The sequence below is a fragment of the Dryobates pubescens genome, chromosome 16 (genome assembly GCF_014839835.1).
Source record: "Dryobates pubescens isolate bDryPub1 chromosome 16, bDryPub1.pri, whole genome shotgun sequence".
Taxonomy (NCBI): domain Eukaryota; kingdom Metazoa; phylum Chordata; class Aves; order Piciformes; family Picidae; genus Dryobates; species Dryobates pubescens.
The window spans coordinates 25,213,960-25,356,000 of record NC_071627.1 but is presented as its reverse complement, the minus strand read 5'-3'; the positions used below and the strand labels follow the sequence as shown (position 1 = coordinate 25,356,000).

Genomic DNA, 142,041 nt, shown 5'->3' with positions numbered 1-142,041 from the left:
TAGAACACCCTGTAGACCCTCCTGGGACCATGCCTGCAAACATATTCCTACTAAATTCCAGCTCTACCTCAGCAGCATCACAGCCATGTCAGCAGTGGTGCGTTAGAGGGGAACAATGCAAGCTATGTGTGCTGCTGTGGTCTCATCTAAGAAGGGGTAAAGTCTACCTCAGCTGGAGGTACCTTACATTGAAGACTATGATACAAAGGGTCTCAGTCTTGCTGACTAGAGGTGGAAGGAAGCACTGAAGGACAGTATCCTACAACGGAGCACAGAAAACAAGCATTGCTGCTTGACAGGAATGGTCTGTTTGCTAACAACCTATACTGATTCTCATTCCATCATGGTTTAGATGTGTTTCTTCAGCATTATGTTAAAATCAATCTATATTCATCATTAGCTGCCTTCCAGTACCTGAAGGGATCCTGCAGTAGGGCTGATGAGGCACTTTTCATGAGGGCATCTAGAGACAGGACAAGGGGGAATGGTTTGAAGCTGAGGGAGAGCAGGGTTAGACTGGAGTTGAGGAAGAAGTTCTTCACTGTAAGAGTGGTGAGACTCTGGAACAGGCTGCCCAGGGAGGCTGTGACTGCCTCCTCCCTGGAGATGTTCAGGGTCAGGCTGGATGAGGCCTCGAGCAGCTGAGAGGTGTCTCTGCCCACAGTAGGGAGATTGGAGTAGATGATCTCTGAAGTCCCTTCCAGCCTGAGCCATTCTAGGATTCTATGATTTAATAAAGATGATCCCTCTGCACATAAGTTTCCAGCCTGCCAGACAAGTCCAGTGGAATTTAATGATCTTCCTTTCTAACAGTAAATGGACAGCTCTTAGATTAGGGGCTACGATTCAGGATTTTGGGGTTCCGCTCTTCATTTTGCAGTACCATTGCTGCCACCTCTGTGGCTCACCTTCATATATGGGGCCAGCAAAAACCTGTCACATGGTGTTAAAAGGTTTACTTAATTGCTGCTCATAAATCATATTGAGAGCCTTGAAAAAGAAAAAAAAAATAATATACATGCAAAGTAGTTCTGATGTTGTAATAGAATTGCATTGCTGTCAGATGAAGTGTTTAAAATTAATTTCTTAGAAGATCCCTATTTCTTGTATCACCTTCATACCCATAAGCATTAAGGATTACTTCCAGAATACTCAAAACCTAGGTACAGTATCAGTGCAATTCAGGACAATGCTGCTCATGACAGTCACAGGGGAAGATACTAGAATAGGAACAACTTTCTCAATCCATCTCCCATTGAAGTGGGGTGAGTTTTGCATTCATTTCAAGGGCTATAGGATACAAGTCTATGTGCCTTTCCTAATCAGCCTTGGAAAGTAACACTGACACTGTATGAGACAAATCCCACATTTAATGGCTCAGTTACAAATAAATGCTTCTCCTCCCTTCCCTTAACCAGCACATTGGGTGGCTGAAGGATTTAAAATTAGGCACCTTCACTCAGCAAAGTGGTTTGAGATCTGCCCAGTACCAAATAGTGTTAAGATTACATTTTCACTTTGACACCCTCCACCCCAAATTACTTGCTATTAACTACAGCTGCTTTGGGGGCAAGAGGCAGATAAGGGCTTTAGGAATGAATACTGTACCTTTCAGGATATCACACACAAATATAGTTTGTAGTGGCAGAAATAGAATTAAGCCAAGAAGCTCAGATTAGATGAGAAATTCCCTATGTAGACTTCAATTATTTGAAAAGCCTCAGTTTCCATCTGCCTGCTAGAAAGAGGGAACATTAAAAACTTTCAGTCCATGTCCAGAACTCAACAGAATCCAGAAAAGCTGTCTTTTCTTGAGCTTGTCGGTTAAGTGCAGCTCTAAGAGAGCCAAAGCATGTAATTTCTGTGCCTCTTCCAAGCTTCAGTGAAGTGGCACAAAAAGCAATAAAGATTCATAGATGAAGGTGCCTATAGCAATGTGACTCCATTCCTACACATCTCTCCCACTGCTCACACAGGCTGAACACTCCCTGTGCTCCAGGCAGCTTACGTGACCACAAGTGGACCTTTGGAGGAGAGAGGACTTGGATCCCTGCTGAGCTGTTCCCTCCTGGTATGATTTCTAACCACACAGCTACGACAAAATCCCAGACAATGAGACCTTTTAGAGACTCATCCTTCACCCTTACCCAGGGCACCAGGGAACACCAGCTCCAATCACAAAGCAGCTTGCTTAGTCTGTCCTGCAACTGGTGTCAAAAAGGCAGGTGAAAGAGCTGTCTTTTCTTTAACCATTTCAAATGGAACTGTCCCTGGTTCTTTGCTTCACCAAGGAAGCCTCAGGTTTGCTACTGGTATTTTTTTCTTAAATCTTGTATGTGGGAAAATAAATTATTAAGTTGGAAATATTTAATAAGCTTCACAACATGAACTTAGTGCCTTGGTGATACGACAGCTTGCCTTGGGTGCTGAATTTCAGCTTAACAGCAAAAGGCAAGTGAGGGCATCTTAACGTTTTAGTAGCCACCTACCACCATGTGAACAAATCAAGCTGCAGGGATAGATTGCAATTTATTCCTTGTCTGAAGTCAAAAGCAGCAGCAGGTATGCTGGACTGCCTAAATTCCAACCCAAATCTGAGGCAAACAGATTTTACACAAAAGGGCCTGGACATGGAACAGTCATCTGTGTGCTAGAGAATGTAAATAGGGAGACAGGTAACATAAATAATACATGACTGCAGGATTCAGTCCTCATTTGGGGGCAGAACGCTGAAACTAATTGCTCTTGCAATGAATAGCTGATGAATGAAAACAATTAGTCATTGTATTTAAGCTGTTGTTAGTTCTGCCAACACAATTTTCCAAAAGTCATTAGTCAGACTGCACACAGAAATAGAGAGAGAGGAAAAAAAAGGGTGTTTTGATTTTAAAAAATAATCATGAGATTAAAAATGTCCCAAAACTAATGAAGATGTTCAAGCTTTCTCTTCCTTTCTGGCTGGGACATCAGGGTTGTTTTCTCCAAGCTTTTCTCTAGAGTCCTGAAAACTAGAGGTTTAAGTATGATTATTTTTTTTTCAGCAAGACAGAAAGCCAAGCCCTAGGACTGCAGGAGTGAGGACTTCACAGATTCCCACAAGACTCAGTAAGATTTGAAGTGCAGGAGCAGCACAGGATGATTGAGGTCAATGCAGGAACAAGGCAGGGTGGCTGCTGAGGCACATGGTGTCCCCAGACCAGCTTTGCAGTCCAGTGGCTGGCCACATGTAGAGGGACCTCGACCAACTGGACAGATGGGCAGAGTCCAATGGGATGGCATTTAACAAGTCCAAGTGCCAGGTGCTGCACTTTGGCCACGGCAACCCCATGCAGAGCTACAGGCTGGGGTCAGAGTGGCTGGAGAGCTGCCAAACAGAGAGGGACCTGGGGGTGCTGATTGACACCTGCCTAAACATGAGCCAGCAGTGTGCCCAGGTGGCCAAGAGGGCCAACGGCATCCTGGCCTGTATTAGGAATAGTGTGGCCAGCAGGAGCAGGGAGGTCATTGTGCCCCTGTACTCTGCATTGGTTAGGCCACACCTTGAGTCCTGTGTCCAGTTCTGGGCCCCTCAGTTTAGGAAGGACATTGAAACACTTGAATGTGTCCAGAGAAGGGCAACAAGGCTGGGGAGAGGCCTTGAGCACAGCCCTATGAGGAGAGGCTGAGGGAGCTGGGGTTGTTTAGCCTGGAGAAGGATCAGGGGTGACCTCATTGCCCTCTACAACTACCTGAAAGGTGGTTGTAGACAGGAAGGGGTTGGTCTCTTCTCCCAGGCAACCAGCACCAGAACAAGGGGACACAGTCTCAAGCTGCGCCAGGGGAGGTTTAGACTCGAAGTGAGGAAAAAGTTCTTCACTGAGCGAGTCATTCATCATTGGAATGTGCTGCCCAGGGAGGTGGTGGAGTCACCGTCCCTGGAGGTGTTCAAGGGGAGATTGGATGTGGCACTTGGTGCCATGGTCTAGTTGTGAGGTCTGTTGGAACAGGTTGGACTTGATGATCCTTGGGGTCTCTTCCAACCTTAGTTATACTGTGATACTGAGGGAGGTCAACAGAAGCACCATGAGGGCAGGAGGAGAGGGGAAGGCTGGCTCAACTCAACCCACAGCAGGATGGATGAGCATGGCTGTCCCCACACCTCCTCTGCCAGCCATGCAGGGACCGGTGGCTCCTTGGCAAGTACTGGCCACCCAATGAGCATCCATAGTCCTGACAACCTCACAGCATCAAACTCAGCAAGTGGCACCTCACTTTTCTGCATTTAACCTTCCCAGGTTTGAAGAAACAAGACCATCACGAGTGCAGACCTGTATATAGCTTTCCTTCCAAACTGGCTGTCAGCAATTTTGTCCTCCTGCTCTGGAGGTGGCAGGCCTTGGGCTGGAGGGGAAGGCTGGACATTTTGCCGGCCTCGGCCCTACACATGGCCCTGTGAGGTGGTAGTGCCTCAGCTGGAGTCTGCACAGATTCAGGCAGCTGGTCTGAGGCAGGTTAACCACCAGGTGCTCAAGCCCCACCACAACACCTGCCTGGAAATGGCTGAGGGCTGCTACCACAGCTAGCATGAGGCTTGCCCCAAGTTCTGTCGGGTCTCCTAATCCATAAGGACACTAACAAAAGAACAGACAGACATTTTATGTCCCAAACACTCCACGATTGATGGACAAGATTCGGTCAGCAGAGCAAGGAGTGAAGGGGAACAGCACAGTCCTGGCTCTGACCCATCATAGGTCTTGGCATACCAACTGCCTCCCCATTGCCAACAGGCTTGCAGCATTAGGAATGTGAATCAGGTGGAAACTTTGTGCTTTCCAATATCTTAATAAGGCTAACAAGACTATTCCCCTTCCCTGGGGACTTACAGTAGTTGTTGCGGGTTTGCCTCACCGCTGTTCGTGGCATCAAAAGGATGCTTATGAGATCATACTGAGCTGCAGCAGCAGCACCAGTTGAAGAAGAGCATCTGCTTCTTTAAGAAGGCCAAAATGTAGCAATCCAGACAGTTTGAAATGCTGAGGCAAAGTGCATGGCCAGATTCTAGTGGAGGTCGAAAAGGACCACATCCCAAATGGACAGGCATGCATTTGTTTAACCATGATGAAGGAAAACTCCTAGCAGATACTTCTATTGCAACAGATAAAATTATCTTGACGTCATCTCTACATGGTCAGCTCTGTATGCATCCTCATATTGCCATGGATGCTCCAGTCTGTTATTTCCACCTCTGTATTTACTTCCTGAGAGTCTTTGTGCTCGTCTTTTGCTGAAGAATGTTGTCTTGCTACAAAATACCACCATCAAGACTGAAGAGCTGCTGATATCCTCAGCAAGACTTGCACAGATCATGGAGGTCGTCTTGCTCTTCTCCAACAAGAATATGGCACACCAAAAGGTGAGGCATGAGGTGGTTACAACTGCTGTTAGTAACCACTGTAGCTTCTCCTTGCCACTCTTTGCGATGTACACACCTCAAGGGAAAACAGTTTTTACAAACCTCTTCCTTGTCCTGGCTTGCAAGACTTCTTCCTAAGAAAACTGCCACAGTGCGTGGTCACACTGCACAAGGAAACACCCAACGCCTGCTGCCTTACAAAACCCACTGAGGAGAGACACCACCACAGATTGAGTCCAGAGAAAGCCAAAGAGGAGCACAGCAAAATTGCACAGCTAGTGACATTAACACCTGTGAGCCTTTGAGCTCTGGGTAGCAGACACACATTTGAATGGGACACATGCTAGACAGAAATGGGACTGACTTGTTTAGCAGATTATAAATTGAACTGATAAGAAATAGACACATGTTGATAATCTGGGGGAAAAAAAAAAAAAAAAAGACCTTTGGAAAGGGAGAATTTATCATAGAATCATTAAGGGTGGAAAAGACCTCCAACCATCTCAAGTTAACTCAAGTTTAGCCCTTCCATGCTTCAGTTCATAAGTCAGAATTCTATTGCATTTTCAATGCGACTTGATATGAACCAAAACATTTTATACAGAAGCCAGGAAGGTTCACACTGAGCTCAGGAGTGGCTGTGCTATTAGAAGTGGACAAGCCCAACTTCTCCTTGCTTTCACAGTGGTGTACTCCAGCATCAGTGTTGAAAGGCAAGCAAAGAAACTTATTTTGTGACTAACTGCACAAGCAACATCTAAGCCTCATTTTCCCAATATAAAATTAAAGTACTTGCTTACCTTTACTGCAAAGTAACTAATGAGCAATGAGGGTGAAGTGCTGGACTAGACCTTCATATCATGGATTTGCAATCAAGGAGGAAAACTCCAAGATTTAGATGGAAGCCCCCTACACCATCTTGACACATGGAGAGGATCAGAGTTCATTATGAGATAAACTGGAATACGGTTGTTCATACAGCAATTGAAAGCGCTGCTGAGGAAGAGAGATTCGTCTGTGTCCATTAAGAATTACAGTCTGGATACACTTTGCATTCAAAGTCTCCTCTGCCCTCATGCACACATTCTTTTTGTGCCTTTATTCAATGTGCCTCAAGCCCTCATAACCTAGATTTAAGCAAAGTTTACAGTTAAGCAGACATTTAATAGAGTAGATAGTTTAATGTGCTTAATGGTCATAAAGCGAAGTCTGTTAGAGTCTAAACAAGACTTGTAAGTAAATGCAACAAATGATTCTTTGCTACAGCATCTCACATATCACAACAAATATCCTCTTTGCCATCTGCTTCCTAAATAGTACATACTGCTCAAGAAAGTCAGTCTATAGGTTCCTCCCCAGCTGCATTTCCATACACCATATGCTCAGAAGCAGAAAGGAGCCTTCTTGTGATCTTTCTGTTTGAATCAATCCCTGTGAATCTCTTTTGTCTGCCTCAATCCTCAGGAAGCAGCATTGAATCTCCTCAACAGTGTTTGAACTGGCACTGCCAGAACATGCTGTCATCGCTCCCCTTCATTTTCTAATGTATCTTTCCAAAATCACAATGCCTACATCTCTAATTATTTTACTTGGCAATCTGGAAATTAGTGTAATTGCAGCATTTGCTATTAGCTTGTAAGAACAGAGGATCAGATCATATGGAGGAAAGAAGGAAAAAATAATTAAAAATCAGACCAGTAGGCCCTGGTTGTCCTCAAATTGGAGTCTCCAGAGGAAACGTGTGGCTGTCTGTGGAGTAGTGCTGGCAGTTTTGAGAACACTTTCCCTTTAGACCAGTACTGAACCAATGCTGCAGCATGGCAGCAGAGGCAGAGTAACTCCGGGTATGCAATACTCCCAAATGAGTTGTGGAACAAATGTCTTTGCCACGTGTGGTCATTAAAGATTTCATGTCAAGATGAAAGGTGTTAACCTTGGAAAGCCGGCCAGACTCCGACGGGGCTAATTACATTCTGCCTTCCGAAGCAGTTCTCCATAGAGTTTCAACTGGACATTTCAGATCCTAAACTGTTACACAGCCTTGCTGTGAGTGGCTCAAAAAGGGACTTTGCTCGATCGCTGTGACAGCTCAGATACCCTGCACTGACAACCACTGGTATGGATCTGCAAGCCTGGGAGCAGAACAAACCATGCCACAGAAACACTGTTCCTGGTATTGTGCATTGCTGCAGCCCTTTTACACACGAGTAGCCCTAGGAATGCAGTGAAAATTACCGAGCAGGTAACTGTGGTGGGCAAAGGGAAAAAACAACTGCATTTTCACTCACACTGCCTGCCTTGGAGGAAACTCACAGGCAGAGGCTAGGGTTGCTGGATTGCTGTGGTTAATTGCTAAAGTTTGCATTCTGTAACAGTTTTGTTATAGAGATAATCCTGCTTGGATCTGAGAGTTAGGGGAAATTTTACAGTCTTGTGACACCAGTTCGAAGTGTAGGCATCACATTCACAGCCTGGCCACTGAATGCTACCAACACATTAAGTCTTGCAGCACTGAGACCTGCTCTGCAAGCAGAGCATTTACAATTCCAGACACTCCTCTGAAGGAAGACTCCCCAGAGGCAGTATCTACACTGCTGGGCACAGGCTCCCTGCAGTCCTCGTCCCTGGGTGCACACGCTCACTCCACACTGTCTCCTTTTCCGGAGCAGATTTGCCTGCACAGCTGCCCCCCCCCCCCCCCCCCCCCCCCCCCCCCCACTACTCTCCTCTGTAAGCAAGCCAGGTCTGGGGGGGGGGAGCTGAGCTGCACACTGAGAGGTCCCCAGGGGGTACGCTCTGGAGAGCAGGGCAGTGGGCAGCGGAAGTGCTGATGCTGCAGCCTGTGTTCAGAGGGCAAGCAAAAAGCAACACAGAGTATTTAACCCAAGTGTCCCAAAAGTGAACGAGTTTGTTGTTGCTGCCATCCTCATTATTGCCACATGCATCTTTTCCTTACATGTTTTAGCTAAAGCAGGCAATCCCTGGGAGTCCTGTACTGAACTTGGTTTGCCTCATCCCTGGGACCATTCCAGGTCAGTTTGTTTGGGGTTCTTAATGACCTGCTCTAGTTGAAGATGTCCCTGCTGACTGCAGAGGGATTGGACTAAACCTCTAAAGGTCCCTTCCAACTCAAAGCAGTCTAGGATTCCACAATTCTAAAACCCTAACGTGGAGATTGACCGAAGTCTGTCACACAACTGATGTAAATGTACGTGACTTCAAGGAGTGCAAGCTCACACACAGCCCAGCAAACTGCTGCAAAACATGTAGACCATCCTATGAACAGAAGAGTAGAAATACATCCTTAGTTATGTAAAAAGTCTGAGTCTGCTTGACTGAGTCTTGATTGCCACACTCTCTCAGACGCATTCATTTCAGAAGGGCTGCAATAATGGTATGCAATAACCAGAGGCAGTGATGGTCTCTTTTCAATGCCAGGTTCCTGACACCATGGAGAACAACGTGGATCACTTTAAAAAATTTTCCCAGCGCTCAACATGCAACTTATCAAATTCCCTTCAAGCATTCATCACACCCATGCAAATAATTTATTCTTCCCCACAGAAGCTCTGTGTTTGATCACAATGACAACTTACTGCTGCTGCTCTGCAGCAAGCACGTTACAGAGCTTCAAACCTCAGAGCTAAAGCTAAATCATGAGGAGAATATTGAGGTGCACATCCATTCCTGCAGTCCTTGCACACAGTAGCACCCCAGGAACTGTAAGATTTAGTTATGTCAGCGAGGTCTGCAGAAGCAAGACTAGGCTTTTGAGAAATGAGTTGTTAATCCTTCTCAGGATTAATGTGTTGGAAGATAAACAAATACCTAGCTCAAGATTGTTACAAGAAAGGCACTTTGATTATAAACTACATTTCTATCATTTGAGAGTCACCTGTCCTGCAAACACTGAGGCGCTGATTTGTCTATGAAATCCCTGGGAAAACACAAACAAGGTCTGGAATCTGCTGATCAGTGTAAGCTGTCTGTCAGAGCAGCTGTAGCAAGTAAAAGAAATGCAAAACACTGAAATGTACCTAGAGGACAGAGTCTCCTGGCTGAGTAGGAGGGCAGGCTGAGACCCAAACAGCCGGTAATTTGGGATGGAACTGCCTCCACAAATCCATCACTTCAGAAACCCAACATCACACAAGCTACACGTTTACCAGGCAGTGTTTGACAGCAAGAAATAAGCTAGAGCATAGAAAATTTCTGTGTGTTTCCAGTCTCCATCCTAAACTGAGTCCTCATACAATTCATCTGCAGGCTGTAATTTACTAAATCCATCTGCTGTTCCTACAGCTTGCTTTCTGGAAACGCTGCATTTCAAGGGTCTGCTTATAAGACAAGGTCAAAGAGTAAAGCAAGCCCTTTCATTTTAAGTGACTTGAAAGAAAAGGAAAGGAAATTTATATTTAGAAATAGCAATTATTAACTAAGGGAAATATATTAAAGTATTAAAATAAACGACATAGAATAGCTCTTACTCCCAATTAGGCTGACTTGACTTCAAGAAAAATATTTATATACAAATATAACAAGCTGGGGAATGCCATCCTGTACCAAGATGAAAGCATCTCATAACATAATTCATCTTTAGCCATTAAAATGGGTGAGCACATTTTTACATACTTTTTCTTCCTGTCCTTCTAAAGTTGCTGCTTCTTTGCTTTCTTCTCAAGCCACCAAAACATTTAGCAACTTCTCCTTTGTCTGTTACCAAGCTGCTTATTTCAACTGCACACCTTCCACATCTCCACAGCCTTCAGAAATGCATCACATGATACCACTGCATCATTCCTGGATCACACATGTCACATACAGACAGCTAACAGATTCACGCCACAATTAAGGACACAAACTCCCAGAGACACAAGTCCAAAACTGAGGGTCTGGGAGGCTACAGTCTGGACCAAGATTCACCAAGGCATACCCCACAGTGCTGACTGTGTTCGGGGCTTCTGTTATCAGCCCACTTGTTGAACAAGATAAGGAGCACCAAAGCCACTTCAGAAAGACAGAAGAGATCTGTGGGTAATTCCCGAGCATACCCCATGATCAGTGAAGTGCTGGTGGCACGGTGCAGAGCCACACAAGACACCTCAGAAACCCACAGTGCACCTACAGCCCCCAGAGACATACACAAACTTGGTTTAGATGAGTGAGCTCACACACCACCAGTGCTGCAGCCGTCATCAGGAAGAAAAGAAGGGGGCCCTGAGCTCCCTGCCTAAATGCTGAGCAGCTGATGATGTCAATGCTCAGGTGTTGTCTCCCACTAACTAGTTAGAGGTGCATCACAACCAGCTACTGTCATACTTTAGAGCTAGGGTCACAGTCTTAGAGGAGGCAACAATTGGTACCATCTGGAGCAGTTACTGAGGGAAAACAGTTAATACAGCTATGCTTTGGCCAGGAGACTGGAACCACCATCTGTATGAGTGTAAAAGTCTTTCAGGACCCTTACTGGCACTAGTCAGGCTTTCAGTCTAGAAAACATCTTAAGATCAGGTGTGCTAGCATCATGGAGAAGCACTGTTTCAGTCCTGACTTAGAAGAACCCTTTTCACCTACTGAGTCACCACAACCATCCCTTGCAGCATGGGTTTCCTTGGAGTCCACTTTATAAGCCCTGCTTAGGCCTGGTCCTGTTTTGCCTAGATTTAACATGATGGGAGTCATGACGCAATGAGCTGCATAGGTTGTTTCTTTTCTTAGGGGGATCTCCCTCCCTCCCTCCAGCTGCAACCCTACCAAAGCCTTTGTCTAAGGAGCAGAATAAGGAGCATAACAGAGTTTGCATTTACTTATGGAAGAGCTACTCCAGCCTCTCAGGTCAGCCCCAGCACAGTTATTTGGCTTAGGTTCATCTGAAATAAACAGGCTGACTTTGTTCAAATCTATTGCACAACCAAATGATAAAATTGGGATGGGGGGTGGTGGAACGACTGGTGATGACACATGTATTTAACACTGCCTGTCTCCTCCTTCCAGATTAGGAGGAGCTGGCAAGCTTGGGTCTGTACACTTGCCAGCAGCGGATGTCGGCACATACACAACACCTTTCAGAACAACAAACTGCTGAAACATGCAGTTCAGCTCCAAGGCACCCCTGCTCTTCACCTAGCCCCAAACAGCTGGAAGAACTGTCTCAGTGGGGGTTGTAGGACAGCTTTTAATGCTGCTTTAATCTGCTTTTTCTGTAGTCACTTCAGAAGTGAAGAGAAGTAGGTAGGAGCAGCCAGGCTGTGCTTGGCACGAGGTCCCCCCACATCCATTTGAACCAGGGGAAATGACGGAACTGTTGGCAAGAGCTACATGGCAAGGATGGAAAGGGAGTGGCATAAACAATGCAGCAATACAGGCCACCTTCTGCTTTTACCTTTCCTCACTTTCATTTTTCAGTCTGAAGCACAGAGAAGGATGATGCTGACAAGCTCACCCCAGCTCGTTGTCAGTGTGTCTGGAGAAAGCCATCAGCAAAGATCTGCAAAATAAATAAAATCCTATTCCCAGTAGCAAATGAAGTGTTCTGCATTTGTTAGCAAAAAGCTCTGCCTTGCTGAAGTCAGATTTGTAGATGGGTTCAGCTCTTTCCTCCTTTTCCCTTCACTAATTGTGGTGGGAACATGTATAAATGCAGCATGTGTCGTGTGTCCCCCCCCAGTCCCACCTTCTCTTCTCGTTTTATTTTCCCCCTCATCTCTTCAATTATTTTTCGTCTTTCTCACAGCAGGCAGCAATCACAGACTCAAACCAATGGATTAAAAACCACTGAAACACTGGGAAGTGCAGAGAAAGACATTTGCAGTGGGTCTGAGCAGTGCTGGATGCATCAGAAGGGATCAATACACTCCACAGGACAAGGGTGGCTTTTAGACATTAGAATCATTTTCCTTTGGCTTCCAACCTGGGTGCCCTATCCCACCACTATTACCCTGACAACTTCCTTTTAGTCTCACTTCCTACCAGTTGTTTCCATTTCTTTCCTCCTTTCTTTCTGCATTGCTCCAGTACTGGAATGGGGGTGATCAGACTGCAGAGACTTGGGGAGGGCTTCCTGCAGTGGGACTCAGATGCATGTTGGTGTAAGGCAGGAGACTGCCAAAGCCTCCAGCTCTGCTCAGCAGGAGTTTGATGTGTTAATATGGGGATCACAGAAAGACCTGCAGCCCAGGTTGTCATAACAATCCCAAACTCTTCACTTCCCCCCAGCAGCACCATTCCCTGCAGCAACCTCTCAGCAAAGCAGCCTCTGTTCAATTTTGGGAACCTTCCTGTAAGAAGGACACTGAGGTTCTGGAGGAGAGCAGTGAAGCTGGTGAAGGGTCTGGAACAAGAATTATGAGGAGTGGCTGAAGGAACTGGGGATTTTTAGTCTGGAGAAGAGGAGGCTGAGAGAAAACCTTATTGCTGTCTACAACTCCATGAAAGGAGGTTAGGTCTCTTCTCCCACGTTACAAGAAACAGGACAAAAAGAAATTACCTCAAATTGCACCAGGGGAGGTTTAAATTGAATATTAGAAGGAACTTCCTCACTCAAAGGGTTCTCAAATACTGGAACAGGCTGCCCAGGGAGGTGGTTGAATGCCACCTGTGGAAGTGTTTAAAAGAGGCAGAGACATGGTGCTGAGGGACATGGGTTAGCACCAGCCTTGGTAGAGCTGCAGGATGGTTGGAGTTGATGATCAGAAAGGTACTTTCCAAAACCAAAAATTCTTTAGTTTGAGCCTTATTCCTCTCATTGCTCTCTTGAGCATCCAGGGACAGCAGTGCTTCATTCAGGTGTCCCAAGTCACAACAACCAAAACCCGTTTCACTGCCTGCCATTCAGTTCAGCACTTCACTGCCACTGTCCAGCCCCTAGGTCAGCAATTTTCCTCATTCAGATCTATCTAAGCCAGGGGGTTAGAAATTATTCTTGTGATAAATGGGCTTCTAGAAATAGTCTTCTTCTAGAAGTTAGCTATCTGGACAGAAGCAGACTGGGCAGTGCCTATCTGTGAAATAATGCTGCCCCATCTGATGGAGCTCCTGAGAATTCTAAGAAGGCAAGAAGCACATGGAAGATGGCTCTGGGCAGCAATCTTTTGAACAGGCTCAGCTGCAGCCAGGGCAGTATGTCTGAGAAGAGCCTGAGTTAAAAGAACAATATTTGGATTTCTCCTGTACTTTGTTCTATCCTGTGTACAAACAGGAATCCCAGGACAAAGTGTACTTCACGTGAACTGTACCATATGTGCAGCAAGGGACTGCTTCTATCCCAGAAGCCCATCATGGTGGGTAATGGAAGAGCCCTCTTGCGATCATCCAGTCCAACCCTCCTGCTAAAGCAGGGCACCCACAGCAGCTTGCCCAGGATCACAATGTCCAGGTGGGTTTGAAATCTCTCCAGAGACTCCACAACTTCTCTGGGCAGCCTGCTCCAGGGCTCAGCACCCTCACACCATACAAGTTTCTCCTCCTCATGTGGAACCTCCTGGGTTCAAGCTTGTGCCTATTGCCCTTTGTCCTGTCCCTGGGCACCACTGAGCAGAGTCTGGCCCCAGCCTCTTGCCCCAGATCCTTTAGCTCTTGCTGGGCATTGCTCAGATCCGCCCTGGGGCTGCTCTTTTCCAGGCTCGACGGCCCCAGGGCTGTCAGCTTTTCCTCTTCACAGATATGCTATAGGCCCCTCAGCATCTCCATAGCCCTCGATTGCCTTGTAAGGACTTTGTTAAACTATAAACGACCCTGGCAGAGAAAAAAGAAACACAGTACTTTGGGTAGGTAAAAATAAGGTTTTACAGACCTGAAAATCAACATGTTTTGCCCTTTAGCTTACAGGAAAAAGGGCTGTGGAAGCAATGAGTGTGATTCTGCAAATCCATCTTCATGGGTCCTTTTAATTTAGAGCCATGACTCATGGGAGTGGGGACTACTGGGATGATTGCATGACCACAGGATGCAGCTCTGGAAAAGTGTTTTTGTAAACAAATAAACATGCTCCTTCCTGTTTGAAACTCAGATCTTTCAGCACTGGGCAAGCCCCAGAGAACCTGTCAGTGAAAGTCACCAGAAATATAGTCACCACGATGCCAGCTGCTTGGTCCAGTTCCAACAGCAGGAGGTGAACAAAACACATGGGGTGAAAAATAGACGAGTCTTCTAAAATCCTTTAATAATCTGAAGTGTTATTTGTATCAGGAAGAAAGAAAAGACTTGTTGAGTGAAAATTGCCCTGAAGAGACAGGCTTAAAACTAAAACCTGACAAAATCAAACCCATGTCCTCTAAAGCAAGGAAAAGCCAAAAGGAGAGATGTTGGGAGACTTGATGATGGTTTATGCCATGTTGTGCTGTACATGCAGGGAGCTCTCCGAAGGGCTATCTCCAAACTGGATCTCACATTACAGCTTTTGACATCTGATGAAGTCCTTTGTGAGAGATTGTCCACTTTTTCTGGAGAAAGCAGGATGCTGGCCCCAGTCAGCAGGCTGCAGTGCCTTTGCTCCTTGCCTACCAAGGGGGAAAACAGGAGTCTCCAGCCCTAACAGCTGGAAACATTGTCAGGAAGGAGTGTAGACATCTGAAAGCAACCCAAATACTGCAATCTTCTGTCTGTTGCCAGTGAATCCTTTAAGTATGTTTAGATCAGTGCATGAAATCAAATAAACACTTAAAATCATGCAAGAGTGAGTCAAGTAGGGAAGCAGCTGAGCAACTCTTTGACCCTTTTTTTGTTGTTGTTGCAGACCAACAAAGCTGGGGGATGCTCCAAACGGGCACAAAATCCTGCTGCACTCAGGCACACGGGAGTAAAGGAAAGGCCAAGTGGAAAGAACGCCAGGCTTTGCTGGGTTGAGATGCTTCAGTTGCAAACGATAGATCTATTTTACCTATTAGAGCTTGTCTAGACTAAGGAAATGTTCCTGCTATGACTGTGCTGAGGTAATTGCACCACTGTAAACCCCTTTGGGCAAAACAGAGCTTTCAGTGGCCTGATTTACACTGGTGCTTTGCCAGGCTTAGTTCAGCTGGTAGAAGCCAGTCCTCCAGGAGATCCTACCCCCAGCTGGAACCCCACACACGGCTTTTCATCCCTCTCATCTGAAACGTTGGCACTGTCCATCTATCAATCAAGCCACCCTTACAGGATGATCAGTCAAATGTTCTTCTCCAAAAGAATGGAGACTGTTTAGTAGAGAGTTGATTAGCTGGGTACAAAAAAAAAAACATCTTGAAATAATTCTGGTTTTAAACTAAAGCATGTCAGGAAAATGTATTTGCTGCAAATGGGAAGGCAGATGTAGGACGGTTGACCTCTGCCAGGGATAGATGCATTCTTCACCCACATTATATGAAATCCTGTGAGAGGAGAAAACGTGGAGTAAAAGGGGAGCTACTCCTCCAGTAAATGAACAAAAACCCCAAACAAACAAATCAGCTAAATGAAATAAATCCAAGTGCTTCACTCTGAAGCCCTTTTTAAAGACCAGAAGGTGAAACTTTAGCCTGAGAGAAGTTAGTGGCAACATTTACATTGAGTTTAAGAGAGAGGCTTCACTTAACCTAATGTATATGGAGAAGCCACATAATGCAGCAGACGAATACATGTGCTGAATTTCACACAGAGCATTCAGAGAACATGCTGATAAATGCAGGTGGAGGGACAGACAGACTGACTGGCAGGCAGACTTGGTTATAATTTAATCTGGTTTACTGTTATCTGTAGGTGTTACAGTTAAGATGTTCTAAAAAGTTCTTATAGAGCTTTAGTTCCCAACAGTTACTGGAAGGGCAAATAGAGACTCTAGCAGCAGAGGCATGCTCCTTTACAAGCCTTTTCATTAGAAAAAAAGAGGGAAGAAAGAAGTAAGTCTGAAGCACAAAGATGACATCAGAGAAGTTCCTCAATTCACAGATGGCTGCACCTTTCCCCAAAAATTCAAATAGGAACCCTGGATTGATTTAATCACCCATACAAGCAAAAAAATGTAATGAAGAATCCTCAGTGCCAAATCGGTTTCTTGGGACCTTTTCCATGTAAATAATACAAATCAAACCTTGAAGTTCAGTGCAGATATGATCTGACAAGTCAGCCAGGCTTCTGGGTTTGCTTTGATCCAGCTCCAGAAATATTTTATCCAAGGTAAAGTTGTTTTTTAAGTGTTTTCCATTTGAGTTTTTAATTTTGGATATTCATCACATAAGAAAGTTGCTTAGAATGCTTCTAACAATGGGTCTGGCTGAACTGACTCATGGCACCAAACATAAAGATTTCCTTTCATTTGTACAATTTCAGCTGGCTTGGGTAGCTCTAATGGTGCAGTGAACGTGCAAAACCTGAGCTGAAGAGTTCCAAGCATCAAGTCAGGTCACCTCCAATGTGCTGTCCCACTCCTAGGTGTGCTGGTGGAAGAAGGTCACTGGGTCTTTGTTTTCTGAAGGGTTCCCTGCTGCCATTCCCTCAGGACACTGTCTGGAAGCAACAGTGCCTTCCCTGGGAAGAAAACCTCGACGTTAGGCTTATTCTGAATTTTTTTGGTGTGTTTTACTCATTCTGTTTTGGTTTGGTTTGTGGCTTTCTGGTTTACTTATTCTGAGTTGGGGTTTTTTTGGTGTGTTTCACTTATTCTGATTGTTGTGGTTTAGTTATCCTGATTTAGTTATTCTGATTTTGGGTGTTTTCCTTATTCTGGTATTTTTTGTGTTTTCCTTATTCTGGTATTTTTTTGTGGTTTACTTTTCTTCTGCTGCTTGTTAAAAAATAAATAAATTTGGGTTTAATTTTTTGCTACTCCATTCTAAAACCGGGATGAAGATGCTGCACTTCAGAAAACTACATATATAATAAATCTATAAAACTAAGCTTGTTCCAAATTTTCCCTGTTGCGTCTCTCCACACAGATTTAGACACCTTGCTGCAGGCACCCTGCTCGCAAAGATTCATCTCCTGTGAATAATGTAAAATATTCTGGATTCTCTTTACTTCCCACAGATTGGTACCTTGCATATTTAGAACTAACAGAGCCCCTTTTTCTCTTTTCCCCTCGAATACGTGGTGTCAGGTTAACAAAAATAAGATGGATCTTTTATTTTGCCTCTTAAATATAATGTTGTTAAATGTGCCCACCAGAAATGTAGGATAAAATATTTGCTCTGCTTGAAGCTTATGTGATATTTGTATTCTAAGCCTCACCACAGTGGGTTTCTTTAAATAGAAGCTATACTTTACTCCTAAATTGCTTAAGGCAAAGGAAGCAGAGATGATGTTTTTATGAATGTTTAAATGCAAATGGAACTGAGAGTGAATGCTATGCTAGCTAACATCAAAGGCTCACCAAAGTCTCTGCATTAATGAGGCTCTTTGTTTCCTGGATCACAGATTACAACAGGTTTCCAACTCATTGCCAAGGCTTTATCTCCATTTGGGAGGGCTGTAAATCTCAGACGATTTTTTTCACATGCAAAACAAGAGGATCATCTGAAAGAAGAGGGGGGAAAATATAAATCTTAAAGTCGCAAATATTTAATTCAAATGTTTATTGCTCAAAGTGGCTGCAGCTTGTTTTATTTTGGTAGTATTGAGAAGAATGGAAATGTGCAGATGGAGTTTCCTATGGTGTAACCCACTTCTTCATCTGGATGGGAGAGTAAAGCAGGGGGAAAAAAAACAGTCAAGAGCATCTCTTTCCTCTCCCACCTCCTTTAGCCCAGCCTCAACTGTGTTCCCCCCTTGTAAATCAGAACAATAATTCTATGTCATGCAAAATCAGCAACTAGCAGAAAGAGAGATTCTGCTTCATTTAAATATAGTCACTGCTTTTCAAAGAGGCTGCAACTAGTTCTTCTCCTCCCCAAAAAGTAATAAGATTATATCCCTAGTAATAATACCCTAATTAACAAGAAAAATAGGGACCATGATCTTTAGCTTCCTATTCAAGGGCTGAATGAGACAATATGTAGTATATTGGGTCAGAAAAAACAATTTACATGGCGTCATTACAGTCTGTAGCAAAGCCTCCAGGACCCAGGGCTATCTTATGCAATCTTAATTAAGGAAAACAAATATCGGGGTGTTGTTTTAAGCTACCGGAGACATGCACAGGGCCTGTCGTATGTGATCAGAAGAGATGGGGAGTTTCCTTTTCCATGGGAACTGCTCAGAACAAACTCCGACGCAAACACACAAGTGCCTAGTGCCTTGGAAATGGGCTGCAAAGTTGGTAATTTCACATTTCCTGGCCCTCTGGGCCACTCACGAAAACTAGCAATTTTCTGCCGTCCAGTGTCATGTCTGTGCCAGCGATGGGGCCAGGGATGAGGGAGTGATGGTGGGGAGTTGCCTAGAGATGTTGTGGATGCCTCATCCCTACAAGTGTTAAAACCAGGCTGGAGGAGGCTTTGGGCAACCTGGGCTACTGGGAGGCGTCCCTACCCACAGCAGGTGGTTGAACCCCAGTTCAGGCCCCTTCCAACTCAAGCCATTCCATGACTCCATGAATATCATCTGTGCCCAGGGTTCTGTGGGCATCTGCAGCCATATATGCTTGTGCCACCTGTGGCCACAATGACATGGTTGGTGTGGGCACACGTGTGTGTGTGCGCACACATATGTGATGATTTGTGTGTGCACCTCTGCGTATACTGATGTGTGTGTGCACACGAGTGCCTTAATGTGTCTCTGCAGCCCCATCTGTTTAGTTGTGTACTGATCTGTGCTTGTAGTCACAGGCCAGTGTGGGAGTGCAGATGTTTCTGTGTGTGGAGATGTGTTTGTGCCTGCTGATTCGTGCTGTTATGTGCTCGCCTGTGCTGATGTGTTAGGAGATGCACACAGATGAGTGCAGATGAGTGCTCATACATGCCAGATGTGGAGCTGTGCCTGCTGATGTGTACAGACGTGTGTGTAGATGCACACACAGACACCTGCAGAGCCACATGTGAGGCCATGCAGGTGTGGTCGTGTGTCCATGAACATGTACAACTCCACACACAGAGGAGAACACAGAGCTATGTGCAGACACGTGTGAGGTATGTGTGCATGTAAGCACACACATATGCAGATACTTGTACAGATATAGGCGGGTGAAGATATACAGATAGATGAGTGCATGCAGATGACTGTGTGTACACAGATGTGTGTGTAGGCATGTGTAGAGGACACAGTCTCAGGCTGTGCCAGGGGAGGTTTAGGTTGGATGTTAGGAAAAAGTTCTACACAGAGAGAGTGATTGCACATTGGAATGGGCTGCCTGGGGAGTCGCCAGCATTGGAGGTGTTCAGGAGGAGACTTGATGGGGTGCTTGGTGCCATGGGTTAGTTGTTTAGGTGGTGTTGGATTGGTTGAGGGGTTGGACTCGATGATCTTGAAGGTCTCTTCCAACCTGGTTTATTCTATGTATTCTATGTGTGCACATGTGTGTCTACAGAGATGTGTGTGTATACACGAGTACAGATGTGCGCTCGAACAGCTGCATGTGCTGGTATGATGTGTACACATCTGCATGCATCACAGAACCATCAATGCTGGAAAAGACCGCTAAGGTCATCAAGTCCAATCTTCTACCCAACACCTCCATGAGCTCCATGACATGAGTGTGCATCGATGTGTGCTCACACAGCTGCATGTGCAGCCCTTATGTGCACACGTGTGTACATGTGTAGAGATGTGTGCTCAGATGTGCACACGTGAGTACCTCAGTGGATACAGCGGTGCACACGCATCCTGGGGCCGCAACGAGTCCCCAAAACCACCACCGCCATCACACAACCTCTCACCGTGCAACCAGTCCAGGCTACAGCAGCGGCGGCCAGCGAGACCCCACCTCCCCGCACGGAGCCGAGCCAGGGTGCAGGGCTCACCGCACCACACTACCGCAGCGCGGGGGCCACAGAGTCGATCCGTCTGTCACTTTAAGGCAGGCTGCCGTGCGCGGTGTGTACATACGTGCGTGTGTCCGTGTGCGTGTGTCCGCGTGTGTGTCTGTGTGTCCGTCTGTCCCGCCCCCGGTCCCGCCCCGCCGCTGCCAATCACCGGCGGCCGCTTTGATGTCGCAGCCCTTGGCCGCCGCGCCGCCGCGTTCGCACACAGGCACCGGCCGCTCCGTGCCTTCGGCTGCCGCCGCCTCCCGCTGCTCCCGGGGAAACTTTCCGGGGCTCGGAGAGAAGGACAAGGAAGACGAAAAAGAAGGGGGGTGAGGGGGCGGCGGCAGCGGCACCGGGGCGGGGGGTGGTAGTGGGGGGGTGGCTTGTCGCTACCCGGCATCCCGCAACGCCTGCCCGCCCGCAAGCCTGCCGAGCCCCCCGCCAGCGGCCGGCGGAGGAGGGGTGGGGAGGAGGAAGGAAGGAAGGAAGAGATTTAGGGAGGAAAAAGTAATTCGTGTTAATCTGAACATTTAAAAGGGAGTTTGAAGAGAGGGGGGAAATTGGGGAAAGTTTAAAAGTCGAAAGTGGAAAGGAAAAAAACTTCGAAAAGAGAAAAAAAGGGGAGAGAGAAAATTTGCCTTTTTTGTTTTTAAGCGAAAAAAAAAATCAGGGAGGTTAAAAGAAAACAACAAAAACCCAAGAAAAAAAAACACAAAACAACAACAAAAACCAAACATCAACCCAAACCAGAATAATTGGGAAGGTCTCGGTCCAGGCGGCGCAGAACAACAGCAATCGCCGGGGAAGTTGCTGCGCGGGGCGGGGGGAAGATGCCTCAGCTGGGCAGCGGCGGCGGGGACGACCTGGGGGCCACCGACGAGATGCTGGCTTTCAAGGACGAGGGCGAGCAGGAGGAGAAGATCCCCGAGAATGCCTTCACGGAACGCGACCTGGCCGACCTCAAGTCCTCGCTGGTGAACGAGTCGGAAGGCAGCGGTAGCCCGGCCACCGCCGCCGCCGCTGTGGTGGCCGCCGCCGATCCCGAGGTGAGCCGGGTCCGGGACGAGCCAGCCATCCCCCGCCCCGGCTCCGCGCCCTGCACCCCGTCACCCACCGCTCTGCCCCTCTCTTTTTCTCTCTCCCCCTAATGCAGGCCATCAGGCGTGTGCAGGATCCACAGAGGGTTTATCAGGAAAAGCTCCCGGACCACATGGATGACGGTTAGTCATGGTCACCCCTGGGTCTGTATGCCACCCGTCACCACCCCTGGCCACCCCATCCAGCCCCTCAGTTCCTAACCCACTGCCCCATGACCCATGAGGGCTGTCAGCGTGCCAGACAGAGCCCATCTGGGGACAACTGTTCCAACAGCAATGAACCACCCCAGTGCCCTGCATAGGGGACCAAGCATCATCCTAGGGCACCCTGGTACTCCCCCATCACCCTCCCCAAGGAGTGTAAGGCACAAAGTCCCAAAATGTGCTGTAACCTCTCCAGGGTCCCCCAACGAGCAAAGGAATCGCCTGTCCTAAGGTGAATCTTGATGGAAAAATCAACTTTTCACAGGTATTAAGCATCAGGACCCAGGGATGTACAAAGGATCTGCGTATTCTGGCTACCCTTTCCTCATGCTCTCAGACCCTTACCTGCCGAACGGATCTATGTCACCCCTGGTGAGTGCGGCCTCTCCTCACGGGGAGGTTCCATGGTCTCTCTAACTGCTGAAGTGTGTCACAGGTATCTGCAAGCACCTGCATGTGCTTTTTATCCTGGTTTCTAAGATGGCCCAGTGTTGTGCTGTCCAAACTGGAGGGAGAAGGAGTGGGAAGGGGGAAAGATTCTCAGCAGCAAACACCTGCTTCACTCCAAATTTGCTGGAGGAGTTTCTTTTTCAACCTGCCCATCATCTGGGTTTTCCTTTACCATAATGTCCAGTGGAAGAACATCCCTTCCTTTCACTGAGCCACAGGGTTTGGAGGCAAGCAGCTTCTGGTGTTTGTGTTCAGGGATCTGTCCTGCAGCTTAATCGCAGTGTGATGTATCAGCTTGTAAACCAGCTGGGTTCTGTGGGCCAGAAGGGGGCTTTTGTACTTCAAAAACAGCAGTTGAGGTTTTTAGGAAAAGGCTTAATACTGCTGAATATTCCTGTCTTCTTCCTGTAAAGTTTTACCCTCTGGGGTCAAATCAGCTTCAATGATTCTATGTCTTGTATGTAAGTTTTGCTATCTGGATAATTAAATGAAAGGCTTCTCTACAAAACAGAGTTATCAGAACTTTGGAAAATAATGCCACAGCATTGCAGCAGACAGTCAATGCTTGTGTCGCTCCTGGGAAGCTGGCATTGATGCCATCCTTTTGGACCTTATTCTGCATTTGCAGTTGGTAAATGAGAACAGAACATCATTCACTTTATTTCACCTTTAGCTGTTAAGCTGTAAAGGGAGAAGGTTTAAAAGAATATACGATCTTATTGATTGAAACACTTTGCTCACTGGAGGGGTAGGATGTTAAACTGGAGTGATTAAAAATGCATGGATGAAACTCAAACTGTGATGAAATACTGTTCACTGGAATCACTGCCTGGTCCTCCCAGCTGTCCTTGCCAGCCTGGATGGCAGGAGATGCATCCCTCCGTGATCCTGGTCATGCCCCAGCACAGCCCACCCTTCATAGAGGGCTGAGTTCCTGGCCTCAGATTGTTGTAACTTTGCTGAGATTGGTTTGCAGATATTGAGGATCAGTCCCTAAATTAAATCTTCCTTCAGCAAGAAAAGATGTGTTTGCAAGGCAGGGCCAATGTACATGATTATAATCCAAACAATCTCTTGCTTCTTACCTCATGTCCCTTCCTCCCTGTATCAGGTATCCCCATAAAATATTAATATTTTCTGGATAAATTTTAAATTACTATATTGAGCTTGTCAAATCTGAATGCATGTACTTTGTTCCCTGGTGTAGAATCTGGGTAAATCCAGAGTTATACCACCCCAGCAAACACTTGCTGCAGTGGAATATTTCTTTTAATCTCAAACCCTGACTAGATGGGCAATGAAGTGCAAAAGCCTGTTTATTAGCAATTAAGCAAAAAAGTAGATTGTGGCTTGTGGGTCGCCTTTCCCTTCAATAGTGTAATAAAAACCCAAGTGGTTGCTCTTGGAGCCGCAGACTGGAGTAAACAGACTGTTCAGAACTCAAGAGAAGACTGAGTAGCAGAGAAGGAAAAGTCCCATCCCCTTGAGAGCCACAGAGAGCACTCACCCCCTTGGCCAGCTTCTCTTAGGCCTGTTCAGGTCCTGCTGTGGTTTGTGTTGTGTGAATTGAAAAGCTGGTGTGATGTTTTTAGCTAAAACCCAGCTTCTTAACAGAAAACAGGAAGATTTCTGCCTTGATTTGGCACAACAGCTCATTCTGATGTATCTTTCTGGGCAATTCTGTCTCGTGTTTTTGTTGACTCTGCAAAGTTTATCGTGGCAAATGATGTACTGCTCCCATATGGATTTATTGCTGCTGTGTATGTTAGGGGAAGTGTGGGCTATAATCTGGTGGCTGCTTCCAATAATTGAGGAGGTCAGATCTGTGCCTGAAGATTGCAGATACTTAACCAGCCGTAAAAGTGTGTTTAATTAACACTTGAGCAGAGGCAGAGGCAGGGAGGAGGGCTGGAGCGAGTGAATGGGATTACGTATCGCCGTCATGCGTGCGCTTGATAGTGGTGATTGTGTTTTGCTTAATGAGGCTTCCTGGAATGGTTGTTTGCTGCTGGGATTAACTTCAGAATCTTCAAAAAATTAAAAATGTAAAAGTATTAACCCAGGAGTATTTTGGCAAACAGTCAGGGCTTTACATCTGCCTGCCTGAAAACTCTCATGCAGCTCCCTGAGAGGCAAAGGAGGGGCAGCACTGAGGCTGTGGGTGGAACCCCCACCCTGTGACACCCCATAAAACCACATTTTCTTTCCGTGGGCTCACCCCTAGCCCCATTGGGGTGCTGCAAAGGGTGCTGGAGCCGGCCCGGAGCACCTGCCCAGGTGGATGTGCTGCTACCAGCGTTACTGCCGTGCTGCTTCCCTTTTTGTCTGATTTTCTCAGCAGCAGCACTATTGTTTTGTTTCCCTTGAGGTGGTTGGAGCCTGCTAACTGTTCTCTGCTCCCCCCAGCATCCTGCTAAGCTGCCCACATGTCCCCAGCCCAAATGGTCTCTTTTCTGCAGCAAAACACACCCACTTGTGTTATGTACATGCTCTAGTGTTGCTCTGGAGTGATCAACTTAACCTGTTGGAGGTGGTGGTCTCCATCCCTAGAGGTGTTCAAGAAACATGTGGGTGTAGCACTTAGGCACACAGTTTAGTGGGCATGGGGGTGTTGGGTCAGTGGTTGGACTCAATGATCTTAGAGGTCTTTTTCCAACTGAAACAATTCTGTGATTCTGTGTCCAGGTACCTGACATAAGTAGCAACACCAAGCCCAGATGATGTCCCCAGCAAGCAGTGGGACGTAGCAATAGCCTTCCCACAGCAAGCAGATCCTGGGTGTTGAACTTGGTGACCCACCTTTGCTGCAAACACTACTTTAGAGTAATTCATAGAGTAATTTGGTTGGAAAATACCTTTAAGATCATTGACTCCAACCATTCTCTAACTCTGCCAAGTCTGCCACTAAACCATGTCCCTCGGCACCACATCTCTGTGTCTTTTAAACACCTCCAGGAATGGAGGTACAACCACCTCCCTTGGGAGCCTTTTCCAGGGTTTGAGAACCCCTTCAGCGAAGAAGTTCAGCTGGAGTGATGCTGAGTTTAGTGAGTAGTCAGTGGAACTATCAAAGAGGGAAAGCAGGGCTGAGGTGTGGACTGGACATTCATTTGCTCCTGGAGCTGGGAAGAATGCAGCAAGCTGAACCCGAGCGTCTGGTGTTTTGGGAGGGTCCAGTGAACCCCCATCAGCTGGCTGGGCTGAGGCGGCCATGTTCAAGGTCCAGTGTGTTTCAGAGCATCCCAGGGTAGTCTGCATTCATCTGAAATCTCCAGCAGTACCCTGACTTCCAGGTGTCACATGTGCTGTCTCATGACTTCCCTTTGACTCCCCTGTCTCTTGCAGAGTTCAGTGGAATCTGTAGGTTAAAAATCTACAGGAAACTCTCAAAGAATATTAGCAAGTTGAGAAACTTTTTCTAAATGAAACAGAAAATCGTAAAACTATATCCTTTCTTAAATAGTACAAATGACTTCAAATCAAATTAAGGTACATCCTTCGTAAGAACATCAGCCTTTCAGGTGGTTACAAGGATGAGAGGTCAGACATGGTCAAACATGTTAACACTTTGATCAGATTAAAATATTTTTCTTACTACAGTTGTATAATTGAGTTTAGACCCGAGGGGGTTTTCTGAGCGTTGTTACATCTTGTACCATGCGGTAGTTAAGTGGTAGAAGCAGCGTTTAAGAAGTTCCTTTACGTTCCTTTTGTAAATAGGTTTGGAGAAGAGGGGAATGCGGTGTGCTGTGCTGTGTGTGGGGCAGAAGCCTTCCTACTCCAGTGGATGGAAGAGCTCCTGGGAGAGCTCCTTGTACTTCCTCTGCACTTCTGTGGTGTGTGAGGTGTGCAGGCAGAATTCAGATGTCCTGTAACACAGATGAACCATCTGTCCCTGTCAGAAACAGAGCTCCCAGGGGCTCTGGGAAACAGACACTGCCTCATTTTCTTAATCGTTGCCTAACTGGAGCTCAGGTAGGAGCAGAAGGGTGATGCTGCACTCCCAAGCTCAGGCCTAGGAAATAGTGCACATGTCCAGAGCCTGGTCCCCGTGGTCCACTTGGCTCCTTGAGCTTGGTTCCTGGTGGTTAGATTTGAAATGCCCCCTTGGGCAGGGCATGATGAAAGCACAGTTACTGCTGTTCTGGGGCCACAGGTCCCAGATGTCTAACATGGTCAGAAAGCGTGGAGCTAAGTCTCCTGCTGCCCTGCACCAGACACAAGCTCAGGCAGCAGCAGAAGCACTCAAGAAGCCCTGGGACCTGGCTTCTGCTGCTGTAGCTCTCTTCCCTCCAGGCTGCTCTATCCTTTTTCAGGGAGAGGCTGGTGACCCTGCAGCAATTGGTGGAAGGAAATCTGCAGCTTGGCTGTTTCAGTGGAGAGGTCTTTCTGTCCTAGCTCACACTGTCAGGGCAATAGCTTTTTCTTTTTCCTGTGTCGTGTTCTAATCCTGCTGAAACCAATGGGAAAATTCCTTGGAGTCACCTTGTGATGGGGACTTGGGCTGTTGCATCCCTCTCCAGATGTTGTGCATGGAAGGAGGACAGCTGCAAGCAAATAGTAGCTCTGTGTGTTCCCAGCAGTGCCTGCTTCTGTGGGAGAGCAGCATCCCCATCAGGCTCCCTGGCAGCTCCGGGACTTGCCAGCATGTTAATCTGTCCCCATAAATGCTTATCTTCCTGGCAGAAAGCATGAGGAACGTGGTGGCTGCTGATGGACATCCTGTCAGACAGAGAGATGAGTAATTTGTTCCCTCCTGAGCAGAGCAAATATGAAATATGCTTCTTCCAACTCTTCCACCTAGCTTGAAATAGGATAATGATGAAAACAATTTTTTTATATATATATAGATAGATAGAGATATTTTAAAGCATAATATTAGCTAGGTGGATGTACCAAGGCACAGGGTTTCCAAGGTCATTTCTTGCATGTCTCATTTGGGCTTGGTTCCCCCCCCCCAAGGAAAATTCTTGTGTTAATTTGTGAGTTCATATCACACCCTCAGTTTTGAAGCAGAACTTCCCTTTGAAATAAATTAGAGAGTTCTACCTAAGCAGCAGTGACATGATACAGCACTGCCTGTGTGTGGTCCTAAGAGAACCTTGGTTTGAAAATTGTTGGGAATGAAAAAAAAAAAGAGGGGGGAAAAAATGTCACAGGGAAACAAAAGCAAGTTTTATGTAAATCTGTGGATGTGAATGAGCCTGCACGTGATTCAGACAGCTAAACAATATCTCCTCTCCCACTGGGATTCTTTCTCAGGCTACCCTGGGACTGGCTTCCCAGGCATGGGATGCTGGGGGGGGGAGTTGCTGAGTTCCTGTATGGTAAGGGCAGCAGTTCTTGCAGGCTGCCAACTGGTCCTGCTTGTGAAATATTTTTAGCTCAAACAGTTGAGAATTTGAAGAGGAAATCAAAAGCCTAACATCAACTCAAGCTCCCAGAGCTCATCTATATTAATGATTGGTAGTTTTGAGATTTTAACTGTGGAGAACAAAATTATTTGGGTCTAGCAGCACCCAACAAGTCAGAGATGAAAGAACAGAGCTGGTCTGGGATCCAAAGCTTTAATGGAGAGAAGCAAGCAGTGGTGGAAGGGTGATGAGGAGTTCTGCAACATGCTCCTGCTCACCAGCAGGATATGTGTCCTCTTGCAGCTGCAGTCCCTCCCCTGTAGTAACTCTCCATTCACCATTGAATTCCTGCATCTGAGTGGATACTGAGTAGTGCGTATGATTGGGTGTGCTGGTATTTGCTGTTTGAGTACCGTGTGTGTGCCTGTGACTAAGCAGACATTGCTGAGATGCAGGGATGACTGTTGGCTGCTCTCATGGATCATCTGCGAAGGGCCAGATCCTATCACATGCACAACCCCTCTCTTATCTCTAGCATGATCTGCAAGGGAAGCAGGGTTTCAGGACACGGGTGGTGTGCACTGCACACCTAAGATTGCAGCCTGCTCCGGACTGTGTGTCTGGGTGTGCAGGACATGATGGTTATTGGTAGAGCACCATCAGATGCTGAGAAATATCAACAGTCTTGAGGAAATATCTACAACTGGTCATTTGTTTCAGACCTTCTTTGGCTGCCCTTTGGCCATTCAGCAATATCAAATTTAGTCTTCATTTTGTACAGTCCCCTCACTTATTCCCCACAGAGAAGGTGAAGGAAGGACCTGTGAACATCACAGGTGCTCACAAGGAGGCTGTGCTGGACAGGGTGGGTTTCGGTCAGGCATGTGTGATAAACAGCAGGTCAGTCACTAAAATCTCCTGCCCCATGTGCAAGTCACAGATCCCTCCTGAAATCTTCAAGGATTGTCTTTTACCATCTGTTGCATTGATTTGAGAATGTTGCCAGAGATCTACAGCACTGTCCTCTTGGAGAGGACTTTGCTACTGTGGCGTCGTCTCTCTCACCCCTCTGAGATGTTGGGTTGTCCACAGCTATCGCATAAGGTCATTTACTGCTCATTTCCTTGGTTTCTCATGCCTCTGCTACTTCAGCTCACTGCTCGTGGTGCCAGGAGATGGCTGATGTCAGCATCTCTCCGGGCTGATGGGCTCTTACCTCATCATTTACCAGTGGTGGGTGGAGGGCACAAAATTTGGACCGGAGGCACAAGTTGCTTCCTGAACTCTTTGCAGAGCCACTGCAGCAGGGAGAACTTCAGAGCCTGGCCACATCCCAGGCTGGTGCCAAGAGGGGACTTGTGAGTCCCCTCCACAGGCTCTCTCATGGGCTGTTCCTCCAAACCTCCCCTTAAAAAGCAGTCTGTGATGTGATACGTGCTCATCAGTCTATGTGTCTGAGGGATGAAGCAAAGGTTGGGGAGCTGGACCCATGACTCAGAGGGTTGCTAACAGGATACAGAGATGGTCATTTCCTACTTTCCAGTTTTAATCCAGCTGAATCAGTAAAGACTGAACACTGGTTGCCTCTGCTGGCTTGTCAAGCAGTCTGTCCAGGAGGGCATGGCTTCCTCCAGCCCTCAGGCAGGGCGAGTACCTTGGTGTGAGTGATGAGATGTCCTGGGAACCTGCAAAGTCTGTACCAAGCCCTCTGCAACTGTTGGCTGAGATCTTCATTCTCACCTTGGGACTGCCAGTTCAGCACATGCTGCTGGCTCACAAACCTTCCTACCTCCGTTCTTAAAGGAAGTGATTGCAACATGTGTGCCTCTGAGCCTTGATCACAGCAGGATCTGTTTCTTGGTCACCTCTTAGTGATCTCAGACAAAGAGCTCTTGCCTTCACCCGCTTACAGAGCAAGCTGTCACTGTTCTGTCCTATGGCATTTCCTCTAGATTTTTACCTTTGGGTCTTTAGAATTTATGACCCTTCCCAAAGTCATGAAGGACTATTCCACTACCTCAGCCTCTGTGAGGTGGTTTCATGGAGAAAGTGAGATGTTTGGTCAGTACTGAGGATAGGGAGGATTAGCAGAACCTGGCGGGATGAGCAGTGTGCAGAAGCATCCCACTGGCTGGAAGCGTTGGTCAAGAGGTCACCAATGTGGTTTTAAACCACCATTCCTCTCTCATCTGCTGCTTCTGTACCAAACAGCACAATTGCAAGGAGAAGAATCAAGCTCATTGTGTTGCATGGGGTCCCAAAATCAGCATTTTGTTAAACAAAACAATAAACTCAACAATGCTGTGGTGAGTTTTTGAAACCAAAGTGAAGCTGGATCCTAGAATCTGGAGCACTTTTCCCCTTGGGTTATAACAACTTTACATTTGATTAAATGATAGGCAAAAAATGTCTCAACAGTGTCTCCTTTGTTCATGGAGAATCTGGAACACCTCTGCCTTCAAGAGCTATGTGGTACTCATGCACTGACCCAAAAGAAACCCCAATTTTTTACAAGTGATTCAGCTTGAGTGCTGCATGTTGCATTTGTTTGCTCTGGGGAATAGCACACACGAGGGTAAGCAGAGGTTCTCCTCTGATGGGATTTGCACAAAAGCTAAATCATAGAATCAAGAATGGTTTGGGTTGGAAGGTGCCTTAAGGATCATCTGGTGTGTGAAAGCCCGAGATCACAAAGTGACTCAGCACAGAGGGGGTGCAATTTCAAACACTCATGGAAGAAGCACTGGGGAGGTCTTCCCAGCAAAATGCTCAGAAAGGATCAGAAATGTGAGGCTCTTAAGGCTGAGGAGATGGCCCTGTGGAGATTGCTTTCAAGTGTTGGAAATAAGCCATTATTAGATCTACTCCATGAAAACTTGTCCATAGCGTGGAGAGGCTGAGGTGTTGGTGCTCATTCTGTGCTGCTGCTCTGGAGTTACTGGCATGGAGAGGGCAAGGAGGAGTCTTCTACAAACCTGGTTTTGTGTGATTTACCCTGAGAGAGGAAAGGCTGATTCTGATGTGGGAGGCAGGGCACAGCCCCCGACACCAGCCAGAATATGGCCTTTGCGCTTCGGCTTCCTGCAATTGCTCACAGACTGTGCTGGTGCCAGCTTTGATCTGACCCTCCAAAGGGACACATGGATTCAGAAAGCCAGGTGATGTCTTGTGGGATCGCATCCTGCTGTCCTGAGTGTTCCTTTGGGACTGAAATACCCATCTGAACTCTAAATCCAAACCAGAAGCAATAATATAAAATAAGGAATAAACCACCAATAATAAAAACAAACCCCAAACTAACCCACCCCAACCTTTTTGTTTAACTTTCTCTGATACAAAGCAATTTCTCCAGGACTGAGCACCATATGAAACACATTATAAATGCTCTTGTAAAATCCACATCATTATACCACATGAAAGGCTGAGTCCTAAAAATAGCCATTGAGAGAGGATGCAGGCTAGTAGCAATTTGGGTGATCATGAAATGCTTGTGTTGACATCTCTATGCCTGCACACCCACAGAAAGCTTTGACTTTTGAATATTCTTAGCAACATTTGTGCTTTGTGGAATTTTCTACATTCTGCTCCCACCCCTTGCTCAGTGGTGTTCCTTTCTTATTTTTCCTTAACCCTGGTTTGGGGTAAATGAATTTGTATTACTTATTTTGCAAAGGACTCTTTGCTGGGCGTCAGCTGGACAGCAGTTGACAATGCAGTTGTACTTCCCTGTCTCCTAGCAATGGAAATCTTTTTTTTGCCCTCGACACACATACACCTCCCTGATGTTTTGGAGGGGTAACTGTGAAATACAAACCCAGAGCGTTAGATGACAGCACGAGGAGCTACCACATCTACACAGCCTTTGTATCTGCTGTAGTATTCCCAAAAAGTAAATAAAATCTGCAGTAATTATACAGTAATGTATCCAAAACAAAAAAAAAAGTCCTCATCATCAGAACTTGGATTTTGTTTTGAGATATGAAAGGATGCAGCCTCCTGCCTTTGGTGGGTTTGCAGCAAAGCCCTGGATAGCTCTGGGACAGACAACACAGTCCTGCCAACTGATATCGCTTGGGATCTTTTTGAAGAGCTCATCAGATCTGATTTTATTGCTGGTGTGTTTTGGTTGTAGCTTGTTACTTGTTTGAAATCATTACTATAGGGATAGCTTTTGAATCTGCAGTGCTGCTCTCATGTTTGCATTTTTCTTTTCCAAGCAGAGCTGGGGATGATAGAGACATGCACCCTCTGACATAAGGATGTCTGAAGGTTGTGGTTTTAAGTCCGTGCCCCCTCTAGAGCCACTTGGAAACAGTCTATTTCCTCAAAATAAGTTTTCTTTTGGGATTGGAGCAAAATCTTGGGAGATGGTGAATGAGATAATAGGGTGTTGAAGAAAATGTCATTGCTTCTTAAATAGCTGGCATGAAAATCATTAAGTCTGAAGTTTTATACAAATCAGATGTTGCTGTGGTTGCAATGGGACAGGACACAAACTCTTCAAGCAAAACAGCTCAGAGTTATTCACTGTGTACAGTTGTTCTCTGCTTTGCTTTAGCTTGGTGCTTGGTGCCGTGGGTTAGTTGTTTGGGTGGTGTTGGATTGGTTGATGGGTTGGACGCGATGATCTTGAAGATCTCTTCCAACCTGGTTTATTCTATGTGTTCTATTCTATGTATTCTATGTATTCTAAAGAGCAGCTTCTCTCCCTTGTCCAGCTCTGGAATCCCTTTCTGGTGGAAACTGGCTGTCAGGTTTTTGGATCAATCTGTTGAATCCTTGCAGGCTCTTGACTACTTTGAAGAATCAAATCTTACAAATAACATCACAGAAATCTGTTTGCTGTTACTCTTTTAGCTCCCTAAAACAGCTGGACAGGGGGAACACGGGAACACCTTGCAAAAGCAACAAATTTATCTGGATGTCCTAGAGGAAGTGCATTCATTTCTACACACAGGCAGCAGTAGGTTAAGGGTGTATTTCCACCTGAGTGTAAAGAAATACTGGCTCCTGTTGGCAGCATGCTCTGTGTAATCCAACGGATGCCAGGTGTGTAGAAAAAGCCGGAAAGCTCCCGAACGCTTCAGGTGTGAAGTTAACAGTGTGCCTAAACTCTTGTGTGGATGGCTCCAGGGACGGTGACTCCAGCACCTCTTTGTTATTATGGATCTGAAGGCAGGGTTGTATCTGGCAATATGCATTTTCTGCTCTGCCAGTGAATTCTGCTTTTCCTTCTAGGAGCAGAATTCAGGCAAAAATACTGAACGTGTGCTGGCTGGGACTTCTGACAGCACTTGAGCACAAGAGAGATTGGAGAGATTTCATTTCTTGAGGACAGGAAATGTCCTGATCTATCATCAGTGCCAGTTGCTTGGTTGTTAGCATTCAGTGGAAATAGCTTATCACTGCCTGCATGTATTTAGACATGGTGTGAAATGTTGGTAAATGGTAGTGCGCTACTTGTGCTGATCCAGTGGACCTGCGTATAAAAGCATATGGAAGAATGAGGCAGGCAGCAGTGAGTCATAGAATGGGTTGGGTTGGAAGGGACCTTAATGATCATCCAGTTCCAACCACCCTGCTGTGCACAGGGACACCTCCTACTAGACTTGCTCAATGCCCCATGGCCAGCCTGCCTTTGAACACCCCAGGCTTGGGATCCCTGAAAGATCAGCTTCTGTATTCAAAAGCATCACTTCATTCAGATGCTCTTCTCCAAACAGTGCTGTGAATGGCTGGCTCCCAGGGGGTGCATTTTCTCTGTGCCGTGGGTGGGAGCCCTTGTGAGTTGAGTGATCCCCTTACTGGAGAGCACCAGGTGCTGTGTCAGATGTGTGCAAATAGCCAAAGAACCATGTTTTAGCAGCACTAGTTGTTTATGTGTTAACACAGGATGTTCTCAAAATCAGGTAAGACGTGAGGCATGTTACCAACTTTTATAGCAGAGGAACTGGATAGTCTTGTAACTGCCATGCAGGGCTGTGGTGGAGGAAGCGTGGTTTTATCCCAGCTTCTACTCCCAGTCCCCCAGGAACTTGTTTTTCTGTCCCTCAGTTTTCCCCAGGAGCGTTGTGGAGCTTTATCTTTTCATGTCTCAGCACCCTTTGGAGAGCACTGCAGGGGAGGCTGTGTCCATGCATACACTGTAGCATGGGCTGCTGCAGGAGGGGATGTTGCAGAAGCTGTCTGAGGACTGGCCAAAAAACCATTCAGTTGTGCTGCTTGTTAGATCATTTGCTTCTAGACAATGAACAAAAAGGTGGTGGAGTCCCCATCCCTGGAGGGATGGTCCAGCACACACCTCACAACTCCTGTGTGAGGCTATTAAACAAAATGTCATTTCTTATGTACCCACTTGGAATATGCTGATGACAACAACCCCCAGGATCCCACGGAATCCTTTTTGGACACATGCAGCAAAGCTGGATGCATAATTCACATTCCATGTCATGAAGAATGAGTCTATTTATCTTGGAACCTTCTTTACTTAAATGAAAATCTCTAGGAAATAACCTGTTAACAGCAGTTAGTTGCCAGTTTGTCTGTTAATGGCTTCAGGCGAAGTCAGAAGCCAGTGAAATCCTTTCCAGGGAGATGCTGTTGTCACATGTGGTGCAGAAAGGTTTGGAACAGAAAGTGCTAGAGGAGGCAAGCAGAGGAGTTCAGACCAGCTTCTAGAAACATGAGGAAACTCAGCACAGTGAGGTAGGGACAACCATTTGGATCGCTCATCTATCTGTAAAATATTAAAACCATGAACTGTGCCCATGTCAAATTCTAAGCCTCGGTTTTCCTTACTGGAGGCTCAAGGTGTGAGTGCATGGAGGCCGAAACCACACTTTTTTTTGGTGGCTCGGGCTCTGCCTTGCATCCCAGGCATCTCTGCGATTTGGGGATCTCTGCACTCTAAGCATCTCTGCATCCTGGGCATCTCAGCACCCCAGGCATCTCTGCACCCCAGACATCTCGGCACCCTGATTATCTCTGGATCCTTGGCATCTCGGCACCCCAGGCATCCTTACATCCCAGGGACAAGGTACAGTCTCCCAGGTCATCCGGGATGCCCTGGGGTGTTTGCCAGGGCAGCAGGTCCTCAGCTCCCAGACTTTGCCATTTCTCTGTCAAGGTCTAGCAATGAGTCTCAGGTACTGGGGGGTTGTCTGATTGCTCTTTAATCTGAGCAGCAGCACTGCAGCATGATAACCTCCAGCCACTCTTTATCTCATGCTCAGTGCTGGAGGGAGAAAAGTGGCAAGAATGGGTGAAAAAATGTGGAGGAGCTGAGCAAAGTTGTCCCAGTACACACCAAATGCCTCCTTGCAGCAGGAGGGGGTGAGAAATGACTGCCCCGGGTAGAAGCTCTCCCCATGAAGCCGCAGAACCCGGCTGAAGGGAACACCACTTCCCTGCAGCAGCATCTCCTACTCCGTGCTGTCTGCCCACAGAGGATGGCAGGGTGTAGGAGCTGGCAGGGGATTAATGGCAGCCTGGTTCATAAAAACTCTGCTGCCAGAAGGACGTGGGACCCAGACAGAAGTAAAGAGGGGCTGGTTCTCTCTGCAGATGCCCCCAAGTGCTATTTGTCTGAAAGCAGATTTTCCCACAGATCTTTGGCCTTCATATTATTTGAAGAACCCCCTCTGCAGCTGCAATCCTTCCCTCCCCCGAGGGAAAAACAGGGTGGTAACTTTGTGAACTGAATGGTGTGGAGGTTTAGGAGTTCTGCCATGGGAGGGGAAGATTTGGCTCATTAGTGTGGAACATTGTGTTGCCAGGAACAGAGTTTTGGGGCAGAACTAATAACATGGAAGCAGACGCAGTCAGCTTTTATTAAACTGGTTTGTAGAAGTCTTGAAGTAGGCAACAGTTGGGGCTTTCCTTGCAAGAGGCAGAATGGCAGACCCCAGCCAGAGCCTGGTTGAGGTGTTGGCTAGCAAGTACAGAGAAGACAACTCAGGGAAAAAATCTCTGAAGTGCATGCAAAAAACCCAAACCCAAACCAAACTACAACTTTGTGGCTGTGTTCAGTTCCTTAAACTCTTATGTCCACACATCTCACTTGGAGCAAGCAACTGCTGTAGAGGCTTAGCATTTGTAGTCTGAAGGACCCAACATTCTGTCCTCTCCTCTTTATCATGATGTATCATCTCCTCTGCCCTGTGGACTCCTGGATTTTATTCAGTTGCTCCAATAGCTGGACATGTCATTAACTGCTTGACAGGCAGGGATGGATAAATTAATTTCTAAGCCAAGTTTTGAAGCACTTCTCGCTTGAACCACCCTTTCTGTAGTGGTAATTAACTCCATGGTGCTTATCTGCATCAAGGATGGTCAGGTGCCATTTCCTGACCTATGGTGTTGCACAGGCACCGGCAGCGATGGGTTGAACTCACTCTGTAATTGCCTTACTCAGGCATGTGATGGAATGACCATCAGCCAAACACAAATTGCCAGAACTGAGGAAGGCCATTGATATCCCTGGGAAGTCACCACAAAGACCATCCAGCCCCCTGCCAGACACAGCACTGACTATTGCTGTGCATCCTTACAAGGTCCTTCTGGTCCTTCACCACCTCTATGCAGCCTGGACTAACCATCTGGCTTTCCTGAGGGTGTTGGGAATGATCAACCTCTGTCAGTGCAGCCAAGCCTGCAAATCTCCAGGGGTGCCTGTTGGATTTCTATCTCCATAGGCGTTCATTAGCTGTCACCTCCTGCCACACCAACTCCAGCCACCGTTTCATACAGCTCAGAGCATCATCCAGAAGTTCTTTCTCTGCTCTCTGGACCTGGAGCAGCTTGGCATCTGCACCAGGTCCTCACTGACGTTCTGCTTGTAGCCTTGTCATCCTGGGCTGGCTGGAGGAGGCTGAAGAATCCCATTTGAAGGCTGCACTCCATCCTACCCTTGTTATGCAATGCTGTTTTCTCAGGCAGTTTCTAAGCTAGAGATTTTCTGGGATCTGTGCATGGCATGAAGGGAAGTCTCCTCATCACCTCAGGTTCTGTCTTTCAGTACCGAGTGTTTAAGACATAATTCTAGGCGTCCAGGGCTTGCTTTCTCTTTGTGTCTCCTTTGCTGGTGCTTTCATTTACTAACATGTTGAACTTCAAAGTCTCTTCTTTCTCCTTCCTAATTTTTATGGAAAAAATGGTCTGAACCCCATTTGCATTTCCTCCCTGAGGATACTGGCAATCCTTAATCCTATATATTAAAGAATTTCAGTTTTCCCAGCAGCCTTCTATTCTGGGACAACTCTTTCACTCTGTTTTCTCCTTGAAATTCTCTCGTGTGGTTCAAAATTGCCCTTCATGGTGCCCATGACCACTGTTGCTTTCTGTTATGAGCTATTTGCACGGGTGTTTGATCATTTGTAAACCCTTTTCCCCTGCCATCCCGTCCTTTGCAGGTAATTTGTAAGGTTTGTGCTTGTGGCAGCATGCTTGTCCTTGGTGGTTGCAGCTTGGGGCCATCTGCATCCCACCAATCTCCAGGGACTCCGTCTGCTGGGAGAATTATTTTTAGAGCCAAGAAGCAGCAGGACAAAAGCAAACAGGGTGAATAGCTGGGTGCTAGTTTATTTGGGGTGATTCTCATTTCACATTGATGGGTCCGTACTGCTGTGGAGGCCGTGGCGCCTGCTGACCACTGGTGTTGACCTGCTGGAGGAGCAGTCGCCACCCTGTCCTAAGTGTGATGTGGGATGGCACTGGGGGGACTCAGCCTGCTTGTCCCTTGCTTCTCTCTCTGCTTCCACGCAGGGACCACTGCTCTTCCCCCTGCATTCCCCAGCTGTGGGAAGCAGGTAGGGTGCTGGCTGGGCTGGCCGTGTGGATCCAGGGCTTTAGCTCAGGCAGAGGCAGCGTTTCTCCTGCGAGTCATTCCCAGCGAAGTGCTCGGGTAATTAGCATGTGCATAAACACTTTGTAATCTTGTGATCATGGCTTGCAGATTAGCTCTTTTGCCAGCTTTGCGATTTCTTTGCCAGTTTTAGTTTTAATTGCAAATCCATTACTGCCAGCTCCCTTGCATATTGTAGCAATAGGCAAATTAAAACACTTGGACACAGTTGGGCGGGTTTCAGTTAAGAAATTAATTGTTACTGCCAACCAGTGCTTTTTAATGTGAGGGTGGCATTTGAGCTTGTTTTTGAGGGCATAATCTCCAAGACTTTCTTTTTTCCTTCTCCTCTCCCCTCCCCAGACTGCATTGCCCTGTCGAGCAGCTCCACAGATGGCATGAAGCAAATGTTTGCCTCTTTGATCTTCTAGTCAAGAAATTTGGAAGTCGTTCTGAATTTATGAGAATCCCATCTGAAATAAATCTGTCTGTGTGCAGGGCCACTAAGGCAGCCCAGAGCTGCAGGCACAGCTCACCTGAACCTCCGGGGGAAGGGCAGGATTAGATCCCACAAGAGCATGGTGTGATGCTGCAGCGATAAAGAGAAGCTTCATGCATGTTGTTGAACATGCAGGAGTCTAGACAATCCACAATTTGCCAGTCGGGGTAATTGGCTAAAGGCTTAATCCACCCTGATAATCCAGTAATGGCATTGTTGGCAGGACATTGATGGAAATATCACTCAGCAGCACTGCCAGCTGCTGTCTCCTGTGATTGCTGCCATTCCCAATTCCCTTTCCACAGTTGTTAGAGCACATGGGGAATTTCCAGACTCCTGCAAAATTCTTGTCTTTGGCATTTTTCAAAGGCTGCCTGTGCTTGGCTGATGTTGCTTTTCACCATTGAATAGGTAACATTTCTCAGGAGTTCAGAATAGTCACAGATCCATTCATCCAATATCCCTTTTTTCCCCTATGTACTTTTTCCCCTGATGTATTTTTCACATAGCTCTGCACCCTCCCAATGCTCCTGTCACACCGCCTCCCATCACCCTTCCATGTACAGAGCATCTGGATTTGCAGAGGATCTGCGCCATCACTGTGAGCCACCTGCCACCCTGTCTGTCACCTCCAAACCTGGTGGCTTTCATGGTGATAAAAGTGGGGGAGCTCCCCTGTTGGAGCAGGGCCAGAGGAGGCCACAGCAGTACTTGGAGGGTGGAAGCCCTGTGCTGTGAGGCTAGGCTGAGAGAGTTGGGGTTGTGCAGCCTGCAGAGGAGAAGGTTCCAGGAGACCTTCTAGTGACATTTCAGTGCTTCAAGGGCTGAGCAGAAAGACAGGGACAGACTTCTTAGCAGGGCCTGTTGGGACAGGACAGGAGGTGATGGAGTGAAGCTAAATGATGGAGATTTAGACTTTATGTAAGTAAGATTGTTGTTTTTTTTTCCAGTGAGGGTGATGAGACCCTGGCCCAGGTTGCTCAGAGAGGTGGGAGATGCCCCATCCCTGGAGCTGTTCCAGGCCAGGTTGTCTGGAGTTGTGAGCAACCTCCTCTAGGTGCAGCTGTCCCTGCTGAGTGCTGGGGTTTGGATTAGATGAGCTTTCAGGGTCTCTTCAACCCAAACCATTCCATGATTCTATGGTTCTGTGAGCTGGGGCACACATTGGAGTGATTGCCCATTGAAATGGGCTGTCTGAGGAGGTGGTGGGGTCACTGTCGCTGGGGGTGTTCAGGGCAAGGCTTGACAGGATGCTCGGTTGCATGGTTTAGTTGATTGGGTGGTGTTGGATGATAGGTTGGACACGATGATCTTGAAGGTCTCTTCCAACCTGGTTTATTCTATTCTATTCTATTCACAAGCTGTAGCAGCAGTAGATGCAGGGAGAGACACGTGCCCCCTGCAGATGTGAGTCTCCTACCACTGCAGCACTTCCTACCTCCATGCTGCCCTTGGTGGCCTGTTGATATGTTAGAGCATGGCTGGGCTCTAAAATTGTTGTGCATGAAGCCAGCTGGTAGAATCACCTGTCCCATTACTGTTGGCTTATTCCCTTTGACTCATTCTCTCCCTTTACCTTGGTTAAAAGGGTCGTTCTCAGCTGGCTTTGCAGTTGAAGGGCTCTGATCCTCTGAGCCTGCGCAGCACTAAGCACAAATGAACCCTGCCAGGTACTAGAGTCTCTAGGACTTAACTCATAACTGAGTCCTATTTGCTCCCTGAAAGCCTGTTGCTTGTTTCTCATTGCTGTCTTCACACGTTTAGTCCAGGCACTGAGAGCCAAGAGAGTTTTTTCTCTATGTGCATCACCACCAAGTCATGCCCTGGGTATTGCCTGTACAGCTCCCCTGCCTTTGGTGAGGTTCTGGATGTGTAATTGATTTGAGATCAGCAAACCATTGCCCTGATGACCAAAGAAGAAATACCCTGGGAAGTGCTTTTCTACAGCAGGACTGGCTGTGCTGCCAGCACAAGTGCTAACCCCCACACCTTGAGTACTGTGTCCAGTTCTGGGCCCCTCAGTTTAGGAAGGATGTTGACTTGCTGGAAGGTGTCCAGAGAAGGGCAACAAGGTTGGTGAGGGATCTGGAGCACAGCCCTGTGATGAGAGGCTGAGAGAGCTGGGGTTGCTTAGCCTGGAGAAGAGGAGGCTCAGGGGAGACCTTATTGCTCTGTACAACTCCCTGAAGGGAGGTTGTAGCCAGGTGGGGGCTGGTCTCTTCTCCCAGGCAATCAGCACCAGAACAAGAGGACACAGTCTCAGGCTGTGCCAGGGAAGGTTTAGGCTGGAGGTTAGGAAGAAATTCTACACAGAGAGAGCGATTGGCCATTGGAATGTGCTGCCCAGGGAGGTGGTGGAGTTACCATCACTGGAGGTGTTCAGGAGGAGACTTGATAGGGTGCTTGGTTGCATGGTTTAGTTGATTGGGTGGTGTTGGATGATAGGTTGGACACAATGATCTCGAAGGTCTCTTCCAACCTGGTCTATCCTATCCTATTCTATCCTATTCTATCCTATCCTATTCTATTCTATTCTATTCTATTCTATTCTATTCTATTCTATTCTATTCTATTCTATTCTATTCTATTCTATTCTATTCTATTCTATTCTATTCTATTCTATCCTAATCTATTCTATTCTATTCTATTCTATTCTATTCTATGTCATATATTCCTGACACTGAGAGCGGGGAGACTCTGGAACAGGCTGCCCTGGGGTGCTGTGGATGCCCCCTTCCTGGAGGTGTTCCGGGCTAGGTTTGATGAGGCCTTGAGCAACCTGGGCTGGTGAAGGTGTCCCTCCCCATGGCAGGGGGTTGGAACTGGATGATCTTTAAGGTTCCTTCCACCCCAAACCATTCTATGAATCTCTGAATATATCTGAACTTACTGTGGCTGCTGAAAAGCCCTGAGATGGCTGTGAAGCCTTCACACCATCTTTTAAGGCAGGCTGTAATGTCTTTTTTAAAAGTTGGGGTGTTTTTTGTCTGCTCAGAAAACAATGGAAGAAGCAGAGTTGTGCTGCAAACAAAACCTGAATGTGCTCTAGCTTACATGTGACATATCAAAGAGCTCTGGCACGGTACACATCACCACCCTTCCGTCCTGCAGCAAACACCTCGGCACAGCCTGGAGACTTAGGGAAAACTGTACAGAGTGTGTTCAGCTGAATGTCACCCTTGCCATTAGCCCTGTAGCTCTGGCTCCCTGATGGTGTGGCTAACAAATCCAACTTTTAATTGTTGGTGATGTCTGTCAGAGCAGACATCAGGTTTGAGTTCAGCTGGTAGAGAGTCAGGAGGAATAAACATGAACCTACAGTGAGATCAAAGAAGCCCAGAGGTGCGCATGTGCTAATAATAATAGCTTATGAAAGCTCATATTTTCCTTCAACAACATCCTGTCATTTGTGTATTAGCTTTGAAAATAAAAGGGGGGGAGGGGAAAAATTCAGTGTAATTTACTCCAGAAAAAGGAAAAAAAGAGATAAAGCAGATACTTGATTGCAGCAGCTGGTGTGTGGTTTGCTGCAAGGATGGTAGCTGCAGCGCATCCTCCAGTGCATGTGTGAGTGGAGTGTGCAGCAGCTGAGCTGGCTGGGAGTGCAGGGCCATCCTTATCTGATGCTGTGTACAGTCTGTGACAGGGTGATGCAGAGAGGAGGGTGAGGGAAACGGTCACAGAACTGCTAACCGCATCCACACCTGGGGCACCTCAGGATGTCTGTAAACAGTTTGTAGAGAGGGAGGTTACAGGCAGGCTGAGGCTGCCTAACGGCTCCTGGGGACCTGGGCAAGTGTGGGCAGTGAAACACAGAATTTGAGGATGGTGTTTCTGTCAGCATGGAATCACCCTGGCAATTAACACTTGGAATTCACCCCTCCCATGGTTATGCCCTTACAGGTGATCCCCATGAGCCAGGAATGTGCCCTCATGGCCAAGAAGGCCAGTGGCATCCTGGAGTGCATTCAGGAAAGTGTGACCAGCAGGTCAAGGAAGGTCCTTCTCCCCCTCTACCCACATCTGGAGAGCTGTGTCCAGTTCTGGGAGCCCAAGTTCAAGTGAGAGAGGGAACTACTGGAGCAGCTCTGTGAGGAGCAAAGGCTGAGAGCCCTGGGGTTGTTGAGCCTGGAGAAGAGCAGCCCCAGATGGGATCTGAGTAGTGCTCAGCAAGAGCTAAAGGAGCTGTGTGGAGCAAGGGGCTGGGGCTAGACTCTGCGCAGTGGTGCCCAGGGACAGGACAAGGGGCAGTGAGCACAAACTGGAGCCCAGGAGGTTCCATCTGAACAAGAGGAGAAACTTGTTGGGTGTGAGGGTGCTGAGCCCTGGAGCAGGCTGCCCAGAGAGGTTGTGGAGTCTCCTTCTCTGCAGAGCTGGGATCCTGGGATTCTGGGTTAGAAGCAGTGCCTTGCTGTACATTTGGGATTCTGAGCTTCCGTGGGATAACTTTTATAGAATCATAGAACCACTCAGGCTGGAAGAGTCCTTTAAGATCATTGAGTCCAACTGTGCAGTGTGTAGGAGGAACAGAGCATGGTCAGCACCCATCCCCAAGGAGGCACTTTTTGGCCAGCTCAGGGTCAGACAACAGTGATTTTTGCCTCCATGCGATGTGACCTACTTAGGGATCACCAGCCAGCCTCAAGACTGGGCACAGCACTGACCATTTCCTCTGTCTTCTGACAGATTGTCACTATCAGCTCGTTGATCTAGTGCAGTGGCTTCAGCCTCCGGTGAGGCTTTGCTCTGCCAGACAAACTGTGAGGGTTCAGGACCCAAGAAGCCACAGGAGGAGAGCTACAGTGGGTGATGCAGGCCACTGGGAAGGAGACAGTGTCTTCTGAATGTGTCTTTCACCTTGCACACTATGGTTGCTGACATGGGGTTGTGCCTGTAGTTTTCTCAGCAAGCAGGAAAGGGTTTGGTGTTTTGGTGGAGGTGAGGAAGGCTGACAATAAAGGGGGACAAAGTGGCCCACTCAATACCAAAGATGGGCTGGCTGAGGGAGGAGAAGGTCATTGTTTAGGAGGAAAACCAAGGGGAAGAGAAGAAGCGGGAGGAGGTACAGGCACTGTCACACACTTTCTGCTTGGTCTGCACAGGCACAATGTCTTTGGGCTGGCTCCTGGGCAAGGTGTGACGATGGCCATGGGGTGCTAATGACAACCAGGAGCTGCCGTGCTGGAAAGGTGTTCTTCAGGGTTGAGAGGCTGAGCTAGAGTCTATCCAAATTCTGCAGCAAATAGAGAGTCGTTAAGAAAGTGGAGCAAATAATAATGATCCATCTGTGCAATGCAGCTGAAAGGCACACTTCAAAGATAGCATTATCCTGGAAAAGCCCAAGTGTGGAGGGAAGAGACCTGAGCACGGCTCCCAGGTTGTGCCGGTAGTGTTGTAAGTAGGTCAGCAAACGGTGATATTTAAATCAGCTCCTCTTCCTGGCAGCTCGTTGGGAATGTAGGTCTGGAAATGGGGAGATGTAGATTCTCTTCCCAGCTCTGCCACTCTGACAAGTCACTTCATCTCCTCGTGCCTAAGGGAAGAATACACCTCTGGGCTCTGCCCAGTAATCATCACCTAAATGCTTCCCCACCTATCTAAAGGGTTTTAGAATATGTGATTGAAAAGTGCAAAGTGTTATTAACATTGAATTAATGTCTGCCATTACAATATATAATGGAGTATTGCTGCACACACCCCATTTCCTCCTGCTCAAATGTTTCTCAGACAAGGCCGAGTGTTTACCAGCTTTACAGCTGGCCTAAAAAGAGCCAACCAGCTGGAGCTGCTGGTGGCTAGTGTAGCTTCTGGGCTCCTTTGCTGGATGGGATGTTTCATGCATGGAGGCTGGAAACAGAGCAGAGCTACTGGTGTGCAGCCATGGCCTCATCTTTTGGCATCATGGTTGAAGTGCCCCCATCACCACCCACCCTGGAGCTGCCAGTACGTAGATGTGTCCCCAGCTTTTGGAAGCAGGGCTAGGGTTGCCTCATCACCTGCCAGCCCAGAGCTGCTGGGCACATCCCGTGTGAAGCCTGCATGCCCAGTAGCAGAAGGCAGGATTCCTTGGCCAGGGGTGCATGGCCAAGATGTGCAGATGTGCCACGCTTCCTGCTGGGGGGGAGGAGCACCAAGCAGAGGGGGATGCACTGCTGGAGCACCTCCTGTCTCCTCTTTTCTGGGAACTGAGAGTTGCAGCCCTCCCACCAGCCACATACCATCAACTGACAGCAGCATCCAGACGTACCCAGGCAGTGCAGCAGCAGCCTGCACAGATCACTTGAATCTCTGCCTCCTCTAAACGCATCAGTTTGCTCTGTGCAAGTAACAGCTGCATGCTTGCTTACCCCCAGCTGTATTTCAGGATCTGAACCCAGATTTTTCAAGGCAATGGTTGTTATGGTTGGACTTGATGATCTTAAGGTCTTTTCCAACCAGGCAATTCTGTAACATTCTTCTTTTTCACTCATCTGCTCATGCCTTCAGACAGAAATTCCCTGCCTGCTTGTTGCTCTCACCCATCATCACTGTATTCACATGCAAGTCCTCAGCAGCCCTGCCTGACTCTCTGGCTTCTCATTATCACGCCCTGTACAGACATTTCACTTCTGTAAAATCTCTTAGTACCTGGGGTGGGTTGCTGTCTAGACTGCATCGCTTCAACCCAATGTATTTGCTAATATAATATATTATTAGGGCTCACTAAAAGTAACAAAGTACATTTCTTTGTTCGCTCCTTGATTGTTTCTTCATTAACTTGCTTGCTGATTCATAAAATACAACACCCTCCAATGGGGTATCAAGTCACTAGTGCAAATTAGCTGGTTTCTAATGCACATAAATAAATTATAAGCCTGCCTTTACAATCTGCCTGTAGTACAAGCACCATGCTTTATCTCACCAGGAAAGAATGGGATGTGCTACCTTCTGCACAAAGTGACGAGTGGAGGCAGAGCTGGGAGTGCTGGATCCCAGGCCTGCAAACCATGTTAATCATCTCTGCTGGTGGGGAATCTGTTCCTTTAACTCCAAAGGTGGAATATGGCATCCCTGGATACCTACCTGTATAGGATGTGGATTGGCATGGACATGATCTGAGTACTTGAGAGCAGTTGGGAAGACTCTGAAACTTTCATAGAATCCTTAAGGTTGAAAAAGACCTCTAAGGTCATCGGGTACAACTGTTAACTCAACACCACCATGCCCAATAAACCATGTTCCAAAGTATCATGTCTACACGGTTTTTGAACACTTCCAGAGATGGTTACCCAGCCACTTCCCTGGGCAGCCTGCTCCAGTGCCTAATATCCAATCTAAACCTCCTCTGGTACAACTCGAGGCCATTTCTTCTCAACCAAGTGCTTGTTACATGGGAGAAGAGACCTCATTATGCCAGAGCTCTTCATTTTCCCCTAGTTTGTGTGATCCACTTTTGCTGTTCTGCTCCAGCATCATCTCTTCCTACTTTCTGACTCTTCTTGTTACTTAGGAATTATTCCCAGAATGAGCTGCGCCCTCAGATTCCCAGGAAGCTTACTTCCAGATAGGACGTGCCCATGTGCAGGACTCCCAGGGGACCTTTTTTTGTGGTGTTTTGCCTTTTTTTTTTCCCCCCCTAGCATATGGATTTCTGTGGGGGAAGGTGAAATTCTCTAATCGATCCAGAGACAGAACTCTTCACTTCTTTTCCACCCCACAGTTCATGTGCTCATCACAACAGACATCATCCTCTAAAGACAGCGATGGGGGTTAGATAAAATTTGAAGATGGTTGTTGAATATCTTCATGGTTTATTGGTTTAATCCCCTTTTCACTTCTGCAATTCTCTTAAATAATGGATGCAGGCTCTCTGAGATAAGCTTGTGGTACTAGCTGTGGCTTACACTGAGCAACCTGTCTACAGGAGAGATTTGAACCGGTGCAGCTTCGCTGTCTGTGGGTGAGGGCCCCAAGGAGAGAACACCACAGTCCGAGCAGCATCACTTATGTATTATTTACTAAAAACTGAGGCCTTGTCTGATCCCTGTGGACACTGAAGATTTATGGCCATGACTATCTTGTGTTGATAAATCGATGGTTGCTGCCTCTTCCATGGGCAGCATTCCCACAGCCCTTGCTGTATGTGGGGCTCAGGCCTGCAGATGCTCAGGCAGGAGATGATTTCACGCAGAAAATGGTCTTGTCAAACCCAGCCTAGCAGATTGTGCAGAGAAGCATTTGTGTGTGTGTTTGCAAGTGTTGGATTTATGCAGGCAAGGTCAAGGACTTAGTTTGGACATTGTTCTGGTTTGGGCGATAAGAGCTTTGTTGGTGGGCATCAGGGGTCTCTGCTGCGTAAGTCCTGGTGGATTTCACCAGCAGCCACTCCTCTGCCCCAAGCACACACATCTTAACATTTATGAGAAACCGAAGGACATTCAGCTGGTCAGTTCCCTGTAGGATGCAGCAGTTCAAGTGATGTGTTTACAGCAGTCTGGGTTCCAAAAATGTGTATTTTTGGCCGAATGAAGTGCACACTTTTTGCTTCAGCCTCTTTCAGTGAAATTGACTCAACAGACATCAGGGTGATGAAGGGTTCCTGTCTTTGGTTATTTACCTCAGTACTACACCATTGCTTTAACTGACTTTACCTCAGAGTCATCAAACTTCCTTTTCTTTGCTAAATTAGCTCATGAACTCTCCACATGTCCAACACCTCCAGCTCTGACAGATGTGGGAAAATCTTGCCCTAAGTGCCATCGTTTTCTTTATCCCAGACATTCCCAGGTGTTATCCCTGGTGCACCTCAGCACTGCAGCAGGCCAAGGCTCTTCCAGATCTTGCATTGGCACTGGTAGACTTCATCTACAGACCATGAAAGCTAAATTCCAGTCCTGCAGACATTTTAGCCCTCTGTGGTGTCATAAGGGATCTTGCATGTTTTGAGTTTGAGAATCCCAAGCATGATTGATGTGGTCTGGGAGCTGGCAGGGGTTAGGCTGCATTCTCCAGATTCACCAGGAGCCTGCAATCTGCTGTGCTGTGAGTGTTGGGCAGCGAGACTGTCAAACTGAGTGAAACCTTGCTTGAGAAGTCTGGGGGTACCTTTGCTCCCCAGTGGGCCTCTGTCCACATTTCAACTGGAATTTTTCTTGCTTGATCCATCACAGACTTCTGTCATTTCTGTCAGTACTGTTCTTCAACAATAAAAGAGAATTAGTTCTGGTTAATTAACTCACAAATCTATAATCTCTAGAGTATGAAGGAAAAGTAGAAGAAAAGAAAAATCCAAGCCCTGGTGTCCTGCTGTTGGAGCCAACCAGCCCATGGTGCAGCAAAGGGCTGCAGAGCGACTCCGGTCGGCATCATTCAGAAATTCCCTTTCATCTTCATCTCCTTCTGCTTGACTTTCTTCATTTAATTGTTCAAATCCTGGGCTGTGCTCGACTTCTTACAGTTTTGGTTTGCCGTGTGTGTAATGCTATCCAGGGCTCATTGCTGATGACCAGATTAGGGGAAAGAAAATGAATTATGCTTATTTCTGTGCTTTAGGTGTTTTTTTGCATGTGTACTGCCCTATGCAAAGCAAGGAATATGATTCTTTAATGTTTTCTTTAGATCCTAGCTCTAATCCAGCCTCCCCAGCTCCACCTGAGTTACATGTGAACACAATTTTCCTCACTCCACAAGTTTTCTACGTGGTTGAAAGTAAAGGTTCTTGCCATTGCTATTTTTTCTGTCTGTTCAGTTCTCTTCCTCCCTCTTGGTGCTGGAAGTAATTGTGGTGCTGAATTTTTATGCTGGCTAAGTTTTTGTGACCCTCAGAAATAGGTTTCAAAGGCCACTACACAGCTCCTTGAAGAAGACAAGCTTGTTCTCTGCTTGTCTTGTCTAGATTCAGGACAACTCTAAGGCAAAATATTTTAACTGCAGATACCAAGAGTTTTAAAGTCCTCAAGCAAACCTGCATTTAAAAGGAAGAGTTGCTAAATTCAACATCCATAATTGATGTATAATTTGAAATTACAGCTTTACAGGAGTGTCTGCAGAATTTGACCTATATATTCCTTAGAATGGGTGACCGTGTGCAAGGAGAGAGCTTGGTCCAACTTGACATTCAGATTCCAGAGGAAGGTTGCATGACTGAGATGAAGAAAACAGCCATTTAATTTCAGTCTTGGAATTGCATCATGCAATCGCCAGCAGAACCCAGTGTGGGCATTCTTTGGAGCAGGTTACCGATGCTCATCCAGCTAAATTAAAAAACAGAGTTAACTTTTTTCTTGTGGAGAGCGCCTATAAATGTATATCTCCTTTTACCCACTTTACTTTGTGAAGGGCACCTCTTCTGCTGCTGAAGAGAATTTCCCATGCACCCTGTTGCCAGGTGGTGGTGATCCTGCTTCTTCAAAATACCTCTACGTCAAATTATCCCAATCCCACAAACCACTCTGTATTGTTGTATTGATGTTCCACTTGGCAGAGAGGTCTCTAAGGTTTTATGAGGCTGAAATGGAGGCAGGTGCCTTTTATGTCTTCCAGCATTTGCAGAAAATCTAGTGATGATGTGGGGTTTCCCCAGTCCTCAGAGGAATTCTCCTGCTGGGGAAAGATACAGGGGAGGGTGGCAGTGGGTATATTACTGGGGCAAAGGACTTTGTCTCCAGCTCATCCTCCAGCTGAGCCTCACTCCCTGGCTGCATCCCCAGACCACTCTGTCCTCTGCATTTACCCATTCCCTGCATGGTGACAGCAAGTAGATCACACATGAAGGGAGGAGGTGCAGCAGCATGGTGGTGCTTATAAAACAGAAAATGAATCCAGTGACACCAGTGTCCCAGGTGTCAACACACCAGAGAAGCCCATGGGGCTGTTCCCCAAGGACGGTAGCATCCTCAGGTGCTACGCTGGGGTTCTGCTGTTGCCCTGCCTTGTAGTGTAGCATATTTTGTTTATCAACTGTTTCAATCTCCGAGTGTCATGCACGTGGCATGTCCTGACTTCCACAGGCAGCAGGAACGGCTGTGGGGTTTGTACCTTGGGCTGCAGGATGCAGTGTGCTCGGTGTGGTGATTCACCAGCTTGCATCGCTCTGCCTGGTGGTGCCTTTGGTTAAGACTTGACATGGTCTGTGAGCATCAGACCAAGAGAGAGCAGACAAGGAGCAAATTGCTGCTACTCTGATGTATTTTTTTAAGCCCCTGCTTCTTAAGTGATGAGCAGAGCATGCTATGAGCTGCTGGGTCTTGGTCTCTGCTCTCCTGCTTCCTTAAACAGCAGCTTCACAGAAATTTTGAGTAAGGGTGAAATCCAGGCAAGGAGGAGGAGTCAGCTCTGCTGAGCACAAGTGAGGTGTTTTCCTCAAGTTCTGGGGTCACCACCTGCTGTGAAGATCCACGCTACTGCTGGATCACCCCAAAACACACCAGCGGGGCGGGGGGAGAAGCTTGAGATGCTGTAATTGCAAGTAGGAGTGGAAATGCATGGAAACAATCCATCAGCAAGCAGTGGAACACTCCTTGGACACAGCAGGAGTAACAACTCCTGTGCCCTCCTGGCAAATGCATGGCCTTGCACAGGACTTTCTGTTTCAGTCCGGCTCGTGGCCTCAGCAACACGTTTGGATACATCCTTACATACAAATCTGTTCCTGTGTTTCATTTCCAAGCCAGCACCCAGGGATTTACTCATGAGTCATGGGTGAGCTGGCAGGGTATGATGCTCATTACTCACAGGGAGGTACTTGGAGCTGTGGCAAGGGCCGGGTGTATCCCAGATCCATCCTGTCCCTGGATGTTGGGCATCCGTGCCTGGAGCTGATGATGCAGGAGCCGGGATTGGGAATTCAGCTTATTTGTCCCCATTTTTTAGTTCACCTCTGTCAAGGTAAACTGAGCCCTCAACCTTGCCATAGAGTGCAAGCCAACAATAAAAGTCTCATTTCTGCATCTTCTGCCTCCCACTGCTGTTTGTGAACAGGAGGTAACAAATGGTGTTGGACAGCCACAAACGCTCTTTTAAATGAGGATTACCTCACCTGCAAAGAATGCAGGCAAGCCAGGTGCAGTGGTGCAACTTTCTGAAGAAAAGCCTAAGCAGCCAGTGCTGATGAGAGTATCTGGTCATTGGCAAATGGATTCATCTTTTCTTCCCTCAGTCAAATCTTTCTGTTTAAAGCATCTGCTAAAAAAAGGGAGTGGTAGAATGAACTGTCTGGGTGGTAAAGAAGGGGTTTAGAGCCCTGATTTTGATTCCCATTCTTCAGCCAATGTATAGAGCAAAGAAAAGGCTCTCATAGCATGGGAGGGCAGGATCAGAGATGGGGAATTAGGATGTTGGGCCCTAGAGCCTGAAATATCCAGCCTGCAAATCTCATGCTGTGGGTTGGGTGGAAAACAAGAGTGATAATTGAAGCAGAGAGACCGAATTTAGGAAGAGAGCAGAACAAATTAATGTGTGGTCCTGAGCAGGGTGATTATTCCTGCTCCTGTGCCTGAGAATGCCTGGGCTCATTGTATCGCAGAGATGCGCAGGGGGAGGGAGATGAAGGATTAAGTTCTTCTGTTCAGAATACAGTCTAGACCAAGCCCAGCCAAACCAGAAAGACAACATGGCATGGAAATCAAAACACAGGCTCCTGTTTCACTAATGGTGCACAGGATGCAGTGGGGCCAGCATGAGGTTTCGTTGCCTGTGGTCGAGAATTTGAACTTTCTTCTTTCTGCCGCGTGCTAACATCAGGCAGGCGTGGGGCAGGGTAGGGGAAGGCTTCAAACGAAGCAGGACTCTGTGCATGCAGAAGATGCTTGTTTGCAAATACAGCGATGTGAATTTAAACCCCTTGTGGTTTACCATGGAAAATACAGGAAGGGTGTTTTTCACCTGAGCTTCGCTACACGCAGACTGCAGGCAGAGGACCCCGCGTGCAGCTCGAGCGGTGAAGAATTTCGGATGTGGAGCTAAAATTAGCTTCCTTCATGTGTGTGTGGAGACCAGTGCAGATAAACACACACACATGCTGCTGCAGGGTGATTTCCTCCTACTGGTACTGTTTGCAGAGCAGTTGGGTGGGGAGTGAGCAGCCACCCTTAGAGTATCGGTGAGTGGAGCTCCAACCCCTCTAGCCATGGAAGGAAGGTTCTGCAGGGCAGGAGCTCACTAGGGTGATGGAAAAGGGTCAGCAGTCATGGAGATCCTAGAATCACAGAATGCATCGGGTTGGAAGGAACTTGAAAAGGTATCGGGTTCAACTCCCAGATGACCTTAGTCGTGTTTTGTACAAACATAAACATCCTCTTTAAATCTCTTTGTAAGTCTTTAATTCATAGAATCATAGAATCAATAAGGTTGGAAGAGTCCTCAAAGATCATCAAGTACAACCTGTCACCCAAGAACTCATGACTACTAAACTAAATGGCTCCAAGTGCCACGTCCAGTCCCCTCTTGAACACCTCCAGGGATGGGGACTCCACCACCTCCCTGGGCAGCACATCCCAATGGCTAACAACTCTCTCTGTGAAGAACTTTCTCCTCACCTCCAGCCTAAACTTTCCCTGGTGCAGCTTGCGACTGTGTCCTCTTGTTCTGTTGGTGGTTGCCTGGGAGAAGAGACTAACCCCCACCTGGCTACAACCTCCCTTCAGGCATTTGTAGAGAGCAAGAAGGTCTCCCCTGAGTCTTCTCTTCTCCAGGTTAAACAACCCCAGCTCCCTCAGCCTCTCCTCGTAGGGCTTGTGCTCAAGGCCTCTCCCCAGCCTCATTGCCCTTCTCTGGACACGTTCAAGAGTCTCAATGTTCTTCTTAAATTTAGGGGCCCAGAACTGGGCACAGTAAATTTATAAAGTGCTGTCCCCAAAATAAGGCCTGAAAATCTTCCTTGCTTCAGCTTGTGCAAGACCTATACACTTAATCATTGCACATGAGTGACAGGCTCTCCCCAGCTTGGTGACAGAGGAAAGGTAGGGAATGGCCATTCTGCTGGAGCTAAGGTGGGAAGAGTTACTTGTGCTCAGGACTCATCTAGGCTGTTTCTGCTCTGCTTCCAAACACAGTGAGGACCAAGATACAGGGATTACAGCCCAAAATACAAGGAGGCTACAAGTCCTGTTTTGTCTCATAGCAGCATAGTTAGAGGTGCTGCTTGTTTTCCAGTGACTTGTGCCTGTGAAAGAAAGGATGGGATGCAAGTCGCAGCACTGGTACTATTTGTTACTCAGAAAGTCAGGGGAGGAAGTATGACTGACCAGACCTTAAGTGTATCAACTGGAATGGAAAGTTTCTACCTTGGGACAGGGAAAAAAGACAAATCTCTCAGAACAGACTCTATGCAAAGGTCACATGGATGTATTTATCACTGTGCACTGATGGGGTGGGCAAGAGAATTGCCTTCCACACTCAGGACTGCTTTCACTTTCTATTCCTCCCACAGCGGTGAAGGTTTGCAGTCTAACTCAGTCCCTGTGGGTTTCACAGGCCAGTCCACCTGCACTGCAGAAGACAGGTTTCATGTGTAGGTTCTCATTCTCATTCACTGCTGTCCTTCATTGGTGCAGAGGCCCACAGCTAGCTGAACTTAGAACATCAGCTGCCATTGGGAAGACCAAGACATGATAATTTTTCACAGAGCAACAATTTTGTGAGGATTTGGCTTGAATATACAATTTAACAAAAAAAAAATCAATCAAACAAACAAAAAACACCAAAAAGCAACCAGCCAAACCCCCCCCCCCCCACCCCCCCAAACCAAAAACACTGGGTCTGGCTTAGGATGAGGCAAGTGTTAGGGTGAGGGTTTGGGGCTGGTAGAGACCTATGAGCCTGGGGACCAGGACAGCATGCTCACCTTAGGGTTTCTAGAAGACAATGGATAGGAAAGTAGATTTTTAGGATTAAGATTTGGCTGAGAAAAGCCATGAGGCAGTGTAGCTGCTTCTGCTCCCATAGTACAGTATCTAGTTGGTGCTTTACCTCAGACCTTTACCTGCTACCTTGAGTCTTGGTCATTATTGCCTTGCTGGCCACAATTGGAAATAAGGTCCAGAGGCACTCTGCAGCTCTCACATTGCTTTATTGCTTTGCTCTGTTGTGTGCTCTCAGTGGTTTCCCCTGGTTCAAACCCTAATCCTACACTCAATGTCAGCTCAGGCCCAGGAACATCTCCCAGTTACCAAAGCAAATATACTGGCTCCAGATGTGGTGGCACATTTGGAGTCCACCACATAATTTACTGAACACACCTCTAGACCCAACCTCAACCTTGGCCCTTTCACTGCTCTGATGACTCCTGGTGACCCCAGATTTCAAAGGAATCAGAGATTGAGGGTAGATTTAGACTAGATATAAAGAAGACATTTTTTCCATAGAGGGTGGTGAGACACTGGCCCAGGCTGCCCAGAGAGTTGGTAGATGCCCCATTCCTGGAACCATTGCAGGTTTGGGGCTCTGAACAACCTGCTCTAGTTGCAGATGTCTCTGGTGATTGCAGGAGGGTTGGACTAGCTGACCTTTAAAGGTCCTTTTCAACCCAAAGCATTCTGTGATTCACTTAACATAAGCTTCCAATCTTGGTGCCGTCTCACCCAAACCCTTTGTTATCCTAGCCCTTCGGCTCCTTCTGATAAAGCCATCATTCTGGACCTTCCCAGACTCATGCAGCCATCACCAATCTCAAAAGAAAATGGTCTTAGAGAGCTCTGTGTACTCTGCTCCAACTTTGCTCATCAGGCTGCACTGAACCTTCTCTTGACCTGACTTCATCCTGGCCTGCATTACAATCCTGCCGCCTTCTCCATCCACACCACCATCGCTTTCCCCATGTCAAATACTAACCCTAACCAAAACTCACCTGAGCCAGAAAGATGCATGCTATAGTCAACCTGCCTTAAGGCAGGATTCAGGTGGAGCTGCTGGAATGATTTATTATTTGTTAGAAACTACACTAAAATCAAGAATCTCATGAGATGGGACTAGGAGGGCTGGCTCTGGGGTTAACATCACCCTCCACGTCCAGGCTGTGTTGTGGTTTAGGCCCATGTTTCACAGCAGCCGTAAGGTAGGGGAAAAAATGGGTGAGTGCTGCTGGTGTGGAGTGTCACCTGCGCTGCTTCTCTGAATGAGGGGACCCTCCTGTCCCAGATTTCCCTGCCTGGTGTCACAGGGTCAAATAAAAAAATATACCCTGGGTGCATGGTCTGATAAATGTCTTTTTTGGCAAAAGGCAAGGTTCAGGGAAGGGTATCTGATGTCACCACTGCGAGGTGACCGGGCTGGGGCAGTTTCCTTAATTAACCTCCTGTAAATAAGGTGCTTTGATGGACTGCAAGTGCAGCAGTGGCACAGGGATCTATTTCTGAGGAAGTTCATCTGAATTCCAGCAGAGGTACAGATGCCTTCACTGAGAAGGTGCTGTGTTCAATAATAGCCCTCAAGTTCACAAACAAGTCTTTGATCTCTCCTGTTTCATGACTCTACAGCACTTCTGAAAGGCAGCAGAGTCCTCAGCCCCCACACAACAGAGCAGCAGCTTTTCTTCTTTTCTCCTGCTTACAGCAAACACAGGCAGGGAGGGGGCAGGCCCTGGGGCTGTGAGGGAATGACCTTACCTTCCTTGCAGCTTGGTGACAAGGGTTTGAAAAATAGGAATGGAACAGAATGGAATGGAATGGAGTGGAATGGAATGGAATGGAATGGAATGGAATGGAATGGAATGGAATGGAATGGAATGGAATGGAATGGAATGGAATGGAATGGAATGGAATGGAATGGATAGGATTGAAACATTTCAGTTGGAAAAGACCTTTAATAGCCTCCAGTCCAAGCATTCTCTAACTCTACCAGGTTTGGTGCTAAGCCGTGTACCTCAGCAGCACATCTCAGCATCTTTTGAACACCTCCAAGGATGGTGACTCCACCACCTCCCCGGGCAGCCTGGTCCAGCATTTGAGAACCCTTTCAGGGAAGAAATTCCTTCTAATGTCCAACCTAAACCTCCCCTGGTGCAACTCGAGGCCACTTCCTCTCATCCTACCACTTATTACTAGGGAGAAGAGACCAAGCCCCACCTGACTCCAGCCTCTTTTCAGGCAGTTGCAGAGAACCAGAAGGTGCCCTCTCAGCCTCCTTTTCTTCAGGCTGAATAACCCCAGCTCCCTCAGCTGCTGCTCACTAGCCCTGTTCTCCAGACCCCTTCCCAGCTTTGTTGCCCTTCTCTGGACACGCTCCAGCACCTCAATGTCCTTCTTGCAGTCAGGGGCCCAACAGTGACCCCAGTACTCAAGATGCAGCCTCAGCAGCATTGAGTACAGAGGGACAATGCCTGTCCTGGTCCTTCTGGGCACACTCTCTCTGATACCAATGCTGTTGGCCTTCTTGGGCCTGCACACATGCTGACTGACATTCAGCCAGATGTTGATCAGCACCTCCAGGTCTCAGTTCTGGCTGTGTGACATCTGCTCCAGTACTGCATATGGGATTTATGTAACCAACAGTTGCAAAACTATCAGAAGAAGAGAAGTTCCAGGCTGTTTGCATGCTTGATGCAAAGAAACTCAAGGCCAAGCCCCCCCACAGGCTGCATGTCCCCACGCTGTAGATCCCCTTGATCAAAGCTGCATGAGGATGCTCTACTCCATTTCCAAACCAGTGTCAAGAGGCAGTCACCAGGGCACTGGGTGGAGGCCGCCCGTCTGCACACCTCTGCTGGGAGCTGCACACCTCTGTGAGCACGTCCTGTCTGATTTGATGCGTTGTGTCTGAAGGGGAGGAGGCTCAGCCTCCAACCCAGCCCCACTGTGCCCATGGCCACAGGAGAATAAAGCCATGGACCCAGCAGTTAGTTCAGAGAAAGCAGGCACAGGCTTTTCCCTTGATTTCCATTCAGACTTCCAAAGGGATTTCTTTCTTTTCCCTGCCCCTTCTCTCTGGTTTATAAAGCACTGCTTACACCTACTTTCAGCTATAAATAAGGAATAATCATCTGCGTTTAACACTTATTAAAATTCTTTTTAAATTTACATGCAAAGGAGGAGCAGCCACAGGCTCCTGGCAGGTTGCCTCCAGAGCCCTTTGTTCTGCACAGATTCTACAGCACCGATGGGGCAGATAAATTTGTCTTCAGTGCCATAGTCTTGTCTTTGCTCTGAATCTTTGTTGTAACTACTGGAAGGTGTAGGTTGAGAAATGCTGGTTTGATTAGCTGGCCTTGTGGTTGGTCCCTTTTCATGCCAAATTCATTTAAGTGTTCCAGACACGGCTTACACCCATGGAATCTACAAATATCTCTCTCCCCTGTGCATCATAATTCCTGGGGTAGTAAGTGATGAATCATCAGGATCTAACGTGGAGATAAGCTAATTAGCATTAATCATAGCTCCTGCCTGAGGTGGGAAAATGCTAGGTGAGCAGTCTGAGTTATTTAATTCTTTTCTTTTCATTTCTTTCGATGTTACAAATCAGGCTCTTCAAAGCTCCTGAGCTCACAGGCTGGCAGTCTTCAGTGCCATGCAAAAGTCAACAGAGTCCTTTCGCGTCCTTGGGTCTCCCATTCCGCCCTGATCCCACCCATCTGGCCCCACCTGCAAGGCCACAGATTGTGGCTGGGCCACATCATGGTGTGGGATGGCTGCTAGACTTAGGAGTTTCTCCCTGCAAGAAATCTGATTGCAGCCCTCTCATGTTAAAATCATGAAGTGACTCTGAACTTAGCGAGGTACCATGGGAGAGAGGTCACATCGCTTGCTCCCTACAGCTACCTGAAAAGAGGCTGTAGTGAGGTGAGGGCTGGTCTCTTCTCCCTAGTAACAAGGGGTAGAATGAGAGGAAATGTCCTCAGGGTGCACCAGAGGATGTGGTGAAAGAATAGTCAGGGACTGGAACAGGCTGCGCAGGGAGGTGGTGGGGTCACCTTCCCTGGAGGTGTTCAAGAAATGTGTGGCCATGGCACTCTGGGACATGGTTTAATGGCCATGGTGGTGCTTGGTCCATGGCTGGACTCGATGTTCTAGGAGGCCTTTTCCAACCTTAGTGATTCTCTGATAGAGTGATAATGAGAAGTGTTTCCCAGGTGTAGAGATACCAGACTATGTTCCCTTCTTTCTACTCTGGGGACTCTTTCTGTGGAAGTTAGTTAAATGATGTTCCAGTGGTTTTCTTCTAGTAGGACACCTTCTAGTGAAAGATCCCAAGCCACAGGGAAGACTGAATGCTTCCTTCCAAGCCCTGCCTGGCTGCCAGCTGTCTTGCCCTGGCCAGGCAGGGCTATTGCAGTCAGAGTCTGTGGTGCAGAAGCATGAGGAATTCTGTCCAAGCAGAACACCACCATCTGGCACCACCCCAGGGTTGTTTATGACAAATTCCTTCATGTATTGTGAAGGAATACTCAGTGTGCCTCTAGATGCCTACATGCAGTGGCTTTGGTGGGGTCTCCTCTCCTGTGCTCTATGCAGGAGCAGGAACCCTGGTGCAAAGGGAACTCAGCATTTAGCATGAAGATTGCAGTGAGACCCAAACCCTGTGATGTTCTTGTCTGTGAGCTCAGGAATCCTGCACAGCCCCAGGCCCTGGGGTTGTCCTTGTGTCCAACATGTGCCTTTGCCACCCAGACAGAGCTGAGGTTATCTTTCCTAGAAGCTGCTGATCTGCCACTGGAAATGCCTTTCATTTCTCTGGATTTTGCCACGATCCCGTAACTCATAACCGTTCCAACTCCTCCTGCATGGTGTAACCTGCCCTTCCCTTCTCATCCATGGCACAAGGGCCTTGCAGAGAAACCACCCAGGTGTTTTCAGAGCAGTGTTGTGCTCCATGGACTGCTGGGGGAGGTCAGGGAGTTTGACCTCTTGAGCTTGTTCAGATGTAGCATAATTCTCCCTTTCACAGAAATACTCTGCCATAGCTCTGCACTGAGCTGGGAGAGGGAAAAAAGCCCAAAGCAAACAACCCAGGAAGCAAACCCAACAGTGCAGGAGCACAAAGCTGCTGCTTTCCCATGGTGAGTAACACCTGGGCCAGCTGAGAAGGGTTGTAACCACCAGCAGATGTCATTGCAGCCAGCACAGCCTAGGACTCATTAAGAGCAGAGGTACTGCGAGTGTTCATTGAGATAATACCTGGTGGAGAGTGGGAATGAAAAAATACATCAGGTAATCTCTGGTTGCCGGGTGGCTCATTCTTACATCACTGGTAGCTAGTTTACAGTAGGGAGAGTAGATATGAGGGATTAAATCCTGCACTACAATTTGTTTTCTGATGAATAATTATGATTTATTAGTCCCAAGTGCAAATTAGAGTAATTTAAAATATTCATAATTTTTTTCTTTTAAGAAAAAGGATCAGGCAGGTGGATTGTGTCTAATGGGGATGGTTTGGTCCTGATAGCCTCAGCAAGCCTAAGGATTAATGAAGAGGCGTTCCCCCTTCGCAGTAACATTTGGGCTCTTTAGGGATGCAAGGAACCTTTTTCTCCCTCCCCCCTGGGAGCCTGTGGGATGTTCCTGGATCACACTCTGTGCTCAGTGCTCCCTCCCATGCTGGCCCCTCTGAGGCGAGTGAGGGGCTTGTGGGGGCCTCAGGGATGTGCCAGGAGCTGGGTGTTGATTAGAGGAGTGACTCAGTGCTGGAACATGTTATCTTGGCGTCCATCCTTTGTTTTCTCCTTGTGTCTCCAGGACCTGGTAGCTTGTGTTGCAGTTGTGTCACTGTTGCTGTAACCTCAGCAGTAGTAAATCACTCCTTGGCTGCACCATTCCCAGAGCCTGGCCAAATCTGTGGGCTGTGCCTAGCCCCTGCACCCAAAACCTGCCTGGGTACCATCTTCTCTCATACCATGCCACGGGAAACAGGCCACTGAGACTGCCTTTGTGTCACCTCCTGGTATGACAGGGCCAGGGTTAGTGTTGTGCTGGAGATGTGCTGCTGGGGGTCACCAGGTAGTTTGTTGCTGTTTTCTCATCGCTTCCAAGTAATTCCAGGCTTCCTTGGTGCAGACACCTTACAGACACACTGTGCAGCAGCTCTGGGATGGCTGAGGGGGGCTGCACCACTGCATGTTTTCTGTCAGCATGGTAAATGTCCCCAGCATACTGCAGTGCTGCAGACGCATGGAAAACAGCTCACTGAACTGTTCAGCTGAGAACCTCAGTGCCAACACCACAGCCTCTGCAGCACCTAGATGGCAGTGGATAAGACCTCACTGCACAAAACGTCTGGCAGTGTCCCTCAGCTCTTGCTGGAGCAGAGCACAGTGTGTGGGGCATGCACAGCAGCGCATCAAGGCGTTTGCTGTGCTCTGTGTTCCTGCTCTTGCTAACCAATTTCTGGTCCTCCTAAATGTTCTTGCTAATGTTGGTAGAGATCCAGACAATGCTCTTGTTGTAATCAGTGGGAAAATTCACTATCATAAAGACAAAATGAGGGAAAAATGCTCAATAACCTCTATTCCTCAGTAACTTTCCCTCTCCTCTGATGGCCTTGGTAAGTTAGATACTGGTTGGGCTCAATGATCTTAAAGGTTTTTTTCTGTGATTCTGAGTCTATGGTTTTATGATTCTGTGATTTTTTGATGTTCTAATTCTGTGGCTCTGTGATTCTTTCATTCTGCAATTCTGTGATTCTCTGATTCTTTCTCTGGGGTCACCAGGCAGAGAAATGCCACTGAGCTGATATGGGAGCTCGGTTGGTAACTGGCAATGATTATTACTCTCTTGTCTACAGTGTATGGAAATATCTTCCATAAAATCTCCTGTGCTGAAGGTCAGAACCAGCAGTGAGCCTGCTGAGCTTGATCTTGCTCAAGACTTTTTTAAAGAAGAAATTGCTTTCTCTGTGTAGCACCTCAGTTTAAACCCAGAGTGGTGTGGAAACCCCATAATCCTTTATAATCTATATGGGTTTTACCTTTTGCAGTAGGGGAAAATGTAAATCCTGCCCACTGAAAATAGTGGTTTAATTGGATTTTTTCAGCCAATGTACAATCCACTGGTTATGATGAGTACTTCTACTTTAACAAATGAAATACCTGTGGAGGATTTGACTTTAATGTCCTGAAACAAGGATTTTTGGGGTTTTTTGGCCTCTGAATCATTGTCCTGATAGCAGGAGAGGTTTTTCATTCCCAGCTTTTCAGAAAGCAGATGTGGAACGTGTGGACTTCAGCTCAGGCCCTAAGTAACACCCAGACTGAAAAACTGCACTGCAGGCTTGTGGAGGTTGTGTGCATGTAGATTGATTTTTTTACTTTAATTGATGTTCTGTGTAACCTCAGTTTCATCACTCAGCAGATGGAGCTGCCATTTTTTGTAGCAGATCAGAGGGCACTGCAAGGAAGTTAAAAAAAGTACTAACCTGTGCTCTAAAATGACCTCCAGTGAAATAGCTGCTCCTTTGGAGTGGGTTAGGCTAGTTAGTTGTCTGGTTAGGGAAAAAGAACCTCTGCCAGAAGCCTGATAAACTGCTGGTACCCTGGATGATCATCTGTCCTTCCTTCTCCAACTCCTTTCCATCTAAGTGGGTGAAAATGCTGCTGGGGTGAATCAGTTTGTACTTCCTGGCAACAGCAGACACAGAACAGGACTCAAATCAGCAAGTTCAACAAATGCCCCCACAGAAACTCCAATTATTTTCTCATGTCAAAGAGAGTTGAAGCCTTCCACGTTGCCCTGAGGTGACCCTGTGAGGAGCTAAGCAACCACCCTCCACCTCTCGCCAAATTTCCCCAAAAATGACCTAAAGGAAAAGAATCGCCATCCCTTGAGGACACCTCTGGTGGCACCACCATCCCATGTGATGTCAATAAGATAGAATTAAGCAGGTTGGAAAAGACCTTCGAGATCAATGTCATCATTGGGGTCTCACAGTGGAGGCAAGTCCAGGCAGATCCTGCAGAGAGCTTTGTTGTACTGGAATGTGCTGGGACATAGCTGCCTGCTTGCAGTTCAGCAGCCCTGAGCCCTGCCTGGATCCCCAAAGTCAAAGCAAAACAAAGTGGAAAGAGCAAAGTTTCTTCAATTATGTTTCTCATCCAAACCATATCAAATTGCAGGTTTCTCATTTTTTTTGACATGAAGCCTTTGATCAGTCCTGCCTTGTGAAGTTTCATCTACTTGGGTTAAAATGAAACCCAAGCCCAGGCACAGTTTGTGTGGTCTCTGCTCCGGAAGGGAGAATGCTTCACATCTGTACTGACCCTGCTGTTCCCAAGCTGTTCTTCAGTCACTCTCGTAAAGCTGGAGCCAGAAACCTCCTGGAGCTCTGGCTGAGAAGCCAGCCTAGCTGTAGCAGGAGTTATTTCTTACCTATTCCTTAGCACAAAGCATAAAGTTTGCTGTGTTTCACCTCTAGGCACAGTTGTGACACCTCCTTGCACCGTGATTAGTTGTATCTAGAAACTGAGCCCTTCAGACAGGGGCTGAACTGTGGAACCAGCTCTCTAGAAGCTGCTTTCCATACCAAGACCCAGAGATGAAAATAATCTCATGACCATCCACTCCTGTAGTAAAATCTTATGCAATTAAATCTATGAATCTCAATACCTGAAAAACAGGATTTGATGACACATGACAAGAGCCAGGTTAAAATATGTATGACTTCATACCAGCAGTGTAGGTAATCTTCAGCATTGCGAGTGCAGAGGAGATGAAATCAAGGCATGGGGTGGGGATGGCACTGGGCTGGAGTTTCCTCCTTTATTCCCATCCCTTACCTTGAGTCTCATTCTGCAAATGAGCCCAAATAAAAACAGGGTAGAGGATCTGAAAAGCTGGCTGTATAGAGTCAGGGAATGCTGTGGTACTTAGTACATCCCATCTCTCCTGATTCATTACAGAATCCCAGCACAAATGGGGTTGGAAGGGACATAGGGGCATCATCCAGTCCAACCCCCTGCTAAAGCAGGGCACCCACAGCAGCTTGCACAGGATCGCAGTGGCTGAGGGTTTGGAATCTCTGCAGAGAAGGAGACTCCATAACCTCTCTGGGCAGCCTGCTCCAGGGCTCAGCACCCTCACAGCAAAGAAGCTTTTCCCTAAGTTCAGATGGAACCTCCTGGGTTCCAGTTTGTGCCCACTGCCACTTGTCCTGTCCCTGGGCACCACTGAGAAGAGTCTGGCCCCAGCCTCTTGCCCCCCACAGGTCCTAGAGCTCTTGCTGAGCATTGCTCAGGTCCCCTCCGGGGCTGCTCTTCTCCAGGCTCAACATCACCAGGGCTCTCAGCCTTTGCTCTCATAGAGATGCTGCAGTTCATGGTGGGGAATTAGGATATTCAGGTAGCAGAGCTGCCACATCCCCGTGCAGTCCAAATCCATCTCACATTCTGGGATCAGACCACTCAGTTCTAAATCTCACACAGGAGTCTCAAGGACCCTTCATCCCATGCTGCCAATGGCCACAGCAGCTCCTCACCTCTGTCTGCAGGGATTAGCTGGGGAGCCTTTAAACTGCTCCTTGTTCTGCATCTCATTGGCAGTAACATTTAAGGAACTTCTAGAAGTCAAGTGGCAGGACAAGATTAATTTGGATTCCTTTCTAATCCTAATTACAATGGTATTTGCTTCCCACGATAGGAGGTGTGCATTACCATACGTGTGAGTTTGGTTCTGTAGTCTGTCTGCTTCCCTCCCCCCAACAATAAGCAACAACAAAAAAGATGAAATAATATTTAATGCAATTTTACAGCCATTAAACAAAATGGACTTTTTTTTAATCTGGGAACAACCATGGGATGGGCAGAGGAGAAAACCATTCCATTCCCTGTTAATTTCCCTTGTGCTTTAAAGATATGCAAATCCAGCAAGGCCAGGTTTTAATGCAGCCCTTGCATGAAGAGATCAGAGCAAGATCCAGAGGGGGAAGCAGGGCTTGGCAGCTTGTCGGGGGCTCCGTCAGCTCCAGAGGGGAGATAAATTCCACCTTTTAATTAAAATGTTTATTCCTCTCTGCACAATAACACTTGCTTGCTTTCAGAGGGGGGGAAACGGTATTAAGCATTAAAGGAACTAATTCCTCCTATCAGGAACATTAGGATTCCTCCCAGGCAGACACAGGGTATCATCCAGGATTAGTGGCTGTAGCATTCTTTGTAAATGTCACCCTTGAAAGTGAGCAAGAAGGAAAGCTGCTATCTCCTTACAGCTGCAGGGGGCCAATGCAGCAGCCCCCATCTTTGGAGGGAATTACCCTCCCACCGTGTCCTCCAGAGAGATGATTGGCAGAGAAACTGGGAAATGAGTGTGAGCACAGATTAGGATAAGGCAGGGGTGGCTCTGGGCTGGGCACAAGGCAGCTCTCCCTAGTCCTGTCCAAGGGTCTCTGATGGGTCTGGGGGCTCACAGTGGGCAGAGATGTCCCTCACCACAGCCCTTGCCCCTTGGGCTTCACAGATGGTTGGAAGAATGAATGTTAGTGTGAGAGTGACATTCCAAGCCACAGCTGTCCATCCCCATGCTGTCCCAGGAGCAATGCAGTGCAAAGATCTAGGAGAGACCCTGGAGACTGGGAGCAGCCACAGTGCATGCATTCATGGCCAGCCATGGTGGAAATACTCTTGCCATCCGTGTAAACAGCAAAGGGTTCCACCCTGGCAGGGACGTGCATGCCCCTGAACAAAGATAACTGCTACCAGTTATCATCCCTGGCTGCATCCCTCTTACCTGTTAAGTGCTAGTGGCATGTGCTTAGGCATGGCCACCCCCGACATGCTGAAAGATCTTTTGGTGTCACCTGATGCTGTACTTGTGCTTGGCCTTGGTGGTCACAGCTCTCTCTGAACAGCAGTATCATCATCACCATTATTATTATTGTTATTGTTACTCTTTTGTTCTCAGCACAGTCACTAAGCCTTTCAGATGAGGTGAGACACTCTTGATTTGTTGTCTTCTTTTTTCAGTGATGTTCTTGCATAGTGAGATCTCCCCTGAGGCTTACAGGTTAAAGAGAAATAGAATAGAATCATAGAATCATTTTGGCTGCAAAAGACCTTAAAGATCATCAAGCCCAACTGTTAATTATTTTGATTAGAAGAGAACTTTAAGATCATCAGGTCCAACCATTAACCCAGCACTGCCACTAAGCCATAGCCCTCAGCACCACATCATACACAGCTTTTAAACCCCTCCAGGGATGGAGACTCCACCACTGCCCTGGGCAGCCTGGGCCAGGGCTTGAGAGGACAGGAGAGGAAAACATAAATAAAATATACAAATGAAAAATGGAATAAAATGGAATAAAATAAATAAAATAAAGAGTGTAGTGCCTGCATCTGTCCCATCCCAAGCCTAGAGATAGGGACAAAAGTCCTGTGACAGATCTGTCCAGGTGCCATGGTGACACCAGCAGTACCCATGGTGGCTATGCCCCCTGGCACTGCTGCAGCACAAGGGGGCAGGTTTCACCCTCTCTGATGTTTGGAGAATTGAAACACCTTAAATCAGAGCAGAGATTGTGGGTGTTGTTATGAAGTCCCCTGTGCCCTTTCAGATACCTGGGCTGGTTTCATCTTGTTTCAGTAGAAGAGAAAAACCCATCTGAGCTGCCAGAGCCACCTCCTGATGCCCAGGGGATGTGGAAGCCAACATTTGCCTCCAGAAAACTGGGCAGCACTGACAGCTGCAGGGTTGGTGCTGGGCTGCTGCACCCAGAAATCCCAGGGGCTGTGACAGCCCAGCACCTGAGCCACCTCCGCTCAGATCCAGGGCCCAGGTAGGGCTGGGGGTTACAAATGGTTGTGCAAAGCCCCCAGGCTGCTGGTGTGAGAGACTGGGATGTGGCTCTCACAGTGCAAACCCTCTTGCACCAAGCCTTGCACCGTAAGTTCTGGCTGGTGCAGGGCTGCCCATGAGGGTCATGTCTGCGGTCTTTGGAGCCTTGCCCAAGGGTGAGCCTTGGCTCTGTGGCACACTTCTATTTTGTTTTCCTCCCTTCCCCTCTTGGACATTTCCCTGGTTTGGTTAATTCTGGGTATCTGACCAACTGCTGGTCTCTGAGAAGCAATGAAATAAAGGAGGTCAGATACTATCAGCCTCTGTGGGTCAAGGAGGTGCCTCCTCACTTGAAGCCTCAAGACTTACCAGTAACTGCAGGCCTAGCAGCTTCTGATTCAATGCCACAGAACCCCCCATGGGACAGAGATAGGGTGGGGGGGTTTCTCCATTGCCCACAAGGCAAGAGAATCAATAACCAAATGTTGTAGAGGAGGGGACATAGCTGGGGGGTGGCAGCCCCAGTGTTATATTACCCCAGTGTTGGGGAGTGACAGGAGGGAGTTGGTGGTGTGGTGCAGCCCCTGGATTGTGTCACCCCAGCATTGGTTTCCATAAAGCCAAATGTCAGCGTGGCCCTTTGTGGCAGCCAGCACACTGGGACTAGAGGATCGTTTTGTCCCCTTCTGAGCAGATGCAGCACCACAGAATCATAGTATTGTTTTGGTTGGAAAAGGCCTCTAAGATCATCAAGTCTCAGCCATCAATCTAAGACCACCATGGCCACTAAACCATGGGCACAGGTGCCATGGCCATAGGTTTCTGGAACACCTCCAGGGATGGGGACTCCACCACCCTCCTGGGCAGCCTGTGCCAATCCCTGACCTCTCTTTCACAGAAAGTTCTGTTTAGCATCACAGCAGCAGCATTTCCCAAACAAGGTGAGCCAGAGAGATTCCTGCATGGTTGAGAAGGCTTCTGGAGTGAGGTGGTCTTCTGCTGAATGTCACTGTAAAGATGAGGGCAGTGATGCCAGAAGTTCATTTTTCAGGGGCTTTCACCTCTCTGATACAGAATAGAGTAGAGTAGAGTAGAGTAGAGTAGAGTAGAGTAGAGTAGAGTAGAGTAGAGTAGAGTAGAATAGAATAGACCAGACCAGACCAGACCAGGTTGGAAGAGACCTTCAAGATCATCATGTCCAACCTATCATCCAACACCACCTAATCAACTAACCCATGGCACCAAGCACCCTATCAAGTCTCCTCCTGAACACCTCCAGGGATGGTGACTCCACCACCTCCCTCGGCAGCACATTCCAATGGGCAATCACTCTGTGTAGAACTTCTTCCTAACCTCCAGTCCGAACCTTCCCTGGTGCAGCCTGATACTGTGTCCTCTTGTTCTGGTGCTGGGTGCTTGGGAGAAGAGACCAACTCCCACCTGGCTACAGCCTCCCTTCAGGGAGTTGTGGAGAGCAAGAAGATCTCCCCTGAGCCTCCTCCTCTCCAGGCTAAGCAAGATACGGGGTGTAGCTGCCTCATGTCCCCGTGAGAAAGCAGCCTCTGGAGGGATGTTGGAGCTTGGTTTTTCCTTGTCTCTTTCTTTTTTTTTTGTCCTCATGAAGAACCACCTACATCTTTCTCTTAGCAGATAAATACTTGTGAAGAGAAACAGCTCTTCCTGTGCCCGTAAACAACAAAAGCTCAGCTCTTTCCCCTGCAGAGGTTTAACTTCACAACAATAACCATCACTGCTTTCAAACAGAAACTGGCAGCAGCACAGAAAGCCACAGAGAACTTTTGAAAGGTTTTGAAGTTCGTTCTCTGTGTTTGGCCCCATCATGTCTGGAAAGAGGTGACCTCTGACTGCTGGGACACAGCAGGTGTTTAATGCCAGGGAGCTTGTCCCCTGGTACCCAAGTGATGCTTGGTGCTGTGACACTCATCAGAGTCACAGGGGACAGTCAGCATCCTGGGAGCTGAGTTTTGTCACTTAAGGCAAAACTCCAATGTGCAAAAATGGGCAGGGCTGCTCCGGTGGATTTTAAAGACACTGAAAGAAATCAGAGGGCAAGGGAAAGAGCTGAGGGAATAAACTCTCCATCAGCCACAAAATGTAGAGTGCAGGGATAAAAACCTGGGCAAGGACAATATTGAATGGAAACAGAGCAAGGACAGTGTTGGATAAATAGACTACAGGCCTTGGGGAGTGAGGCTGGAGAAATGCCCAGCAGACAAGGACCTAGGGATGCTGAATGACAGCAGCTGACCATGAGGCAGTGTGTCCCCAGGTGGCCAAGAAGGCCAACAGCATCAGTGGTGCGTAGAGCAGGAGTAGGGAAGTGATCTTCCCCCTGTATGGGCACTGGAGGAGGAGCAGCTGAGGGACCTGGGGCTGTTTGGTCTGGACTCTCACTCTCTACAACTGCCTGAAAGGAAGTTGGAGCCAGGTTGGGGTCAATCTCTTCTCTCTAGTACCGGGGGATAGAATGTGAGGAAATGCCTCAGGTAGTACCAGGAAAGGTTTAGGTTGGTTATTAGGGGGGGAAGATACTCAAAAGGTAGTCAGGGATTGGCACAGGCTGCCCAGGGAGGCGGTGGAGTCCCCATCCCTGGAGGTGTTCAGGAAAAGCATGGCCATGGCACCTGGGGCCATGGTTTGATGGCTGTGGTGGTGTTAGGACAACAGCTGGACTGGATGCTCTTAGAAGGCTTTTCCAGCCCAAGCAGTTCTGTGAGTCTAGGCAAATCCTGAGCAAGGGCCATATTGGATAAAAATCTGAGCAAGGACAATGGATGAAATCTTGAGCAAGTGCAATATTTGCTTGTATGTGCATCCTAACCCCATCAGCTCCTTGCTGCATTGCCCATGCAGAATTACTGCAAGAATCAATAGCTGCATATCATTATTTCCCTTGGTTTGACTGCTGCTCATAAGCAGTTCTGGGGTATACAGGGCAGCAGGGCTCTTCTGGTCATGGGAGATGTGGTCTCTTGGTGCCTGGAGGAACTCTTGGTGATGCTGAGGGTAAAGGCCGGCAGCAGCTCCATGCTGCAGCCACACTGGGTGACTTGGCCTTGAACCAGGGAGCTGCTGCTGCTGCTGCTGTTGCTGCTGCAGCCTGGCTTTGCATGACTGGGTGAGGGCAGCCTGAGCGTGGGTGGCTTTAACTTTCCCTGCTTCCTTTGTGCTGTGACTGCAGCAAAAGTGAGAAAAGAGAAACAAGTGTCTGGAGATGAGAAATGAGTCGCTGCTGCCGAGGGCTCCAGCCCCAGCATTTGCAGGCAGCACCCAAAGCGGTCCGCAGCAGCTACTGGGGTGATCTTCTGTCACAGCAGCTCCTGGTGCAAGACCCTGGGGAGAAGAGGGGTGAAGGTGTCTGCTGACACAGCCTGGGGCCCTGGGATGGGAGATTTGTCTGAACTTGGAGGTGCCACTCTGCAGAGCTGTGTTTGAGTTGTGGGCTTCAGGTCTCAGAGCACCCCAAGTGACAGCATTACCCTCAAGCTCAGCCAGGAGCAGACAGATTGGATATTAGGAAAAATGTCTTTCCTGAAAGAGTGGTCAGGCACTGGCACAGGCTGCCCAGGGAGGGAGGTGGTGGAGTCACCGGCCCTGGAGGGGTTCAAAAACCGTATGGATGTGACACTTGTTCAGACCATGGTTCAGTGGGCGTGGTGGTGGTGGGTTGACAGTTGGACTTGACGATCTTAGAGTGCTTTTCCAAACTTTATGATTGTAGTCTATGATTCTGTGTACCTAACAATGCCCCCAATAATTTGTCCCTAATAATCTGCTTATTGGGACTGATGTTTGGGTAAAGAGCAAAATGCACATTCATGCCTGTTACAGGCACCTTCCCCAGCAGTGGAGCCTGCTGACCTCAGACTTTTCTCTCCATGGCATGATGACTAATTCTGCAGTGAAAAGGAATTGATTCCTCACCAAAGCAGCAACATCAAAACTTCACAGGTTTTGTTTTTTCATGGCTGGTGTGTCAACTCATCTTGCCCTCTCTGAGAAGTGATGTCAAAGCAAACACATTTGGGGCAGCTTGGGGTCAGACTGCAGCCTGCAGCGCATGAGCTGCGCCCAGGGCTTTCATCCTGGAGGCACCCAAGCAGGTCAGAGGAGCTTGGGAACGTTCTCGGAGCTCAACCCATTCATCTTCCAGCTCTGTGCCAGGACCAGCCAGGGTGGCTCCTCCCAGCAGCTGGACACATGGCAGAGTGGATGGCACAGGGCTCTTGGCCTGCCAAAAGCCCTCTGCCTTGGTGGTGACAACCACCAACCTGGCATGACCACGGTCCCTTGGGCAGGCTCCTCTCCCCAGACTGGCCACCAGCAAGCTGGCGCTGGCCTTTTCTTGTCACTCTCTTTGGGGCCACCAACATGGGACAGTCCAAAAGTGAGGTGACCAACCTGTCCTGATGGCCACCAGTGTGGGACAGTTTGAAAGTGAGATGCTCCATCCTACACCAGGCCTCTGCACTCCTCAGGATGCTTCCAGCCTCCCCTTGCCTGGGGGCAGTCATGGGGTCCAGCATGGCCTGGGGTGATGGGGACATTTCATTTCATGGGCAAGGATAGCAAAAGCTCAGAGCTCCATGCCTGTTTAACTGAGCAGGAGCCAGCCCAGCACCCCACAGTCCCTGAGCCTGCTGCCTGTGCCACGCCACTGTGTGCTGGTCGGAAGGGTTACATTCCCAGTTGCCTGCTGTGCACAGCAACTCTGCATTTGGTAAGCATCAGGAATTAGGGAAGCCCTGAGTTCTGAGAAGCAAATGATCTTGGAGGTCTCTTCCACCCTGGCTGATTCTGTGATTCTGCGAACCTGCATGTCTCCTGGGTTTTATTTGCATGAGCAAACCTTAGTGGGAAAGACACATGCAAAGCAGCATCTCCATTGGTTTGTTTTCCTTGTTTTCCTTTCCACACCATGGGTTTCCTCCTTTGGAGCAGGGATGCAAGATGCAAGACTTGCCCAGGGCTCTTGGGCTGCTGTGCCAGCAGCTTGGAGTGGCAGGGAGAGCTCCAGGATAGGTCCTCCAGAGCCATCAGCTCTGACTGTGCCACCACCACCAAAACCATCATTGTGTACTCACTCTGCCTGAGCAACATCAGTCCCACAGTGGAAGGTACCAGTGAATCAAGCCCAGAGACTGCACATGACTTGTCCAAAGCCAGGCAGCAAATCATCTGGAGGCTTGGGTACCAATGCCCAGCTTCTATCCCTGGAGAGCTGTCTTACCTGGTCTGTTCTCATTTTCTCCCCATTTTGGAGTGCCCTCAGTCCTGTTTTTCTTCCTGGATTTATCTGGGACAAATCCTAACATTCCACCACCAAGGCAAAGTCATGTTTGGGTTTAAAGGCAGCCATGGGCGAAACCAGGCATGTATGGAGCAGGCTGTGGTGCTGGCGGCGGGCGGCTGGCTGCAGACGGCAGCCTCTGCCTGTTTTCCTCAGGCTCTTTTCAGCAGGCTCCCCTCGCCCTGCTCCAACACGCAGAAGGCTTCACAGAAAAGCACCTTCCACAAAGATGTTGGGCTCTGATGGCCTTGCCACGTGGAACCAGGAGTAGCTGCAAGAGGAGAGGGATTTTTCTTTGCCAAGTTTGGGGTTGCTGCATCCCCAGCACTGCTTGAGCTCTCTCTGGTCCTTCTCCCAGCACTGGAGCTGGGACTGAGGTGGATTGCATCCTCAGGGCTTGCTGGTGACCACGTCACAGTTTCAAAGGCATTGCCCCAACGCTGTTCCGTGGCTGTCCCTGCTTGAGGGCCCCACTTAGGAAAGTGCAGGATGTGAAAGTCCAGATTTAGACCCTGTGGTAGCACAGAGCAGAAAACAAGAGCAATGCACTGGGTCACGTGCTTGTAGCATCCATCCTGGAATAAAAAAGTTCTGAATTTTGAAAGCTCATGTTGATTTGGGCTGGTTTCCACCTGCCCATGCCATCAGCTGGTGTCACTGCTTGGGTTATGGGTTATGGTTCAAAGCCATGTTAGACACAGCCTTCAGCAACCTGGTCTAGTAGGTGTCCCACGGCAGAAGAGCTGGAACTACATGATCCTCAAGGTCCCTTCCAACCCAAACCATTCTCTGGCTTTGTGATTTTCCTTGAAGGATGCTGCAGTGTTTATTTAAGTAGCCAAGAACATTTTCTGCTTGTCCTTGAGAGTCAATGGGGACTCTTAGTAATTCCCAGCCTTGCTTGCAGTGACAGGACTGCCAAGGGCACCAAGCTTCCTTGCTCATGGAGCTCACCAACTTCTGAGCCCTCTCCCTCCTTGTGTCTTGCAGTCCAACAAAGTTCCCGTGGTGCAGCCGTCCCATGGAGTCCACCCACTCACCCCCCTCATCCCTTACAGCAACGACCATTTCAGCCACGGCTCCCACTCACCCCACCTGCCCGCCGACATCAGCCAGAAACAAGGTAATGGCACCGCTGGGGCCTGCCTGCTGGGAGGGGCAGGGGGCTGGAGTCCACCGAGATCAAGGCTGGCACCTCCCTGGTGCCACATCAGCTGGAAAAGTGAAGAGCAGCAGGAGTTTATTTAGCTTATTGGCAATGCTTTGTACTCCTGGCCAAGAGGAGCTTGGCATCCCAAGTGCCAGCCCTGATGGTAGAGCATGCCCAGCTCTACAAGATGGCCTCTAGCTCAGGGCCAGACCAGAGCCCGCAAGGTGATGTCAGCCAGAAAATGGAAAGTAATCTTTCCTTTGACTCATACCCAGACTGTTGTCAGGTTGTCATTTTGAGAAAATAAATGCTTGAAACAGGAAATATTTTGACTAAGCAGGAGTGGTGTCTGAGAGCTGGCAGGACTGCTGCCCGCTGGTGCACCGACTGTGTGCTTGGCACATGCCTTTGCTCTTCGGGGTCCCGGCTGAGCACAGCACACATCCATGAGCTGCTGAGGAAGGTGCAGTAGGTAGAGGTTAAACTCTCAGCTGTCAAGTACAGGTAGGTGCACAGGCATTCACCCCAGCCCATCATCCTCGGTGAGTTACTGACAAGCTGAGTGTCTGTTCTCAACCCTACCATAGTGCAGCCGAGTCTTCCAACATCCGTTCACATTGCCTAGGCTTTGTTTTGGTCTTGATTTCATGTGAAAGCGAAGCAAAGTCGAATTTTTGTGTGAAATGGCATTTGGGAAGAGACTCAGAGCCCATCAATGTGGAAAAAAAAGGAGGCACAAACCCAGCTGTTCTGATTTGGGCAAACCCAAGAGTGATCCAAACTGCCCCAGAGACATTGACTTCTCCAAGTCACCATCACTGATGAAATGATGTGGTATCCAGGGTGCCCTTAGCTGGAGACCACACTGAACTATCCCTGATCTGAACCCCTTTCTGGACTCTAGGTTCACAGATGTGAAGCATTTAGGTCCCATGTAAAGACACCCAGGCACATCCTGCTTTTCTTCCAGCCAGCATTTTGCTTGTCAGCCACCAGAGCAAAATAAACTAAGCAGAAAACCAGGAAGAGTTAACAAAAAATAAACCTATTAAAAGCTCAGCTATGGCAGATTTTGGAATCTCAAGGGGAAGCGTGCAGCTGCCTCAGTCTCCCAGGAAGGCGACCCAGCACCTTTCACCACACTGCCTTTGCTGAGGCCTTGCAGAGCACAAAAGCCCCTGGCTGTGAGCTGCCTCCAGGGACTTGCCATTAGCCTGAAAAAGTTTAGGTAGCCTTAAGCAAGACAAGAGAACCTCACCCAGGGGATGAGCTGGTTGTATCCCTCCGTGGAGGCTCCAGTTGGTACTGGAGTAGTCCCCAAGCATTCATCTCAGCCCCAGTTGGGTAGCTCTGGGAAGCTGTTCTCTGGCTGCACCCCCACCTGCACCATCAGTGCAGGCACTGCCCACTGTCCCCTTATCCCTCCAGCCTGAGGCACAGGGAGTCTGTCCTTCCCAGAGACCCCCAGTTGCTACTTATGGAGAGGGTCAGACCATCGTCCTCGGTTGGGCCCTGCCTCCATGGTGCCTCTCCCATCCTCACACTGCTGGGATGAGGGTTTCCTTCCCATTCTTTCTGGATGTGTCCCATCTCTGCTTTCATCTCTGAAATATCTCCATTATCACTTTGTGAGAGCTCTCCACAACTGCCTTGGCTGTCTACAGCTACCTGAGAGGAAGTTGGTCTCTTCTCCCTATTATCAAGTGATAGAAGGAGAGGAAATGGCCTCAAGTTGCCCCAGGGGAGGTTTACTTTGGATATTAGGAAAACTTTCTTTGCTGCAAGAGTGGTCAGGCATTGGAATAGGCTGCCCAGGGAGGTGGTGGAGTCCCCATCCCTGGAGAGGATCAAAAATGTATTGACATGGCCTTTCAGGACATGGTTTAATGGCCATGGTGGTGTCAGGTTGACAGTTGGACTCAATGATCTTAGAGGTCTTCTCCAACTGAAATGATTGAATGGTTCTCTAAGATCTTGAGAGTCACCATCGTGGTCATTCTCACAGCATCCCTTTAAAGTGTTTCACAGCAGCCCAAGGACATACAGACAAGGAAGTGCTAATAGGATCTTCTGAGTCAATGCCTGGTGCCCCAGTCCCTGGACCAGCCAGAGTAACGTGAGCTTTGCCTTGCACAACTGGTTGGAGGAATCCTCGCAGCTGCCTGGCACAGATACTGGGTGTGCTCAGCCTGCAGTGGACTGCCGTGCCCTGCGCGGGCACAGCTGCAGGTGAAGCCCACACCAGGTGATTTGTTCCTTTCAGTTCAGCTCTGTTCGCTCAGGGAATTCCTAATAAGATGCTTGGCATCTGTTGGTGTTATTCCTAATTAATAATTTATCACCTGGGAGAATAACTCAGACTTCTGAGGTTGCCTGCAACTCATCACTGATTTCTTCAATGTATTTATTGCCCAGGACAGCTGCTGGACAAGCTCTGTACATCAGTTTTTGTCTGAGGCTGATCAGCAGTCAACATCAGATGATGCTGCAGCAGATCTCGGCCCCCAGCTCCCCTCCAGGTCTCCAGTTTTCCAGTGCTGGGGTCAGCTGGAGGCTGCTTTTTCCAGCAGCACCATGGCTGCCTGAGTCTCACCCACAGCCCCAGGCTCCACAGGCTGTTTCCAAGCCCAGATAGGAAGGGATGAATGCTGTGGCTGTCTCCCCTGGCCATGCCGCCCATGCCAGCCTCTTTGAAGATCACACAGGGATTCCCCTGCAAAGGGTGAATTCCCAGCTGGCACCATACCCACCTCCATCATTCCTTGGCACCCACAGAACCCACAAAACAGTTGCTTTGAGTGGGGAGTCAGGTTGTTTACCATCAAGATGGAAGTGATGCCTGCTGGAGCATCCCTGCTGGCTGCTCATGGGGGGTCCCAAGGATGGCTGATGCAAAGGGGGTGCAGGAATGGCTTTGGCCATCAGTTGTGCACCTGAGCAGGCACTCTGGGAAGGGCAGAGGGATGTCCAGAGTCCATCAGATCCTTACCAAAGCAAGTGCTGTGTGGCACAGAGCAGGGATGATGACTGTGCAGGAGAGCTGCCTTCGCACCCATTACACAGGTGGCTGTGGCTCTGCAGCAGTGCGGACAGCCCACCCCCTGCCCACAGAGAGCCACAGCAGCACAAGGGGCAGCTGGAACACCCTGCACTCACAGGCAACCAGCTTACAGCCTTCCCCCTGCCCACAAGTGCCTGTAGAGAGAGCACCCTGGGGGTCAGGAGAGGGCTGGGTCAGCCAGGGAGTGCAGAGCTGTGTCTAATTCATCTCCCTCCTCCTAGGAGTGCACCGCCCTTCCCAGACCTCAGACATCCCGGGATTCTACCCGCTGCCTCCGGCCGGAGTCGGGCAGATCACGCCACCGATGGGATGGTGAGTGTGGAGGGGAGGCTCCCCTGGTGCTCCCTGCAGGGTGCTTCCCTGACCTTGCCACCTGCAGTCCTCCTTTACCCCATGGTGCTTTCACCCCGGCTTCATCCCTCCTGCTGCTGTGTCATGGGGAGGGGGCATTAGGTCTGCTCTAGAGATGGGGAGCAGATCTGGGGAGAGATCCTGCCCCTTCTTGAACTGGCTCCCCAGTTCCAGGAGACAGTGAACTGCTTGACAGGGTACAGTAAAGGGCTATGAAGATGATGAGGGCACAGGAACATCTGTCTTAAGGGGAAGGGCTGAGAGACTTGGGGCTTTCAGGACTGGAGAGGAGAAGACTGAGAGGGGAGCTCATCAATGCTTATAAATACTCCAAGGATGGGGCCAGGCTTTATTCAGTGGTGCCCAGTGACAGGACAAGAGTTAATGAGCACAACACTGAACACAGAAAGTTCCATCCGAACATGAAGAGAAACTTCTGTAATTCAAGGGTGGTGGAGCACTGGAGCAGGCTGCCCAGGGAGGTGGTGGAGTCTCTATCTCTGGAGTCATTCAAAATGCACCTGGACACCATCCTGTGCAACCTGCTCTGGGTGACCCTGCTAAAGCAGGGTGATTGGACCGGGTGATCTGCAGAGGTCCCTTCCAACCACTGTCATTCTGTGATTCTGTGAGAGGCTGAAGGCTTTGCCCCAGCCAGGACACCCCTGGAGCAGGGTTACAAGCTGCCTGCTTCAAAACCATCTCCTGCCCTGTATCCAGCTTCCTGTGTGGGTTAGGAAACCCAGGGAGAGCTTCCTATGGCCCTCTCCTGGGGTTCAGCACAAAGGGGTTTCCCTGAGTGTGCCACCAGCGTGGCATAACCTGATGATATGCTCCATCCATGGGGCCATGGTGCTTCTTGGGGTCCGAGGCAGGGTAAAAATCCATCCTAGCAGAGACCTGCCCATGCTGAAGGATCCCAGTACCTGCAGCCTGGCTGTGGCTGTGACACCTCCCACTAGACACAGGGAGGGAGCAGGTCTAGCAGGCAGTGCCCTGTGGGCATTGCCACTCCCTGGGTTAATTTTTAATCTTGGTTGGTGAGGCAGGGACCTTGCAGAGGCTCACAGGGAGGCCAGTGGCTGCAGGTTGTGGTGACTGGGGTTGGGGGAGAGAGCAGTGAGGGCAGTCATGGAAGCAAGAAGCCAGGTCCCCTGTGGTCCCAGCTGATCAAACCCCAGCAGAGCCCAGTGGAGACCTCCAGGTACAAGAATGTGTTGTAAAGCAGGAGAGGCCAAGCATATTAAAAGTAAAATATTCACCTTCCCTTTTGTTGTGTTTATGATATTTAACCACCAGGAAGCAGAGGCTGAAGCCTTTGATACAGTCTGGCTTCAAAGAGATTACGTTTTGCCTTCTGTGCTAAATCTGCTACTCTTGGCTGATGATTTAACTCCACATTGACATGATTCATCCTCAGGAAAAACAAGTAGTGGGGTGGCTGTGCTGTAACACAACAGCCATGGTTGGGGGTGAGAAAGGAGCCTGCTTGCCAAGGGCAAGGTCCCCTTTTTGGGGTGGGATGCTGCTAAGGACAGCCCTGAATGTGTGGAGGGAAAGAAATCCAGTTTGTGTAGAAAGTTTGCCGGTGGCTGGCGGCTGAAGAAGTTTGCCCTGAGAGCTGCTGCAGCATCTGGCAGCTTTGGCATCCTCAAGCAGCCTCATCAGACACTTTCCTTAGTGACTCAGAGCAGATACAGGAGAGCAGAGAGGAGCACCTCAAAGGGCCTGTCTATAGCACAGCCTTTGCACATCCTGCCCAAAATGTATGGAAGAAGCCCCAAAACCACTTCCAAAATGCTCAGTCCTCAGCCAAGGCTCAGCACGTCGGTGCAAGTGGGTGCAGAGGCACCAAGACTCAGCAGGTTCGTGGCAGCGCTGGCCCCAGCGCAGGGCACAGCGGGCACGTGCTGGGGGTGGTCATGCTGGCCATGCTTGTGTAGATGGCAGGGAGCCAGGGCAGCCGATGCAGGAAGCAGCTTTTCCTGCAGGAGCTGGGCAGAAAAGAGGCTTTGTTCTCGCCGAGCATTTCGGGAGGAGGAGCTGCAGTCACCCTCTGTAATTAGCTGGGACGACAGCTGGATGAAAGCCTGCAAGAGTCCAGTCGAGTGAGGTTTGCTCACAGGAGTCTGGCAGCAGCCAGCAGCTGGCAGCCTGCGATCCGTGCCCCTCACCTGAGCAGTGGCAGTGCCACGGCAGCCCCTGCCTGCCCATCCACCTCTTGCCAAGTGCCCTCCCATCACCAGGTGATAGGGGCTGCAGTTCCCAGCATCAGGCATCGATTGTGCAGTTGCTGTGATGGTGCAGCTGCACTGATGGGCACACCAGCATCTCCCTGGAGGGAGCTGTGAGTGCCCAGCTCTATCTCTCTCCCACTATCCCCAGTAACTGGTGTCACTCCTGGATTAGCTCCAAGTGTTTGCTCAGGCCTGGGGCAGCCTCCTTCAGCTTCAAAGGCTGTTTGGATTCCCCGGTGCGAAGCAGCACTTGGCTGTTTGCTGGTGTGTTTATAGCCACCAACATCTGAGAGGTGGGAGAGGGCTGCTGCCTGGCAGGGTGTAAACAGAGCCCTGCTGCCTGGGCTGCTTTTCCTCCTGGCAGATCCTGCACAGTTCCATCAACATGAGACTCAGCAACAAGAGAAGCCTGCTTCTGCCCCCGGCACAGCTCAAGGGCCTGACTTGTTATTCCTCTTCAGGGCAGAAACTGTCTTTAGCCCTGAAAAATCCCTGGCATCCAGGATGGATCCTCATCCTGCGCACTCACTGATAATGGGCTCATCTTTTTACTTATTAGGGCTGCAAATAGCTGGTGCTGGGCTTGGCCACGGCTCTGTGCAGCCTGGCTGGAGCAGTGTGAGCAGCAGTGTGGGGCTAAGCATCCTGCCATGTCCTCCTCAGGCATCTCTGGCTTTTCACCAGCAGTTTTAGAATCACAGAATCATTTTGGCTGAAAAACCCTGAGCATTCCCTAGCTCTACCAAGGCTGATGCTGAACCCTATCTCTCAGCACCACATCTCTGTGTCAAGATATTTTAGGTGGGAAGCATCTTTTGGTGGGTGTGCAGAGCAAGCCAAGGTGCTTTGGAACTCTCTCCCTATGAAAATGGGAGTTCCCCTTCCTGGGGACAAGAACTTTCTGCATCATTATTTTACTCTCTCAAAACCCAATTTCCAGCTCCAGGTCTGGTACATACCCAATCCCCAGTGTGAAACAGCTTCCAATAAGCCTTGGCTTATTGAACAATGACAGACATCCTTAAAAGGATGTGCTGGGACAATCAGAGCATCTCTGAAGCAGGCAGAAGGAGAGAGCAGGTGCTCTCTGACCAGACCTTGGGAGGTTCCCATGCTTGGGCGTCCTCCTGGTGCACCCTGCAACTGTGCAGCCTCAGGTGCGCCACACAGAGAGACTCTGACCAGGATTTTGGGGTCTTTTGGTCAGACTGTGCTCTTGTAGGCAACAACTTCTGTGCAGTAGCAACTCCTGATTTTTCAGCACACCTTTTGCATTGCAAGAGGATAAAGCAGCAAGGTTCCTCAACACTGGGAATGAAGCAGGGGTCAGAGTTGGATCCAACCTTTGTAGAGAGGCCAAATAAAGTCCTGTAGTTCCTGTAAGCCCAGGGAACACCCCCAAGCATCCCCCCAGGCAGAGCTCCTGGGGCGCTGGTGCTGAATCCCCTTAGCAAAGGGGATGTTTAGGACCCCCCGCAGCTGTGGATGCTTTATAGCCTCTTTCTTCCCGCTCCCAGGCAGAGCCAGTCTGTCTATCCGCTCCCGTCATGTGGATTTAGGCAGCCGTACTCGTCAGCGCTGGCTGCTGGGGCTTCTCTCTCCAGGTGAGTATCAGCTGAGACAGGCCAGCAGCTCAGCTGCTCTTGCAGCTTGCACTTTGTGTGCTAGGAGCTTGCAGCAGACCACGGCCACCCAGGGATGGCCACACACCTTCCCCAGGGTGGCCATGGGAAGAAAAGGTGCTTCTTAGGCAGTGTCTGGTCCAAAGTGTGCTCTGGGCAGCATGGAGCATCCCAGGAGGATGCACAGCGATGGGGTTTTAACCAGCAGAGGTCAAATCCAAGCCAGAAAGCCCTGGCTTCAGCTCAGTGTTGGGACAGCATGGTAAAATCCATCACTCAGGATTTTGCTCCTGGTTGCTAACCCTAATCCTGAATACATCCCTGCCACCACTCCCACTGAGTTTTACTCTGAGGAGACTGGTCTGGGCTACTTGGTCTTAGCCTTAAAAGCAGGACAGGCAGCAGGCAGGGGTTTGCTGACGCCCCACCAGCACAGCACAGCATACAGAGATGTAAGAACAGCTTTTGCCTCCCCTGTCCCATCACTGGGCAGTGTGGGGCCAGACCCTGCAGATGGGAAGGGGTCAGCAGGAGCTGGCTGCATCCTTGTCCTGCTTCCCCCCACCAGGAACTGGCCCTGTAGCACAACCAGCCTTAAATATCAAGGGGGTTGAGCCACGTATCCCAGCCCCAAAATCATTTGCACTGCAAGTTTATGGACACTCGGGATTAAATTTGTCCTCTCTGAGTAAACCCAGACCTCAGTGACGTCCTAGTGAGGAAAATACATCTGCTGTGGATGGAAGCCACAGAGCCCAGTCCCTCCAGACAAGCTGGTGGCTCCAGTGAGGATGGCAGTGCCATGGGGATGCCTGTACAGTGTGTGCTCATGCATCAGCTTCTGCTTCTGCTTTGTGTTGTCCTGAAGAGCCTTTGGCAGAGGTTTCCAACATGAAAACCCTTTCCCATGCAAGCCCTTAGCCATGCAAAAACCTCCCACCGTGCAACCCTGGATCCATGCAACCCTTGATCCATGCAGCTCTCCACCCATGCAGCCTTCCATCCATGCATGCCCTAAATGCAGCAGCAGAGGTGAGGGAGCTCTGCCAGCCCTCCTTTCTCCCTGAGACACCACCTTTCCAGGCCTCAAAGATGAGAAAGAAGCTTATGGTTCTCCACAGAGGTCCAGCAGCCTCCTGGAGACTAGCACAGGAGCTCCTGCTTGCAGGATTTTGGGGTGGATTTTGCAGCAGTACACCTGGTCAGATAAGGATCAGCCTGTGCTGGTGGATTCAATTAAACAGCTTTTCTTTCCATGCCAGCATATCTAATGAACAGTTCATCTCCCATGGGCAATTCTGCCATCTCAAGCTGCAGTCATAAAGTGGCAAGCTTGGCAGAGCTGCCTGTGCTGGCTTTCCCCTCTGAGACTGGGGAGAGCAAGCTAATGAAGCCTGAAAGCCAGTGAGAACTCTGGTGATCTCATCCCACGTTGATGGAGAGCCTTGCTTAGGCAAGGGGCACCTCCTAGAGTTGCAGCTGGGTTCGTGTCCAGACTGAAGCTGTTTCTGTCAAAAGAGAGGTGTGGGGTGGTCCTAATCTCTCCCATCCAAAGCCAAAGGTGGTTGTTCCTTTCTGCAGCACTAATGAGGTGTTCCAACAACAGAGATCTGAGTAGCTGAAACCGCTGGTTGAAAGCACCTTGATCTTGGTGGGCTGGCTCCTGCTGCAGGCCCTCCTGGCGTGGCTCAGCCCCTCTCTGTTGCAGGTTCACTCACCCTCTGATGCTGGGCTCTGGCGTGCACACCACCGGCATCCCGCACCCTGCCATCGTGCCCCACTCCGGCAAGCAAGAGCTGGAGCACTATGAGCGGAATATGTAAGTTGGGGGAGCTGCGGCAGCAGCACCTCTCCGTGTCCCTGGCGGTGCTTGTGCTGGGCAGGGGGAGGGTGGATGAACACTGAGGTGCAGATCTCAGCCCCTCCACCCACTGGGTGGGTTGGATGTTAAGGCTTCTGCTAGGCTCGGTGCCACCAGACAGCCAGGCTGGAGGGCAGCTTGGATGCTGACGGCTCTTCTCTTGGTCCCATCAAGGAAACCTCAAGCAGAACCAAAGAGAGAGAAGGAAGCCAAGAAGCCCACTATCAAGAAGCCTCTGAATGCTTTCATGTTGTATATGAAAGAAATGCGAGCAAAAGTCATCGCCGAGTGCACCCTGAAGGAGAGTGCTGCAATCAACCAGATCCTGGGCAGGAGGGTAAGAGCACGCAGGGCTCAGGGCCGTCACCCCGGCCCTGTCGGCTGCATGTAACAGGCAATCTGCTTTCAGAGCCCCTTAAATACTGCTCTGGGACGTGGTTTAGTGGGCATGGTGGTGTTGGACTGATGGTTGGACTTGATGACCTCAGAGTTCTTTCCAACCGTAATGATTCTATGATCAGACACATGGAGTCAGATGATGCTAGGAACAATTCCTCCCCAGCAAGGGTTCTGAGGCACTGGCCCAGGCTGCCCAGGGAGGTGGTGGAGTCCCCATCCCTGGAGGTGTATGGAAGAGGTGTGGATGTGGTGCTGAGGGAGTGATTCAGTGACAGTGGCTTAGCAACAGCAGTGGGACTGAGCTCTGGGTGAGGGGTTGGACTGGATGAGCTCAAAGGTGGGTCCGTGGTTCTGTGTGCCGCAGCTTGGGGCAGCCGTGGGGGGCTGTGGGGAAGGGGAGAGCCTGGCCACGCCTCACCACCTCCCTTGTCCCCGCAGTGGCACGCGCTGTCCCGGGAGGAGCAGGCCAAGTACTACGAACTGGCTCGCAAGGAACGGCAGCTCCACATGCAGCTCTACCCAGGCTGGTCTGCCAGAGACAACTATGTGAGTGGCTCTGCTGGCTGGGACCCCCTCGTTCTGCCACGGCCGGCAGCGACCCAGGGGTGGGCTGAAAACTGGTGCTGGCCAAAGAACCTGCCTGTCCCTGCCTGCCGCTTCTGAGGGCGTGAGAGGTGCAGAAACTCACACTTCAAGAGGGGTTTGCACGTCCTCTTGGCTCATTGCCCATCTGGAGCAGAAATGTTACAGCTCCCCAGCTTCCACAACCTTTCCTTCACTTACTGTCCAAGTAAATACAAGCAGAAAGGACAAGGAGCTTTCAAACAATGTGGATGGTGTTGGGAAGTACAGGGAAATGGGCTCAGGTTGCACATGGGTGGTGCTCACAGGAGGGCAGTCACTGAGTCTCCACCTTCCTCGAGGATGCTGATCCCACCCTTACTGATCAGTATTAGAGGACTCTGATGAAATCAAGCAGACCACATTCAAAGTGTTCAAGTGCAGTCTGAGCAAACATAGATGGCAGTACTGCTGGCTCTGCTTGCTCTTTGCTGAGCCTGGTTCCCAGCCAAAGCTGCTGTTAGGGGAAGAAAAAAAAAACAGTTTTCCATACTGAACGAAAGGAAAAAGCAATCCCCCAAAGCAGGTCAGTGGCTGCTGAGCAGAGCTGCTCAGCCATGCTGCAAACTGTGGTGGTTCTCACCAGTAAAAATTAGCTAGTGCAGAGAAGCCTGAATCATGATGAGGGTTGGGATCCTGTGTTCCCAGAGCCAGAAGATCTTTCCCTGTGTCCAGGTGAGAGCAGGGAAGCTCCAGCTTCGATCTTCCCCAAGTGTGGCTGTGTGAGGGCTGCTGCTGCAGCCATCGATGCTGAACTGGCCCCTGAAGCTGAGCAGAGAATGTGCACTTCCATTTTGACTGCATCTGCAATGGGGGCTTTTCTGGGAGGGGGCTGCCCACACTAGCACAGCCAGGGTGCCCGTGGTCTCTGGTTCCCCAGGGAGAAGCAGCAGCAGCTTCTGGGCTGGCTGGAGGGACAAAGCTGTTTGTGGTGGTTGGGCCAGCACTTGGAAAGCCTCTTACTACAACCCCACATAATTTCCTCTTAGCTGCTGAATGACTTCAGCAGCAGTATGCTGAGTGAGGCTGCAGGGGTGCAGTGGTGCTCCAGAAGCAGCAGATACACTCCAGGTCTTTTCTAGTGGCTTTCTCAGCTGTTTGATCTTCCATGCCTAACGAGCTTGTTAGAGCCCTGAAGCAAAGCACACCTGAGTCTTCAGATGTCCATCCATCCACTCCAGGGCTCTGCCCTTTGATCTAGGGCTCCACTGTTACCCCCACAGGCACTTTCTTTTGCCTGGGAGATGCACAGTGAGCACCCATCCAACCCACCCTGACCCAAGCCCTCCTTCCAGAAAGCCCAAGCTCAGCCAGGGGTGTAAGCACCCTTAAACAGATCCAAACCATCCCAACCCCCAAAAGAGAGAGGGCAGAGAGGATGCAGAGAAAGCAGAGGTTGCAGGAAGCCCCCAGCCTGTGTTTCCAAGCAGCAGTGCAGATATCCCTGGCTGCTTGCAAGCACAGAGTGGGAGCTCAGCATCCATATGCAGCTTTGCAGAATCAGTGCTGGGCACTGCCGCCCTCCAGAGCTGACCCTGGAGCACCAAAGGGGCTGCCCTGGTGTCTCCAAGGTCAGCTCTGGAAGCATATACAGGCACATATCTGGAGGGCATCAGCATCTGGAGAGCAAGGCACCATCCTCCTCCAAGATCAAGCACGTCCTCCATGGAAATCCCAAACCGTAGCATCCTTCACCTTAGCAAGGGCTGGTTCCTTGCTCCAGAAGATGGTGGACATTGCTCCAAAGGTGGACATTGGCTCTCTCAGCACCAGCAAGCAGCTGCATCAGGTCTCGCAGTCATTGCAAGAGATACTTCTTTTTCTCCAGGGGTTGGGCTAGATGACCTTTGGAGGTCCCTTCCAGCCCAGACCTTTCTGTGGCTCTGTAAATGTAGGCCACTTCTGTGACACATGATGCAGAGAGCAGGCAGGAAATACAGTTGCTCCCACACTGAAGAGCTTACCACAGCTCAGAGCTTTCCACCTTCATTCAAACCACAAGAAGTCATATAAAAAGTCATGGGTCAGAGGCAGCCCTATGAGCTACCAGCTCCACACAGGCCACATATGCCTCTGCACTGCTGTGCCCTCATTAATAAGCTTGCTAGGAGATGGGGGCAGTTGTGAGTCAGAGAGGCAGTCTGGGGACAAAGTTGGATTTTCTGGTGGGTAAGGGCAGAAAACAGAATGAGAGATGGGTCCAGAGCTGTGAAAGCACTGCAGTAGAGACAATGACTATTCAAAGACTGTGAGTGGAGGAGGAACTGTCTGTGGAGTTCCTGAAACTGTGTTTCCTTTCTGAAACCAGAGAGGCTCCTCCTGGCTAACACCTTCTGGAGCCATTTCTGCCCAGGTGTAAGGCACCACAGGATAAAACACCAAACACCAGAACATAAGCACCTTCTGGAAATAGGGAGCCACAGAATCCCAGCATGGTGGAGTGGGAAGGGACTTCTGGGGATCATCCAGCCCAACCAGCAGGGCACCCACAGCAGCCTGCCCAGGAGCACAGTGTCCGGGGGGGGTTGGAAGCTCTGCAGAGAAGGAGACTCCACAGCCTCTCTGGGCAGCCTGCTCCAGGGCTCAGCACCCTCACACCAAAGAAGTTTTCCCTCCTGCTCAGGTGGCACCTCCTGGGTTCCAGTTTGTGCCCATGGCCCCTTGTCCTGTGCCTGGGCAACACTGAGCAGGGTCTGGCCACAGCTTCTTGCCCCCCACAGGTCCTTCAGCTCTTGCTGAGCACTGATCAGGTCCCCTCTGGGGCTGCTCTGCTGCAGGCTCTCAGCCCCAGGGCTCTCAGCCTTTGCTCCTCACAGAGCTGCTCCAGGCCCCTCAGCATATTTGGAGCCTCTGCTGGACCTGGTCACTCCCCTGAGCAGCAGCAGCCTTCCCCAACAGCCCCATCCACCCCCAGAACCCTGTGCAGCACCCTTGGTCTCCCAGCAGCATGGACTAATGGCCTCTCCCTTGGCTCCCCAGGGCAAAAAGAAGAGACGGACACGGGAGAAACAGCAAGATTCCAGCTCAGGTAAAAGCCTGGCTGCCTATTCTCTCTGCTCAGAGGGGTAGTGCACATCAATTACCATGTTTGACCTTGTTGGCTTTGTTATTCTTCTCAGATGTTTGGGGGGGGTTAATCATCAAAGCTGGACTACAGAAATACACATTTCTTTACTTTTAAAGCCAGAGTAAATGAACATTTCTGTGGCTGTGTTTGAATTAGAACCTGGCATGGGTGAAAACTGAAGAGATTTGATTCTGGCAAGTGGGTAACTGCACAGAAACTATCACTAAATCTTCTGAAAACATCCAGAGAGAATGTCCCCAGCAGCACTACAGACACCACTACAGACACCACTAACTCCAGACATTTCCTCTCACATGCACCAATACTGCCTGTGGGACTAAAGGCAGGAACAGCACTGAAGGTCACCCATGAGAGTGTAGTTCAGAGTAACCTAGAGATCAAGCAAAACCAGACTGAAGCCCAGCACCAGCTGCCTCCCTGCACCACCTTGTCTGCTAGGAAAGAGCCTTTGGACAGATTTCAGCTCTTGGAACACACATTTCCATCATCCAAGGCTATTCCTGTGCTGGTTTCTGGAGTAGCTCTGCCATGTCAGTAGTAAATAATGTCTGTACCACTAAACATTCAGCATGGGACATCAAGGGACTGTCCTTGCTGCCTGTGGTATCACAGACAAAGTCAGACAGCCTCTCTCCCAGTATGACCATTCTGGGATTGCCTGTAGGCATACAAAGAGCTTTCTCCCTATGCAGCCCACCAGTTCATGACTGCTGATTGCACCTCAGGACGAAGTGCAGTCAGCCAGCTGAGAGGCTGTTGGCTTTCTAAGCAGGACACAGCTCTCCCCCTCTGCCCAGAAATGCTCCCTGGGGAGGGTGCCAGGTCAGCTTGTTGCTCTCCTGGCTTTGCACACCCCACAAAGACCTGTCCCACCTGAGCTGGGCACCCCAAGGTGCACAGCTGGCTGCATCTGCGTGGTTCAGTTGTTGGTTAGAAGCCCAGCTCTGGGGTTAGTGCTGTGGATTTCATGTCCATTCAGCCACAGCCTGCATTCTTCTAATGCAGATTTGCTGATAGATGGAAGGAATCGCTACCGGATGACTTGCTTTGGATCATCCACCAAAAGCAATTCCATGCCTGTGTCCTGGTAATTTTGTCAGTTTAACTAACACTGTTTCTCTCATTCAATGTCGAGACTGAGGGGAGGGGGAGCTTTCAGGCCTATATGAGGAATGTATTTATATTTATATATCTATAGCTGTGCCTTGTCTGTGGTACAAAGATTATTACATCACCCCTTGTAGATCAAAAACTAACTGCTGGTCATACACATCAGGAGACACTGGTGGTGGTTGAAAGAGGAAGCATGAATCCAGCACAGAAATGTGCTGCTCAGAACCCATTTGCAGCACTGGAGAAAACCCAGGATGTGCCCAAGAGCACATAGGGCTTCAGCCCAAGGAGCCCTGTAATAGCACAGTAAAGCTGCAGCACTGTGGGAAGGGCTGTGGAGAAGAGACTTCCATTCAGATTGGAAGGGGAATGGTAGGGACAGAGCAGAACAACCCAAGCCTGGGTATCCTTGGTGCTAACTCTGCTTTCAGCCTGCTTCTGCAATGTTTCCTCCTCTTCTTCTCCGTGCGCAGCCCCCGCTTGCGCGCAGCCCCCTTTAGTCGCTGGCGGGAAGGCAGGGAGCAGGTAAGGATGCAGACACAGCAGGCAGGCAGCACCTCCGGGATTTGGCAGCTTTTCCAAACTTCAGGAGTTCACAGAGCCATGAATTTCCCCACAACTGCCCATGTTTCCCAGAGCTCCTGCTGCAGCTGCCAGCAGTGATCACTGATGTTTGCTAACCTTCCCTTTTTTCCAGGAGAGGTGGTGCCAGACAAAGCCAGCGTGTAGTCTGTTAGTCATATGTTAAAGTGGCTAAAATGATGTTGCCTCTTTTCTTCCTCCTGCTCCTCCTGCTTTGTGCCTCTGCCTTGCCCCACGCATGCTTCTGTGTTCAGATCCTGCCTCTCCTAAGAAATGCAGAGCTCGCTTTGGCCTCAACCAACAAACGGACTGGTGCGGCCCGTGCAGGTGTGTATCAGCGGCTCCTGGCTGCTCCTGGGGTGCTCCTGGGCAAGGGGGTTTGGCTCCCTGTGTCCTGCAGCCATCCCAGCTCGAGCCAGGTGGGGATGGGAGGTTTAGGCTGGGTATTAGAAGACATTTCTTCACTGAAAGGACTCCCAAACACTAACAGGCTCCCCAGGGAGGTGGTTGAATCCCTGTCCCTAGAGGTGTTTAAAAAATGCAGAGACTTGTTGCTGAGGGCCATGGCTTAGCTCCAGGCTTGGCAGTGTTAGATAATAGTCAGACTCCATGATCTTAAAGATCTTTCCCAGCTGGAAGTGTTCTGTGATTCTATGGGGTCGAATCTGGGCATCCTCAGGAGCTGTTGGCCAAGCTGCAGGGGATAGGCTGCACGCTGGGCTCTTCACCCAGCTCCCCAGGGCAATGCTGATGTAATGCTGTACAAGTTCCTTGGCTGATGGACTTCCTTGGTCTTCAAAGCTTCTTTCCAGGGTAGAGACCTCTGATGTGGAGCTTTCTTCCCCTGTTAGAGATCTCCTCTTGCATAAGCAGCACCCCAGGGCCAGCAGTGAGTAGTTAAGGGGGTTGTTTTTCCTGGCCATGTATTTCAAGATTCAGCTTTTCTTGACACTGAAGTTTTGCAGTACTGCCATGGGGGGACAGCCTCAAGCAGTGAGACAGTTTGCAAGTGCCCTGTGCCTCAAGCTCCTAGGGAATAGGCATGGGCAGGTGATAGTGATAGTAAAGCATAGTGCATAAACCAAGCGCTACCTGGCTCAGAGGGTCTGCAGGCAGGAAAAGCTCCTGGGGAGCTTCTGGAGCTGGTCAGTGAAGCACAGAGAGGCTCCAACCTGGAGAGAGGTCTAAGATTGGTCTTTTCTGCCAAGGAACAAGTGATAGGACAAGAGGAAATGGGCTCAAGTTGTGCCAGGGGATGTTTAGGTTGCACATGAGGAACAATTTATTCCCCAAAAGGGTTGTCAAGGCCTGGCCCAGGCTGCCCAGGGTGGAGTCCCCATCCCTGGAGGGGTTGCAAAGTTACAAAGATGTGGTGCTGAGGACCATGGTTTAGAAGTGCCCTGGCAGTGCCAGGCTAACAGTTGGACTGGATGACCTTAAAGGTCTCTTCCAACCCAAATGATTCTCTGACTCACAGCACATGTTTATGCCAATGCACTGAGGACTCTAGCAGAAGCTTGAGAATCACTTCACATGCTTACTGCAGCTTCAAGTGACTAAAATCACTTGGTCTACCCAAATCTGAACCCTGAAGAAGAGCCGTGCAGTATCCTGACAGTGCTTGGCCAACGACCTTGCTGGCAGCCTGAGCTCAGCTCCCTGTGGCTCCCCTCCCTGCAGCCACCTTGGGGTGCTGGGCTACTCCCAGCTTCCCCACACACCTGCTACACACTTGTTGACATTATCAGGGAGCAGCTGATGAAGGAGCTCACATCATGTCTCATTAATGCTTCACCTTGAATGTCCAAGGAGGGATTTTTAGGACACAAATGACTCGCACAGCGGTGCCAGCAGGCTGACAGGCTGGCAGCACAGCACAGGGCAAGGCTGCAGCTCTGAAGGTGTTCCTCCAACTCTGCCTTCATTTGACCTCTCTTAATTCAGCTTCTCCTCTGCTTCCCAATTAACCCAGGCTGCTGGAGTGGTCAGAGACCTTAGCATGCTTTAAGTGTGCAGCCTCTGCCTCACCACCCCCTGTCAGTCCCAGCTGCTCTGCACTTCCCATTACTAACATGCTGCTGCAACTCAAGGGCTCCAGGTCACCTGTGGAGAGCAGCTCCCACTGGAGGATTTCCACTCCAGAAGAGGTTAACTGGTTAAAATGGGGTGTTCCTGCTCTAGAGCTTTCACCTTTCTGCTTGTTACCCCAGCAAACTGCTTCAGAGAGCTACAGTTCATATAGGCAGAGGGATAAATCCCTGTAGCTGTGTGCTAGCCACCAGCTGGTTCAGCAGCAGCAGTCTGCAGCGTCAGACCTGCCCTTTCCACTCTGCATTTTAAATCTATGAGCTCTAAATCAGCTGGAGAGACTTCTGCCACCTCAAACTGCAACTCCATCCTACGGCTGCTCCTCAGGCATCTGGGGCAGACAGGACTTCTCCTCAGGCTTCTTTGCTCTGGGGATTGCAGCCTGCGAGTGAAATGCTCAGTGCAGCAGGGCTGCTGTGTCCCCTGGCCCTGTAACTGGGTCACCCTGGCTGGCGATGATGACACTGGCAGCAGCAGCTCCTCGCGCTCTCCACCAGGGCAGACACGTCTGACCCGGGGCCAGTTCATGCCTACCCTAACTCTGCCTAGTGTTTCATTAGTGAGGTGTGTGCCCACATTAGCAGCTTCTCCATTGGATCTGTTTTCCTCAAATCAGGAGCTGGGACGCTTACAGAAGGTGGTGAGACCCTGGCCCAGGGTGTCCAGAGAGGTGGGAGATATCCCATCCCTGGCACCATTCCAGGTCAGATTGTTTGGGGCTCTTAGCAACCTGCTCTAGTTGCAGCTGTCCCTGCTGAGTGCAGGGAGTTGGACTGGATGAGCTTCAAAGGTCCCTTCCAACCCTGTGATTCTATCCAAAGCTGGACCTTGGGCAGCCTTGGACCATGTTTACCTCCAGCCAGTCCCAGGTCATTTCTTGCTGCATCTCTGTAGTTTGTGTCCCTGAGTCATTGCTGGGCACTGGCTGCGGAGCATTTTGGGATGCAGAGGTGCCTGAGCAGAGGCTTTTGCTGCAGGAAGAAGGTCAAAGCAGAGCACTGTGCTGTGCTGAGGCCCCTGAGGAGAAAAGCCACAAGCGGTGTGGAGGGCAGTCCGGGCACTGCTGAGCCCAGTGCCAGGTGCCACCCTGGCTGTCCCAGCAGCACAGCCCAGCACCGTACGCCCAGAGCCCTGCCCCAGCCCCTGGGCACGCGCGCGTCCTGAGTGCGTGCCCCGCGCAGCAGCGGGCACAGCCTTGAGCGCCAGGGGGGAATGTTTCAGTCTGCAGGCCGGGAGAGCACATTCACCCTGCGCAGCCCCTGGAAGCAGAGGCCTGGGTGGTGGCTGCTGAGGAAGTTCCTCCTTTCTGTTTTTATCACAAAGACTTTTTAAAACTATTTTATTATTTTTCATTATTTAAAATTGCCATTAGCAGTTTGAGGGGGTTTCGGGTTTCTTATTGTTTTGATTTGCAGGGGGGGTTGTGCTTTTATTATTATTTTGAATTATTATTATTATGACTTTCCCCGGGTTTATTATTCCGATTTTTTATTCCCATTTTTGCTCCTGGTTCTTTGATTTTTACTCGCCTTCTCTGACCTCCTCCCCTCATTCCCTGGGCCCGCTCTTCCCACTCGAGTTCCCCTCGCAGACCACCGCGCCCTTTCCGCGGCAGCAACGCTCGTGTCCAGCCGCGGGGGCGCGGACGGGGCCGCGCCAGCGCCGCGCTGCGGGGCCGCTGCTGCGGGGCCGCTGTTAGGGCGCCGCCTAGCGGGCGCGGCAGGGTCGCGCAGCGAGGCTGCGGCCGCTGTCGCCCCACGAGCGAGGGCCAAGCTCCGGCCGGGAAGGCAGGGCCCGGCCGGGGAGGTTTGCGGTGACCGGGGCTAGGCCGCGAGTCCGCAGCTGGCTGCGTGCTTCGAGCTCACCCTTTACTCACAGATCACTCTCTCCGCTGTTCTTAGGAGGAAAAAGAAGTGCATTCGGTACTTACAAGGAGAAGGACGCTGTGCCAGCCCAGTTTCTTCCGATGGAAGTGCTATAGACTCCCCTCCCTCTCCCCTGGACGCACTCCAATGCATCTCCTCTGCTTTCCCTTCAGACAAGCTCGCCGCCCCCGCTGACTGCGCACACAGCGAACAGCCTGACCCCTTCCCCGTCTCCGCTCACCTCCAAACCACCACCTGCTCCTCCAGACTGACTGCCAGGTCCTCTTCTGCACCCAGCGAGTCCCCAGCGTACAGCATGGCCTCCACGGGGACATAGTCCCAGGCACCCTGCCGTGCTGCCCAGGGCACGGGGCGCTTGGCTCTCCTCCACTTGGTGTCACCGTCCGTTGGGAAGGACCAGAGACCTGTCCAAATTCCCCATCCCACTGTAAAATGTGCAGAGTTAGGCAGCAGGAGGCTGAGTCAAGGATGCTGCAAAACTCACTTGGATATTTTTTTTTGGGGGGGGGGGGGAAGGGGGGGGCCTAAAGATAGAAAACACCTCAAAAAAAAAAAAAAGAAAAGGTTAAAAATAAGTACTTGCCAAAATTTAAAGTGCTGATGAGTAAACAAAGCCTTTTGTCCCTGCCCGTGCTGCTTTTGTTTGTCGGGGCAGGGGTTGGTGGTGGGTTTTTGTACTGCATTACCTTGGAGTATGGTGGAAAGCAAAGACGAAGTCCCCAGCTTGCTGCAGTAGATGGTAGATGCTAGCAGTCTAACACTGGCTTCCACTCCCTGCCCCCTGAGCTGCTTTCGGGTTCAGTCACTCACTCATCCCAGCACCGAGCTGGGAAGGCTGGAACAGGAGCAGTTTTAAAGAGCCCTTATGTCTGGGAACTAACCGTGGCAGTGCTCGCTTTCTGGTCTGCCCAGGTAACAAATGAAACCTTTAAACCAGCAAGGTGAGTTCTTGAAACTTCTTGCTGTGAGCACAGGAGGATTTGCTGACAAGCAGCAGGTCTGTGTGCAGACGTGGCCTGCTCTGGAGCGTGTGGCAGGGCAGAGCAGAGGGAGCACAAACCAGCCGGCCGCTGCAACCTCTGGTGGCCAACCCCTTGCTGCCTCAGCCAGGTGCTGTCAGGAATTGCCCACTGCAGACAAATCTCACCAGACGGGCTGGGCAAAGCCTCAGAAAACAATTTGCTACGAGGGCCTTGACCTAACTACACCAAGGCAGTGGCAGCACACAGGGTTGAGGAGTGGGGCAAACTGCCCTCAGATTCGCCTCTCCTCTTCCTTGGGGCAGGCTGGCAGCAGAACAGTGCTACCCTGCTCTTCATTTCAGGCATCTGCCCCTGGGGACCCTCTGAGATCAGAAGCCTTTTGCCCCATGATTTGGTGTGTAACTTTTTTTAAAGCCATACTCTGGCTTCTTCCACCAGGTCCTCCCTCCACCCCCAGGACAGTGCCAGATGTTGCTGTGCTCTCTCCAGCTTGAAGCCTTTGCCACTCTCTGGCATTTTATTTATATTTTGAGCTTGATATACAACAAACCCTGTGGACAGACTGTGACCTCCCTGACCCCCTGTAAATCCCAAATTAACCCAAGTTCTTGAATCACTTTAGGCTTGCAGGCTTCTGCCAGGCACCACAACCTAGTCCAGTGCAGGTTTTCCCCATGCTTTAATGCAGTCTGCTCCACTGCTGAAGAGAAAACCACCGCCATACAGGGGGAGAGGGGAGCGCCTCCTTTTTTCTGCTTTAGAGAATAGGTTTGAGAGTACTGGATACAAATCATGTAGTAATTATTGTACAAGTGTAAGAAATTGAAGGTGACCTTTACAAGACAAAGTATTTTTGTATTTCTTAACACACAAACCCTTCTTTTTAAATTCAAAAGTTACGTCCAGTCCAGCGTGAGCAAGGTGATGCCTCAGAGGCTGCGGCCTTACAGACCGACCGACACGGATCAGTCTGCAGAGCAGCTTTGGGTTTATTCCCTTTACTTAGGTACTTTTGCTTATAGTAGTGCAAGTTTCATTCCAGTTATAGTTAAACCTATTGCTTTATTCCTCTTCTGTGTAAATGCAGCTTCAGAAGCACTGAAAACCATCTGCACAGACCTGAAAAGTTTGCAGGGGACTAAAGTCCGGAAGGATCGTTTAACCCTTGGAGAAGCAGCATTACCCAAAGCGACTGCCAGCTCTACACCAAGTTATGTCCTCCCTGCAGAGGGTTAATTCTGTGGCACTAGATCAATGGGCAGTCTGCTCAGCTTTAAAGGGTGGTAGCAAGCTTAGGGAACAGCATGCTGCAGTGCTGAACAAACAGCACTCTCCACAGCTGACAGACTCTTTATCACTTGATTTAAAGCAAACTTTACAAGTGGTTTAAAAACTCGATTGCTGTGTCTCAGCTCAGAGTCTGTCACCCTGAGAGCTTCTGCTGTAAGGTGCCATTGAAGAGTTGGCCAATGTGAATGCCACAGCTGGCAGATCAGCTGTAGGGTACCAGGGTGTAGGCTGGCATAACTCAATGCCCAGCTGGGACTCTGCAGCTGCGAAGCAAAGGCAGGCATACAAGAAAAAGCAGGAAATCCAGGGGGAGGTCCTGACCAGTATTAAACTGCATGTCCTAACCAAGGAGCAGCCTGTGAGTGCTGAACACAGCAGCCATTTCAAAACCCACCAGGACTTCCACCTCTGTATTTCAGGGCCCCTTGAGGGTGGTGTGGGTGCCTGCCTTGGCTCAGGACACACTGACCAGCAAAAGAATCATCTGCACCACAGCCTCCACTCATCGTTTTATCCCATCCCACTCCTTAGTGACACCCACTGCCCCCCTCTCCAGGAGCTCTTCCTTGAGATTCCCAGCAGGAAATATTTCCATGGGCACAGAGCTGGGGCAGTGAGGCCCTTGTTCTGCCCCTGTGCTCTGCTCTAACTGTACAGGCTCACAGCCAGCCTTCCCCTGGGCTTTCAGCCACCCCTGGATAAACTCAGGCTGCCCGCCTGGCACACTGCAACAGAGTCAGTTGGTAGTGGTGTCACCGAGAACACTTTATCTCTCCCTTCTTCCCCCCAAAAACACAGGAGACCTTTAAGGTGCCCAGTTCCAAGACAAAACAGTGAGCAGGGCCAGCTTCTGTTGCACTCCCCCGGGCTGATAACCAATGCCAAAACAAAGCTTTATTCATGCCAAAAAAGCGTCTTCAGAAATGCTGTACCAAGTGTGGCTGTCTTGTGTCAGTACTTCTGTAACAGAAGGGAAACTCTGCCCTCAAGCTCTTCATCACAGCAAGGATTAGTTTTTGCAAGTTTCCTTCACAGCAATTGCAACTCTTCCTGAAACCAGCATTTGAATTCCTGGAATCAGTTTGAATGCAGAAGCCATGGAAGTACCACTTCACTCAACCAAGTAAAACCACTGTATGTATGTAGCAGGGATAAATGTTTTGCAGCTGTACTATCCATCTGTCCAATGACTAGTCCATCATTTGTTGTAATTTTTTTACTTCACTGAGTTTATTGTTGTTTGGGGGTTGTTTTTTGTTGGGGTTTTTTGGGCTTTTATGTTCAAAACATGTTTACAGCTTTATAAATAAAGTAATTGCCATACTGGCTCTTCAAAACAGGCCACTGGGAAATGATAATCCTACCAAACTCTCAAGTAACTGTTTCTTAGATTCAAGCATTCCTGCTCTTTTTCGGTCCTTGGGGATTTCTATGTATGAATAGGTTTTAGTATTCAATGGGTAAGAAATAGGAAACCAAGACTAAGAGAAAACAACTTCTGCAATCCCAGCTGACACCTACCCTTCCCTCTTCCCCCTCCACTTTAGTCAAGAGCTATCCCAGATTATGCCATGACTTCAAAAAAGAAAGAAGAAGATAATAAAGCAGCACTGTGCAATTTGAACAGAAACAGAGTTTAGCAGTTGAAAATGAGTCTGTCTCCCTTGCCAGAACTTCAGAGTACCCAGCTGGGCTCTGTGTCAGCAGCAGGCAACTAAAGCTGAAGAGGAGAGTCCACACAACAGGCAGCAATAGACCAAACTATTTCAATCACCTTCATAAAGAGCAGCCAAGCACTAGTGTGACTAGAATGGATAAGCCAGCTGAGAGGGTGTAGCTCTAGAGACCCAAAAAAGGTGTTTTCTCACACTGACATGTCAGGCAGCTACAGAATTTGAGGCTGGATGAAATCCAAGACAGCTCTAGAGGGGAATTTCAATTAGAGAAAATGAGTTGCATGGAATCCTAACTACCAAGAGCACTAAGGATGTTAAGTCTGTCAAAGCTGTAATACTTCTGAGCACCCAGACCTTCCTGCATGCTTCTGTGCTGTACCTCCACACTTGGACCAGTATCAACAGCTGAGAGCTTCAACAGAAGCTCCACCACTAAAATATTTCACCACTCAAGGTTATGTTCTAGGCAAGCTATTGTAACTCTTAACACAGGCTCACAGGGGTGCTTTAGGCAGGCATGGCAAACAAAGCAGGAACAAGGTCAGGAGGAAGACAAAACTACACATCTGCATCTCAGTGAGACACCCTGTGAGACAGTGGCTGCTGACACCCATGGATCCCAGTCTGGTGACAAGCACCTAAAGGAATTTATACAGGCTTCCACCACTGTGCAAGTACAGCATAGGCTTCTACACTGAAACAGTGCTCCCAGGATGAGCTGGTGCATTATGGAGCACTAACTGCAAATAGGTTTGTTTCCTGTAAGAACCCAGGTGAAGCTGAATAAAGAAACTACAAATACAGCTACAGAAGTGCCATTAGAAGGCTTTCTCTAGTAGCAGTTTTAAACTGAGGTGTCATGTTCACAATACAAGAGGCTAGAAAGGTTTCAGCATGCCCAGATCCAGCCCTGAAGTATTTATTTCTTGCCTCCTGCCAACACAGTATCTATAACATGTCCATGTAATATGAACACCAGCACCCTGAATAAGATGTCAGCAGCCACATCCAGAGCATAGGCCTGAAGTGATAAATGCTACCTAATGGCCAGTAATCCATCAAAAATTACCTGGATCACTCCTTTAGCTTCCAGTTTCTTTTGAGAAGTTGCCCAGGGCTTGCATTAGTCATTCAAAAGCCATACATCTGTTTTTATTGCAGTTAACCACTGCCTCAAGGCTATTTGTACACTGCAGTGACAGGGTGACTGTCTAGTTTCAAATAACTAGAACCATTTGCAAAGCAAAGTTTAAAAGCCCTTTATTAATTCAGAAGTGAAACACTGCTATTTAAAGTGAGATAAGTATGTTTATTCAGGTTTATTCTACTCTTAAGGTTTATACAGAGAATGGAATGCAATACAAGCTAAGAGCACACCTCAAAAACCTACCACAAAACCATCCCCTACTCCCTATAAGGGAACTGTAAAATTAAAACTTTAAAAAAAAAAAAATCAATCAGAAACCCAGTTACTTTTGAACTAGTTGCAAGTGGCTTTGTCCAAAGAAGTTAAGCTTGATATTGCATTAACTTTGTATGCAATAATTAAGTCTCTCTAAGCTGAAGTATCACACACAGAGGCATTAGGATTTCCTGTGGACACACTGAACCATGTTTTAAAGAGCTACATCACAAAGGTTGTTTAAGATTGCCTGAAAACCACTAATGGCATGCACAGGTCACTACATTAACTTTGGTAATGACAGTTATTTTTGGTCAAATCTGGGCTCCACATTTCCTAGTAACATGGATAAACACACATCCATCCTGTGCAGAAAGCAACACACTATCTGCTACCAGCTAGAGGCAGGTCTTCAAGACACAGTTGAAGTATTCAAATTGAGCTGTCAGGAGCTTGCTGAGTTCTAGATCACACCTTTCACTAGTCTAAGGCAAGACTAACTAGACAAGTGGTCAAAGACTTTTTTTTCCTTTTGTCTTCTTGGTTTGTTTAAATGCAGGGCAAGAAGCATCTGGGAAGTTACCTTAAGGGACACTATTTTTCCCCACAATGCCTTTGGAAGTCAGTAACATTTTTACTTTACCTAGTTCCCCCAGACACATTCCTAGTTTTCCTTTCTGCAGCTATCAATACCCTGTAAATACAAGAGTTTTGTTCTTGAGGAAGAAGTCAGGTGGTTTTATTTACAGCAGAATCAATCCTTAGCACTGCAACTGGACTTGAACAAATTCAAAGTGTAATGAAAATGATAACCTTAAGTGCTGTTTTCCATACAGAATCCACACTTGGTTCAGTTTTATTCATTGCCGAGTACAGTAAAAAGACATCCAAATACACCAGAAAAAAAACTCAAGAGGATTTAAGTTTGTACTAAAAACCACTACACATGCAAAGGGAACGATATCCTGCTAACACCAACTTCATTTGCTGCTGCATTTGTCTAATATTAACAATTATGAACAGAGCAGTGCAACTAGTATTTGGAACAATCCTTACAGTGTTCAAGTGTCAGGCACAAGACTTCACTTCTCTTCACACCACTGGTTCTCTTTACGTACCTGAAAGAACATTTCAAGTATTAATATTGCAGTGAGCTTCCCAAAGTGAGGTGCAAATTCCCAGAAGCATCCCAGAAGCAGCTTCAACCTTTCAGGCAGAGTTTGTAATTACAAAGTCAGTCTCCAGAACTGACCTCTTTAACCAATAATCCAAGAAACTTATTTCTCATGCCTAAATCTGATTGAAACTGTTGTGGTTTTTTTTTTCCACTAAGTAAATGGACTAACTTAAAACGAAATTGCTCATTTCATGACATAGGGCCAAAGGCAAATCCAAGTGTACACTGCTTTGTATTTAAACAGGGCATCTTGCTCTGATCTTTCCCAGCTCTGCCACTTTGCAGCTGGTTTGTTCAAGTTCTAAGATCAATGAGCTCATTAAAGACAAAAACCTGAACATCTTACCTTTCTAGCCACATGCATCAACACAGCTTCAGCATGCCCACCACAGCTCCAAAGTGGCAAACTAAGGCTGCCACAAACAATCCTACATCCTTTACCCAGCACCTTTGAGCTAAGAATCAATGTTGACCTTTTCAGTTACCAAGGGGCTGCAAGCACCACGGGCACCCAGAGGTCTCACACCAGTTGCGGCCAGTTGGGAGATGATGCATTAGTTGACATTTGTGAACAAGAGAGTTGCATCACCAAGCACCACAGAATCATTCAGCACGAAGGACCCAGCTAAAGTGCAACTAACCCCAGATCAAGTACCTGTGCTTCCTCCTCCTCGGTGAAGTCGTTCTTAATATTGAATGTCTTGCGAATCTCTTCTGGAGTTTTCCCCTTGATCATGTTTGCAACTGTCTTGCATGTCACGTCAAGCAAGCCTTTGATGTCCAAGTAATTTGCAGCCTGTAGAAAGTTTCCAAATGTCAAGCTTCCATATCAATATTCTGTCTCTGAGATGTACTACCAGCCTTATGCTGACACTGGAATTACAGAATGCTGCAAACAGATCACCTCCACTTTCAAAAGCTTCTGGCTCAGAGTAATGGCACCTCCAACCTGCTCCCCAAACAAGGGAATTCACTTGTGTCAGGAAATAAGCATTCATTCCCTTGCTCCTTCTTTTGAAAAAAGGCTTTCAGAAGCCTGCAGATAGCCAAGATTTTCAGCCCTGAAGTGTTAACTAGCCAAGGCTGGTTCAGAAATTTTTAATCAAAGCTGGATTTTGATTTGTCTGCAGGTCTCCAGAACTCCCTTTCTAGTAGGAAGCCCTCAGCTACGACTCAGGAGCCACGAGAATAAAAGCAGCTGTAGGACCCCACATTCAGAGCAGCACATTAACTGATAAAGGAGCAAGTTCAGTCTGATGTCAAACATGCTGTTTAACAAGTGTTCTGACACCCTTAATTGAAGCCAGAATCTACCACAACTTTCCCCTCCCAACACATCCCCTTCCCAATGAAGAAGTAATTCAAGAAACACCGAGGCTTGGCCAAGCCCCCAAGCAGATCGCAGCCTTTATGCTTCCCGAACAGACTTACCAGGATAAGTTCAAAAAGTGTGCCTTGGTCTACTTTCAGAAACTCCTGATCCCACACAGGGATGTCATCTGTTCTTTTCTCTTTGTTCTCATCATCCTCAGGAGGAGGTGGATCATCCTTGTGATGGGTGCACCATTGAATCACCTAATTACAGTTTGGATATCAAACTTTTATCCAAATGATCTCCTGTTAGGCCCCAGCTGTAACTTCATTTTACAAGAAATCTCCCTTTTCTCTCTGGTTTAACATTAGACTCTTACACAAGCGTGCTCCAATAGCCTTTTCTTTTTTTTTCTCCTCAATTCAGGACAATCAATTCCCAGTCCTGGGGTAAAACAGCCCAGGTAAAATAGCAATGCAGTAGTTAAGTAGCCACCTAATCACTTACGATCTTCAAAGCCTTCTGCTGTGGTTATACATACAGGACTGTGCAAAGAAAACCTAAACCTCATCCTTCAGTGTTCAATGTTTGCAGAAATTCTTTATTAAGCAGAATACCACACAGGGGAAGAGTGCAGAGTGGCAACAGCTACCAGCAGGATGCGTTCACCCCAGTACAAAGTCCACCTGGCAGAAGTCTGCTCTAAAAGAGCACACCAGCTTGGGAACTTGCAGTCTCCTCACACAAACAATTACAAGGAGCATGGCTCTACTGCAAGTAAAATCCCACTCCACTGTGCCAGCCCAACAGACCTGGGTTTGTAGTTTTGAGTTATTTCTGTGTATGTTCACTAGGAAGTCATTCCTAACCCCGTGTTTACCCCCAAATCTTAAGAGGTCCAGTGCTTATTCTGGCACAACAATTCAGTTTGCTCTTCAGAGCAGAAAGCATCTTAGAAAACGGCAACATACTTTTGCTCCTCTCAGCTGACTGAACAATAGTCCTGGTCCAATACTGACTTCAACACCACTGAGGTCACACAGCATCCCTTACACACTAACTGCCACACCGTTACTGCCACTGCCTCTCATAGCTGCCTGCCCCTTCATCTTAGTGTTTTAGTCTGTCACCTGAGTTCACAGAACTCAGAACCAGTGCTTTAACACCATCAAACACTAGCATGCACACATGTCCAGCACCACTTCAGCACCTATGGAAGCTTGACTGGGCTCCAGATGCTGTTCCAGTCACTCCTGTAGGTATTCTGCCATTATCTGCATGCCAGCCTCGCCCCTGTTCTCACGCCTTAGGTGTCCATGCACCTCAAGATGGCTATGCTTGTAGCTAGCACAAAACAATGATGTTTAATGCTGTCATTTGTAACACCCAACTCCAACCTCAATTTCACATTTCATTACTCCATACCACACTACCACATTCAGCATCTTACCTTTTTTAAGATAGCTGCATTGACATTTGGAAGAGGGACTGGGTCATCGTCACCTTCATCATCCATTCCCAAGTCTAAAAACAGAAAGATGACTAAGCAAGCAGCAGGCAAAACCACTTACTCTGAACTGGACTTCTTCACCAGTTCTCCACTATTGTAACACTACTGAGGCCAAACAGATTGGTGGCAAAGGACCCAAGTGGTGAAGTCAGAGGTGTTCAGAAAGCTGGTTTTGTGGAGCCGTGGCTGCATCATACATACTTGAGTGTATCAAGTTCAAGCTAAGTGGTCAGTTCCTTGTCAGAGTAGAACTTGCTTATTCAGTGTCCTGAAGATAGGGTATGTTGAAGGATGGGGAAATAGTTATGCATTTTACACTTTCAGCAGTTCAACTCCCAAGTTAAACCAAAGCATTCCAACTCGGAGCTCCCGCTCCAGCAGTTCTCAAATCGAATTCAGATCCACTGTGGAAGCAGAGACAAAGTTTTGTCCTCTCTACTGTAGCCCTAGAGACCAGAGTCACCTGGCCTCTGAGGCACTTGTACCGACTCCTGTCAGCTCAAGAAGTTCACATGGTGAGTCAGCAGCACAAATCCTTCACTAACAGCATTTACAAAGCACACTTGCGATACTCCTTGCTTTCAGCTTGCCGGCGTGCTCAGCAGAGCTGGGTAAAACGTCTCACTTTGCCCCCTTGACACCATCAAGAAGTCACAGTAAAAATGGGCAAAAACAAAGTTTGGACTTGACAGAACAAATGCCACATTAGCCATCTCTGAGGAGAGAAGATGCTTTTTATTACACAATTGCTAGCAGTTGGATGACACCCTAGCTGTCAGGGACTAAAATCCTGTAATCAGTTAAGCAACTACAGAGCTTCCACTCACTACCTGCACAGATGAGCCAAATTCACAGTTACTTCATTTTCAAGAGCAGATGACTGTCACACCATCATCACTGACCACATCTATGCATCACATCTGTGCACACGTCCAGAGAAGGGCAACAAGGCTGGGGAGGGGTCTGGAGCACAGCCCTGTGATGAGAGGCTGAGGGAGCTGGGGTTGCTTAGCCTGGAGAAGAGGAGGCTCTACAACTCCGTGAAGGGAGGTCGTAGCCAGGTGGGGGTTGGTCTCTTCTCCCAGGCAACCAGCACCAGAACAAGAGGACACAGTCTCAAGCTGTGCCAGAGGAGGTTCAGGCTGGATGTTAGGAAGAAATTCTTCACAGAGATTGCCCATTGGAATGTGCTGCCCAGGGAAGGTGGTGCAGTCACCATCCCTGGAGGTGTTTAAGAAGAGCCTGGCTGAGGCACTTGGTGCCATGGTTTATTTGATTAGATGGTGTTGGGTGATAGGTTGGAGTCAATGATCTCAAAGGTCTTTTTCAACCTGGTTTATTCTATTCTATTCCAATAGCATGCACTTCTCTAGTCAGGCAAGTCAGCTCCTGTTGGTAGTGGGATATTAATTAGCACTGCTTTGTGGTTGGAATAAAGTAACTACAGACTGAGAAACTAAAATACTGACATGAAAAGGTTCTGCATATGTCAGCAGTTAATGAAAACTGCAATGCACACTTTGAACATGGTGGCAAGAAGTGACCAGTCCAGAATTGTTGGGAAGGGGAAAGAATTCCAGCAATATCTCAAGCTTAGTCAACTCTGCTCAACTTGTACCAAACAGGCCCAAACCAATTTCATATGTTAGCAGAAAACTGCTACTTCACTCCTAGTCCCATGATGCTCAAAACAACCCCACTTTTCAGCTCCTCCCCTCTCAGCTGCAGCATCCAACACAAAACACAAAGTGATGCTTCATGAGCTCTACTGCAAATGCACTTCACCTGTACTGGAGACTTGTTCTCACCCAGGTAATTAAGAGGCTAGTTTATGGTGCCTACCTTACACTTACCGTGTGTCACATCCCTTCATCAACCCCCAGTGTCACTCAGCACCGGCAGTGACACAGCTTCTGCATGAGGAAGCTGAGAAGAATTGTGCTCCTTAACGTGTTCCCACAGATTGCTGCTTCCTGCTCATGTTCCTAGCCATGTCCAACAGAATCTTAAGAGGCTGGAAAGTGTTCAATGGCTGGACTACTTCAACCTTATGTTTGCTGTGCTGATGTACAAGGTGTCACGACCAGACGAAGATTTACACCCAAGAACTTCAGCTACATCAACAGAAAGGGTTCATTCCCCCCTCAGTTAATTCATGAATACATCCAAGGACTGGAAAACCCACCAGTGAACAATGAGGATTTGCAGTGGAGGGATTAGACACAGCTTGCTCTGTATCCTGGCCATCTGGCTGACTTCCCCTCCCCCACCACCAGTCCTTTTGTTTCAAATTCATGTCAGCAGGAGATCAGAACTGTTTATCCCAAATAATTTAACTGCATCCATAAGCTCACAATACAGGTTCTACTCGAGCTCTTTCTTCATTGCATTGCTCTGTGATTCTCCCATCCCCTTCAAAAGATATTTACATTGTCAAACTGGTTTGTATGATTAGATAAACTTCATTTTTACTATTATTAGATGTTCCGTTTGCCTAACTTTTACAAAACTCAAGCAAAGCTGTAGTCAAGGCAACGGAGTGTTTAGGTTTCAGTAGCCTCCCTGTAAGTGCTCTTAACAGGAGGACCAAACTTGAAGCTTTTTGCAAGAGTACCTCCACCCCAAACACCATTTCAGTTACAGCAATTGTTCCAGCTGCTCTGCCATAAGACAGCAAGCTGCTTCCCAGGCCTGGGAATCCTGTTCCAGCACTGTATCCATCTGCCTCCTTTGGTCACGACTCCTCTCCAAGAGGCTTCCTTGAAGCCATCATTATTTCTGCATCAGTCAGAGATCCTCAAGGCTCCACACTTACCTTCCAGCATAGTCTTGATGGTTACAGACTGCTTTGCAATTTCAACATCAACTTCAAAGATTTCTCCATCTGAGCTCTGCAGTTTAATTGAAGGCATCTACAAGAAAAGGAGTTATTTCCACACAGTGTTCAGCAGATGTTACAAGCTCAGGTGGCTCAAAGATGCACCTTTACCATTTGTATCGCTTCCTACCAACAGCAGACAGTGCAGTGCCACTTACTGTGTTTAGGTAATTCGCTGCTTGGATCGCAGGCCTCAATTCATTAATCCTCATGCTTAAAAGAGAAGGACTGACACCCTTTTAAGAGCACTAACACAAATTTAAGAGCACTTTTATTTGACAGCACAAAGCAGATGTTTTCCATCATGCTGCAGTGCAATCCCAGAGATTCCAGAGCACCACTCCTACAGCCAGGTAACTGCTGCCCACTTGGACCACTCGAAGCCAGCCCTCAAAAGCAGTTGTTAAACCATAGCCTCCGGGACAGAATCACAACACTGGAGTTGGAAGGAACCCCCTGGACAGTCTAATCCAGCCTCCCTTGCTCTCAAATAGAGCAGGTTAACACAGGCTGTCCTTCAGAACAGCCTATGGCTTTCTGAAGGGATTAAAAAGCAACCGACTACTACAAGAAAGGCTTTCAGCACTCGATACCACTCTTGCAAAGTAGGAAGTTAGGTCAGCACTTTGGTACCGTTAGAAAAGACAAAGATGACCATGCATTTTAAGAAGGTTTTTTCAAACATACTGTGATAAAACCCACAATAAACAGAAGCAGTAGACTTTAAAAGATTTCTCTAGCTGAAAAATTAACAAACTTTTCAAGAACACATCTTCCCAGATACTTAACTCAAACCCAATAATCATGTCCTTGAAACAGCAGCTACTGGGTTATAACCTCAGCTTTAAGCTGCCCAAAACCTGTTCCAGTGTGGCTGTACTTCAAAGACCAGATAAACAGGCTGGGTGCACAGTGATCAATTAGTTCTCAAACCAACAGGAGAGGCTACAAATTCCTCTACCACTCAAAATATTTGTTAGCATCAGATCACTGCAACAGTTGTGGGTTTTTCCCCTCGGGTTACCTGCTTCTAGCCCTCTAAAGCATGCATTGTAAATACAGCCTGCAAAGCACCAAGAGAGAAGCTCTAGGAGCAAAGAATTTTGACTTCATTTCCAAATGTTCCTTCCCAACCAAACCAAAGAGCTGCACACGCTAGCTCCTTACAGCAGCTGAACTACCAAGACTGAATCAGCTGGAGCACTTTCAGCAAACTCACATTATCCCGCTCTGAATGCCTCCTGCAGCTCATCAGGATGGCTGAGCCTGACAGTCCTGCAACAGCCCCAGTCCAATGGAGTCCAGCCAGAGCATGCTATTAAGCAGCTCACACCAGCTTGAAGTCCTCATTGCTTTAATTTCCATTTGGCAGAGCTAGTAGCTAGTTAATGTTTACAGAGTCACGTAACTCTATGTGACAGCGCTACTTCCAGTTAGGATGGGTGTGCTGGAGGGCCCCAGTCATGATGGTTCCAAAGAGACAGATATTCACCACAATAAAATCTGGATCAAAACACAACCGAGTTGGGAGTGTGAACCATGTACTAGGGAAAACAAAAGGCATTATCCAGGGACAAATTTCAGACTGAATGCATCTGTTCTTACAGTGATTGTCTGAGAGCACTCAAGAACAAACCCAGCTTCAGATGCCAGCCTTCCTCTACTGTGTCTAGGATTACATAATGCTGCACAGCAGAGACAGCAAGACGGGGATGCTGCCTCCACAAGCCTAGCCCCTGCAAGAACATGTGCATTGAGACCCTCACAGCACCCAAACCCAAGCCCTTTAGGTCATCCTTAAGAGCCCGAATCTCGCAGCATGAAGTTACTTTACTGCCTCATCACCGACAGTGACATTTGGATGAAAATCTCATCTGTTATTTTGATAACACTAAGCTCTGCCTCCTAGAAGAAAAAAATAATAAAACCAAACCTATGCTTTTTAACAAAACTGTAATACAGCTCTGGAAACAGACAGGCCCTGGGTAGCAACGCAGCCAGGTGACTAAGCAGACCAGACCTGGCAGCTCAGTTCAACAACTACAAAACAGGCTGTGCGCTGCTCAAAAGACAAACCTGAATTACAACAGCAATTTGCACGTATGAGCCCCAGATGCAGAGCTCAGACATCCAAAGCAGTGCCCCTGCAACTCCCAACCTCCCCGAGCCCCGCTCGCTCCCTCTCCGCCTCTCCCTGCCACTGGGGGTAACGATGCCTTTATTTACTAAAGTCACACCTAAGACCCTCTGCCCGCGCTGCCGCTTCACAGCTCCCCTCTCTACAAAGAGACACCAAAGGCGCCTCACAGCAACCTGAGAGCCGTCCAGGTGAGGGAGGGCCCAGCTCCGTGGGCGTCGGGCGGCCCAGGGCGGGGGCAGCGCTACTGATTTACCAGGCCTCGCAGCCGCCTTCTTCCCCATTCTCACACCTCCCTTAAAGGGACCCACGGCTGTCTGAGCCCCGCATTACCCAGGAACGGCTGAGACTTCGGCCTGCCCCCTCAGCGGCCCTCCCAGACCCGGCCGCCCTCCGCCTGCGCCAGGCCGGGCCCACTTCCCGCAGCGAGTAGGCCCCGCCGCCTCGGGCGCTGATGCCCGCCCTGCTGGTTACCGTCGCTAGCCAGCTCCCTCCCCCCGAAATTCGCAGGCCGCACCGTGAGGAGGCGGCGGTATCCGGCTCGGGGCTGACTGGACCTGGCGGCGGCAGCGCTGGGGGCCCAACTGCGGCGGCGGCTTTATATGGCGGGGGAGGGGAACGGGGGGAGGACCCTGCCTCCCGCTGCCTCGCAACCGCCGGGCTGCCCGCGGCGAACGCCTAAGCGAAACACCGCTTCTGACACCAAATGCTGGAAAACGACGCTGGCGATAGAGCAGCCGGAATTGTCCCGCAGTTGTGGCGCTAGGCAGAGGGGACGTGGAGCCAGAATGCGGTGCGAGGGCAGGGCGGCAGCCCTTGGGTCCTACAGGCAGCGCTGCTGCCACCTCAGGGCGCGCACAATGGGCGGGGGCGCGTCGCGCGGGCCAACGGCCGCGGCGCCCCTCCCCCGCGGCCCCGGCTCGCGCCCGGTGTTGTGGGCGGGGAGGGAGGCTTGGGCTGGGGCAGGGCCGTGGGGGCGGCCCCGGGACCGCCGCCGGTGCAGGAGAGTCCCTGTGGACATCACGGCCGGGGGTGCCAGGGAGGCCGGGCCAGGGCCCTCGTCGAGAAACAAGCGGCCCGCCGGCACGGCTGTCATCGTGTGCGCCTGAGCTCGGCGATGGGAAGCGTGAACCCAGGCCGGCCCCAGAAGGCCCACGCTGGGTATTTTCCTTCAGCGAGGTGTCAAGGGGACAAAGGCCAAGGCGCAGGGCACTGGCGAGGGGAGCTGGAAGCGGGGTAAGGCAGATTATGTTCTGGCAGCATCTTGCAAGTCAACGCAGTGGAACTCTGCAGGGGACGCTCGGCAGCGATCGGCTGAAGCAGCTGAAACAGAGCACGGTGCTGCTAGGGTCTGGTTTGGGTCTAACTGTTAATCACCAAACACCTACCCAGCAGGGACCAAGGCAGCTACAGTGCTGTACATGGCTGCAGCCATGCCTTAAAGCACCTCCAGCTGCACAGGCAGGCACCAGGTTGGAAGAGCAGGCAAGGAGCTAGGAACCACTGAAATGCAGCCAAAGCACTGCTGCTGTAGCACAACACCCACCTGAGCAGTGTACCCCAGCACAGGCAGCATCTGAAAGGTCCAGAATGTGCTAGAGGGCAGCAGGTGTTAGTTTTTCAAAAGAAGAAATTAAGGGTGATGGGCACTGGAACAGGCTGCCCAGAGAGGTGGAGTCTCCCTCTCTGGAGAGATTCCAAACCCACCTGGATGTGTCCTGTGTGACCTTCTTTAGGTGAACTGCCTTGGTATGGGAGTTAGAGTTGGTCTGCAGGGGTCCCTTCCAACCTCTACCATTCTGTGATAAGGAGGAATCTGAAGGTTCTTGCTGAGTGAGGAAGGTGGAGCAATGAGTCCCCCAGGGGACTGGGAGGCCCAGGATGCCTGTTGGATGCTCACACACAGCATTCATTCCCCACTATGCTGTTGAGCATAGTTTTGCATCAGCAGAGCGTTCTGAAAGTCCGTGGTTAGGACTCTGCTTTACTTCCAGTCTTGCCGACAAATGTTTCTGAACCGGAGCACATTTCCGCTGCTCTCCAGTGTAGACAGTACCTGCAGCAGCAGAGCACAAGTACAGCACAAATCACAGCTTTCCCTGGGGCCCCAGAGGGTCCCAGGCTGTGCACCACACACCTTGGTGGACACATGAGGGTCACAGCCACTAAAAATAACCTTCTAACACCTAGAACTCAGAAACTCTCCGTTCAGAGCACCCAGCCCTGGAAGGATCAAGCCTTTAAAAGCTCCTTTCCCACCTGCGGCATTCTAGGATTCTCCAACTGCCTGCCTTGGGAATCTTGTTTCTCAGGCTTCAGGATACTGAGCTGCTTGTTAGCTACAGCACTCTTGAAGATGGCTCTGAGCCACCTGATCAAGCTTCGAAAATGGGTCTGAATTCCATGTGTGGTCCTGTGGACCTCAGTGGTCTCTTGCAGCCTGAATTACTGTATGCTGCTGGAATACAAGCTTCGGTGGAACTCTTCATGGCAACTGAGTGAGCTTCCAAAGATGTCAGGTGATGCTTCTGCTGCAGACTTATGGCATTAGTAATGACATAAGCTGTTTGTTCACCATTTATTAGGATCTGTTGCCATATTTGTTTTTCTATATATGTGTGTAAACATAGAGGTTTGAGGCCTCCAGACTATGCCTCAAGTGACCTTTTGATTGTACCATCCTCACACCGACCTCTTTCCTCCCCAGTCACTCCATCTTGTACTCCAGCACTCATTCATTGCACTGCACAAAGAAACTGCCCTTATTTTATTTAAATGTCTCTTTTTTTTACTGTTTATAGTAAAACTCCTTGATTTAGGGAATCCAACCGTGACACAAGGTGATCTGTACAAAACACATCTGCAACCTTAAATCCCCTTTCCTGCTGCTGCCGAAGAGCAAGGTTTCTGATCTGGCTCGTGATCAGTGAGCACAAGCTCTCAGACTGCAAATCAAGCTCAGCAGAGGGGAATGGGGTTTGTTCTCTGCACAAGCTGAAGCTAATAAAACCTAGGAACAGGCAGAAGGCTACCTTCCATGCTTAATATGGGCTGTGGTGAATTTAATCCAACCTGCTACTACTGATGAGCTTTACAATTGATACAGCTCTCTAAAGGAGAAGAGTCTGTCTGCAGACTTTGAATTTGGCTGTTGCCTTTGGAGTTTGGAAAGGTTAGAATAACAAAAACACCCCCAAGAAAGTGGCAGATGGCTGTCAGAGATACACCATAATCACACCACGGCCACTTCCCACCGTGCCCTACATATCGTACCGTGAACCTCCCCAGCTTGCCCAGACGCTGTCTGCTATCTGGTGGCACAGCAGCTGCTGCAGCACTGATAGCTGCAGTCCTGCCACTCAGGCAGGCACAGAAGCCTCATCCTTCAGCGAGCCTGCAGGGCAAAGAACAGGATGTTTCCCAAACTGGGTGGTCCAGTTTGATTGTTAGGCACAGAGGTGATGATTGCAGCACAAATAATCCTGAACCCAAGCATTGCTGCCCTGAGCTGCAGAGAGAATCACAGAATCGTGGACTGCTTCGGGTTGGAAGGGCCCTTCGAAGCTCATCCAGTCCAACCCGCTGCACTCAGGAGGACAGCTGCAACTGGAGCAGGCTGCTCAGAGCCCCAGACAACCTGGCCTGGAATAGCTTCAGGGATGGGGCATCTCCCACCTCCCTGGACAACCTGGGCCAGGGTCTCATCACTCTCAGGGAAAAAAAAAATCTTCTTTGTATCCGGTCTGGATCTCCCTCTTAGAGTTTAAAGCATCAGCCCCTGTCCTGTCCCAGCAGGCCCTGATCAAAAGTCTGTCCCCAGCATCACACCACATCTCAACCACAGCTACTTTACAATTCAGGCAGTTCCCCCCGCCCCCAGAGGAGGCAGGGGGAAGCTGAGCACTAAAGCAAACACCTGAAAAGACTGCAGCACCCGAGATGAGTGCAAGCTTGATTGAACAGTTCCCTGATCCCTCAGAGCTCTGACCTACACTCTCCCAGTGTCCCTGGGCTGCAGGTGAAGCCAGCTGAGCAGCCACGCAGCCACCGGGGGGGGGAGGGGGGGCTTGGGGCAGGCTGAGCACCAGGGCACAGCCTCCCGGACAGGGCCCTGCACTCTGTTCCTGGCTGTTTATCTCAGGCAAAACTGCTGTACCCTCCCACCCTTCAGAGCACCTCACATCCTCCACTTTCACAGAGCAACTGGTGGGATTTTTTCTGCAAGTGGTGGTTAGGGCTCTGGAAGTAACACACTGATTATTTTTCAACAGCACAAACGTGACATGAGATTGTCAAAGCCTAACAAGAGCCAGGCTTGAGAGATCTCCACTTTGCTCCTTTTACAAGTTAAGAAACTTGGAATTGTGGAATGATTTAGGTTGCAAAACACCTTTAAGGTCATGGAGTCCAACCATAAGCATTACAGAACTGAGCCTGGATTCCCTGAACTGCAGGGAGAGAGGGGGCAGCAAGAGCTTGAGGATCCCCAGAGCTGCTGGAGGAGGGAGCCAGGTATGCAGGAAGGCAAGGTGTGACCAAGCCAGTCTGGACCAGACCCTAAGCCACACATAGGAGGGTGAGACGTTGTAAAACAGGAACCCCCTCAGCAGGGGTACACTGACTGGTTCAGTGTAAAGCCAGAAAACATCAGTGACTCATGGCAGAAGGACAGGGCTGAGCTCACAGCAGCATGCCCCTCCTTCACAGCATCTCACAACACAGCAGAAGAGGGGGAAAATTCCTGTTCTCAGCATTCTCCTGTTGCGTTGCCACTTGATCAAAAGCGGCGTCAGAGGAGCATCTTTGAGAAGATGCTGCCTTCCACGCAGGCTGTGCCCCAGCAGGGACAGCCTGCTGCTGGGGTGAGTTCAGTTACAGCCATGGACTGACCCAGCTCAGCAACCACAGCCTGTCCAGCAGACACCAACTCTTCTACTTATCAGCTTTTCTTCCTCTAGCAAAGTCCTATTCCCCTTACATAACTACAGGGATCCAAGGTAGTTTCAAAGACTAAAAATAGAGGAAGGAAACAAAAAGTTAAAAGCAGAAACACAAGCCACAGTCGGTGTGTCTGCAGCACCCCAGCAGTGCTGGCTTCAGAGCTCGAGTCCATGACCTTAAAGGTCTTTTCCAGCTTAAACGGTTCTATGATTTTCATCTGCATCCTACCCTCAGGCTGTGCAGGCTGCTTGCCCGACGGCCGTGCAGTTCGGCGAGCGCAGCTGAGCCTGTGACGCCCCCCCCGCGCACGGCCACGCGGTGGCGCCGGCGCTCGCTGCGAGGCACCGGGGAGCGGTCAGCAAGGCTCATCCCCAGCCGTGCTCCGTGGGCGGAGGGGACATGGGGGACTTGCTTTAAAAGCGGCCTAAGGAGGACTGGGAAGAGCACTGTCCGAAACAGCGAGTGCCCTGCAGAGCCAGATGGGAGAGGCAGCGAACGAGGCTTGGCTGCAAAAGGCTCTGTGGCTCTGGGCTTCAACCTTCGAGCTGTCCAGAGTCCAAAAAACAGATTCCAGGCTGGTTCTGGTGCCACAGATGATAAGAGAGCAGTTGCTGTGAGGTTCCAAAGTCCACGGGAATGAGCACAGCGTGCTTAAGCAGCCAGGCTAACTCAAAGCATTTCTAAGTGAGACTGCAGGAGGCCAGGGCCAGTTTAGCGCCGTTTTGAGATGGCTCAACTAAAGCTGGATGAGCTTCTGAGCAGAAACACAGAACCCACCTCCAGGGAAGAGGGGGCAGAAAGGACAACATGCTGGCAGGGAGCTGTGGCACCACTTCTCCTGAGCAGAGGTCCCTGCTCCAACAGCAGTGAGCTGCATTCCTCTGCCCTGAGGACAGAGGCAGCAGAGGCAAGGGCTAGGAGCTGCCTGCAAAGTGGGTCAAGCATGGGAACGAACGCCGCAGGGTCTGCCCAGACAAGGCTCCTCCAGGCCCCCCCCTTCTCGCTGTAAAACGGGGCAGCAGAGCGCAGCAGGCGCGGGCCACTCTTGCACGCGTTTGCAGCGCCGGGGAGAGGAACCCGGGGGTCTCAGGGGAGGGGACAGAAGGCTCAGCATGAGTGAGCAGTGAGCTACAGGATGCAGGGCTGCATCGATCAGGGTGTCACCAGCAGGGATAAAGATGTCATTGTCCCACTCTGCTCAGTACTGGGCAGGCTGCCCCTTGAGCACTGTGCACAGGTTTAGTCTCTGCTGTACACAAAGGCTGAGGACAGGCTGGAAAGGATCCAGAGAAAGGCCACAAGAATGATCAGAGGCCTGACAGCCCTGCCATGTGAGGGAAGGCTGAGGGAGCTGGGTATCAGCCTGGAGAAGGCTTAAGGGAAACCTCCTAACCATGTACAAGTACATAGAGGGTGGCTGTCGTGAGGAGCCCTTTGTACAGAGGCCCATGGTGAAGACAAAGGGCAATGAGGACAAGCTGCTGCTGGGGAGATTCCCACTGGATGCCAGAAAAAAAGTGTTTTCACCATTCAGACCATCAGACACTGGAATCAACTCCCAAGGGAGCTGGTGGGTGCCCCGAGGCCCAGCTGGACAGGGTGCTGGGCTATCTTGCTTCAACTGTATCCTTACCCTGAAAGGTTAGACTGGATCATCCTTGAGGCCCTCTCCAACCTGGTATTCTATGTCCCTGCTTACTGCAGGGGGGGTTGGACTAGATGACCTCTGGAGGCCCCCTATAGCCTAGTGGATTCTAAGTTTATTGCTGTAAATAATCCCCTGGTATCAGTAAGTCTCAAGAAGTTTTCTTCACTCCCATTTCCAGAGAGACACTCAATACTAAGCAGGCAGGTGACATGTCAAAGCTTTCATTGGCCACTTTCTCCCTCCTGAAGGCAGAATTTATTCTGCATCATCCAGACACAAGGCATAACAAGGCAAGTGTCTTGTGTCCCTCTTCAGGTATCCTTCCAGGATATCAGATCTAAACCAGGGAGCTCTGCCCAAGCATTCAAAGCAGGGCTATGAAATGTGTGCAGATGTCAGCAGCTGGAAACAATCTGGCACAGGCCAGCAGGATCCATCTAATCACACAGAACAACCTGCCAGTCACCAGGCAAGCAGAGACACTTCAGCTCTGTCTGGTTTCCCCTTTCAGAACCAGAGCTGCTCTGGATCATCCTTGAGGCCCCCTCCAATCCTTCTCTGGTGCAAAGTGTTATTTTGCTTGTTTCTGACTGCGTGACCCCCAGCCCCCACGAACGGAGGGTGCCTGCTTCAGCCAGCCACACATTCAGATGGATGGCCAAGTGATGGGGTGGAACTTCGGTAAAACAGCACAAAGCTCAGAGCTCTCCTCCACCAACAACTCTACCCAAATTCTGAGACAAACAGGTATGTTTTTAGAGCAGTTGATGGATCAGTGTCAAGTTCTATTCCTTCCTCCTGACACCTTCAACCCATGCCAGCCCTCCTCACCCGAACACTGTATACAACTGTGCTGCCTAAAACCCCTCTGCAATGCCACAGAATGGGATTTCCAGCTACTCCTGTTTCACAGCTCATGGAATTCACTGTCCTGTAGCAAACATCTACACTCCTCTCCAAACCAAGCACCAACCCTAATTTTGCTCATTTCTCTGCAGCCAGCTCCATCCCTCTGAAGAGAAAAAACTATTCAGTTGGCTGCCAATAAATCAGACTAATAACTACCTGAAGATTTTTTTATCCCCTTGCATCTCCCAACCACGTTCTTGGCTGGTTAGCACTGCCAGTGGCCAAGGGCCACCAGAGCAATCACTGTGTGTTCACAACACACGTTTCTCAGCGAGATCTTCATTCACAGCACAAGCAGGGAGGGAAGCGCAGCAGCCGAGGGGACTCAGCGTTTTCCAGGTGCTTTACTGACAGCTGCCTGTACTTGGGCACAGAGAGGAGCGAGCTGACTGCTCCCTCAGAGCAGGTGAGTCGCAGCAGTTAACAAGTGGGAAAACAGAAAGCAGGGCAGAGTCATCGCTCGTGAAGGAACGCTGCCAGCTGAGGCACAGTTTTGTCTACAGAAGCATTCAGAGAATGGCAAGTGAAAGGAATTTAGTGAACTCCACAGCAAAGGAGTTTTTAGGAGTGATCAAAGCAAAAGTTCCTGAGGTACTAAAAAAAGACACTTCAGATGGACTTACTTTTAGTCTGCACTTCTTCCTGCAAGAGATCCAACTGCAGAAGGCTGAGCACTTTGCAGAAACCATTTGGCACCCAACCTACAGGACAGGTCTGAAGGCAAGCCACCACTCCAGCCCTTCAGAAAAGGGAAGAAGCAGCACTGTGAAATGCAGCACCTTCAATGTTAGAGAACTAAATCCTCCAGCAGAAAAGCAAGAGAGCCCAAAAAACCTTGTCTGGAACAAGTTGGACAGCTGGACAATTTCTGGACTTCCCCTTGGAAGCAAGCAGTATTTTAAAAAAGCAATTAAAAAAAAATCATAGAAGGAGTTGGGCTGGAAAGGAACCTAAAGATCATCCAGTTCCAACCCCCCTGCCATGGGCACAGGCATCTCCCATTAGACCAGCCCACATCCAACCTGGTTTTGAACACTCCCAGGCCTGAAGCCTCCACAACCTCCCTGGGCAACCTCTTCCAGTATGTCACCACCCTCAGGGGAAAGCGTTTCTTCCCAGTGTCTAATCCAAATCCATCTTCTTCCAGTTTGAAGCCACTACCCCTTGTCCTATCACTCCAGGCCTTTTCAAAGAGCCCCTCCCTAGCTCTCCTGTTGTATCCACCTTCAAATACTGGAAGGCTGCTCTAAGGTCTCCCTGGAGCCTTCTCTTCTCCAGGCTGAAAAAGCCCAACTCTCCCAGCCTGTCTCTGGAGGAGAGGTGCTCCTCCCTGCTGCTGTAGCATCTACGTTGCACCCAAGGAATCTGAAGTTTCAAGTTTTCCATTAAAACAACCAGGTATGTCATTTGAAGATACACCCAATGAAATTCAAGCAGAAGCCTTAAGGGGGGGGGAATAAAAATCAGAATTTGTTTTGAAGAAAATTAACCAGGATTTAAATTGTGAAAGAGAGGAGAACAGAAGATAAAACACACAGCACTGATTCAGACTGGCAGCCCAGGCCACACACATTGTACTGAAGCTCAAGTGATTTCTTCTCATACTTACAAAACTGGTTTTATTCTTAGTTTTTCAGAAAATTATTTTCAGTATTAGCACCCACATTGCAAATGGCTCAGACTTGACTTTACACTTGAGAACAGCCACGCTCCATCAGTGAAGTGCCCCTGGATGCTTCCCTTTTGAGTTCTTCAGCAAAGCACCAAGAGGGAAAGAGGCCAAGATGGCAGCGCTAAGCGAGCTCTGTTCCCTGACCAGGCACCTCCCAGGGACAGAATTCAACAGGGCAGAGGAGCAGGTGAGTTTGTGAAACAAGCTGACCTGAGATGCAAGTAGAATCTGACGGGGTTTCCATACTTAGTTCACAAGTTTATTATGAAAAACACTGCAGCTCTGTCCTGCAGCAACATTGTTTTACAGAAAAAAACAGTTCTGTTCAAAGTAATTCACTATCCTTGGACAATTACAAGGGACAATATGGCAGGGCAGAGAGTGGAAAAGGGAACTGAGTGCAGACAAAAAACCAAAACAAAACCAAAATTAAAAACAAATAAATCCATACAATTAAATTAAACAGTATCCCTGAAAATAAAACAGCTTCAGAACAAAGATGAGGCCTCGGTACTTGTTTCAAAAATGTTTAAGCTTCAATGATTGTTTGCTGCTACCCTTATCTACAGTCATGCTGAATAAAGCTATAGCTAAATGGGAAGTTAAATGTATTCACGAGGTGTTAATGTCTACATCTTATCATCTGCAGTCTCTCAGAGAAAGCAAAAGTAACTACAAACAGCGCGACGCCAGCGAGGGGCTCCCGGCCAACAGCGGCGCTCAGCATGCAATGGACTGGTTCATTCTAAGTGGTCACAGTTGTCGACAAGAGGCTCTGTGTTTGTATGGCACGTCTTTTGGTCCATGTGAAAAACAAGTTTGAATGTTAGGGATTTCTCTGACACTTTGGAGTTACTGTTGCTCTGCCCGTCCTCTCCCCAGCTCCAGCCGCGGCTCTCGGCGACGCTCCACAGGCCCGGCAGCTCCTCACAGGAAGTAGTCTGGGGTGCGCCGGGTGACGTGCGGCTCCCCTCTGCGCGGCGCCGGGTCGAACTGCAAGCTGAAACACAGACCCTGGTTGGAGCAGGGCGTCGAGGCAGGGACACAGGCCCTTCCCGAAGCAGGGCTACAACGCACGCCGAAACAGGAGTTCAAACGGCACGCTGCACAGCAGAGATGCTCACTGGAACAGGAGTTCAGCTGACACGCAGGTGTGGTCTGTATGGCATTGCAGCAGCAGTGCTCTTAACACAGGTGAGTCAAGTTTACTCGGCCCAGGAATTGACTTCATAGACTCATGGAGTCATTAAGGTTGGAAAAGACCTTTAAGATCAAGTCCAACCCTAACCCAAGTACCATGACCACAGAACTATATACTGGAGGGCCACATCTACATGCTCCCTGAACACCCCCAAGGACGGTGACTCCACCACCTCCCTGGGCAGCCTGTTCCTTGCAGGAAAAGTATTTTCCCAATATCCAACCTGAACCTCCCCAGCACAACTTAAGCCCATTTACTCTGGTTGCAGATTCTTCTAGGACAAGCATTCAGCTCCCTCCACTCCTCCTGCTAGTACATATTTGTAAGCCCCACATCTTAAACTCTTCTTATGATTATTACAAAGGGACTGGAGAGGAACAAGTCTTCGTTCCAAAGACTCAGAGTGGTCAAACAGAAGTCTGACTTTAGAGAGTTAAGGGTCGCCAGTAGCTGTCAAGTGGGGCAGCTTACACAATTTTTGCCCTGTTCACTAGTCAAACTGCTGCTGAGGTAGTTAATTAGAAACCTCCCTAAAGAAGCCAACCTCCTAAGAATTCCAAGCTTCCAGAAGTCTCTTGCCCTAGACAGAAGGTGATTATCTCACCCATGACAGTGCACTCCTGCTCTCAATCACACACCTCTGTGCAGTAGTTCATTAAACTCCAGTTCCACAAAACCAAAATGAGGAGTTTCACTTTAACCTGACAGGTGAGATGTCAACAACTGCTCCAGGTGCTTGACTCCAAGACTTCACATATGACTAACCCAACATTTCCAGTTCCACTTCACCTCCCAAAAGCTTACAGCTACCCACACCATAACACAATGCTCTCTGCTACAGCAGCTATCCTCCCATCACAAGCACTGGAGCTCTCATTTTTAAGCATACTTACAAGGAGTATTTTAGAGTATCATCAAGTTCCATAATTGCAGCCTGGTTGCCACAGCGGTAGCAGTAGTTTGGAGCACTGAAAATTGTTACTACATTCCGGTCATGGCACCAGTTGTACCCCTGCAGAGGGAAAACGCAGCAATTGTGACAGCCAGCCCCTTTGTCGTACCCCACCGAACCACCTGGCTGCTGACTGACTGTGGAGTGTGCAGAACCACAAGTGGCATCGGTAGGCTCACTTTAAACAAGATTCAGGCTGTATCTTTGTCTTCTTGACAGAAACAGGGTAAAAGGGAATTTTGGCCTTCATATGCTGCTTCTTCCTAGTAAGCATGAGACACTGAATAAAACCTCACAAATAGTCTCCTTGGCATTAGGGTAAAATCATTAAGCCAGCATTTGTGGAGTACACAGTCTATTCTGAATCTTCACCTGTGATCATCAAATCAGAATACAGATACGTTCAAATCTTCTACCTATAAGGTATATAAAAATCTCAGCTGCCAGGAAAAACAAGAGACCAAGAACAAAAGCACACACCCAAGGTGAAAGGAGGAGCAGCACCTATTGAGGTGCCATTTTCTTACCAGGGCACTCAGCATTTAAGAACCTTTTTCCCTACACAGAAACACAACACCACACTCAACTATCACAGAATAGTAGAAGGGGTTGGGTTGGAAGAAACCTTAAAGATCATCTAATTCCATATCCCCCCCACCTGCCATGTTTGGAGCCTCCACGACATCTCTGGACAACCTGCTCCGGTGCCTCGCCACCCTCATAGGGAAGAATTTTCTCCTAATGTCTCATTTAAATCCACCTTCTTCCAGTTTGAAGACATTAACCTCTCATCTTACATCTACTAATGAAGCCTGTTCTGAGATATTACTGTACAATTTCTGGAAAAAGGCCAAAGTAAAGATTACTCCACAGTCAAACTGAGAAACTCCTTTAGCAGCACATGAGTATTGTCCAAGTAGAGCTTCTAGAGGACTCTCATCTGGCTCATGAGTCGTGACAGCATCAGATGCACATCTCTGAGACACAGAGTATGGCACTCACGGACCAGCTAACACCTCAGCCACCATGCTTACCTCCATTACCAACTGATGAGCTCTGGAAACCAATGTAAGGCCATTAGCATGGTTGAAGGTTTCTGAAATATCCTGTCCAAATGTATAACCTGCACCTCGAGGAGAAATGCCCCAGCCACCACGATCATCGGGATCTGACCATAGCAAGTCACACATGGGACCCTACAAGAGATGAAGGCGTTTCAGAGTTCAAAAATCCCCAACTCAGGAAAAGCCTGCACACGGACCAGCCCTGCACAGCTTCTTGCAGCAACCCTTTAAGACTTAAAAAAAGCCTGTCAGCTGCAAGAGGTGGTGCACTTAGCACTTGAAATACTAAGTAGTTCACCTGAAGCAGAACTATTTTGCCCCTCTGAGCTCATTCAGTCATGCCTGATGAGCCTGCAGGCATACACGGCACGTTTCTTTAGGCAAGACATCTCCCTTACCCTTTCCTTCAAAAGACCACAACAGGAAGCCAGACACTTTCATGTTGCTAAGTTGTTTTGAGTTTCACTTTCCAGCTGTCTACTCAAACACCAAGCATGTGCTGAATCATGGATCTCAAGAGTTATTGTCAGTACCTCATGGGGAACTTCCTGCAAGCGATCAAGTGCTCTGATGTGATCCAGTGTATCTATCGATGGAGAGAGGCCACCATGTAGACAGAAAATCTGCAAGAATTAGAGACAAAGTTTATCCATGCAGTTCTGTTTAGCAGAAATGCAAGTATTAATGTACACATTATACACATTCAGCATATCTGCCAGAGATTCTCTGAAGCTGAGAGATGACAAAATCCAGCATTAGCAGCAACGTTTAATTTTGTCAATACCAACCTACCTGACCATCCACCAAGGCAGTTAGAGGCAGGTAATCAAAAAGGTCTGTGAAGTATTTCCAAACATTTGCATTTCCATATTTTCTTAAACATTCATCATAGAAGCCATATACTTGTGTGATTTGCCTGCTTTCGTGGTTCCCTCGGAGGATCGTGATACGCTCGCGGTAACGGACCTATAGAGAAGGGCTTCGTTTAGAGGCAGAAGACCTCTCTTCCCAAAAGAGAGAATCTGCACCCCCTGCCCCCATCATCATAAAGCAATAAACCCAAGCCCTTCTTTGAGATGAAAATTCAATTATTACCTTTGAGGAAAGGAAGGATAATTCATCCAAATCTTCAGCAGCCAAATATTTTTGAGCTTAATTATGACTTTTTATCCATCGTTATAGAAGACATCACTACAGGTGTGCATTATGCTCACCTCTTCAAGCAAACTCTTAAGAGTGCTGCTTAGGCAAGCAAAAAAACAATGAACAGAGCACTCATTTTAGAGAGCATCTGAGAAAACTGAAAAGCACCGCTTGTGTTTTCACCACTGTACCACCAGTGCAGTGCAGCTCACACTGCTGCACACCACGTGTGGCCGGCATGGTCATTACCTAGGGTTTATACAGAGCTGTAGAGCTGAGAAGAAAGAGTTACCTTAAGAGCTACAAGCAATGTGACTGTTTCGACTGAGTAATAGCCTCTGTCAACATAGTCCCCCATGAACAAATAGTTTGTGTCTGGTGATTTGCCTCCAATTCTGAACAGTTCCATGAGGTCGTGAAACTGGCCGTGGACATCTCCGCAGACTGTGACTGGACATCGGACTTCCTGCACGTTAGACTCTTTTGTCAAAATTTCTTTAGCCTGTCAGACAAAAGGGAAACACAGGAACTGTGAATGTGTCTTGAACAGTCACATATTCAAAGTATGCTCTGCCACTTCTGACTCTTTGCTACCTGCTTTCTTCATCGAGTCTTGTCCCTTCTTTGTCTGAAGCACTCAAGGTAAGAAAAACTAAGTCTAGAAATCACGCCAACATCTTCGCTCCACCCCTTCAAAATCCTGAACTCAGGCATGGCCCAAAACCACACTCTCCCCTGGGGAGGTGAGCAGAGACAAGCTCCCAGGGAGTCCTACACTCTAAAGTCTCACTTCAGAGGACTGTTTGGCTTGACATCCATCCGCCCTGCTCTGAAAGCAAAGACGGAGTCCTACATGAAGCAAAAGCAAAACCATAACTAACACCCAGCGGTACCCACGACGGCAGGGCTGGTGACAACCTGCACAAGCTTTCTGAACAAGTCCTGTGCTCAAGCACACAGGAGCAACAGCAAGTTGTGCCTTCGTCAGCCAAAGTAAAGCAACGTTCTTGTCCTCTGCACTTTTCCCATAAAATTGTGCTCAGAGAAGGTGCAGACAAAGCCAATTTGTGTGAAGCAGCACAAGCTAAATATAGCATCAGAAAGGGAACGCTGAAATAAGGCAAGAATTCCTTTAATTGCACCCTCCCTCTGCCAGCTGTTACAGTTTGTTCTGCAGCAGTCCCCAAACAAGCCACAGTAACCTTCTACATCAAGAGGGTATTAGAAATATAAATAGTAATGAGTTTGTAAGTGAACATCTACCAGATTTCAGTGCCTTCCAGCCACCACGGTTGCAGTGCAAAAAGGAACCCTTCTTTACCTCGTGACCAGAATGACAAAGGAACATACAAAAACTATATTCTGTTTTACAACAAGGTGTCTACAAGACCTGCAGAAACAGCATCCGATACCACCTATGCATGGGTTACACCGGATCCAAAATACTGAGGCACATACCAGTGTAAGAGGCAGAAGGAAGCCCAACATCACATTCATTTTACAGATTTTCATCATTTTCTCAAACCTAACCTGACAACTTAAGCCAGGGGGTGGGGGGGAAAGGGGGTCTGCCAGGGAAAGAAGTATTCTGTGACAGTAGAAATAATTCATTATAATCCAAAGAGCATTCAATTTTAAAAGGTTAGGAAAGAAAGATTTGAAGTAAAAATCTAAACATTAAATGCTGGGGACTGCCATGAGCCAAGCTATTAAGGAAGAAGCTGCTGCGTCCTAATTTCCACCCTATTTGTGAAGTTATCAGCTGCACAGCAACCAACAACTCCCCCACCCTGAAGCGGTCTCACTGTCCAGGCAAACCAGCAGAGTCACCACTGCAAACAAGAAAAGTGCTCACACCACCACGCTGAAGGATGGAGACTCCTGAAAATTCAACACTGGAAAGAAGTGCAGAGACAGGCTGGTGATTCAGCACCTGGCACGACACAGAGCTGCAAGTATGGCGGCACAGGGCACAGGGCTAAGTGCATCTCATGAGAGAGCTTCCACCCGTGCTGTGCCTAGTGCTAAAGATAGGTCAGTGCTGGCTTGTGGCAAGTGCTAAAAGCGTAGATTTATTTTAAGATAGCCTGACTTAAGTTCATTTTAATGCACTGACTCTCACCGGATGTTTTGAAGGAGGTTTAACAGCCTTAGCCTCTCCTAAGACACTGCTACCAGCTTAACTCTCCTGACCAGGAACACTGCAGATCCCCGTGGTGCTGCGCTGTCAAAACTACTCCTCAGTGAGAATGACCTCCACTGCCAGTTTTTCTGAGCACACAGAAAGCAGTGCACAAAGAACGCAGCATTCATCTTTCACCAAAGGAATGTGATGTCCATGCTGCCAGAGATGAGAGTGGCAGAGCTCTCAGCACCAGTGCTGCCACTCCTTCAGCCTGTGCTCAGCTGCGTGCACAACCACGCGTGCAGGTACGTCAGGCAGCTGCTCTGATGGAAAAAGACTGTTCCAGGTCAGCCTGCATTCAAATCCCTGCTGCAGGGATTTCACCGTTTCCATGTTCTCAAGTTCCACGAAGTTCTGTGTTACAAACTGCTTCATCCATTCAGTCCAGAATGTCCCATAGTACCAACAGTGGCATACAGTGAAGGGCTTAAGCACTACACTTGCCTCTACACAAGAGCTTCAGCAGAGCTAGCGGTGGAAAAAACACCACCCTGAGAACGAGCCACCGAGTGGCCCATCAGCCACACCCCAAACTTCCACCTTGAATCAATTCCTCTAAAAGGACATGAAAAAAATGCTGTAACAAACCCTCAAGTGGTAAAACAACAAACACCCTGTGCCTGTGATGTCACAGTTTCACAATTTGAGTTTCCCAGAGGTACCACTGAGGTGTGCCTGAGACCCTGCCTTTGTCCTGGACCACACACCACCCTCTGCAACCTCATCTGGTTCCAGTCCCTCTCTACTGAGCCTTTCCCCCAGATCCATGATGATGATGCTACTCACTCAGCCACACCATGCACCTCCTTCCCTGTCCCTCCCTACCCACCCTCCCCTCAACCAGCTGGGCTTCACACCAGCAGCTGTCCCAAACTTCCTCAGGGAGAGGATGCAGCAGAGCATTTTTCACCATCCTTCAGCACCAGACAGTACCTGTGATCAAACCACCAGATGAAGGAGAATTAGGCAAGAGATGCATACGTGATTCCTTTACTTCAAAACCCCAGTGACCTATTGTGCTGCTCCAAATCATGCTCATTATTTTTTCAGCACTACACAAATACTACTACACCCACAACTATTTTGCATCAGCCTTTGTACCAGCTGTAAAATCAGCATTTACCAACTGAAGTAATAGTTGTGGTTTTTTTCCAGTTTTAATCTGTATCCATTTGTGCTTGATTCTGAAATTTGAGTGTGTAGTGCTGAAAAAATAATGAGCATGATTTGGAGCAGCACAATAGGTCACCGGGGGTTTGAAGTAAAGGCATCAGGTACAAGACTAACGCAAAAACCCCGCAGCTGTAAGACAGCTGCACAGTGAGAGCAGAAGTAGTAGTAAAATGCTGTCATAAGCAACAGCTGCTGAGGTGGGAAGTCAGGTATTTCACTCAGAGCAGTCCCAAAGTTCAAACAACAAGCCCTTATCAAACATACTTCAGCTTAGTCACATTGACTGCAATTCATTCCCACCTGGTATCTGAAACACTGCCTTACTCAGCTGTTTTGCTGGGCAGAGGCAATTTGAACCATCCCAAAAGACAAGAAGAATAAAACCAATATTGATTTAAACACAGAGGCAAACAACAAACGGCAAGGCAAGCAGCACTGCGTGAAGATACAAACTAGTACTTCAGAATTCAGTTCTTCCTGCACTGCTGCACTTCCTCCACAGGCCAGAGAGCACTGAGCACTGTTTTGCTGCCTCCATTCACAAAGACCATCCTTGATGCAAAACACTGCTCTTAAAATGCAAAGATTAGCTTCATTGTTTGAAAACAATGCAAGATCCAAGTGTAAACTCTGCATTTTGTAATTAACAGCCAGGGATAAGAATTTGAAAACGCCTCTTATTAGCCTATTAAAGCCACCACCATATGATGTTCAGATCTTCAGTTCTATTTAATGAGACACAAGGGTTGTTATGGATGCAGAGGTATCCTCTCCTGTTTCTCCCTTACTTGCATGTATTTTTATCCTGTATGTCACAGGCTAAGCCTCCAAGTTCAGTGCTAGAGAATGGATGGACTGCAGCCTGTGCTTCTCAACTGGCTCCGTGCCGAGGACAGACGAGCTTCCCCTCACCAGCAGAGCAACATCAGCCTTGCCTCATGAAATTAATTTCAAGTGGTCCACTTCTGAAACATCCTCTGAATCTATCTGTACTCAAATTCCTTTGTGTTTCCAGAACATACCAGATACTTCTCAGTTATTCCTGCCATACATTCTATCAGGAGCTCTGACAAGTCAAACCAAGTATCTATCCTGAGAACCATTCCTCTAGCTTTGCAGGACAATGCATGGCAGTGCTGCACAGCAGCAAACCACTGCTAGAAAGTGCTTATCAAAAGAGGGCTGCTAACTCAGCAAAGCAAACAGCCACTGGTTTCATCAGACAACAGGGCTCCCAAGCCTGGTTGCAGACAGCAACCTGTCATTCCTGGCTGACCAGAGCTTACTCCTGCAGCCCACTACACTGTCTAGGAAAGCATGGTGAAGAGCATCCAGGCTAACCAAGAAAAACCCCAGGTATCTGTAGTTACCATAAAGACACTTTGATAAGGCCCAAGACTTCAAACACACCCCTCATTTCCTGTCGTCAAGATGCCCAGGATGTGACTAAAGGCACAATGATCAGCTAATTGGGATGAACACTAGTTTTAGCTGGCCAAACATTGTGGACTGGAAGAGATTTCCCTTCCAAGCAAAGTCATCCATTGAAGTCAGCAAGTCTTCTGCACCAGCATTTTTCTGCTTCAATTGAAGGGCTTCCCCTCCCAGCTGGAGAAATGAGGTCTCCAGTATCACCCTCTATGAAGGAGGAAGGACAGCAGCCAGATTAGATATGACACAAATGGGAAACTGATATATGCCGAGCTTTGGAAGCCACTAAGGAGTTCAGTGTGAATGTGCCAGTAGAAACACAATTAAAATACAAAGCTCTATGCTGACATTTAATTATTCAGTATTCCAAAGTAAGTAAAACCAGGATCTGCAGCCACATAGAAGCCACAGAAGCAAAATACTTGGGAAAGCCCAGGGCTGAAACAGAAGAGAACTGTTCTGCTTTCTGCTTTGTTTTGTAACTAGCACATTTCCCTCAATTTCTACCCTCTCTCACTACTGCAGATGAAGAGCTCAGGAAAGGAAGGCAAGGCATACCTGGTCTAAGAGTCAGGGTGCAGCTCCTGAGAACACCTGTGTCATGACATGGTAACTACACTGGCAGCCCTTCATCTTCTCGGGATAGGGCACTTCGGACTAACAAGCCAGCTCAAAAGTTTTAACTGAAGTGCACAAAAATAACGTTTAGTAGCTTCTCATTTAGTGTCAGTTACTGCCAGTGAGCAAGCACAGGCAATGAACTAACCAAAAGAAGGGTAAAATTCTATCAGTTTTGTACTTCAGCAAGTACCCTTCCCCTTCTTCAGGGCTCCACAACTCAGCTGCAATTGCTCCCTTCTCTTTGAGCCGTTTCTGTTGCTACAGAACACCAGTTCGATAGAAGACATTAGCCAGACAGAACACAATCCTAATGCCAGACCAGATTAAAGAGACAACCACTTTCCTTTTTCTTCAGGAAACTGCAGAAGGTCTGCAAAAAAGCATACAGGCAGTAAGCCTTTACCAAGCAAGCCTCTGTTCCTTTGTGTTACAAAGGACTGACACTGCTCCCAGACCGGGCAGTCCCCTCAATACCTCAATGTGGAAAAAGAGCAGCAGTCTCACAACTCAGCCTAACTGCAAGGAGAGCCCGCAGAGCTGGCTTGAGAGAAGGGAAACTGCTGTTTAAGTATCAGGAGTTGACAAGATGAGATGGAAAATGAGGACAGGAAGGGAATGTTCTGAAAGACCTCAATGTTGTCATTTTGCTTGGATTAAAGATCTTAGTGCCCTTAACTTTGAATTGAAAAAAAAAAAAAAGACACAAAGGCCATAATTTTTTATTTTTTTAAATACAGGAGAGGTAGCTCAGGAAATCCAGCTGCCTTCCCCTCTACAGGAGTTACAACAAACACACCAATGGTACTAATGCATGAAGCTGACAGAGAGGGTCTTCAGTGGCCTCTCCAGAACAAGCTGCATCCATGTGGTAGTATTCAAGTCATTAAAAAAAGAGCCTAAAGCTACTCCCAAACTAGTTGTGCCTGATACCCTCAAGTCCAACCCAGTGCAAATGCAAATGGTTTTCAACACTTATGCTCAAGTATCACCCACTACAGCTAGGCAAGGCCATGTTGAAGGGAGGGTCAGAATATCAACTGGTGTAGCCAAGTGTTCAAACCCACAGACATGTACTTCAACATCAACCAGCAGGTAGGCAACACCTGCACTTGAAGGCATCTTCAGTAATCCCAATGGAAAGAGTGAAGCCTTGATTACTGAGCAGTTGAGCTCCACATTTCTTCTTCAGCCAGCAATAAACTGGTTTTCCACCTTGACATACCGCCTGAAGAAAAGGAATTGAAGCCAACAACTGTGTTACTGAATACCGGAGTAGTGCTGAAGGGTCCTTCAGTGAGGATGGAAATCCTCTCACAGCTCCTCTGAATCCCTTCACACAGCTTTCTGTACAAGGCTTAACTCTGTGACTCCTGCCAGGCAGGTTAGGTTATTGCACTGTTTAAGGCAACCCAGATGACACAGAGCAGCACCGTCATCACATCTGAAAGGCAACAACCACACCACAGCTGTGTTTGGAGGAGGACTGCAGACTACAGGCTCATCCATGTCCCAAGCCTTAAATCAGGAGAACTCAAACAGGAATGCTTACTTCTGTTACCTTAAGCAACGCCCAAAAGAACTTCTAAAATAACACAAAACCATCTTTCGTTCCTACTCGATCACAACTAATGCAATTGGGATAACAAAACCCACCCCACCACGCTGCCAACACTACTCTACTGAAAGAAAACATCAAATCAGCAGCTTGCTACTGCTGCAGGAAGGGGCAGATGCAGGACTGCCTCCCCAGGAGCAGGTGAGGAGGCTGGTGCTTCCCACACCTTGTGTGTGGAGAGCCCATTCCCATTTCATACTGCCACCTGCAGAACACTGGGAATGAAAGGCTCTTTTTTGTTCAAGTGTTCCAGAATCATCTAAAACACAGTCATTAAACTGTCACCAAAACAGCTTTTCACAATACCCCTGCAACTTCAGAGATGGAAGGTCTGTGTGTCCATCAATGGCTTGAACTCCAGGTACATTCAACAGAACCGCAGCAAAGGAGTCCTAAACCATCTGTGGGCTTCCCACAGTCCCTGAAACCACTGTAGAGGGCAGGAGTTCAGGGGTTTCCCTGTTAGGGAACCCAGTAGCCAGTGCAGCAGCAAGGAGGAACTGAAATGCTGCACCTTCCACACCCACATTGTTCTCCTAGGGCTAGAGGTGGAGGGACACAGAACTAGTGGAACTCAGCACACCGCATGGGACCTCTGTTGAGACAGGATCTTCAGTTCAGTTACAGCACATTCAGACAGGAACACTATGTTTACCACCACCTTTGTATGAAGATTGCTACAGTTACACATAAAGATATGGGAATGCAAAGCTAGCTAAAGAAAAGAGCCTTGCAAACACAGCTGGGGACTGCTTAAAACATCCACTTCTGGTGAAAAATAATCTGCTAAGGCAGGCAACTGCCCAAAATCAGAGGAGGCTAAAGGGAATATGTGAGTGCCTTAGTCTGAGAAAAAAGTGGGGCAGACATCTTAGGGCAGTAAAAGCTTAAAAGGCAGGAGTGAGATCCACAACACTTCCAGTTCTGTGCATTAGAGGAACTGAACTTTGATCACAGAGGGGTTTTCTCAGCCAAGAGAAAGCTTCAGTGACATACTGCCCTACCAGAACTAAGGCACTTAAGCTGAAGGAGTTCAAACAGCTGAGTACATGCATGTATGGCTAGTCCTCACCTGCAGCCAGGCTCAGAAAATCTAACTTGGAAGATTTGATGTTAACCAATGGTGGAAGTTCTGCAGAAATAAGAAAATAAAAATTTAGAAGCAGAGAAAAATAGGCCACTGTCCAGGCACCTACCAGAGAACAGTATGGCCCAGAAAGGTATCCGCACTGAGAAAATCAGCACTAGTGACAAACCAAAAGGCCAATGTAACCAAGACCACTCTTTAAGAGACAAGGCCTGGAACCAAGGTTTCTGGAATGCCTTTAGAGGACCAGCCCTTCACTTGCAGCAGAACATTTGGTTTGCAGCTCTGTCTCTTCAGACACATCCTGCTAGTAATTGCAGTGCACAGCAAGAGCCCTCCACACTGCACACAGCACGTACATCCAAACTGCCATCCTCTAAAAGCTGTATGCCATGTTCAAACTCGCTGAAATACTAACTAATGTTTCTAGAAGAGACTCGCTGCCACCTGCACTATGCCCCCTCTGAAATAACCCATGGAGACTATCCACAGATTCAACTCATTCCCTTGTGCATCTTCAGTGTCATCTCACCTTCCTGAGCAATGGACCACACCCCCACCGCTTGTGACTGAGAGCATTTACACACCATAGTGAGGAGACAAGACCGTGGCTCTACCCATACTCCAAACCAGCATCCTTTCATTCCAAGTGGCCAGGGGAAACCCCTCACCTGGCAACTGCTGTCCCTCAGCAGAGGAGAAACAGGATGAACAATGCCAGTATGCAACAGTGTCCACAGGGTGTATGGTTTGACAGCATCTTCCCAACATCATATCCTGGAGCAAAGCATGCACAGCTGGGCACAAAACTGACAGAACATACAATACACAGCATGTCAGGCCTGGGATATCTTAGCTGCCACTCAGAGGCTCTTATTTTTTCAAATTATCTGTAAAAGTATTATGTATTATTCATGGTTACAAACTATTCCCAGGCTTAGAAGATGGTTTTGCCCAGTTACCAGCACCCAGGTAACCAGGCACAAGGTAAGATGCACTAAGGAAGTAACTGGGGTGCAGGGATGGCCATCATCATCATTGGTAAACAGCTCTTTATCAATACTGAAATGCAGAAGAGCCCTTAGGTTTCTTTTTAGTAGACAGGCACCAGTCTGCACAGACAAGGTCCCAGCAGATCAAGAAATACCAGCCAGGAAGATCACCCCATCCAACAGTTTTGGGGGAAAATCCTCAAACAGATTTATTTCCTGCAGCTAGACCTATCTACAGCTCAGTGGGGTGAAGAATGACCCAGCAGGGTTTTTCTCTCTCCTTTGAAACAGGGATAGTTGACACTGCTCATACCTCAAGCTGTTTATGGAAACATGTACCCTTTGGGTGTGATTACACCCACAAAACTACAAGGACAATCAAAACGTGAAGCACTGCTCCATGAAGCTTACAGCAATCAGTGACAGAAGCATGGAAACTGGTAAGAGCCAATGCTGCCCCTCAGCAAGAGGGCACAGGACTCACCTAACACCCTGCTGTCACACACAGGCCTTTTCACTTGAGGGGCAGAGATGACTTGATGGAAAACTTAAGACTTCAAGTTCCCTGCAATGCCAACCACGTAAAAACACAACTACCCCAGCAGGAATTCCCAATGAATCCATCTGCAGTTCTCCTCCTTAACACAAGCAGCCCGGTGGTGGCTGTGCCCTGCACAGTGCAACAGCCAACCCATCCGAGAGGGAATTGCAGCTGCTCAGAGAAAACTGCCCCGGGTATGGAGCTGGCTCACACCCATCCAACGTCAGGCAATGGCTGGCTGCAATCCGGGCAGAATTATCTCATGCATTCTTGTGGCCATCTCAAAACACAGTAGTTAGCACACAGCTTGCTGTGACCTTTCCTTCATCTACTGTGATTTTGGTGATGAGCATTACACATTTAACCAGAAATACAGCTCACTGCCATTCTTCACTGGGAGTAAGTGAAAATGCCTTGCACAACAATGACAGTATCTTCTGCAAGCAACTTCCAATGCTAGGTCTACTCCTTAGTTACCTACAGAACTCAGTAAAATGAAAGCTTTTTCCTATATTCCCCATCCTTCCTCAGGTTAACAGAGCCACTCCTATGGTATTCAGGATCCCGCACTAGCATCCACTTCTAAAGGATGGGAAGGGGAATACAAACCTCTCCACGGAGCAACACCAGCAGCTGGACTGCTCTCACTAGAAACACGCATGAAAAAGAGGCAGGCAGTGACACTGCCACTTGCTTGCCTCACAATGTAAAAACACACAAGCTGTATCGAAGGGCAACAATTTTAACTTGCTAGAGTAGTTGTGAACCAAAAGTTGTACTCGGGCAAGAACCTGTCTGGCCAAAACCACTGCAAGATAGTTACTAAGTCAATAGAGAGTCTTCTGGAAACACCCCAAAACACCACGCTGTGGTGTTTGTAGGCAGGATGCCCAATGAAAAAGCAATCTGATTCCTTCCTGTGGCAGGTACACGGCCTCCCTTAAAACCCAGTATATCAGCAACTGCTCGTATTCCTTATTTTCCAGTTCCCAAACAGTCCACAAATATTACTTCCTTCAGTGTAGAAATACATAAACCCTTCAGTAACCAAAAAAGCTGTTCAGCTTTTTTGCTGTTGCTACATCCAGATTTAGAAGCCAAATGGAAAACGCTGCTGGATGTTATTAGTTCTTCCTTGAATCTTCAAACTGCTGGGCTGATTTCAAGACCTTTTTAAAGCATACATGTTTCAATCAACACAGTCCTGCAGCATTCAAATCACAACACTTCGAGTCGTCATCAGAAGATTAGGATCTCGAACCTCTATTCTATTAGTTTAATGAAACCCACAATCTTATTCAGCCGAGCCAAAGTCCCAGATGCAATTTCCCTCTCAATGACTGCATCTGTTCTTACACATATCATGACAAAACCCAAAACTCAAGCTGCTGCGTTCAAGCCACAGCCCTCCGCCCCGTGCAGCTCTCCGCGGATCAGCACAAGCTTGTCTTTCCAGCGCAAGGACCTCCACTCCGGGGCCGCTGCACAACTGGAACCGCACCGCGAGAGACTGTCGCCTTGGGTCACCCGCGGCCGGACCGGCAGCCGAGGCCGGCCGGGGGCGGTTGCACCAAGCACTGCCCGAGGAAGAGAAAAGGTAGCGGAGAAGGGCCGGGGCCGGGCGGCCCGGCCGGGCTCCCTGCCGGGATGGCGGCCCCGCTCGGGGGTCTCTCCGGCAGCGGCGCCATTTTAGGAGGCGATGAAAAGGCGGGAGGCGGAGCCAGGCTCCCAGCGCAGCGGCGAGAGGGGGCGCGGATCCGCCCGCCGAGGGGCCGCGGCTCGCCCGGCTCCCAGCCCACCGGCTGGCCCCGTCGCGGGTCCGGCGCCAGCCACCCCCACGGAACCATCCGAGAGGCGTCGACCCGCCGGTCCGCTCGTCCCGACGCCTCGTCCCGCCCGCGGACCCTCCACCTACCCGGCGCAGAGACGCCTTCCCCACCCGGCGGCGCCTTCCCAGGCTGCCGGCCGCTCGCCTTCCCGCCGAGAGGCCGCGCTGGTCCCGCGGGCTCCTCCAGCGGTCGCCTCCCCGCAGCGACCCGGCTCCTGCCCCCTCCGCTTCCCCGCAGTCCCTCACCTTCTCGCAGAGGCTCTTCACCTGCCCCTCGGACAGCTGCTTGCACTCGTTGAGCTGCTCCACCCACTGGTCGAGCTCCTTGGTGAAGACCTTCTCCTCCATCCCGCTCACCCCCACCTCACCGGCTGCCGCGGCCACACCACCCCGGAGGTCCCCTGCGATCAACTCTCCCAACGTCGGTGGCCGCGACACGGCAGGATAGAGCGGCGGGTGGCGAAGCGACCGGGAGCACTGCGAGTGGCGGCGGCCGGCGCGGCGCTCTCCACTCCTGCAGCTCTGCCGCCCGCTGCCTCGCACCAGACCGTGTAATGGCCGCCGCGCCTGACGTCACCGCCTCGGCTTCCACTACGGGGAGGGGGAGGCAGGCTCTCGGAGAGGCAGCGGCGCTTGCGCGGGCTCCGGGAGGGATGGCGCCTGCGCGCCAGCTAGGGACGAGGAGGACCGGCCCGGCCGGCGAGTGGAGTCAGGACGCGTCTGCGCCTGTACCGCTGACGGCGGCACACAGCGGCGGGGGCGGGTGAAGTGGCGGCGCTTGCGCCCTGCGAGCGGGGGGCTGCGGCGCAGGCGCGGGAAGGGGGGTGGCGGGAAGGGCCTTTCCCGCCCGCCGGTGTGCCGTGGTCCCTGTGAGGGGCGGCGGCCCCGTTGGCTTCGGCGGCTCGCTGCGCTTACGGCGCGTGGGAGCGGCGCTGCTGCTGACGGGCGGGGGCCTCCCTCCTGGGCCCCGCCCCCAGCCCTGAGGCGGCCGCGTGGGCGCCGCTGCGGCCGGCCTGGCTCTGCGGTACCGGCGCGCCCTGCCCCAGAGACAAGCGGCCGGTGTGCCGAGCGTTCCCCCTCAAGGGGACAGGGAGCCCAGCCTGCCCCGTGTCTGCCCAGAGAGCCTGATCGTCCAGTCCAACCACTCCCTAACTGCCGAGGCTGGTGCCGAGCCCTGGCCCTGCGCACCGCATCTCTCTGCCTTGTCCATAGCTCGGGGGTGGGGATGCAGCCGCTGGGTGGTGTGCGCTGCCCGGCTCCCTCCCCGCCCCCCCGCGCGGCCGCTGCCCCTTTGGAGGCAGGAAGGCGGCGGGCACTTAGGGGTGCGGGTACTTAGACATGAAGCTCAGCCCAAGCACGAACGTTAAGTATCCTGCTTGTGCCCCCGTGCAGTGCTTGGGTTAGAGTAGAATTTAGAATAGAATAGAATAGAATAGAATAGAATAGAATAGAATAGAATAGAATAGAATAGAATAGAATAGAATAGAATAGAATAGAAAGACCAGGTTGGAAAAGACCTTTGAGATCATCCAGTCCAACCTATCACCCAACACCATCTGATCAACTAAACCATGGCACCAAGCATCCCATCCAGGCTCTTCCTAAACACCTCCAGTGATGGTGACTCCACCACCTCCCTGGGCAGCACATTCAATGTGTTAAATGGCTGTGTTGCATTTCTTTATATACGATTTGAACTGGAAGAGTTCTTGGACGACTCGGGGTTATGGTGACCTTTTTAAAAGGAGTAAGTGAGGTGTGCTGGAAGCTTTCAGCAGAACACCAGCAACCAGTGGTGGCCCTCGATGCCCTCACACTGCCTGCCTTAAGGTCAAGATGTCAGTGAAATGGAGACAAGAAGCAGTAAAAAGGAATTGAAGAAATGCATCTGTGATTAGTAATGATTATGTATTTTATGCATTAAATTATAGAGCAATTAAGCAATGCAAGATTTTATCTAACCTCCAAAAGACACAAATTTCTCAGCAAGAAAAAAAAATTCACTTAAATGTGTTTTAATTTGGACAAAACTGCCAGCTGAAACTACCAGAACAACAAGGACTTCACCTTGTCACTAGATGTTAATTGTCTTGGTCAGGGTTTGCCTAATACAGAGTTTAAATCGTCACATTCTTTGCCTACTATGGAAGCAAATTAACAATTACACAGTGAGCAAGAGGAGAAGAATGTTTGGTTTCAGAGGTCAGTCTCGGTTTCCTGGTGTCAGAGTCTAGTAGGCATGGGTTTGTCCAAGTGATCTGACTCAGCTGTTCTCCTTTTCATCCAGAATGTTTCTGCCGTTTTAACCTAGATTGGTACCTTCAGGGGTTCTTAGTTCTGTACTTGAAGCTGTAGAAGGAAGGTTTCAGGAATTCACTTGGTAGCACAACTTCTTTAGTACTCCAAAACAAGCTTGAACAGATAAATTCAAAGTGTGCAACAGGAAGGTTTTCTCTTGTGTAACTTGCCACGCTGAAGTTTATTCTCCTTTACAACCATTGGGCCCCTGGAATAGTTGGTTAAGACCATGTTTAGCTCTCTATTTTCCATACAGATAGTGAAGTTCTTGGTGAAACTCAAGTAGGTTGTGTCTTTGACCTCCTCACGGTGTCAGTTTCCCAGTTAATTATTCTGCCTACAAAAAACAAGTATTGTTATTTTTTTACTTTTTTCCTCTCAGCATTGGGAAGAATCTGAACCCACAAGGTTGCTGCACTGTGCTTCAGCTTGGAGAGAATCAAGTGCTTCAGCCTCATGTCAGAGCCCAGCTATGAGCCAGGGCAAGGTGGTCTTTGCTCTTGGATGGTGGTCACTTGAGGCTGGCAGAAAGAGGGCACTGGGGGAAATCTCCTTTCAAGAGCATTACCCTTCTGTTGTCAGCAAAAATGAGTGTTCAAAAAAAATTGATTTACTTGAGAAAGGCATTGGGTTTGTCTCTGTCTACTTGTTTATGTGGGTGTACAAATGGTTTGAGCTGGCATGGGTAAGGGCTCCGTGGAGTCAGGATCATAGAAGGGTCTGGATGGGAAGAGGCCCTGTGCTGCCAGCGGAGTTTGGGTTATCAGCTGTAACTCTGGGCTTTGTCAGACAGCAGATCCAGCTGAAAAAGGGGATGTGCTGGTTATGGATCCTCCTGCTCAAAGCAGGACAGGACTCCACTGCCTGCACCTGTCTGTGTATTGGGAACAGCAATGGAGAAATAAAACCTGAGCAGCAAACTCTTAGCCCGAGCTCCTTGCTAATGAAACTTGAGGCGAGCTGCAGTGCTGTTTAACTGATAGGTGTGAGGAAAGCACAGCTAGTGTGGGTTGGAGCTGCTCACAGGTTCCAGAAACCATCTCTGCTGTCCTTGCCACGAGTGTGGCGGCTCCCAAACCCACCCCTGAGTCTCAGCAGCACAGTTAAAGTGCTCCCATAGGAAAGGAAGCCTTGTTGTTTGAAAAGACTCAGACCCCCGTCTTGGAAAGGGTGGGTGATTCAGCACTCCTTGTCTGCAGATGAAGCTGTGCCACTGACTAGGAGAGAATTCAGCACTTGGCACAGGAAATTTAGAATCCAATTATCTGGACACAAAGGGGAGGAGGAAATCTTGCTTTCCTTCATCCCAAGCTTCAGCTCTGTGTTTTGAACAGCCTGTATGTGGATCAGAAACCAGATCTTGTTCCTGCCTCTTACTTGAGAGACATAATCAATAGTTTAGAGAGTCACACTTGCTTTTCTCTTCCTTAGATAATTATCTGGGCCTTCAAAGTAGAACAAAATAATGAAAGAATACCTGCTGTGTTGTGTAAGGTGGTGGTTTGTCAGTTCTTCAGATGCACAATAAGATTAATGTGGGACTTGTGAGATGGCAGCAGTACTACTCAGTGTTTGGTGTGCATGGGCCAGGCTTGTGTATGTGGTTTGTAACTACGGAGATAACTGGGTGTGTCTGCCGAGATGAGTCAAGTGCAGTCCATGCTGCTGTGTGCCAGCTCAGTGCTTGAGTCAGTGACAAGCATACAGCCTTCCTGAAGCAGCATAACTTGGAGCTGACTGCGCTTGTGCTTGCACACAGCTGGTCACTAGGTAACCCAGCTTTGCTGCTAAGCAAAGGGGGCCTGCATCAGCAGGGATACAGAGGTGATTGTCCCCCTGTATTTGGCATTGATGAGGCCACACCTTGAGTGCTGGGTTCAGTTTTGGGTCTCATGCTACAAGGAGGACATTGAGGTTCTGGAGCGGGTCCAGACAAGGGCAACAAAGCTGCGGAAGGGTCTGGAGAAGAGGGCTGGGTGTGGAGCCTGGGGTTGTGCAGCCTGGGGAAAAAGGCTTGGGAGACCTTCTTGCTCTCTACAACTCCCAAAGAGTAATTTGGAGCAAAGTGGGAGTTGGTCTGTTCTCCCAAGTAAAAACATTACAGGACAAGAGTTAGTGGCCATGAGGGGAGGTTTAGGTTGGACATGAAGAACAATTTCTTTCCCCAAAAGTGTTGTGAAGCCCTGGAACAAGCTGCTCATAGAAGTGGTGGAGTTCCCATCCCTGGAGGGGTTTCAGAGCTGTGGAGATGCAGTGCTGAGGGATGTGGTTTAGTGGTGACCTGGCAGTGTTGGATTAGTGGTTGGATTTGATGATTTAAAGGTCCAACCAAAAGGATTCTGTGGTCTCAGAGTCACTGATATGTGTCAGCAGTTGCAAGGACCGTAGCAGTTACTGCAGCAACACTGCCAGCATGGTACAAGACTTGTGGGTCACACCTGAACTGTGCAGGCTGACACCACAGGGCAGCATACAGCTGGGGGAACGTGGTGCTGATGGAGCGATATAGAGTAAGGAACACTTAAATTAACTGTCTTTACACTTAGCTCGCTCTCAGTATTTTACTAGTTCTAAATACTCTGTAGTGTGTCTGAAGTGTCTGTTGCTATGGCATTTTGATACTAAATGCAGAAGGAAAAGGCTATACAATGTTGTGACAGTGAGTCCCCACCTTTTGGTGTGGGGCTGCCTTGTTTCATTAACGTGTTTTTTGGTAACGAAGAGTACAGACACTGGCACTTCAGTGCAGAAGTTGTGTAGGGGGAAAGAAAGATAGATTTTTTTCCTGATGGGATGAAGTCAGAGTACATACTGAGATATCAGCCATTCACCAAGCCAAAGTACTCTGTGTGTCTGCATGGTCTCACCGAGCCAGGTCACCTTGTGATCTTGAACAGAAGGATTGCAAAAGATGGGAGCGAGAAGGGAAGCTGCTCACATCAGCACCGGTGTTACATCATGGACAAATATTATTTCTGGGGTTTCGACTCATTCCACCCTGACATGCACCACACAGCCAGTGGCATCCGTAATACTGCTATCAACGGAGGCCTAGTCACGTTGGAAGTTCAATGGAATGGCTTCTGTGAAGGGTGGGATCTCCTTGCTAGCCACCCTCCATGGCCCAAAATAGAATGCTTGGAGCTGGCTGGTGGATAGCTCCGTCTGGTGCTGTCGAGAGAGCAGGATACAGCTACCTCAGCGTCAGGAATCTGCAGGAAGCCAGGGCGAGTGCTCATGGCAGACATGGAGGGTTCCATGGTTTGTGTCCCACTCTCTCCCTGAGTGTGACACTGAGCATCACTCTTGGCTGGTGCATCCAGGCCGGTGCTGTCTCCTGGCTGGCTGGGCAGCAGCACCGGTGGAACAGGGACATCGCTGTGTAGCTGAGCACATGGCCACGTTCCTCCTCAGCTCAAATACTGCATCTCACCTGACAGCTCTAACCTTTGGAGTACTGCCAGGACAATACTGTCCCTGTTGTGGTCAGATGGACAGAGATATTTTCAGCCCCCTTGAAGAAACAGATACCGAGGTTAACTGACCTTCCAATGCCTCACAGAAGCATTTAGAGTTCAGGTAGCAGAGACCTCAGTTCAGCAGATACTTGGACACATGCTTTAATCCCTCCCTTTTGACCAAACAACCTGTGAAGTGTGCTGCTATGCCTGTGCTGGGAGGCCTCAGGGCCCCAGGCTTGCTGGTGGCTGGTGTGGTGCTCTGGCAAAGCTCTCCTGTTGCTCAGGCCTTTCCATGAGCTGCCTTTGAGCACACAACAAATTACTAATACGTACAAGCAGTTGTCATGGAGATAATGATCCCAAGTGGGGGCTTTAATAAGTGGCACAAACCTGGCACATCCTACATGCCTTGTGCAGACGATTCCTATGTAGCATTTCCAGTGTTGGGCATGGAATAGGTCTGTGTCTTTGCTCTTTGTGCCAGCACACCTCAGAGAAACCACTGCTTGGCTTTAGAAATCTGAAAAATGCCAGACTTGAGGTGAGGCTTTTCCAATTCACATCTTAGCAAGGGGCTGCTCACTTCTGTGACATCTAAACCAATGTGATGGCTGACTTAGGGCTACAACCTGTGCAGGGTCTCTTTTCTCTCCTCATCATTGTTCAGCCTGGAGAAAAGAAGGCTCCTGGGAGACCTTAGAGCAGCCTTACAGTATTTGAAAGGGGCTACAGGAGAGCTGGAGGGGGACGTTTTGCAAAGGCATGGAGTGACAGGACAAGGGGTGATGGCTTCAGACTGCAAGAAACTGGATTTGGATTAGACATTAGGAAGAAAATCTTCCCTCCGAGGGTGATGAGGCACTGGAAGAGGTTGCCCAGGGAAGCTGTGGAGGCCTCGACCCTGGACACGTTCAAAGCCAGGCTGTATGCAGCCTTGAGCAGCATGGTGTAGTAGGAGATGCCTCTGCCCATGGTAGGAATTAGACGATCTTGAAGGTCCTTCCAAACCATTCTGGAACTTTCTTATCATGGTACATAGACTTAGGGCAAAAATGCAGTAACTAATCCAAAAGAATGGAGCTGGCTAATACATCTGGGCAGTCTTCAGAGCTGTAATGAGGATCATTTTCCTTGGAATGAAGCCTTGATCCTATTAAACACCTATAAACCCAGGAGGACCAAGTGCTGTACCTGCAGACTTAAGGATAATGAATCCTCAGCTCTCCAAGGTGTTTTACCCAAGCCTGCCTTAACATTTTTGCTCGTCAACTGTCCTTGCAAAGTAGTACACAGTGCAGTTCAACCCAGAAGTAGGTGTCTTACCTTTTTATCTGTGCCTCTTTTTCTTGTCCTGGAGATCCTGTTACGCTTCAGCCAGGTAACCCCAACCCAATGTGGCATTCTGGGGCCTGTTTGAGTGAATGAAGAGATGCTCTGTATAGCACAGCTATTTCTTTTCCTTATTTCCAGATACTTACTCTTCAGTTAATACTACATGACAGTTACTGTCACAATGACCTTCATCAGGGCCAAGCAACTGGAGAGTTAAGCTATAGAAAGACTGCAGCCAGAAAACGTGAACTATTCCTCACTTTCCTGCCAGGTGAACGTACATTTCCTCCACAGCACTGCCTGCATCTTGTATTGAGGGAAACATGAGCCCAGCTGGGGAGTACCCATGGCTTCCAGGAGCATGTTAATGGAATATCCAGGTTGTTTTGGAAATACCACAGATGTCTCTCATGACAAAGCAGGTACACACAACCTGGTCAAAGATGGCTTGGCTCAGCTGCTGCCTTGCCACCCAGCTCAGCAGCAGGTCTCGAGTTCAGTTCAGAGCTGTGCTGTGTCCTGGCTTCTACCTAAATGCTTCCTTTGATTAGAGAGGCTGGGTCCAAGGGAAGAATTTTCTTTTGAAATCTATTTATGAATGTGCTAAAGGACAAAGGAGAACCTTAATACTCTCAGTGCTCAGAGAGATTTATTCTTAGATCATGACTCTGCTGTGCCGTGCCTAACAAGAGTATTATTAGTAATAACTAGTTACAAATGATAACCTGACCTTATTTTTAACCTAAAACTGAATCAGATTTCATTGTAATAGGTGGATTCAGAGTTGTGCTCTGCTCTTTGAATGTTATCATTCAGAATTTTGGTGCCTTCTGTTTAAAGTGTTAAAAATAGGTGGCAAGCTGGATAATTATTGTTCCACATCTCGTTTGCAGCCTTACATAACAGTGCTCTCACCAAATGCCTTATTTTAGGGGTGGAGTGGAAGAACATTCTGTAGCAACCTGAAATTATTTGCACTAGTGTTGCTGGGTTGTACAGAGCCTGGGTAGAACTGCATCTGCTCTTTGGAGGAAACTTTGATAGCCAGTTTAATCAAAATAAAGATAATAATGAACATTAAAATGTGTGGAGCGCCTCAGCTTTGGCAAGATGAAGTCCTGTGCTGTCAGCACACCTCCTTCCTGAGTGGTGATCCTGTTGCCTAAGCAGAAACTGCCAGTCATGCCAGCTCAGTGGCAGTCAAACCATTTGTGTCTCTGATGGTAAATATACAAACATGCAACATGAAATTCCAGCAGTGGACTGGGAAAAATACCCCTGGGTGGATGGAGCTGCACTTGGTAAGCCTGAGCTTCCTCAACCTGAGAAACCTGAATGAGCTTCCTCATCAGTAACACTGTGTTCATAGGCAAAGCACTGCCTCCATTTGTACTCACTCAGACTATTCACCCTTCCATCCCTGAGCTGGGTCCCCTTTCCTCATCGTAGCCATTGAACTCATGTGACATGGGAAGGATGAAAAAGAGCTGGGAAGAGGCAATGGTCAGTCCTGAGAACCTTCAATACCTTCAGAGGTAACAGACTCCCCAGCTCTCTCCCAGTGATCACAATACCAACAAACCCTGATCTCTTCTAACTTTATTATCTCTTCTATTACCATTACATTTGATCTTTTTACCTCCTCTTTCACTGCATGCTGTGACCTCCCTCCTTGATCAACATCTCCCAAAGGAAGAAGGGGATCCCCCTGCATTGGGCACTTTTAAGACTGCTCGGTGCTGGGCTGTCTTGTTCCAACTAGACTATTACCTAGAAAGGTTGGACTAGATGATCTGTGGGGTTGGATGATAGTATGGACTTGATGATCTCAAAGGTCTTTTCCAACCTGGTTGATTCTATTCTATTATCTTTTTTTGGCATCAAAGCCAGCATCGTTGTCCTTGATTGTTATTCTCCTCTGTCCCTTTTCCTGTGCATAGCTTCTTTTCTTCCCTCTTTTCAACCTTGCTAGACCAGATTTAGCTAGATGATTCACAACACCTCATAATCTATTGAAACCTCATTCTAAATTGAGTGCCTTTTTCTCCCTGAAGTTGTGTAGAATTAATTAATTAACATTAAAAATAGACTGTTCCATATTTGACTAATAAAAATCTCACCCCAGGCTCACATGTCCACTGTATTATTGCATGTCTCATATAGCTGCTACCCACACCCTGCTGCTGGAAGCCCAAACCAACAAATCCTAACAGTCTGCATGTTTAAAAGCTGGGTCTGTGCTGGGCTGAACTCGGGCTGGCAGCTGAACAACCAGCTGGCTGTCACTCCCCGGCAGGAAGTGCATCTGACAGCTGTCAGTCTCTGTTCAAAGGCAGCAGCCAGTGCTAACCTTGCTGCTGCTGCTGCGGTGCAGAGATCTGCTCTCAGGATCGCACAGCCAGCACAAGCACACCTCACCAGCGTGGTGCTCCTCAGATCACAAGCTGGAAAGATCAATGAAATCAGGGCTGCTGTATTCATTAGCTGGGTAATTGCTCCCTAATTAAACAATGCTATCAGGTGTGTTATCAGAGAGGAGAACTGGTTTCAGGCAAGTCTCATTGCCTTGAGCAATTAGGAGTTCCCAGTCCCACAAGGAATGGGTGCTTATCACAGGAGTGAGCGAGCAGAGAGGCAGCACAGGGGCTGGCACAACAGTGGCTGCTCTCACTTGCGCAGAACGAGCAGAAGCTTCCCAAGGGATGCTCTGTCATGGAATCACTGGTCCAGTGCTTTGGGACACTACACAGCAAGTTTCATTTGGAATCACATTTTACTATAATCTTACAAAAACCTGGCTAAACTTTCTTGGAAGATGTTTATTTCAGCAACAGCCCCTCCCAGGGCACCACAGCTGAAGTCTGTAAGTGTTAAACCCACTGTTTGTGTTGCATCTGTTCCTAGATAAGGGCCCTCAATGGACTGTTACATCGATTCCCATCTTTGTCCTGATTGTAGTTAACATTTCCCTTAAAAGTGGTAGCTATTGCTGTGGAAAATCATTCCTGCCTATTCTTTGAGTAGTCCAAAAAATTTCACTGCATGACTGCTCTTTGGTGGTGTCCAGCTGGGGAGGGGCAAATGGACCAAAATGTGTCAGGAGCTGCTCGTGGGTAGGTGATACAGCAAGGGAAAGAGTTTCACGGTAGAGGTGTGTGCGTGGCAGCAGCCTTGCGATAGGGCTGACTGCTTCCAGAACAAGTTCTTCAGGTTTTGTGTGACTGTCTCGAACGCTTCTGTGTTCACGAGAAGAGCTTGCTCCTGCTCTGTACTATGAAACCAGTATAGCAGGAGGCACCACGGGCTGCCAACCGGCTCAGGAGACAGGAGGTCTGATTGAAGATTTCATGGCCGTTGCAGCTCCCACTTCCCCTTCTGTGGAGTGTTACAGCTACTATTAATTTTGCTGGTTCTATGAGCAGATTTCTTTAAACTGAAACCCTCCTCAAAGTAGAAGGCATTGTTAACAGAAAACTCTTCACCATTAGGTCAACATACATTGTCCTGGCTTTTTTATGGCTGTGAATGCAAAAGCTTCTGGGCAGTGTCACAGAATGGTAGGGGTTGGAAGGGACCACTGGACATCGAGTCCAAACCCCTGACAAGGCATCTTCAGGAGGTCACACAGTAGCACAGGCAGGTGGGTTTTGAATGTCTCCAGAGAAGGAGACTCCACCACCTCTCTGGGCAGCCTGCTCCAGTGCTCCACCACACTTAAATTACAGAAGTTCCTCCTCATGTTTAGAACTTCTGCTGTTCCAATTTGTGCTCATTACCCCTTGTCCTGTCACCAGGCACCCCTGAACAAAGCCTGGCCCTTGAAGTAACCAGCCTTGAAGGCTTTACACACATTGGTGAGGCCAATGGATGCACACACTTGCGTCTCTTCCTCTGGTTTACATGTAAGTGCTTTCTACAGTCATGGAGCAGCAAGGCAGCTGAATCCTGCTTTTGGGGAGGACAGCCTCTGAACCACTCAGGTTATCTATAATGTGGCTTTTCACTTGCCAGCCTGCTGGACCCTCTTTTGCCCCTGAAGACTCTGCAGTGTTGGATGACCTAAATCACAAAGGTAATTCCACTTACCCTGAAGAGCAGCTGTATCTAAGATGAAGTTAGAAGCACCACACTGGACAGTGACATTCCTAGGTGAAGGGACATGGAAGCATTCATCCACCCGAAACTAGCAACACGGAGCTTTTACATGGGGGTGCCACTGGCACAGCAGAGCAGCCTGAGTGTGACACAGATCTGTGCTTCCACGGCACTGCCACTTGTTTCTCTATGGGACTGGGAATTGCACTTCTTTGGCTTTGCAGTTGAAGGGTGGGAGAGATGGTGAGACCCTGAAGAGCTGCAGCCGTTGGATTGAGGTAGAGAGCATCTGCAGGTTCTAATTGAATACAACGGGGTTTGACTTCAGTGAACAGAGCTCTGCAGTGTGCTGCTGGGGAGTGATTGCCACAGGAGAAGCCTCACTGTGAAAGGATTTCACTGAGTCATGCTATGACTCTCTGCCAAATACCAATCATATGACCAACCCAGTTTAAAAAGGGTGTTTTTCCATGCCAATGTATTTCACATGCTGCCCTGCAGTGAACCTCTGCTTGACTCCACACCTGTGGATTCGATGTCCCCAAAGCAGGGTAATGTAACCTGACTGCATGTGTTCTAAAAGGAGCAGATCTTGGCAAGCACCAGCTGGCTGGTCTGGTGTTAGGAAGAGTGTGACAAGAGGGGCTGGGTTGGCCACCACTCCAGCAGCAGGGCCAAGTTAACATCGACACTGGTAGCCAGCAGTCAGTCTTCTGCCAGGTCCGGGGATCAGGACACAACTCTTGGAATGGCAACCAAAAGAGAACAAACTTCCTCATTTCTGTTGAGACAAGGATTTTAACTGCAGCAGTTGAGACAGAAAAAAAGACAATCCCAAGGTAGAAGCATGATTTTTCTGTACTGCTAGGTTTCCCCGAATCTTAGAACATCCAGTATCTGAAGGGGGCCTAGAAGAAAGCTGGTGGGGGACTATTTAGGGTGTCTGGTAGTGAGAGGATTAGGAGGAATAGAGCAAAACTTGAAGAGGGTAGATTGAGATTGGATGTTAGGAAGAAGTTCTTCCCCATGAGGGTGGTGAGAGCCTGGCACAGGTTGTCCAGGGAGGTGGTGGCAGCCACATGCCTGGAGGTTTTGAAGGCCAGGCTGGAGGTGGCTGTGAGCAACCTGCTGTAGTGTGAGGTGTCCCTGCCTGTGGCAGAGGGGTTGGAACTGAATGATCTTTGAGGTCCCTTCCAACCCTGACCGTTCTTGTGAGTCTATGAACTGTAGTGTTTGAGTGAAACTTGTTCAAGCTACACTTTGGGGAATCCTGCACCTTACTACTGAAATGGATTGTGTTTGAGGCAAGTTACAGGAGCTGGTCTGTACCTGTGACTCTTTACTCCTTAGTATCAAGTGATAGGAAAAGATAAAATGGCCTTAAGTTGCACCAGGGGAGGTCTAGGTTGGGTATAAGAAGAAATTTGTGGACTGAAAGGTTTCTCCAAGCCTGACACAGGATGCCCAGGGAGGTAGCTGAATCCCCATGCCTGGAGGTGTTTGAAAGAAGCAGAGCTGTGGTGCCGAGAGCTGGTTTAGCCCCAGCCTTGGTAGAGTTCAAGAATGGTTGGACTGGATGAACTTAAAGGTGTTTTCCAACCAAAGTAATTCTACTCTCTTTGACTTGGTTTCATGAACAAACCCACTTTAGTGTGGTATCAACAGAAATTGAAACCCCTTCATTATTTAAAATGTTGTTGGGTCACTCCCACATTTCATGCTGTGTTGTTTTCTCCCTCTTTGATCTCAATTCAGTTTCTAATAA

General features: G+C 48.8%; 3 protein-coding genes across 3 annotated transcripts; 1 reads left to right on the top strand and 2 right to left on the bottom strand.

Annotated features, from left to right (window-relative positions):
• The first annotated feature begins 20,959 nt into the window (after positions 1 to 20,959).
• TCF7 (transcription factor 7) lies at positions 20,960 to 90,191 on the top strand. Its single transcript, XM_054168432.1, has 12 exons — positions 20,960 to 21,287; positions 21,395 to 21,461; positions 21,808 to 21,914; positions 70,654 to 70,786; positions 74,096 to 74,186; positions 77,980 to 78,066; positions 79,793 to 79,903; positions 80,120 to 80,282; positions 80,783 to 80,890; positions 83,945 to 83,993; positions 86,003 to 86,075; positions 89,738 to 90,191. The coding sequence occupies exons 1-12, from the start codon at positions 21,072 to 21,074 to the stop codon at positions 90,036 to 90,038; spliced, it is 1,506 nt and encodes a 501-aa protein (XP_054024407.1). The 5' UTR covers positions 20,960 to 21,071; the 3' UTR covers positions 90,039 to 90,191.
• Positions 90,192 to 94,915: 4,724 nt separating this feature from the next.
• On the bottom strand, positions 94,916 to 104,733 carry SKP1 (S-phase kinase associated protein 1). Its single transcript, XM_054168353.1, has 6 exons — positions 104,605 to 104,733; positions 101,888 to 101,984; positions 99,013 to 99,086; positions 97,682 to 97,825; positions 96,906 to 97,046; positions 94,916 to 96,191 (listed from the first exon to the last, which is right to left on the bottom strand). Exons 2-6 carry the CDS (start codon positions 101,982 to 101,984, stop codon positions 96,156 to 96,158), a joined length of 492 nt encoding a protein of 163 aa, XP_054024328.1. The 5' UTR covers positions 104,605 to 104,733; the 3' UTR covers positions 94,916 to 96,155.
• An 8,454-nt stretch (positions 104,734 to 113,187) lies between these two features.
• Positions 113,188 to 129,657, bottom strand: PPP2CA (protein phosphatase 2 catalytic subunit alpha). The gene is made up of 7 exons (XM_054168320.1): positions 129,337 to 129,657; positions 117,910 to 118,119; positions 117,267 to 117,440; positions 117,008 to 117,097; positions 116,445 to 116,606; positions 115,352 to 115,470; positions 113,188 to 114,257 (listed from the first exon to the last, which is right to left on the bottom strand). Exons 1-7 carry the CDS (start codon positions 129,436 to 129,438, stop codon positions 114,185 to 114,187), a joined length of 930 nt encoding a protein of 309 aa, XP_054024295.1. The 5' UTR covers positions 129,439 to 129,657; the 3' UTR covers positions 113,188 to 114,184.
• Between the last annotated feature and the right edge of the window lie 12,384 nt (positions 129,658 to 142,041).

Coding starts and splice junctions, on each gene's coding strand:
- TCF7 (XM_054168432.1), top strand. CDS start 21,072: ATGCCTCAGCTGGGCAGCGGCGGCGGGGACGACCTGGGGGCCACCGAC. Junction 21,915..70,653: donor ACGGATCTATGTCACCCCTG/GTGAGTGCGGCC, acceptor TGTGTCTTGCAG/TCCAACAAAGTTCCCGTGGT. Junction 70,787..74,095: donor CGACATCAGCCAGAAACAAG/GTAATGGCACCG, acceptor CCCTCCTCCTAG/GAGTGCACCGCCCTTCCCAG.
- SKP1 (XM_054168353.1), bottom strand. CDS start 101,984: ATGCCTTCAATTAAACTGCAGAGCTCAGATGGAGAAATCTTTGAAGTT. Junction 97,047..97,681: donor CACTTTTTGAACTTATCCTG/GTAAGTCTGTTC, acceptor AACTTTCTACAG/GCTGCAAATTACTTGGACAT. Junction 96,192..96,905: donor CCGAGGAGGAGGAAGCACAG/GTACTTGATCTG, acceptor ATGTTCTTTCAG/GTACGTAAAGAGAACCAGTG.
- PPP2CA (XM_054168320.1), bottom strand. CDS start 129,438: ATGGAGGAGAAGGTCTTCACCAAGGAGCTCGACCAGTGGGTGGAGCAG. Junction 118,120..129,336: donor TGAAGAGCCTCTGCGAGAAG/GTGAGGGACTGC, acceptor TTTGTCTGACAG/GCTAAAGAAATTTTGACAAA. Junction 116,607..117,007: donor TGCAGGAAGTTCCCCATGAG/GTACTGACAATA, acceptor CATCTCTTGTAG/GGTCCCATGTGTGACTTGCT.